Source organism: Sus scrofa, chromosome 14, assembly GCF_000003025.6.
Source record: "Sus scrofa isolate TJ Tabasco breed Duroc chromosome 14, Sscrofa11.1, whole genome shotgun sequence".
Classification (NCBI taxonomy): Eukaryota; Metazoa; Chordata; class Mammalia; order Artiodactyla; family Suidae; genus Sus; species Sus scrofa.
The window spans coordinates 107,391,279-107,507,907 of NC_010456.5; the positions used below are offsets into that span (position 1 = coordinate 107,391,279).

At 39.1% G+C, this 116,629-nt stretch overlaps 1 protein-coding gene across 2 annotated transcripts; it reads left to right on the top strand.

Moving 5' to 3' along the window:
• On the top strand, positions 20,575–114,776 carry CC2D2B (coiled-coil and C2 domain containing 2B). 2 transcript variants are annotated; one of them, XM_021074243.1, is made up of 34 exons: positions 20,575–22,843; positions 25,839–25,899; positions 27,728–27,804; positions 28,162–28,227; positions 29,494–29,577; positions 33,727–33,925; positions 34,292–34,428; positions 34,529–34,657; positions 44,167–44,376; positions 49,322–49,419; positions 54,475–54,615; positions 59,814–59,922; positions 60,383–60,501; positions 62,708–62,885; positions 66,547–66,697; positions 68,324–68,471; positions 70,844–70,982; positions 72,400–72,603; positions 74,825–74,917; positions 78,491–78,582; positions 79,632–79,802; positions 81,245–81,365; positions 82,135–82,244; positions 87,538–87,634; positions 92,477–92,575; positions 95,224–95,409; positions 95,552–95,749; positions 98,034–98,123; positions 100,961–101,074; positions 104,084–104,218; positions 104,598–104,720; positions 108,014–108,072; positions 110,281–110,458; positions 112,879–114,776. In XM_021074243.1, the coding sequence occupies exons 1-34, from the start codon at positions 22,745–22,747 to the stop codon at positions 113,065–113,067; spliced, it is 4,404 nt and encodes a 1,467-aa protein (XP_020929902.1). In that variant the 5' UTR covers positions 20,575–22,744; the 3' UTR covers positions 113,068–114,776. The 2 variants fall into 2 exon arrangements, with proteins under 2 accessions (XP_020929902.1, XP_020929901.1); XM_021074242.1 differs by lacking the exons at positions 62,708–62,885; positions 66,547–66,697; positions 68,324–68,471; ... (2 more) ...; positions 81,245–81,365; positions 98,034–98,123.

The following is a 116,629-nucleotide window of genomic DNA, read 5'->3' on the forward strand; positions in this document are numbered from 1 at the left end:
ATGTAAATTTGAACACTAAAATAAATGTCTCCTAATAGCTCACAGAGCAAAATTTACCATATAGTAGTAAAGTTACTATTAAAATATATTCTCATTTACTGTCAGTTTGAAAGATGAGATGAATTTCACCCAAACTGGTCTCATCCCTCTCTGATTTAGATTCTAATAGTTGCTATGTTACTAGAACATGACAGTTGCTCATAGTTAGCTGTGCTCACTAGCCGGGTATTTCTTTCGGTTTGGTATTTCTTTCAGTTAGTGCTAGTTTTCTTGTTTTGTTTTGTTTTAATTTCTTGTAACAACCTCCAAGTTTTGGTGCCTTACCACAATAAACATTGATTTTCATGTTCATGGGTTGTAGGTCAGCTAGTATGTCTTCTGCAGGCAGCAGGTCTGGTTCGGCCTGCTCCACATATCTCCCACGCTCCCTGTCTAGTGGCTTCCTGAGCCATGTTCCCATGATGAGTGGCAGGGCCTAAGAGAGGGAGAGAAAATAGAGGACATCTCTTTGGGCCTTAGCCAGCATGTGCCCCCTGACATTTCCATCCACATTCTACTGACCAGAATAAGTCATGTGACCAAGCCCATCATTAGCAAGTCAGAGAAACGCTGGGAGGAATGGCAGAGTCACATGACAAAGGAGATGAATGACCAATTCTAACACAGAAAAGTCATGGATCCTAGTTGGGATTGTTACTGCTGAGCTGCGACCGGAACTGCCAGAATATTCTTTTTGAAAAGTGTCATTTCTTCCAAGACATCATCAATTGCAACTTCTGAAAGCCAGTGGAAAGAACGCTGTGGAATGGTAAGGTAGTCTAGATCTTTGATACTCGAAGTTTGGTTCCTAGACATCCTGAAACTCGATAAAGAACTGGTATGCCTCAGAGGGATTTCCCCCAGCTCTCAGACCCTGGCCCTGCCTTCAGTGCATTCCCCCTGTGCTCTTGGTAGAACCCCTTGGAAACAGCTGGTAGGTGATCCACAGTGCAAGCCTACATGCAACTTTTAAAAATTCTTTTAAGAGTTCAACCGGTTTCTCATTTCTATGACAGCTTTTCCTTTCCTTTCAATCTACCGAGGATGAAAGAGTTTTGATGGGCTTTAAAATATGATTTTGGGAGTTTCCGTTGTGGTTCAGTGGTTAGCGAACCTGACTAGCATCCATGAGGATGCAGGTTCAATCCCTTGCCTTGCTCTGTGGGCTGGGGATCTGGTGTTGCCGTGACCTGTGTCGCAGACCTAGCTCGGATTCTGCATTGCTGTGGCTGTGGTGTAGGCTGGCAGCTTCAGTTCAGATTCGACCCCTAACCTGGAAACCTCCACTGTGATTTTGTACTTTAACCAGCTTAGTAGAAGTTACAGTCTCTTGCTATATGCACACAATAATTATTTGTAAAGTGAAAAAATGAATCGTAAGGAAATTATTTTTTACAAAGTTTGTAAGAAGAAATGCAATTCATTAGCATATGTAACTAGAAGTAGAGCCTCAACAGATCAAACAGATTTCCAGTATTTAAAAAGCAACAGTTGGTGTTCCTGTCATGGCTCAGTGGTTAACAAATCCGACTAGGAACCATGAGGTTTCGGGTTCGATCCCTGGCCTTGCTCAGTGGGTTAGGGATCTGGCGTTGCCATGAGCTGTGGTGTAGGTTGCAGACATGGCTCGGATCCTGCATTGCTGTAGCTGTGGTGTAGGCCAGCGGCTACAGCTTCAATTCGACCCCTAGCCTGGGAACCTCCATATGCCACGGGAGCGGCCCTAGAAATGGCAAAAAGACAAAAAAAAAAAGAAAGAAAAAGCAACAGTTATATACTCCATATTGTTAGTTTCATTACATTTACAAATGCTCTTACATTTGTTTAATGTAGATGGCTAATTTTGTCATCATACAGGTTGCCTTTTGACATAGAACTTAATTTTTTTGTTATGAAATGATTTTTGGTGCAGTTACAATGAAGAAGAGGCACTCTATATAGATTAAATTGTAGACTGTAAAGTGAACTATTCAATACCAATTTTTTTTCTTGGGTGGTAAATCAAAATTTTCTCTTTCTCTTCAGCTCTTCAATCGACAGGCATACCATAATTATAATCCAGTAGCTTAAAAATATAACCTTTTGTGCTGTTCCATATCTCTTGGATTTCTAGCTCTACCTTAGTCATTCCTTGAGCCATCTTCGAGGAATACACATGAAGATGGAAGTCCCCATGAAGAAGATGGTGTGAATCTTCTCTGTCTCCTGCAGTTAAATCCATCTAAAGGATGTATGCTTCAGTTACCCTCTGGACAGAGAGGTCTATAGAAACAAGTTATTTTAACTTTTTAGTATTAGTATTTTCGAACATTAACTAGGATAATACAATACACATCCATGTGCCCATCACAGAACCTCATCGATTGTTAACATTTTGCCAATCTTGCAGAAACAAATATTAATTATAATCAGAGATAAAACAGGATCGAACTTCATAGAAAAGACTAAAATATACTTTCTTTTACCAGCAGTCAAATGGTGAAGGTGGGCAGAATCATTGCATGGTGTAACATGGTAAAAGTAAATTGAAGGTTAACGTCCTTAATAGAAGGATGCATCTTGCATAAGAGGAGGTATGTCATATTCTTTAGGCCCCTCTTCATGCTACAGGAAGAATCAGGACCACAGCAGCTATATTTGCCTATTTCTCTTTAGATCATGAAGTTAAAGGTGTAGCAGAATCATTTTGGTATAGCAGCAAATCAGTGCATTGTTTACAGACAATCTCTAAAATATTTCTTTGACAGAAGCTGAAGAAGGCTAGTGACGCACCTATTTTGAATTGTAATTTTTGCTTTTTGTGTACATTTAAACCTAAAACCTCTCTTTTGATAAGCCTCTACTGAAATTTACATTTGTGGGAAAATTTTAGCAACTTTTTTATGTAAACATTCAATAGTGTCTATAAAGAATTGTCTTTTTTTTTTTTTTCTGCTACAGTCCTTTCTTATCCAAATTGCTAATGTGGAGTGCTAGTTAGGGCTGCCAATACTGGGTAAGTTGAAAGAGGGAAGGAAGAATCCTGTCCTGGCTGTCATCTGGTTCCCCCCCTCCAAAAAAAAAACATGGTCTCTTTTGGTCTAAGATTTTCCTTTAGGCTTTTTCCACCTAAGTAGAATATCTTTGAGCCATTTTAATCCCGTCTCCAATATTCGAAGAACTTAGAAAAGTAAGAAGGGAGTTCCCGTCGTGGCACAGTGGTTAACGAATCCAACTAGGAACAATGAGGTTGAGGGTTTGATCCCTGGCCTTGCTCAGTGGGTTAAGGATCCAGCGTTGCTATGAGCTGTGGTGTAGGTCACAGTCGTGGCTCGGATCCCGTGTTGCTGTGCTGTGCCTGTGGTGTAGGCTGGCGTCTACAGCTCCGATTAGACCCCTAGCCTGGGAAACTCCATGTGCCGTGGGAACAGCCCTAGAAAAGGCAAAAAGATCAAAAAAGAAAAAAAGAAAAAGAAAAAAGTAAGAAGAAGTACATAATTTGAAACAAAAACTCCAATGTGATTTCTTCTGAGTAGTCTTATATCAGTATGGGATATCCTTTTCTATGGAAACCTACACTTTTTTACATAAGATCCTTGTAACCTGGACCCCACATTTGGTATTCACAAGACAGGAGAAAAAGCAAGCCAAAAAAAGACCTTTTATTTTCAGTGCTCTCTGTTTAATATAATCCTCTGAACCCAGACCATCATTAATAATAGGTTGTCCTAACAGAAGTGAAGAGAGAGATTTTTTCATTTTTCTTTTTTGGCTGTGCCTGTGGCATATAGAAGTTCCTGGGCCAAGGGCTAAACCCGTGCCACAGCAGTGACCCCAGCCACTGCAGTGACAATGCCTAATCCTTAACCCACTACACCACAAGAGAAATGGAAGTGAGAGATTTTTATTTACCAACTCTGTCTTTTATTTTGTCTAGTGGAAAACTGTTAGCATATAAACTTATAATCATGGAATAAAGCTAAGTTATCTTAAAGGAAATGACATTTCAATTTCTGTCTTAACTGGTACCTGCTGCTAGCCATTGGAAACCCACGTTCAGATGAACTGATTAATTGGTTTTGCAACCCCAAACCACAAAGGAGAAGTGATGGGCATTTCACAAGGTTGTGGCCAGCACCTGCAGAGGCTGTTTATAAACCCTAAATACATGTGAATTCACGAAACATTTTTCTAACATGTTTACATGTCAGTGGTTGCAATTAAGGACTAACTTGAAAAAGATGGTTTCATAGCTAAATCAGTATTTACCTCTTACCTCGGCCTCTGCAGTTATCAGTGCCAAAGTTCCTGTGAAGATAGTGAGGATGATAAATGAACTGTTGGTAGAAAAGTTATGAGAGAAAAAAGGACACTTTCTAAAGAGAACCAGATAACTAATACTAGATTTGAGTAAGAGTTCAAATCTACCTAGGTGTGTGTAGAATAATGTTATATAACTAGAGAAAACATTCTAAACTGGAAAGGCACATTTACCTTTCTAAATATCTCTTCATCTCCCTTCCCAAACCTCTTTCCTCTGTGGCCTTATTTTCTGTTTCAGCACACTGCTCTTTTTCTGGCTTGTCTCTATTTCTATCCCTTTGTATATCCTTTTTTCCTTATCTCGTTCTTTCCCTTTAAGATGTCAGGCTTCACCTTTTCCCTTCTTGTCTTGCACATAAATTTCACTGGGGTCGGTGTTCTCCCAGTGCTCCCATCTAATGGCACAAATGAAAATTACTGAATGATAGAAAAAAGGACTACTCAGTTGGGTATGTTAAATATTTCATTAGAACATCTCAAAGGAGTATTTTTTTAAATTCTTACCTAAAAATTGTGGTATTTCTATGAAAAATCTGTTTCTGATTTTTATCTTTTTCTTTTTATTGATGTATAGTTGATTTACAATGTTGTGTTAGTTTCAGGTATATAGCAAAGCAATTCAATCATACATACATATATATCTATTTTTTCAGATTCTTTTCCTTTATAAGTTATCACAAAATATTGAATGCATTCCCTGTGCTATACAGTAGCTCCTTCTTGGTTATCTATTTTATATATAGTATAATGTGTATATGTTAAACATCCCAACCTCCTAATTTATCCTAATGTTTCTAATATTTTTTACTTCCAGCTTATCTCCAAGAATTAAACCACTTGACTCTAATTTGTTCCTTTAATCTTGAGAAATAAAGGTAAACTTTTAATTCATAGCAAAGAGAAATAAATCTTGATTATTACTGAATCTATACAAGAATGAATCTGAATCTTAGTTTTGTGCGATAGTTTATAATTTTGAATGTTTATAGAAATATTCTAATTTGAAAGAAGTTTGAATGTTTTGTTGGAATCAAGTACTGTTGCTTACTGTAGAAAACAAAATCAGGATTTGTGTTACCTGGATGTGGGTGGTCCTGAAAAGATCTTAGTCTTAGTCCTGTTCAAAGTCCAAGTCTTGCAATAGCATCCGTTCCGTGATCGTGATCACTAGTTGGATGGTCATAGTAAGATATTCGCTTTGGTCCAGTTCCATTGCTAAATCAGAATTCCTTCGCTGCCTTTGTTTTTGAAACTTTTGAAAGGGTGGTGGTCTTTGTCTCTGATTGGTATTAACACATTTTTTTCCAATGGCATTTTCTCTGAGAAATCAGTTGGAATGGTCACAGGAAGGCACTAGTGTGTGTTCTAATACTTCATCAGTATAATCTAAATCTTCCAAATGCCTTTCATCATGAGAATAGTGCTGGTGGAAAAGTTTTTGCCTTTGAAAATCACCTTTACTGAAGTAATGAAAACCTTGGACATAGCAGAAATTGACAGAACACTATAAATCAACTATAATAATAATAAGAAAGAAAGAAAACCTTGAACAGGTAACTGGTTCGGAAAGTCACCATGAGGTGAGCACTGATGACAGTTATATTTGAAAAAATAATGATAACAACACTTGAACAGTTATATGTGGAATAAAACAAATGGATATTTGTGCAACAGTTCAGTAATGGCTGTAAATGGCCTTGAAATGTAGATAGATTTTGGAACAGAGATAGAAAAAAATTCCAAGTTTATGGAACAATTTGAGGCATAAATCAGGAATAAGCATTGAATGTTCGTAAGGTAGTGGAGAGATATACCTCACTAGAGGCAATGGTATATTTCAAGGGACTGAGAATAGCAAGATGAGAAGGGGCCCTTGAAAGACAGGAAGAGACATTTAGATGTTATACATGAATACCAGGGGGGAAGGCAGAGAGAGCTGAAGAGACTTTTTAAGGAAGGAACTGGATTAGCACGAAAATTGTGCCTAAGGACAACTAATTCAGAGAAGAATGAAAAAGACTAGCTGTTCCATAATCAGGTAGAAGACCTGGAGAATATGAGGCATATTTCAGAAGAAAAAATTCTATAGGCTTTAGTCCTTGATCTGATGTAGGGTACTAGGAAGACAGGACTCAAGGGATTTGAACCTAACAGGCTGAATAGTGGTGCTTTCAGAAGAAACAGAGAAGGTGGAGAGATTGCTAATTCATATTTTGGGGAGGGAGTGGTGTGGAAGTAAAGAAATGATGTAATTTAGTTTCATGTATGTTGGAATATGACATGACAGTAATGTATTTAAGACACAATGTCAATCAGGGCAGAAATGACAGATGACATCTTTAATGGCACCAATCCAATGTAACAGCAAGGCTCAAAAGTTATTTTTCGCTAGAACAAGGTTTTAAAACTCTTGCTCTCCAAAGTCCTACTGTCTCTAAGATTGAGGATGGGGAGGGGAGGACTGGAGAATGATGAGGTCTCGTGGATCCTTAATCTTTTGCCTCAACAAACACGACTTCCTATTTGTCTTATACAATGGGCTTCGGACTGAAACTTAATTGAAAGAATTTTGCTGATAAAAAAAAGTTAAAAAAACACTATTGTAGAGTAATACCCATATCACATTTTTATTTTTTAACCTTTTTTCTCTTGCTTTCTTTTCCATCTTAGTGCTCTTTCCCTCTTTTGTTTTCTTGATCCATTTTTGCTTTCCTTTCTACTCAACATTTCCTTTTTTCAAATTATTTTGTTCTCTTAAAAGAATAAAATTGTTTTTCTCTCTCTGCACAATCCATGATTTTAGGAAAAAGATAACTATATGACAAAGGGAAGGATTAAGAAGATTTTTCAGATACTGTCCATAAGAGATTCTGAAACTTATGTTAAAATATCCAAGAGAATATCTCAACTCACTTTTCACATTAAATATTTTAAAAAATCTGTTATATTTCAAGACTCATCCATGATAATACATTTGTAAATTTACCTTAACTTCATAATATCTTGTAGTGTATGTTAAATCAAAATTAAGCCAAGTTCCACATTGAGTGCTTTTATTGCACTAATCAAGTCTTTCGGTATAAACTTATGGTTTGGAGTAAGTCTCTGATTAACTGCCTTTAATAAAAAATGAGCAATAAGAATACAAAATACAGATAAAACGTAAATACTTAACATAAAAGAAAAAAAATAAGGCAAAAAGAATTGGTGAAAACTTTCATAGCTTTAAGAACAATGACAAAGCTTTTAGCTAACAGGAACTGTGAGAAGAGCCTAAACATTTTTACATCCTTTGATTCAGTGATTTTACATCTAGCAAATTATTGTAAGACAGTTTTCAGATATGGGGGGGGGAGGCAGGGACTGGGTATAAGAACACTCACTGTACCATTATTTAGAATACTAAAGACGCTTTGTACAAAGGTACCAAAACAAAGGATTACATGTAAACAGTGAAATTTATGAAGTTTTGGAGCTTTAGAAAAAATAATCTACCATCCTCTCTCCTTAGAAGAATTCAAAGAAACTAAATTCCTGGTTATTTTCTTGGAGAATGCTCAACTTCCCAAGATACCTAAGGGCTTTTGGGTCCTTTAACTGAGGGATGAAGAACCTGCATGGAAGCCTGACCCTTCAGGCTCTGCATTAGATCTCCACAGGTATATAAAACGTGTACTGTATTCTGATAAAATAGCTTGTAACTCTTAGATCAGAGCTGCCCAATAGAAATATAAGTCACATGGGCAACTTAAAATTTTCCAATAGCCACATTAAAAAATGTCAAACATTTGCTTGAAACTTACATTCACATATTTCTACAGAGAAAAGTACAACACTAAGTATGGATCACATTAGTCCCAATTCTCCTTATAAGATAGATAAGAAAATAATATGCATACTTCCTTTAAAGGATCTTTAAAAGATATAAATTAGGGTCCAAGTAGAGGATATTCAGTTGGCAACACAGTCCTCCACCTGCAATGAAAATAAACAACTACAATTATAACAAATAAATAAATAAAACAAAACAAATTTATTCAAGCCACTTCAACCATAGGACTTCATTCTACTTCCCATCCCATGCTACAATCCAGCTTTCAAACATTTTGGCTAGTGCTGCAATAACTTATGATTTTACTTGATGTGAAATGTCAGACATTTAATGTGATTACAGATACATTTTACTTACTTCACAAAGAATTTTAAGCCACTTATGACAGAAAATCAAGAACATGTAAACACTAAAAAATACAGACTATAAAGGCTGACTGAATTTCACATTAACCTTTCAGCTTCTAAGAAACAAAAGTTAAAAAAAGATAAACAATTTATATATTATATATTATAAAATATCAAAAAGAATCAGGGAATATAAAAAAGAAAACATTCTATTACTGAATTCTAAAAGAAACCAGTCATATGACTGGTCATGACATTTAACATGATTGGGCATGATGACTCAGTGAGTAATTCTTCAAGTAGTAGGTAATATAATCCAAATACATTAAGTCTCAAGTGGTTTAGCTTGATCCATTGGGAGGAATGGATGGACTGCAAGCCCTGAAATGATCTTCTGTAATAATGCTTCTTTTGGTCAAGCTTTTGAGAAAAAGTTTAAAAAAAAAAAGACAATTCTTGGAGTTCCCGTCATGGCGCAGTGGTTAACAAATCCGACTAGAAACCATGAGGTTGCAGGTTTGGTTCCTGCCCTTGCTCAGTGGGTTGACGATCCAGCATTGCTGTTGAGCTGTGGTGTAGGTTGCAGACTCGGCTCAGATCCAGCGTTGCTGTGGCTCTGGCGCAGGCCTGTGGCTGCAGCTCAGATTCGACCCCTAGCCTGGGAACCTCCACGTGCCATGGGAGCGGCCCAAGAAGTAGCAAAAAAGACAAAAAAAAAAAAAAGGCAATTCTGAATCCTATTCTCTCACAAGAATCTGATACGCTGGTGTTTTATATCATTTGTCAAGAGATGACAACTGCTAAAGCACAGCAATGAGGACCAAAACAGGCTTCAAAAAACAGCTGTTTATGACTCACAGACATGGAGAACAGACTTGCAATTGCCAAGGGGGAGAGGGAAGAAATGGGATGGACTGAGAGTTAGGGGTTAACAGATGCAAACTATTACGTTTAGAATGGATAGACAATAAGGTCCTACTATTGTTGCAGAAACTGCAAAAACTGTGGCAATGGAAGGAGACAAACAGCACTCGGAGATATGGAAAAGCAAGGTTTATTCAGCACCAGTGCGGGCTCAGAGGAGTCACCTCCAGAGTCTGAGCACCAGGTCTTTGTTCTCAGTAACTTTTATACACTACAAGGTCTTGATTCTCCCATGTAAGCATCCCGGACCTCCCCCCATCCCCGAGCAGACAGTGTTCCTCCCTAAGAAACCGAGCAAGCAAGGTTACAGAAGCGGAACTGATAAGCAATGTTGGGTACCTGATTAGCAGGGCTGCTGGCTTGGACATAGGGCACACAGTTGTTACGTTATTACAAGAAGGGTGGTATAGTGATAAGCATAGCTGGAAAGGCTTGCAGCTGCCTTCTTAGCCAAGGGGGGTTGTTCTTTAGTTAAAACTCTATTTCATTCCCCCCTCTTGGTGTTCAGGGTGCATCTGCACCCTTTAGAAATCATCATCAGTCATAATCCTTTGGTAGCCTCTGATAAGTAGCAGGTGGGAGGCCGTTTTTTTTTCAACCATGGTTTTTATAAAACCTTTTATAATATTTATCAGGAGAGGTACAAGGCAGGGAATAAGTAGGCAACCTGTGAGTATAACCATGGTTATTCCGACCATTGTCTTACTTTCTCCCAACCAAGAGAACCATTTACCAAAGAGACTGTCTGCATCCCATCCTTTCCAAGTTTGTACAGGTACATGGGCAAGTTTAGTCATGCGGTCAGCAATTTCCTTTACCACCTTTTCGGTGTCATCTATTTGTAGACAGCAATTACTTAAGTTAAATTTTCCACAAACCCCCTCCTTCAGAAGCAAGTAAATAATCCAAGGCCAAGCGATTTTGGTAGAATGCACTGTGCATTTTAGTTTGTTGTTGGGCCAATATAGTCAAGGCCCTTGCAGTGTCATTTGTTATAAGTTCCAAAACTGCCTGTAGTCTGATGATATGGTTCAGCATATAGATAGGGGTGCGATATCCCCAAGAGCCATCCTCTGCCCAGGTGGAAGGCCCATAATATTGAATTATCTGTTCTGGGGGCCATTCATCATCTTTCCAGTCTCCAATTTGGAGAGCCCTCCAGTTTCTCTGGGCACCCTGTGCCCTATATATAGGAACTCCCGGTTGCTCCCCTAGTGACAGCGGGAGCAGGAAGAAGGAAGGTCTGATTGTTCTCAGTACACATGCCCCAGCCCAATTCGGGGGGAGTATGGAATAGGCCATTTTCCCACAAATCCAATATAACCCCTTTGGTGCCTGCTACTGGATATTAGCACTGATATCTTCCCATGCTCGTCAGAGGTGGGAAAAGTTAGACAGGGGATTAGGCTTGGGCTCTGAGAGATTGGAGGATGGCCACCATTGAGTCCTTTGGGCAGTCAGATTATAATACCTTAGGCCTTAAACATGTTAGGCTTCCAACTGAAACATTAAACCATCCTCCCCGCCTCACCAGACAATTTCTCCCTATAATAGCAGTTCTGAGGAGCCATACCCCATTGGTGAGCTGGGGGTATGCAGTCTCATTATGAGGCTCTAATGGGTTCAGTTCTCTGGCTTGCCAAGGCCAGTGGTCTCCTGTGTTCGTTCCCCCGCATACATAACAAGTGGAGACCTTGAGAGTTTGTGCAATAGTTTCTGCCAGGGCTAAGAACAAGTTCTTAGTTGTGGCCAGAATGGGAGGTGGGGTGTTTCTTATCTCTTCATAAAAGGAATGAAAGATGCTGTGAGAGGCAGCTTGGAGCGCAAACGTGATTCTCTGGAAATGTAGCACAGCTCCAGGGTCAAGGCCTCTTCCATCAATGCGAATGCTTATTTTGAAACCCTCCTTCCATTTGGGCTCACTGGAATTGAAAATAGTGAAATTAACTGGGTTACAAGCTTTAGTCTGACAGTCTGGAGGGGCTGTACCTTTTTGAAGGAGAGCTGTTTTGTCTCCTTTATTTTAGGTTGCCCAGGCCACGCAGCTCCAGTAAGTGCATTTCTGGCAACCGCTCCAGGTGGTCCCCCAGCACATATATTTATGCTGGAGCCTATATTTTCTTTCCCATGATGGGCTTCCACATGGTCTAGTAGAAGTCCATGACCCATTCATAGCTTCACAGGCATCAAAAAATATTGATACTGGCAAATTGGTGTTGGTAATTTGGGTCCGATTAATTAGCTGCCCTGATTTATGAGAGCGCTGGACTTCTAACCATTCCTCAGTTGGTGAGTATCGTGGATCAAAGCAAGTATATTGGTCCCCCTGTTGACAGAATAAGTGGTCCTGTTGTGAGTACAACTTCCATGAATTTCTCCACAACAGGAGAAATGAGTGGAGTAAAGCAAAGTCCATGTAACCCCTTGATCTGATCGGGTCACTCAAATGCATGGGTCACATGAGGAAACGGATCCTGGCAGAACCAAAGGGGACCAGATTAACAGCAACAGGCAGCAAACATTCATGTTGGTCATAAGACAACAGTTTATAACAGTAAGAAAGTCTCTTGTGGAAGGGAGGTAAGGCAGTTTATTTTACCAGGCAGCCGATTCCTCAAGCTTCAGCCGTGCGTTGACTGACCAGCTTCCAGTGTGGTCAGAGCAGGGCTTTGAGATCGTCATCTCCTTCTCTGTATTGTCAGGCAAAGAGGTCTCTCCGGATCGAGGGCAGTCTCCCACTCTCCACGGTCGTCAGCTGGGCCAGACAGTTTAACTCTAGAATGATGGATTCAAGCATCTATTCCTGTTACTTTAAGAGCAGTGGGCGTGGTTAGAATTACAGTATAGGGGCCCTTCCATACCGGCCTCAAAGGCTCCTTTTTCCAGTCCTTTTTCCACACCTGGTCCCCCGGCTTGTGGGGGTGTACTGTTATACCTAAGGACACAGGTATTCTGTCTGTGACCCATTTATGTATCTGAGAAATAGTGAGCCCCAGTCCTTGTAATTGTTTATGTAATTCCAAGTCTCCCAACTCTTTGGTGTTTCCTTTTAAACTGATTCGTGGAGGTGGCCTCTCATATCAGATTTCAAATGGCAAGAATCCTATTCCTGCTCAGGGTGAGCATCTCACTTTTAGGAGGGCCACCGGCAACATGTCTATCCAGGGCAAGCCAGTTTCCTGACATAACTTTGCCAGTGTCTGTTTAAGGGTTCGGTTCATGCATTCTACTTTCCCTGAACTTTGAGGGCAATAAGCAGAATGTAGTTTCCATTGGATCTGTAAAGCTTTTGCCACCTGTTGTACTGTTTCAGCCACAAACGCCAGTCCGTTATTTGACCCAATGGTCAGAGGCATCCCATATCTGGGAATAATGTCTCTCAGGAGTGCCTTGGTTACTTCCCTTGCCTTTTCAGTTTGGGTAGGGAAGGCTTTTGCCCATCCTGAAAAAGTACAGATAAAAACTAGTAAATATTTGTACCCCTCACTAGGGGTGACCTCAGTGAAGTCCACTTTTATATCCTAAAATGGGGGCAATCCACAGTGTTGTGCCCCAGCTGGTCTGTGGGGCCCCTCGCGGGCATTATTCTGTAAACAGGTTATGCATCTTTGGGAGACAGAGGAGCAGAGTGCAGGAAGATGAGCAATGAGATAGTACCAGCCCAGTAGGGTCTCTAAGGCAGTTTTGCCCATGTGGGTTAGCTCATGTTGGTGGTGGACTAGTCTGTAGGCCAGCTGTTCTGGAACGTAAACTCGGTGGTCCCGTGTGACCCACCATCCCATTTTAGTTTTAGTTCCTGCTTCCTCCCTTATCCATTTTTCTTCCTCTGGAGAACATCTGGGGATAGCTGGCACTTCTGGGGCCAGCAAGACCTTAGGTTTGTCTGGCTGATGTCCCTGGGCTGCCTGTCTGGCAGCTGCATCAGCACTACGGTTTCCTTTTGTCACTGGGTCATCTCCCTTTTGGTGGCCTTTACAGTGGATAACTGCAACTTCTTTAGGTTCCCATACTGCCTCTAGGAGCTTTAAGATTTCAGCCTGGTTTTTAATTCCTTTTCCTTCAGCAGTGAGGAGCCCTCTTTCTTTATATAAGGCTCCATGGACATGTAAAGTTGCAAAGGCATATTGTGAGTCGGTATAGATATTAACTCGCTGGTCTCAACTGAGTTCCAGTGCTCTGATTAGGGCCTATAATTCTGCTCTCGGTGCTGACCAGCCTTGAGGAAGCACCTCTGCTTCTATCACTTTTAAGTCAGATACCACAGCATATCCTATCATCCTTTTTCCATCCTCCAAAAAGCTGCAGCCATCAGTATATAAAACCAGGTCAGGATTTTGGAGTGGTTTATCAGTCAAGTCAGGCCTGCGGGAAAACACCTCATCTAGTACCTCCAGGCAGTAATGGTCTGGGGGCCCCACTCCATCTGGCAGAAAAGTGGCTGGGTTCATACAACCTCCAGTTTTACCCGTGGACTTTCACATAGTAACCCTTGATATTGAGTCATTCGTGCATGTGTGAGCCAATGGTGGCCCCTTGTATCCATTAGGGTTACAACTGAGTGCGGGACTTTAACATTGAGGTTTTGTCCCAGGGTCAACTTGTCAGCCTCTCTCACCAACAAGGTGGTAGCTGCCAGTGCTAGGAGGCAGGGAAGCCATCCGGCTGCAACTGAGTCAATTTGTTTAGACAGATATGCCACTGGCCTCTGCCAAGGCCCAAATTTTTGAGTTAAGACTCCCATAGCCATCCCATTTTTCTCATGAACAAAAAGGTTACATTCTCTGGTTACATCAGGAAGTCCCAAGGCTGGAGCCTCAGTGAGTTTGGTTTTGATTGTCTGAAATGCTGCCTCCTGGCTTGGTCCCCATTCAAGGGGAGCCTTTTTTATTCTCCTTTTAGAGCCTCATACTGAGGCCTGGCCAAGTCTGAAAACCCGGGGATCCATATCCGGCAGAATCCTGCTGCCCCTAGGAACTCACGAACCTTCTGGCAGGTGGTAGGGACAGGAATGGCACAAACTGCCTGCTTTCTTTCAGTCCCCAGCATTCGTCGGCCCTGCATGATGTTGAAGCCCAGATACTTGACTTGTTTTTTGCAGATTTGTGCCTTTTTCTTTGATACCTGATACCCTGCCTCCATCAGTAGGGAAAGGAGAGCTCTTGTTCCTTCTAGGCACTGAGCCTCCGTGGTGCCAGCCAGTAAGAGGTCGTCAACATACTGTAGCAAAACACAGCCCAGTTTTTGTCCAGGAAATTCAGCCAGGTCAGCGGCTAGGGTGCCGCTAAAAAGAGTAGGAGAGTTTTTGAATCCTTGTGGGAGTCTAGTCCAGGTGAGCTGTTCCTTTGTCCCTGTATGTGGATTTTCCCATTCAAAAGCAAACAAGGGCTGACTGGCAGGTGCCACGCAGAGGCAGAAAAAGGCATCTTTTAAGTCCAGGCAAGTAAACCACTCAGCAGTGGAGGGGATCAGCCCTAGCAGGGTATACGGGTTAGGGATGGATGGGTGTTATGTGACTGTTGCTTCATTTATGGCTCTCAAGTCCTGTACTGGGCGGTAGTCCCGTGTTCCCATTTTTTTCACGGGCAGTAAAGGGGTGTTCCAAGGGGACTGACATTTTATTAACAGTCCATGCTGAAGCAGCCTATCCAGGTGAACCTGGATTCCCAGTCGAGCTTCTCTGGGAATCGAGTATTGCCGTAGCTTTACCGGTTGAGCTCTGGGTTTTAGATCAACCAAGACAGGAGCGTGGCATTTTGCCAGTCCTGGTGGGTTTCCTTCAGCCCAAACCAATGGGTATTTAGTCTCTAGTTCTGGGGGAATGGTCCCCATTTCTGAAGGGGAAGAGTACAAGCGCCATTCCTCTTCCCTTTTAACAGCAAGAGCCATGATTAAAGGAGGGGGGGGGGGTTCTGTCAATTTAATTTGGGCTGATCTGTCAGTAGAAAAGGAAATTTGTGCCCCCATTTTAGCCAGCAGGTCTCTTCCCATCAGGGGAACTGGGCAGTCAGGCAGGTAAAGAAATTCATGTATTATTTCATGGCCTCCTAACCGACATCGTCGAGGACCGCAGAAGGGTCTGTGGGTTTGGTTACCTGTGGCCCCAACAATGGTGGTTTCTTTCCCCGAGAGGGGAGCCACAGGTTGTGTAACCACAGAAAGTTCGGCACCTGTGTCAACCATAAAGTCTATGGGGTGGCCCCCTACTTGAATTCTGACCATAGGCTCTTGGGGGCCCAGTTGGAGAGAGCTTGGTCCCCACTAATCAGACTCAGCTAGGCGGATCAGGTTGGTGCTGAATGGCTCAGATCAGTACTGGCTAGGTGAGGCCTTGGTCTTTTTCTCAGGACGGTTGGGGCATTCATTTTTCCAATGTCCCTTTTCTTTGCAGTAAGCGCATTGGTCATGTTCCAGGGGACTCCTTTTCCCTGGCCTTGTGCCTTGTCCCCTATGGGAAGGTCCCACTGGGGGCACCGGTTTTGACAGGGCAGCTGCCATAAGAGTCACTTTTTGTTTCATTCTCTTTTCTGCATCATGGCGGGCCACCTGGTCTCAGTTAATAAAAACCTTGTTGGCTACTTCCAATAGTTTAGTGGCATTCTCTCCTGCAAATCCTTCTAATTTCTGTAGCTTTTTACGGATATCTGATTGGGCTTGTCCCACAAAGGCAGCATTTATCATCCGTTGGTTCTCAGGGGCCTCGGGATCAAAAGGGGTGTAGGTTCGGAAAGCCTCACATAGTCTCTCATAGAATTTGGCTGGGCTTTCATTTGGCTCTTGTAGTATCTCACTGATCTTAGCTATATTAGTGGGCCTTTTAGCCCCAGCTTTTGCCCCCTGTAGGAAGGCCTGTCGGTACCTCTCTGGGTTACGTTCCCCTTCTTCAGTGTCATAGTCCCAGTGGGGGTTTTCTTCTGGGAAGACTTCCCTCACCCAGTTTGCCAAGTCTGCTCGACTCCCTGCATTGGCCTGAAGCCATTTTTGGGCTTCTGTTACAATTTGCCAGCGCTCTTTAGTGTCAGAGTAAAAAGGAGTTGCCAGCAGTCTATCCAGGTGGGACAGTGTTTCTGGAAAATGAATTCTAAGATATCAATCAGCGCCTGAGGCTTTTCAGAATATGAGGGAGTATGGTGTTTCCAGTTGAGGAGATCAGCAGTGGAAAAGGGCTGGTAATAATAAAAACGTCCCCCCTCTTGTATGGTCCCTTCGGGGGCGACTTGCTGTGGTCCCCGTGTCTCCCGTAAGGGCATTTGCAATGCTGGAGTGGCTGCTCCCTGAGCTGACTGGAGACGCCTGCTCATAGGTTCTGGAGAATCTGGCTGCGGGGGTGATATCGCCTCGGGAACTTCAGAAGCAGAAGGAGGAGGAGAAACAGAAGGCGGTGGGCTATCTTGCACCTGGGGACCTTCGGCTCCTGGAGGTGGGGCCGGCAGCACATAAGGTGGTGGCATAGGGGGCGAGTCCTCAGGTTCCCCTTGATAAATAGGTGGCACCTTTTTTTTGAGACAAGGTTTTCTTCTTGGACTGGGCTTCTAGCACCCTACACTGTCCCTGGTCTGTGGTGCAGAACTGAACCCATGGGGGCCTCAAATAGGCAATTTCCAACCATTGATCAATATACAGAAATTGGTCTGGATGTCCAGGGTCTCCTGTTATAACATTATATACTGCTGTAACTGTGAACACATCTAAGGTCCCTTCCGGAGGCCAGCCAACACCAAAGGAGGGCCACTCTAGGGTACAGAGGGTACACAGTTTTCCAAGACTCAGTTTAACACCATAATCTCTAGAAAATCCTTTCTTAAAATTCTTAACCATATACTCTAAGACAGTGGGCTTGGAAGCCGAATTGTGTGAAGTCCCACCCTGTGCCGGTGACGCAAGACAAACACTGAGGACAAGGCCTCAGGTAACAATCGCTTCGTCTGTCTGACCGCTCCCCCGGAGGAGATATTTCAGGCGCCTCTTAGCATAGGTGGGACTGTATAAACCCCAATGTCAGGATCCCCCCGAAGAGGGCCACCATAAGCCATATGAGGGTCGCCACGGAACTGCAGGTTAGGACTCACTCTGGCTCCGTAGTCCAAAGACGGTGGAGCACGGGCTCTCATTCTCTCCAGTCTCTCTCTCTCTCTCTCTCTCTCTCTCTCTCTCTCTCTCTCTCTCTCTCTCTCTCTCTCTCTCACACACACACACACACACACACACACACACACACACCCCAGAACTGACAAACCTCCCGATCCCAAGGGACCAAACCCTGACCTGAGTGACCCTTTGGTCACTGAGAGGTGATCAGTCTCTCCTTCCACCGTATGGCGGGTCCTGACTTGGGTAGATGTCCCCGGGGACTCACCAGTCCGAGTCCTGTCCAGGAACCTGTTTCCACTCTCCTTCTGAGTCCGTTCGGGAAGCGGTGTGGGCCAAGGCCAGCACGGTCCGAGTGAGGGTCTGGATCTGGAAAAATGGCCGCTGCATGCTATCCACCTGTCACGGGGCCGGCAACCGTGGCCTCCCCCGGTTCCCTGACAACGGTTGCACAAGAGGCCAGCTCGGTTGTCGGCTTCCCAGCCAACGCACCAAAAATGTTGCGGAAACCACAAAAACTGTGGCAATGGAAGGAGACAAACAGCACTCGGAGATATGGAAAAGCAAGGTTTATTCAGCACCAGTGCGGGCTCAGAGGAGTCACCTCCAGAGTCTGAGCACCAGGTCTTTGTTCTCAGTAACTTTTATACACTACAAGGTCTTGATTCTCCCATGTAAGCATCCCGGACCTCCCCTCATCCCCGAGCAGACAGTGTTCCTCCCTAAGAAACCGAGCAAGCAAGGTTACAGAAGCGGAACTGATAAGCAATGTTGGGTACCTGATTAGCAGGGCTGCTGGCTTGGACATAGGGCACACAGTTGTTACGTTATTACAAGAAGGGTGGTATAGTGATAAGCATAGCTGGAAAGGCTTGCAGCTGCCTTCTTAGCCAAGGGGGGTTGTTCTTTAGTTAAAACTCTATTTCACTATAGCACAGGGAACTATATCCAATCTCCCAGGATAGACCATGATGGAAAATAATATATCGAAAAAGAATGTGTGTGTGTGTATATAATATATACACACACACACACATATAGAATAACTTTGCTGTACAGCTCACTGTAAATCACCTATAAAAAAATTTAAAAACAGCTGTTTGTGATTCAGAATTAAATAATCACTGTGTGTGGAATGTTTTTAAAAATGTAATTTTAGAGTTGTTCTTAACAGTTTCAACTTGGATGACTGCACAGATACTAGCTTCATTAGAAAATAGGAAATACAGAGAGAATAAGTTTTGTAAGGCAAAGTTGGTTTTGAATTCCACACATTCTGCGTGTTTTGGACACTAGGTTAAAGAGGCCATAGACAATCTGGACCATAGCTAAAGCATCTGGGCTAAGGATAGATTTGGGAACAATTATCCTACAGATGGTGGTTGAAGCTATGATACTGCCCAAGAGAACAATATGAAATGAAAAGAGAAAAGGATCACGGAGAAAACTCAAGAGAGCAACAATTAGGGCAGAAGAGGAAGAGTTTTGGTTTGTGTTTTGTTCTTTGCTTTGTTTAGATTAACTTGATCATGTTTATATGCCAAAGAGCTATAAAATTCCAGAAAAAGCTATTAGAGGAAGCCCCCGGGAGAATTGGTACAGAAAATTTTAAGTAGTGTAAGAGATGGGAGAAGAAGAGTAGAAACTTATGTTAGCAAACCTTAGGAAGGCAAGTTCAAGACAGCAAAGTGGTCTACAGAGCAAAGTGCACTTAAGAGGTCTAAGACCAGCCTTAGCAATTAGCCAGTCTCTGGTGGCATAATAGGCGATAGAAGCCAGAATATTATAGGTGGAGGAGTTAAATAGGTTGCTGAGGATGGGGAAAGCTTACATTTTCTGTAAGTCTGGCTGTAAAGGAGAGGAAATGATAAAATGAAAAGACACCTGACACTTAGGAGAGGTGGGGTCGGGTAGTGATAAACTGGAGCACTGGACAACTGGAGAGGCTTTCTCTTCATAGCAAAGACAGCTGCAAATCACTACTGACTACAGATTTTTATGTGAAGTCTCCTGGCCTTTAAATAACAGCAACTTAAAAACAGAACTGAATCAAAACACTTTGGCAGGTGAGATTTGACCCACTAGTCTGAAACATCTGCTGGATATCTATGTTGCTCTTCTCCCTTAAACACATAAATTTCTCTTTAAACTTAAATATATTTAGGGTTGATTACCCCTGTAAACTAAAAACTGTCTACTATTAAAGCTCAAATCCTACACTGCTTCTCCTGAGCCTGTGCATTCTTTGGGTCTCTCCGCACTCTGGTATAGTTACATCTTATTAAATATGTATATGTATTTTTATAAACACGGACCAATGCATAATAATAACTCCAGATGCTAAGTGAACTTAACACCAAAGACTACTGATTATTTGCACATGCGCACTCTATAACGCTGCTATTTAAGGGAAGTATTTCTAGGCTTTTATCTTTCTCCACTATCACTTGTTCCTAAATTTCTAAACTAGAAGAGCCCCGTGGAATGCTCCACATATGGGGAAAGTTGCAAAAATTCATGATGGTCTGATACCCACCTGTTGGGGATAGTGTTCTTCACCATGATGGGAGAGGAGAGGGGCCCTTACGACCCCTGGCCATACTGCTCTCAGGTCTTTTACAGAACGGCCTCCGGGGAAGGGGCGGCTAGTGGGGCACACACACAGTCAGTGATCAAAGCCCGTGGCTCCCGCGAGGCGCACTAAGAGGGGACCAGAGCAAGAGTGACACGACTCCGAAGCCTCAATTCGAGCCACACGCGCAGGCCCTCCGGAGTCATAGCGCAGTCACAGCGCTCAGAAGATTCGCGAAGGCACGCTCCACCCTCCCTCGCGACCAGGGCTGACTGAGAGCCCGCACAGCGCATGCTCCTGGACCACCTTGACTTGAAGCTCCAAGGAGCGAGCGCGAGGCGGACGGCAGGCGTGAGGGCGCAGGTCAGGAGCGGTGCGGGCGGTTGGTGACCTCTCAGAGTCCGCGGCGGAACGTACGTCGTGCGTTCGTTGCCCAGAGCAAAAGTGCAGTGTCCATCCAGGTGAATGTCTTACGGCCCCTTAAAACCTCTCGACCCTTGCCTGTCAGGATCTCCACTATTTTGTCTGGTTGGAGCCTTACTTTGTGAAGGAAGCCAGCTGGGTGCCCCGCAACCAGGGCCAGGCTCGCAGGGGCCCCTGGGACTTGTAGTTCCTAGAACCTGGCCACCCATAAGCCATCCCCTTTGGGAGTTTATGAGGACCACGCCATTGCACAGCATTTGGGGGCAGTGCTTGATTTGCTTCGAATCCAGGTCCAAATTATTTCCTGAGTTACTACCGTGTGTTAACACTGTGCTAGGATTGGCGGATGGTAGATGAAATCATGCCCCAGCCCTCGCCCTCACTTTACGGTAAGCAGAAAGTGAGCCTGCAAGGTAGAATATAATGAACAGAAATTACATGTTATTAGTGCTAGTGGAGAGTAGCAAAGGACCAGAGTCAGAAAAAAACTTCCAGGAAGATGAGGGTTTTGAATCAGGCTTTGAAACGTGGAATGCTCTAGATTAGGGGAAAATTGCAAAAATCAAAGGATGGAAGTGGCAGAGAATATAAAGAAAAATTTGATCTGGTATAGTTGAAGGTTTATTTTGGAGAGTGGCAAGTAGGGCTTAGGTGGGGAAGTAGGCACAAGGATCTTTTGGCCTCACAGAAGGTGCTTCTGTTTTGAGTTTCTCTTCAGCAGAGACTAAATATGGGCACTGAGGTACATCTTCAGGTTTAAATAAAAGATAACATCACAGGACTTAATTGTGTCCAGTTTCTGGACCTCATGGCCCTTGTTACTCTATGAATGAATACATTTTTATTAATCCTGTGATGAACTTGTGGGTAGCAAAATTACATTGCATTGTGTGTTAGGTATAATCTTTCAAAACAAACTACAGTTTCTATAATTTGTTTTGTCACTTATTTAGTTTTTATATATCAGAAGTCTCAAGGGAAATGGACTCAATATATCTTGACCTCTGGAAGTGAGTGTGATGATTTCAGACTTAGTACTGAGAACAATGGATGATTTAGTTTTGATATCTTTCAAAGACATGTATACAGTCACAGATTAGAAAGTCCTTTTTTGTCAGGCCATCAGTTCCTCGTTTTTCATTTTAGAAAATAAAATCATAGTTAACTGTAAGATACTATGTTTCAAACTGGATTTTGTACTGAATTCAGTGCTGGCCTATGCCACAGCCACAGCAACTCAGGAACCAAATCGTGTCTGCCACCTGCACCACAGCTCACAGCAATGCTGGATCCTTAACCCACTGAGCGAGGCCAGGGTTTGAACCTGCGATCTCATGGGTAAAAGTTGGGTTCATTACCGCTAAGCCACCATAGGAACTCCCACAGTTTAGTATTTTTAATCATCTTTTGGACCTCTCACCCTGATGCCCTGTAGAGATCTATAAGCAGCCTCTGAAAACTGAACTCATTAATCCCTTTCCCAACTATCTTCCTATTTTGACAGTATTCAAAATGATACTACCTCTCGGTTACTCAAGCCAAAAACCTGAGGGTCTTTGATTCCTCCTTCACTTTGTCCTGCATATCTAATTGCTCACCAAATCCTGTGAATTCTGCCTTTTAAGTGAATCTTTCCCCACCTTACATTCCTACTTCCATTTTTGGATTCAGATTTCCAGCATCTCTCATGAGAACCATTATAATGGCCTCTTAGCCAGTCTTCCTGCCTCTACAGAATAGCTCTATGTTTAATCAGATTTTTTTCTTGCTGTGAAGTTTTATAGTTTTTATGAAGGGTTGCCACATATTTTCACCGAAGTTATTCCTAGGTATTTTGAAAAAATTTTGTATTGCTGTTATGAAAATGATTTTTTCTATTAGCATTAGGAAAGCTATTAACTTTGTCAGATATTCTCCGGTATTCTGTGACTTACCAACTTTCTCATTAAATCTAAAGTTTTCTGATTGAGTGTTTGGAGTTTCTGTGTATAAAACCTACCCTCTACAAACAATGATAATTTTGTTTTCTCCCTGCCAGTAGTGTTACCTCTTACTCTTTTACATATCTTATGCACTAACTAGAATTTCTATTTATTAATAAGATGATCAACTACTAAATACTAAAGGCAATAGCATGTTTCTTTGTTTAGTTTTTGGTTAAATTAAAAAATTTGAATAGCATACTTTCAAGTATCAAAATAGTTGTTTTCTTTCAGTAGTATGTCATTCTTAAGAATGTTTCTTATTTATTTAGAAAGTGGAAATGAAAGAGGCATCATGAAAAAGATTTCAAAGAGAAAAGAAGATATTTTTAGAAAAGTAAGGAATTATTGAGATTATATGGATTTTGATTATACTAAATAGTTCAATTATAAATGTAGGATAATCTTGAAAAAAATGTGGTATCTTTGGTTCTATATACAAGTCATACAGTTCATATGTTTAAAAATAATGAAAATTTAGGGATGAGTTATACCCTGGTCTGTCAATTATGTAATAAAGAGTGTTAGAGGTGAGACATTTTTATATTTACTTATTTATTCCCTTATTTAAACATTAATTTTTTATCTGTTCTCTCAGCCAGCCAGCATTCCATTATCTGCTTGGTAAAAACAAACAAACAAAAAAAACCAAAAAAAAAACCCCAAACTTTTTCTTTTATTTTAAGTCAATAAGTGAAACATTTTTAGGACTGATTATCTATATGTTGCCTAGAGTAACTCCAATTAAGATTCGTATTTTAGGAGTTCCTGTCATGGCACAGTGGTTAACGAATCCGGTCTTGCCGTGAGCTGTGGTGTAGGTTGCAGACGCGGCTCGGATCCCGTGTTGCTGTGACTCTGGCGTAGGCCGGTGGCTACAGCTCCGATTGGACCCCTAGCCTGGGAACCTCCCCATGCCGCGGGAGCAGCCCAAGAAATAGCAAAAAGACAAAAAAAAAAAAAAAAAAAAAAAAAAAAAAGATTCGTATTTTATTGCTGCCTTCTACACAGAAATGGGAAGCTATGAAAAGTGTATCCAGGATGCTGAATGAAATTATTGTGAACCAAAGGAGACTTCTATCAATCACTTACTGGAGTTGATGTTCCATCACACCTTCAAGGGTTGCTGTCCCCTTGGTCAAGAGTAAAATTCGGTATTTTTAATTTTGTCGAGGCAGATACTGAAGGTTTAGTAAGAACAGAACATCTGGGAATTTGGGACTCGCAGATGCAAACTATTATATATAGGATGAATAAACAACGAGGTCCTATTATAGCACCTCGTTGTTTATATAGTATAGCACAGGAACTATATGCAGTATCCCATGATAAACCATAATGGAAAAGAATATGAAAAATTATATATATCATATATGCTTATATATACTTATTAATATATATATATGAATGAATCACTTTGCTGTACAGCAGAAAATAACACATTATAAATAAGCTATATTTCATTAAGATAATAAAAAAAAGAACAGAACATTTTAGTTCACATTGACCTTATTCAGTAGTTCTTAAGTGTGGTACAAGAGACCACTGGTGGATTTGGGAATTTTCAGAAACTCTCTAGACTAGGCTGTCATTGTGATCATGTCAATGCCCTGCTTTTGCTTTTGACATGAATCTATGTGTTTTTAGTGTGGCTGGAAATCTGATGTGTGTCTGCTTGCCCTTCCCACTGCAACTGCACATTAGTTTGGTTTAGCATGTATAGTTGTTATTTGAGGCATCTTTTGTGTTCTTTTAAACTTAAGTGAAAAAAAACTTATCCATATTGTCTAAAAAAGAGTTTAACATAACTAGTATGGTTGAATTTTAGAATATTGAGGTTAAAAAGTGGTAAAAGAGGAGTTCCTGTCATGGCTCAGTGGTTAACGAATCCGACTAGGAACCATGAGGTTGCGGGTTTGATCCCTGGCCTCGCTCAGTGGGTTAAGGATCCGGCGTTGCCGTGAGCTGTGATGTAGGTTGCAGATGCGGCATGGATCCTGCATTGTTGTGGCTCTGGCGTAGGCTGGCGGCTACAGCTCTGATTAGACCCCTAGCCTGGGAACCTCCATATGCCGCGGGAGTGGCCCAAGAAATGGCAAAAAGACAAAAAAAATAAAAAATAAAAAAATAAAAAGTGGTAAAAGATATTGAGTTTTTTATCATTTACTTATATATATATTTTTTTCTAATGTACAGCATGGTGACCCAGTTACACTTACATGTATACATTCTTTTTTCTCACATTACGATATTGAGTTTTTGATAATGGTAGGACATTCAATTAGAAATACCAGTCGACAACTAGAAATATGGGATTCAGGAGCGCAGTCAAGGTTGGAGAAAGATTTGGGAAGCCATGGGCATCTATGCACTCTCCAAAGCCTTGGAATGTGCCCACATTTAAGCTATGAGAAGTGTGACCAATGAGGGATACAGGGACCAAGTGGCCAGAGAGGCAGAAGGATAAAGAACAAGGACTTTGAAAGTTTTTAGAAAGTTATCAGATGCTACAGAGTACTTGAGCAATAGCTAACCTTGATGTAGTGTTGACTTTCAAAGTATTTTCATATGCTTGATCTCATTTGACCCTTCTAAAAGGTATATGAAGGCACTATATGAACACTAAGAACTAATGACTGAATTTTATCATTAAAAGTTTCTTTTTGATATTACAGAGAGCAATTTCCTAATTTAGAAGTCTGCCATAGGAGTTCCCATCAAGGCTCAGGGGAAAAGAATCTGACTAGTATTGATGAGGATGCAGGTTAGATCCCTGGCCTTGCTCAGTGGGTTGAGGATCCGGCGTTGTCGTGAGCTGTGGTATAGGTCGCAGACGCGGCTTGGATATGCGATGAAAAAAAAAAAAAAAAAAAGTCTGCCATGTATAAAGAGCTAATACCCATTTGATAAAAGGATGAAATTTAAGAAAACGGGCAAAGGATATGAATTGGCATTTTATTTTATTTTACTTTATTTTTTATTTTTTTGTCTTTTTAGGACTGCACCTGTGGCATATGGAGATTCCCAGCATAGGGGTGGAATCAGAGCTACAGCTGCTGGCTTATGCCACAGCCACAGCAACACCAGATCCAAGTCTCATCTGTGACCTACACTCAGTGCAGCTCATCGCAACACCGGATCCTTAACCCACTGAGTGAGGGCAGAGAGTAAACCTGCATCCTCTTGGATACTAACTAGTTGGATTTGTTTCTGCTGTGCCACAACAGGAACTCCAAAAATGAGGTGACTTTCGAAGGGCTGATGAACATATGAAATGCCAAAACAAAAAGAGCAAGGTAACCCTTCCCCCGCTTTTTTTTTTTTTTTTGCAGATTTCGAAAGGCGCAGATAACATTGCTGTAGAAGAAAATATAGACAAGCATCTTCAAAAAGGTTTGCAATAAGTATACCACAATTCTGATAACTGTTGTACCTTATTTTCCAAAGATATAAATGACTAATCCTATCCCAGGGTTTCATTTGGGAAATTTCTTAATGGGATGAATTCAAACAGAAACTAACCTTCCTACGTATTACAAGTGGGCATAAGGAAATACATGCTAAAGTCAATGCAAGTAATAAAACTAAGTTTTGTTTTCTCTCTCTCTCTGCAAACGTGGCGAATTCACTAGTTCTTGAGACTGTGTTAGGCCATAACAATACATAGATACAGAACCTGCTACAGAAAGCTCCAGATCTCAGGGAGAAAAATATGTAAATAATGGTTGACCCATGTTTCATTCATCCAGCAAGTATTTATTTATTTATTTATTTATTTTTTTTATTTTCCCACTGTACAGCAAGGGGGTCAGGTTATCCTTAGATGTATACATTGCAGTTACAGTTTTTCCCCCACCCTTTCTTCTGTTGCGACATGAGTATCTAGACATAGTTCTCAATGCTATTCAGCAGGATCTCCTTGTAAATCTATTCTAGGTTGTGTCTGATAAGCCCAAGCTCCCGATCCCTCCCACTCCCTCCCCCTCCCATCAGGCAACCACAAGTCTCTTCTCCAAGTCCATGATTTTCTTTTCTGAGGAAATGTTCATTTGTATCCAGCAAGTATTTATTAAACACCTACTCTGTGCTGTCTGTCATTTTAAATTCTGGGAATCAAGTATAAACAAACCAGCTAATAATTTTTATACCATGGAATACTGTAGCTAAGAATGAAGATTCTCATGACCTATACTGATTTAGCTGTATGTTTACCCTTTATTTCTGCCATTTTGTATTTAACCTTTAACTACTCAAGGGCAGGGAGAAGAAAAATGCAAGGCAAAATGACCCCTAGGGCCCCCACTGTCTACTCTACCTAGGACTATATAACCCCTGACTTTCTCAGCCTATGTGGTAGATCATCTGGTAGATGAGCAGAAAATAACATGGACTTGGAGTGCCTTCAACAGCTGGAGCCTTCTTTATGCCCAGCAAGGCTATTTCATTTCCTCTAAGATCTGGCAGAGATGGGGATTGGAAGTATTATACTGACTTTACAAAACTGACTTAAGTAGTTAAAATGGTGCTTGGAGACTTATTTCTCCTTTTTTTCAGATTCCTTCCTCCTCAGTTTAATCAAGTTGAAGTAACCTGGCTTTGATAGTTGTATATTTTGTAGACTGTAGAGCAGTTTACATAGAATATTACTGTTCTCATGGATTTTTTTCCCTAAAAGGAAAAAGGTGAAGGTTTGCTTATTTAAGCCCTTTTTTTTTTAAGGGGCACACCCACGACATGGGTGTTCCCAGGCTAGGGGTCTAATCGGAGCTGTAGCTGCCGGCCTTGCCACAGCCACTGCACCCCAGCATCTGAGTTACATCATTGTAACTCATGGCAGTGATGGATCCTTAACCCACTGAGCAAGGCTGGGGATCGAACACATGTGCCCATGGATACTAGTTGGATTCCTTACCACTGAGCCATGAGGGGAACTCAAAAGCCTTTTTTTTTTTTTTTTTTTTTTTTTTTGGCCTGACTACAAAATTCAGCCCTTATTACGCTTGAGCATTTATCCCAGATGGAAAAGGGGAAGTTCTAAGCTCTGTTTTCTACATTCTAGGCGCTCATGGGACAATGATGACTCAAGTCTTCATAATTGTCCATAGTGATCCAAAGAAATGCATGCTGTTTAGCTATTTAATAAGAACTTTTAATGCTATTGCTGTTTAATTATATTGTAAGAAAGTGTCATAATCTTTGTATTATGTTGACTTCTTGATAGATTCAAATATAGAAGAAAATCAAAACATAGTAGAAACTCTGAGAGGCAAAGTAAGAGAAAAGCTAAAAAGTGCCAAGGTAATGCTTAGTTTTTCTTGCCTATTTTCAAAGTTACTGTTTATCCAAAGTGTCACGATAAACTTTTCTTTGTCAAAAGAGCCACAATTCAATTTTAATATAGCTCCTTAAATCCAAAAAGTTTCAAGTTCTTTTCCATGCTTTTTGTTTCGAACCTAAAGCCAAGAAAAGTTAAGTAATTTGGTTATGGTCACTATATATTTCAAATCTCAGGAGAAAACATGTATATACTTTTTAAAAGAAAACATTAAAGAGTCTTTGTTTTTATCCATTTTGGGCAAAAGGCTTATGAGTGTGATTATATCTCTATCTCTGAAGATTAAATTTTCCATTCTGTTTATTTACATTGTGTTTCAGGTCAATCAAGGTGAAAAATCTTCAACTCGGCTGCTCATTGATGACAAGATATATCAGTGGTCTCAGGTGAATAGCTTCTTAAAAAACTTTTTAAAACAGCTTTATCGAGGAGTACTTTTCATAGCAAAAATTCACCCGTTTTAAGCGTATGTTTCAATGCATTTTAGTAAACTTACAGAATTATGCAATCAACACGATAATACAATTTTAGACCATTTTTGTCACTCCAAAAAGATCTCTCACGCCAGTTTCAGTCACTCCCTATCTCTACTTGACATTTTTATCCTAAAAAATTATAAAAATATTATAGGTGATCCCCAGCTTACAGATTTTGTTCTAAAATGGAATGTGTAAACACATACTTGAAACTTGAAATGACAACTCATATTTGGGAGGAATTGTATTATTTAGGGTAAAGGCTAAGCAGCTTTAACAAAAAGATTCAAAGTAAAATGTCCTAAGCTAGAAATTTTATTTCTCTCTGGTGTAATAGACAAATCGTCCAGGTTGCCAGGAGAGCTCTGCCATCTTCAGCACTTGGTTTCCATCTCTGAGTGCAGTGGCAAAGCTCCAGTGTCTTCATTTGCTGGCCAGAGGGAAGAGGAGGGAAGAATATAGCATTGCAGATTGGTCTCTTACAGGACAAGACCTGCAGTAGAACACATTATTTCTGCACCAAAATTTCATTCTTTTTGTGGGCAAATAGTACTCCATTGTGTTTTTTGTGTGTGTATGTATAAATCTGCTCTGTCCATTCACCTACTGATGGGCACTTAGGTTGTTTCCATATCTTGGCTATTGGATATGGTTTGAAGTAATTTATTGTTTTGTTTTTGTTTTTGTTTGTCTTTTTAGGACCATACTGCAGCATATAGAGGTTCCCAGGCTAGGGGTTTAATCAGAGCTGTAGCTGCTACAGCCACAGCAACGCTGGATCTGAGCCGCATCTGTGACCTACACCACAGCTCATGGCAATGCCTATCCTTAACCCACTGAACAAGGCCAGGGATCAAACCCCCAACCTCATGGTTCCTAGTCGGATTGGTTAACCACTGCGCCACGACGGGAACTCCCGATTTTTTTTTTTTTTTTTGTCTTTTCAATTTATTGGTTTTTAATTGCAGTCACCAGAACCTTAAAAACAAAACAAAATATGAAAATAATTTATGAATCAGATTCAAAGTTAAATATAAATAGTCTCTCCTACTGGTCTTTGTTCTTAAATAAGATAACAGTTACTATTACCATATTATAGAAAAGTATTTCTTTCCCTTAAAAGCAGAAAGTGTTCATTCCAACACTGACTACAGTTTACCACTGTTTAATCCACAGACTGAAGTCTCACTGGATAAAGGTCTTTCATTTTTCATTCAGAGTGATGAAGAAGACTCAGCTTTAGACCAGTCTGCAGAGCAGGTTGGATTTGTTCCCCTTCCTCCCTCATCCAAATTCTCAGGAAAAATAGGCATAGAATAAAAATATTTGATGGGAGATGAAATTTTTATTATTGAGCTGCCTTCTCTCTGAATTGAGATGCTGTTCGTAAATTAATGATTCCTAACGTTTACTGAGTGCTTAGTGGATGCCCAGTGCTATACTGAATGTTTAACATGGATTGCATCATTCAGTCCTCATAATAACCTGTGAGACAGGCTTTATTATCACCTGTCTTTCATAGGTGAGGAAACGAGCACACAGGGTAAGAATTGATAGAGCTGAGAAGTATGGGCTGTTGGCTCCAAAGCCTGTGTTTTCTTTTGTTCTTCCCGTTCTTCTCTCCACATGTCCCGCATTGTTTTCCATAATCTCTCTTACTCTTCATTGAGTCTCCATTCTTCATCCCTCCTAGTCCAATCCCAGACCCTTCTAATTTCTGTCATTTCTTCCTAGTTCCTCTCAAACTCCTTACCCTTGTAATTCTCTGCTGCCCTTTCCTCCAGTAACAATCTCTGTCTCTCCCCATCTCCTGACTTGTCAGTCTCATTGGTCTTCCCTCTCCTCCTGTTCCTCTGACCTTTCTCCAATTGCTCTCTGCCTTCAAATATATCCACAGTTTCCTTGAGCCCCCTTCCTGTTCCCAGTGCGCTACCTAATACTTCTGACACCTCTCAGTCATTTCCAGATCCTTCAGGGCCCCCTGAGTCCCTCTTGGATCCCCATTTGCCTTCCTACTTGCTTCTCAGTTCTCCCATTCCCCTTGCTTTGTATCCTGCTTCAGTTTTTTCATTCTTTTTTTTTTTTTTTGCTATTATTGTTCCACAGAAAAGAGCCTTATCTTTTAAAAAGCGAACAAAATATATACGTTATAAAAACTTAATGCACAAAGCATGAGGAAGAAAATAAAAATCATGTGAAATGCCACTGCTCTGAGATGAACCACCATTATCCTTTTTCTTACCTTTCTCCATGCGTTTACCCATATAAGCACACACAGGCTTTTATATAGTATAGCAATTCCATTGTTCCAGTTGCTCAGCCAAACCTTGGTGTCTTCCTTGGATCCTCTTTTACTCACATGCCTCGTATCCAGTTTGCCACAAATCCTGTTGGTTCTACCTTCAAAGTATTCCAGAATCCGACCCATTTTTCACCACCTCCTCTGACACAATCCTAGTCTAAGCCACTGTAACCTTTCATCCGAATCATCACCGTAGTCTCCCTCTAGTTTTACTGTTATCCCAACCGTCTCTTTGCTGTGCCATGCAGTGGTCAGAGTGATGGTGTTAGAATCTAAGACAGACCCTTCTCTTAACACCTTCTGATGGTTTCCCATCTTACTCAGAATAAAAGCCAAAGTCCTTATAGGGGCTTCCAAGGCCGACATGACCTGGTCCCCTTGGAACCTCTATGACTTCCTTTATCACTACTTTTCCCTTCTCCCACCCAACTCCAGTGACACTGGCTTCTTTCCTGTTCCTGCCTCAGGGGCTTTGTGCCTTTTAACTGTCTAGAAAGCTCTGCTCTTATCCTTATGCTCTCTCCCTCCCAGTTTGCCACAAACTGGATCTCTGTTCAAATGACACATAATTAAAAATACTGTGCCTGACAACCCTATCTAAAAGAGTACATCCCCCACCTTCAATCCCAGTATTCTCAGCTGCTTGTCTTGCATCATTTTTTTTATGATGCTCAAAATCACTGCCTCTCATGTATTTCTCTTTATTTTCTTCCTTGAATGTGTTTGACACTCTATATTTGAGTGAATATTGAGTAAATGAGTATCAAACATGCACTTGCTCTACCAAGTCACCTGATATCCCAGAATCCCATGATGTTGGTCGAGGAATGGACTTTTCTGGGAAAACAAGAAGAGGTCCACCCAGTAGAGTGCACCAGGGTGATTGTGGCTGCTTTTTCTTCTCCTAGGGAAGACAGGAGAGGAATTAGATCAGTGGGGTAAGGAGGCTGTTTGGACATGAGGAAGTCCAGATTTGGATGTGGGTTGTTTAGAGGAGTTGTTATGAGAAACCATCTGCCCTATACCTGGTGACTTTGGGGCCCATGGGAAACTTCATCATCACAGGGAGGAAAACAGAGAAGGCTACTGTTTTGTGGGAAGCTGAGTTTGACTGTGGCTTCCTCCTGCTGGGAGAAAGGGGAGGATCTCCCTCTCTCTCTCTTAACCACATCATACTCATATTCATCTAGACCCACATGGAAAATTAGATGAATGCCTTCTGACCTCATGCTCCCTGTTACGCAGCGGCTAACAGCACAGACACTGCTCTGCTGTGAGCTGCACAGTGAAGACCAGAAAGGTGATTATATTGGTTGAGGTAATAGCTTGTCTAAGGCTAAACATAGGCAGATTTGGTAGGGTAGGGTTCATAAAGGACACCTTCATGATCATAAATAAAAGGCTGGGATCCAGAGTTCCTGGTGGCTCTGCAGGTTAAGTAACCAACATTGTCACTGCTATGGCTTGGGTCACAGCTGTGGCAGGGGTTCGATCCCTGGTCTAGGAACTTCTGCATGTGGTAGGCCCAGCCAAAACAAGGAATAAAATCTTGCCGTGTGTGACAACACAGATGGCCCTTAAGGGCATTATGTTAAGTGAAAGACAGAGACAGAGAAAGACAAATACCATATAATCTCACTTATATGTGAAATTTTTAAAAAGTGAAACAAAAAATCAAGTTCATAGGTCCAGAGGCAAGATAGGGTGTGGGGGGCAGTGGACAAAATGGGTGAAGGGGTCAAAAGGCACAAACTTCCAGTTACAAAATAAGTCGTGAGGATATAATGTATCTCATTCGTGAATGGAATCGTCAAAGAGATCTCCTATGTGAAGAGCCCCCAAGTCTTGCTCCTAAGTGTCAGTGTCATACCTTGTTTAACTTCTGGAAAAGATACCACAAAGATTTCTGAATATAAAATGATTTTACAGCAGGGATATAGGGACGGTATGATATGATGATTTGATGCGAACCTAGGTGATGTTTAACCGTGTTACTCAATTTTGTCAGAGGTGATCAAGGCTACGTAAGGTTATCTATTCAAAGGAATCCTATGATTAATTCTTTTTATTTAATTATTTACCCCTAAATGTATGTTTTTGAAAGTTAAAGATTTGCATGACTCACATACTCTGTCTTCTTTCAATGTGTGTAGATTTTTAAGCCAGACAACTAAAGTCATCCAAAATAAATTGGTGATTTTTTTTTTTTTTTTTTCGTGAAGAGACTCATATAAAACTTCTGAGGGAGTGTCCATCTTGGTGAAGCAGAAACAAATCCGACTGGGAACCATGAGGTTGCGGGTTCAATCCCTGGCCTCATTCAGTGGATTGAGGATCTGGCATTGCCATGAGCTGTGGTGTAGGTTGCAGACACGGCTTGGATCTGGCGTTGTTGTGGCTGTGGTGTAGGCTAGTGGCTACAGCTCCAATTAGACCCCGAGCCAGGAACCTCCATGTGCCATGGGTGCGGCCCTAAAAATGACAAAAATAAATAAATAAAATTTCTGATATGACATAAAAGTATGCATTTTATTTTTAGTAATGTATTTGTTTCAATGCCTGTATTCAGATTGTAACTTTTATATATCATATTTCATAAATTTACTATAATCAATCACCCTGCCATAGATTTTCATGTTGTATCTTTACTTTTCTTTCTTTGTTTCTTAAATATAATCCAGAAGACAACATGACTGCTCCACGTCCTCTTAGGTAGTCTAGCTTTTTAAATGGTGAAAAAAATGGGGCTGACAACCACATGGCTTAATGTCTCTAGACTTTGCCCCACACTATGAATTCTTAGCATCATAGTCCAGTATCTCAGGAAATTTTGTGTGTGAGAGGAAGGACTTGAACTGTAGTTCTTTTTCAGTAGTCTTTCATCAAGACTTGCAATGAAGGGCTACAGAAAATTTATATTTTATAATATTAAGCCTTAAGTGAGTTCCTTTATGTTCAGTGAATGTTCATTGTAACGCAGTTCTAACCTGAACTTGTGGCATAGACCAGAAAGACTTCACAGCTAAGTTCCAGTACATTTCATTTATCTGCATATTAATCATTGGGGATAAGGATATATACTTATTTTTCTTTTTGGTATTCCACAGACATCAGTAAATGGTAGTTACCACAAACATTCTTCACTTGATGATAATTTACAAAACTTTGTTGAGGGCCAAGATGAAGATTTTATGAAGGAAGTCATTTTCCCAGATTTAGTTGAAATAAAGGCTGCTGATTATGAAGATGATCAGGAACAAATTAAAAGACAACAGGCAAATATTTTTGTTCCAAGTAGTTCTCCAGGTAAAGTTATTTTACAAAAAAAAAATCATCATTAATTAATCATATTATAAGATAGCAGTTTCTCTGTATGCTGGGTAGATTTTTAAAAAGTATTCATCTAAAATTATAGAAAGTTTTCTGTGTTTGTTTTCCATGCTTTCTCTGAGTTTAGGGGAATTGTTTAAAGAAGCTCATTTACTCTCTCTCTGTGTGTGTGTGTGTGTGTGTGTGTGTGTGTGTGTGTGTGTGTGTGTGTGTGTGTGTTTAGACTTTCTGCTAGACTTTAGTGGTAGCCTGTATGACAGTTCTTTGCCTTTTGCTTCTTGTTCGGTCAATACCAGTTTAATACTTTGGACTTTAAAGTAATATCTAGGTTTTGTTATTAAGTGAACACCCAGCTTAAACTGCCAAAAGATGTGATGCCACGCATTTTAGAAGAAGAAGGAATCTATGTGCAGAAAAAGCCAAGAATATATAAAAAGACCTGCAACAAAATGGAAAATCGCCTGCTTAAACTAGAAGAGGCAAGTCCACTAGCTAACAAGCTAAACCACTCACTGATAGTGTGTGGCATTTGTTTTCAGTGAAATATTTAATTACTGTGTTATTAAATATTTTTGATAGGGAAAGTGTTGGTTTGAAGAAAGTGGAGAAATAATGTCATTACCTTCACCTATTAGACAGTCATGGAATTTCAGACTAAACATAAACAAGGAAGCTTTAAATCCAGCATTGAAGACCATGTACAAGAAGGTAACCAACAATAGTTTATTTGTGATTATGGTTAGAGTTCTCGTAATATCAATTATAACTTTATACTTATTTTCTGTGGTGTTAATTTACCCTTTGAAGATACAAGTAAGCCTAGTAAAGGCAAAACTATGATGAAATATTAAGTAACCATTAAAATTATGTCTTCAAGGAAAATTTAATGATATGGGGAAATGCTCAAAATAAAATGCCAGCTGAAAACATAATGCAAAATTTCATATGATTCTAATTTTATAAAAATAGGTAATGAATGAAGAAGTACATATCTATATATATAGATAGATAAAAGGATTGGAAAATATATCATAGTTAATAATTATCTCTAGATAGTAGGACTTAGGATTACCTTTTTTTGTCTCTGTGGTCTTTTTAGGGCCTCACCCGTGGCATTTGGAGGTTCCCAGGCTAAGGGTCGAAATGGAGCGGTAGCTGCTGGCCTACACCACAGCCACAGCAATGCCAGATCCGAACTGCATCTGCAGCCTACAGCACAGCTCACAGCAATGCCAGTTCCTTAACTCACTGAGCGAGGCCAGGGATCAAACCCGCATCCTCATGGATACTAGTTGGGTTCATTAACCACTGAGCCATGACGGGAACTCCACTTTTATTTTCTTTTTTATACTCTATTTTCTAAATTTCAAAAGTGAATATATATTATACTTATAATCAAAGAAAGAAATTTTATATGTATTCAAAAAGATACTATGAAAATTAGCAGTCCATTAACCTGATGAAAATAAATATCTAGAGAGAAACAGTTATATTAAAAATTTGGCTTGAAAAAAATTTAAATAAGAATTATATACAGATATTTAATTGTTCACTTGCTTTAATCATTCCATATATAGAAAATATGGCTGTAGGTAGATACAAAGTGGAAATAGTATTTCCTAAAAATACAGTTGACCCTTGAACAATATGGCAGTGAGGGCACCAACCTCTGTGCAGCTAAAAACTGCTACTATATATGGAGTGGATGGTCAATGGGGACCTGCTGTATAGCACAGGGTATTCTGCCCAATATTCTGTGATAACTATATGTGAAAAGAATCTGAAAAAAAAGGATATGTGTATGTTATACCTGAATCACTTTGTTGTACAGCAGAAATTATCGCAACATTGTAAATCAACTATAACTCAATAAAACTTAAAAAAAATTGCATACTGCTCTCCCTGTCTCCAAAATAAAGAAATTGACAAAATGACTCACCCAAGGGCAGGAAGCTGAGACAATTTGGATGGAATCAGTGTTCAAATCTTATATTCCATACACTGTGATCTCTAGTTGAACACAAACTTTCCCTCCCACACTTAATTAATTTAAAGATCTGTAAAATGAAAATACAGATGCTATATTTATTGAATAAATTTGTGTATAAATGGACAAGCTCAGTTCAAACGCATGTTGTTCAAGGGTCAACTGTACTTATAGGACTTTGTTCTTTATTCCCTGTTTCTTTAAACCTGTGAATTACTTCCATTCTTCTAGTAATAACACACCTTCTATAATACTTTTTCTTTACAATTGCCTTTCAGTATTTCTTGCATATTCCAGTAGCTGCAACATTTTAACAGCGAGGACACTTAGTTCCTTATAAAACTGATACTTCTCAGCCTACAGAAGAAATGAGGTTTTTCCCTAAGGTGAAAAGATTTATACTTTTAGAGGTCTCCTTACCTTTCTGTAGCATGTGAGGAGGATCTTCTTTCTCTACGATATATGCTGTCTTTTTTCTCCACAGTTTCTATTTCTTTCCTATAGAATCTAGAAAAATTTTAAAAATCTTCTTTATGTTGTAATATATTTTTTATACTTCATACCACTTATAAATTTCTTTCAGGATCTTCTAAAAACATACCAAAACCTTTTGCTAAGAATCTCCTTTTACCATTTTACCATATGAAATGCATTTAAGCTTTAATTGACTATCCTACTTGTAAAATTAAGGACATGTACAAAGATTTTTTTTTTTTTTGTCATGAATGAGTGTCGATATTTATCAAATACTTTTTCTAAGCCTATTAAATGTTGTAATGGTACATTCTTCTTTACTTTTAATGTGGTGAATTACACTGGTTTTCAACTATTTCTGAAACAAATCCCATTTGTGATGCATTTTCTTTTTATACATTACTGGATTCAATTTGCTAATATTTTGGTTAGGATTTTTGCCCTATATGTTCCTGAAGTAAATTTGTCTTTAAATTTTCTTCCTTGTAATGTTCTTGTCAGATTTTCAAGGTTACACTGGATTAAACAAAATTTGGGGAGTGTTCCCTCTTTTTCTTTTCTCCAGAAGGATTGTATAATATTGGTATTACTTCTTCTTAAAATGTTTTGGAAGGTCTCACTGATGAATCCATCTTGGCATGGAAATTTATTTGTGGGAATGTTTTTATTATAGACATATTTCTTCAAAGATAAAAGACTGCCCAGTTGAAAGATATCCCATGTATGTGGGTTGGAAGACTTAATACTGTTAAAATGTCCGTACTACACCAATCAGTCTACACATTCAGTGCAATCCCCACCAAAATCCTAATGGTACTTTTCACAGGAACGGAAAAACAGTCCTCAAATTCATATAGAACGACTAAGGGTCCTGAATAGCCAAAACACCAACAACAAAAACGAAATAAAACAAAAAAACTCCACAACCAATCTGGATAGAGAAGAGCAAAACTGGAAGGGTGGCATCATTATCATGGCAGAATAAGAATTTTCTACTGTTTTTCTCTCCAAAGAGCAGTGATTTTGACAATCACCCATAGATAAGAGTGCCATTATAGGAGTCTAGGAGTCCAGTGGAGAGGTTCCATCACACCATTGAAGTGAAAAAAAAAAAAAAAAAACCTGCATATTTTTTGCTAGGTCTAGAATTCTAGACCAAACTAGGCTGTTATTTTGCTTTTAGCACTTTAAAGATAGCTTTTAATGTATTTCTGAATCTCCTTATTTCTATTGAAAAGGCTGTTTAAAGTCTTATCCTGATTTTCAGTTTTTCTTTGTCTTTGATTTTCTGCTATAATATGTTAGGGTGTTATTTCCAGTGTAACATGTTAAGGCATGATTTTCCTTTATAAATATTCTGCTTTGGGCTATTAGGACTTCCGGAAGGTATGACTCCATGTGATCTATTGGTTTTGGAAAATTCTTAGTCATTATCTTAGCAAATACTGCTTCTGCCCTAATCTCTTTCCCTCTGTGTTCTGGAACTTCAAGTATGCATGTTCCTTGTGTCTTCTGCTTTTCATTGTTTTTTACCCCTTTTCCTCTTTGAGCTTTAGTCTGAATATTTTCTATTGCCTGTCTTCTAGTTCACTCAGCTAATTTTCTGCTATGTGCAATTTTCTCTATTAAATCTATCTGATAAATTATTTCCTTGTCTTCATTTCTTATTTAAGAAGATTTCTCCTTTTTAACCTTAAGAAAAAGGTATTTATGTGGTCTTTTTTTGTTTGTTTGTTTGTTTGTATTCCTTCTAGTTTAGGCTTAATTTCTAAATTTTTTAAATTTTAAATTATTTCTGTCGTCTTCTGAATTTTCCAAATTCTGTTGTGTATTCTTTAATGTCACAAAATTTTCCTTATGTCTTTTGGCTTGTGTTGAAAACTATGTTTCTATTTTATGTTTTTTAGTGTCTTTCTGGCATGCTTTGATTGTGGGGACATTATGTTACTGTTTATTCGTTTTTATTAGGAAACTTTCTCTAGATTTAATCCTGAGCCTTTTCGACTGTTCACTTTATGTTAAATTAGTTTTCCTGACATTTTAGGGAAAAGGCTTGGTTCAGATAACTTTTATGATGTTATGGAGTTCTGTTTTTTTTGTGTGTGTAGTGTTAAAAAATATATAGTGGCTGTATTCCCCTACCCAGATTTTTTTTCTGTACCTTCTTGTAGTCTCTGTGGTCCCTGACCTTCTCAAGTTTTATTTCACCTCCAGTAGTTTCTCTTTTAGTGTGAAGCCTTGTCCTAAAACTTCCTAAGGAGTAGGCTCCCCTAGCTGCACCTGTTCTTAGCAAAATTCCTTGCTCTCACCCACAGTTAGAATAGACAAAACCCTTTCCAGGTTTTGTCTATTTTGCTGTTTTTAAAATTGACCTGTTGTACTTCTGGTGAATATCTGTTGGCTCTTTCCAGTTCTCTTGTTGTTAGGACCATCTTATGTTCCATTGCTTCTTTCTGCTCTGTCCTACACAGTCCCAGTGCTATGCAGATCTTATTGTTAGTGGTTTATCTTCGTCTATTTGCATTTTGGGTTTCATGGCAGCACACAGAAGTTCTCATGAACTCGAACCTGAGCCACAGCAGTGACGTAACCAAATCCTTAACTGCTTAGCCACCAGGGAACTCTCTGTGATATAGTTTCGTTTTAAATCTTATCCATGGATTTTTGGCTTTGCTGTGTAGTTGCTCTGCCTGTTTTATGTAGAGATTTGGGAATACAGGCACAACAAGATATTGTGGATTCAGCTCCAGACCACTGCAGTGAAGCACATATCCCAATAAAGCAAGTCAAATGATTTTTTTGATCTCCAGAAATTCCAAAAGTGCATGCAGAAGTTATGTTTATACAACAATGTAGTATATTAAGTATGCAATAGCATTATGTCTAAATAAAATGTATATACCTGAATTAAAAAATACTTTATTGCTAAACAATGCTAACCGTTATCCAAGCATTCTGGTAGTCATAATCTTTTTGGAATAGTAACATCAAAGATCACTGACCACAAATCACCATTACAAATAAAATAATAATGAGAGGAGTTCCTATTGTGGCCCAGCAGGGTAAGGACCCAACATTGTTTCTGTGAGGATGTGGGTTTAATCCCTGGCCTCACTCAGTGGATTAGGGATCTGGTGTTGCCGAAAGCTGTGGCATAGGTTGCACATGCAGCTCAGATCTGGTGTTGTCTCTGATTCCACCTTTGGCCCAGGAACTTCCATATGCTGCAGGTGCATAATAATAAAGAGAAAGTTTGAAATATTGCAAGTATAACCAAAATGTGATACCAAGGCAGAAATTGAGCAAATACAGTTGGAAAAGTGGTGCTGACAGACCTGCTCAGCACAGAGTTGCCATGAACCTTCACTTTGTTAAAAACACAGTATCTGGGAAGTATAGTAAAGCGAAGTGCAATAAAATAAGGTATGCCTGTATCTAAAACTGTACTGCCACCATATTTCCAGAATCATCCATCTAATGAATTCTTAGTTTCTGATATTTTCAGTATATTTTTAGGTTTAAAATATTTATGTGGGGAGTTCCTTGGTTGCTCAGCAGGTTAAAGATTTGGCATTGTCACTGCTGTGGCTCTGGTTACTGCTGTGACATGGGTTTGATCCCTGATCTAGGAACTTCTGCATGCTGTGGGCACATCCAAAAAAAAAAAAAAAAAGTACTCATTTGATATTTGATTCTTCTGTATATACCCCAGTTTTCTTTTGGAATGCTCCATGTTTTCATCTTTTCATGTGTTTTTTTTTTTACTCTATTTTTTTAAAATATGTTAGTAATAGCTACTTTAAAGTTCATGTTTGCTAAGTCCAATATCTGGGTCCTGCAAGTCTGTTTTTATTATTTGTTTTTTTCTTTATTTTGCACATTTAGTCCTGTCTTTTCTTATGGTTGGTATTTTTATTGTATTCCATATATTATATACTAAAAGTTATAGAAACTCTAGATCCTATCTTCTTCCAGAAAAGTTCTGTCCTTTGTTTTTTAGGCATATTGAGTGGGGGTGATCATCTTAATCCTGTTGGAGACAACTGATTTCAGACTGGGCTGCAGTTTTGTTAAGGCTCAGTCTATATCTCTATCTTCTGTTTACTTAATCTCTCCCTGGTTTAACTGTAACTAGGGTAGGGTTTTCTTTTCTTTTCTTTTCTTTTTAAATCACTAACACATATCCAAATACCTAGCATATAGCAGACACTCAGTGGGTGCTTATATTATTTGTAATGGTACTTATCACTTCAGTAGATGTACGCTTTTAGGGTCCAAGTATAATTTAGAAGGGAAGACACTGGTTGACTGGCATAATCTTAGGAAATCCTATTTTCTGCATGGTGCCTATCACACTGTGAGAGACTGGCAATGTCTCTACCCCATCCTAATTCATGATATAACACATTTACCAGGATTTTATAAATGCCCCCCCAGCCCAACAGTGCAATATGTTTCTGTTTGTCCCCAGTTTGGTTACTATAAAAATCCATCTCCATTAAAAAATTTAAAAATAACAGAATAAAAGAGGAAAGAAGGGAAATCTCTGTTATTTAGTTTATCTTGTTCATTGCTGTTACCTGGCATAACTTTTTTTTAAAATAAATTTTATATTCCCACTGTACAGCAAGGGGGTCAGGTTATCCTTACATGTATACATTACAATTACATTTTTTCCCCCACCCTTTGTTCTGTTGCAACATGAGTATCTAGACAAAGTTCTCAAAGCTATTCAGCAGGATCTCCTTGTAAATCTATTCTAAGTTGTGTCTGATAAGCCCAAGCTCCCGATCCCTTCCACTCCCTCCCCCTCCCATCAGGCAGCCACAAGTCTCTTCTCCAAGTCCATGATTTTCTTTTCTGAGGAGATGTTCATTTGTGCTGGATATTAGATTCCAGTTATAAGTGATATCATATGGTATTTGTCTTTGTCTTTCTGGCTCATTTCACTCAGTATGAGATTCTCTAGTTCCATCCATGTTGCTGCAAATGGCATTATGTCATTCTTTTTTATGGCTGAGTAGTATTCCATTGTGTATATATACCACATCTTCCAAATCCAATCCTCTGTCGATGGACTTTTGGATTGTTTCCATGTCCTGGCTATTGTGAATAGTGCTGCAGTGAACATGCGGGTGCATGTGTCTCTTTTAAGTAGAGCTTTGTCCGGATATATGACCTGGCATAACTTTTGTACTTTATGATGGTAACAGTGTGTTTTATTTAAATTTTGCTCAAGATATATAGCACAGATATTTTAACATAATTATCTGAGACCAGTGTTCTTGGGGAAAGAGGTCCTTGAAACAATGGCAGTTTGTTGAATGAATGAATGCATGAGTGTCTGAAGGAATGAATGAACAAAGAGATGATAAGTAAATGCAGAAATATAATTTTTAGAGAAACTAGAGAAACATCAAACACTATTCAGATTAACATTTGTAACCATCTAGAATCTCAAGTGGGAAACCACTGGGCTGATCAAGTAACTTTTCCTCCAGTGCGTTCTAGCTTCATCCAAGCTAATTTCACTACTTTATGGATTCTTATTAGAGTTGGGAATAAATGTAAATGTCACTTCACCAAGGATGTAAACTGAGTATTAAAATTCATTCTGTAGCTGCATCCTTAACAGGCAACGTTTTGGAATTTGTGTCAGACAAATGCTTGTGCCTGCCTTTTCCTTCTATCTTCACCATATTTTTTACTCTGCTCAGCCAGCCATGGAGGCAAGGTATGTTTGGGATTTCTCACCTGAATAAAAGAAATGCAAAGGCAACTGAAGCAGAGATAATAGCTGTCTGAGTATCAAAGTCTTCTCTTTGCCGTTGCCTCTGCCAGCTTTAATGCCCTGTCATACCTCAGGTCTTATTTGCTTGTTTTTCATTGACTGGTTTTGCCTACGCATTTGGCTATGCCCTTTACTCCCTCTTCCAGCACTCCTCTTATATATTTACCTAGACCTTAAATGTGTCGTCAGCTTGGATGTTTTTGTGCTTTCATCTGGTTCCTGATTCACTGTTACCTAGATCTTTGGTCTTATGGTCTAACACAATTACTTAGTTCTAGAAGGTCACTTAATCCCCTCAGTCAACTTCTGCTTTTAACCAGTATCATAGAGCTTACTATCTCCCAAGAGAACTTCAGTATTATCCCATTTGAATTGTTTGTTTTCTGTGTTGAATTAAAATCTCCCTCCTGGATCACTACTGCTCTTTTGACGTGGGCCATAAGGAACTCATGAACTACTTCACTTATGTGACAGCTCTTCAAATAGTTGAAGTTTACTTTTACCTTTAGCTTTTGCTGTCCAGTCTAAACTTACTTCCTTTGACCATTGTTAGGTTTTTCCATGATCTCAGCTATCTTCCTCTAGTTTCTGTGCACTGCAGTCAGTAGTGCTGAGTAGGGCAAGACCAAGGGCAGAGGCTTGTGTTATTCCAATAGAAACTCAAAGCAAGTTACGCAGTTGTTTATCCTGTGCTAAATCTGCTTAACAAAACAGGCATCTCTAACTTAACCACTTTAATTTCCAAAATTATTCATTTGTCATTTGGTTGTTTAAAACTGAAACTGTTTATTTCCTTTGTAGTTTTACCTGGTTCATGACCAATTACTACTGATTACTAAATTTTATATGTGGAATTAAGTGTGGGTTTCCCCCTCTGAGTTGGTCTTTACACTGAAAATAGACACTTATAGGAGAAGGATAAAATAGAAACAAGCTTTATGACTAATCTCTTGTTTCTTCTCAACCCAATGAGGAAAGAGGAGAGGATTCCTGACTCAGGAGAGAGGAGGGAGGGAGAAATGTAAGCATCATACTGGTGACCTACAGTCCTTGAGAAGTACTGGATATGCCACACCAGGTCAAGGGTGCAACAGCAGTTTTTTTCAGTGTAACAGCAGGCGTAATAGCTGCCGGAGGCAGCAAATGGCACAGACTGGAAAGTATGCTCTGCTGCTGCAGACTGATCTAGGGAAAGGGCTTATGCTCTTTTTTTTTTTTATAGGTAGATGCTGTCATGACTCCTATCATGGCGAGGCATTCATGAATTAGGCTGTATGTGCTAAGTAACCCACTAGCCTTCTCAAATTACATCACTAAAAACCATCTGCATCCATATTCAAACATATATGCTTAAATTAAAAGTAGGGTACTACAACATGGTTAAATTGATTTGAATATAATCTAAGGCCTACAAACTTCAACTGATTTAGGGGCAATCTGGTATATAAACGGAGGCAGTCTCATGTATAAAGAAAGATGATCTCCTTATAAGGTAGGATTTGCTTAAAGAGTCCAGTCACCTCCAGGGAACTTTCCTGGGGATTACCAATGTGATCACTTAGGAACAATGTTTTTATGAGGATTTGCCACTTACCTCTGGCCACAGATGACTATTAGATCATCACATAGTGAACTATTGTCCCACCGGTTCCAAACACCATTTGTCATAGCTTTCCTATGGGAAATTATTTTGGGGCTTATAACTTGAAAGTTCAACCTCTACACAACAGTAAGGTAAGATGACAGTAATTTATGGCAAGATAATTGAAACACTGCAATATGAATACATTTTATGAAATAAAGGGCTATAATCAATTTCAAGGAAGAAGGAGCAAACAGTTGTTCTTTGCTTTTTCTGTATCTCTTAATTTTATTACAGTTAACATGTTATTTTTATAAGCAGTTCCTTCTAATTTCAAAAGAAATAAATCAAATTAACATTGCGTAAATATTTTTCTTTAAAAGGCAGTGAAATCTGACCTAGAAATCTCTGTTAGGAACAAAATGGAAGGTCAAGGGGAAATGTATCATTTAGATCTCAACATTGTGGGTTTGCAATTCAGTCATCACCCTCTCTTCAATCAAGAACAAGTATTATGTGCCAGGCTGCTCCAACTTTATGAGTGTTTTCAAGACAGGCAGCAACAGAATTTAACTCAGCTGCTGTATGAGAAGGTGAGAATGACTTTCACTATATTTACAGAGCTGAAACGTTAATGTTGAGGGAGGAAACAGACTTCCTAGTACAGAGCAGGCTATCCTAAAGTATTTTCCCACGGCATTTACTCTTAGTCTGAGAATGATGAATACAAAGTTATCTAATGGCATCATGAAGGGGACATGAAGTCTGAAGAGAAATCAGAGTATCCACTGATTGTTTTTATGAATTTGTATCTCTCATTTAAACTCTGTAGCTGTTTCTGATATATGAGTTTTTGTGTTTTGTTGTGTTTTGTTTTGCTTTTTAGCTCCAGTGGCATATGGAAGTTCCCAGGCCAGGGGTTGAATTAGAGCTGCAGCTGCCAGCCTACGCCACAGGGATCCGAGCCACATCTGTGACCGACACCATAGCTTACAGAGGCTTAACCCAACTGAGTGAGGCCAGGACTCAAAACTCGCATCTTCATGGATCCCAGTAGGATTCGTTTCCACTGAGCCACAACAGAAAATCCTATATGAGCGTTTTGTTAACTAGTATTCTCTCTAAAACGATATTTTGATAGGTCTTATTCAACTAATGAATACATTTTAAGAATAAATATTTAGCGAGGTATTTAGTTAAGTATTCAAGCCTGACAGAGTTACCAAGACATTCCAATAAGCTAGAAATGAATTGTACCTTAATATATCTCTTTTTAAGAATACAAGTGCTGAACCCACAGGACTTAAATCATTTGATTGAATTTTCATGTAGCAATTGTGTGAGAGAACTTAATGGATGAAGAACATGCATTAATAATGTCAGAATATTTCCTAAGGCAAATATTGAGTATTCTAACTTTTAGTTTACTTTTGCGAATGAAGGAACCAACTTTGAAATTAAGATCTAGGTGATTGAAAAGTGATTTGATTTATAGATTTCTACTTAATAGACAATTTTCCAACAGTAATGTATAATCTTTGAAGTCTGACCTAGCAATATCAATTTTATTTCACTAGAGTACTATCTATTACTGTACATTAAAAAAACCTCTACATTCATTTTTCATGTAGCATGGCTCTCTGTATAAAACAACATTTGGGGATCATTTGTAACATTTTAAAATATTATTATTATTATTTTTTTTTTTGTCTTTTGTCTTTTGTCTTTTTTTGTTGTTGTTGCTATTTCTTGGGCCGCTCCCGCGGCATATGGAGGTTCCCAGGCCAGGGGTTGAATCGGAGCTGTAGCCACCGGCCTACGCCAGAGCCACAGCAACGCGGGATCCGAGCCACGTCTGCAACCTACACCACAGCTCACGGCAACGCCGGATCGTTAACCCACTGAGCAAGGGCAGGGATCGAACCCGCAACCTCATGGTTCCTAGTCGGATTCGTTAACCACTGCGCCACGACGGGAACTCCCCTATTTTGTTAATTCTTGGGAGACAAAAGTAATTTCTTAGTGATTTTTACTTTTCTTCAATTCTGCTATTTTTCCCTCTTTTTTTTTTTTTTTTTTTTTTACATAGACAATACAGGAATACATTTGTATTGGAAAAGATTAAGTATAGAAGTTTTAACATATGAAAGCCCTACTTAATCTTCACCTCAGCTACAACCTTAAAGTTTGAACTACAGCCTGAAAGTTCTTTTTTCCATGTATCTCTGTATATACATAAGCCGTGATGGTTTTTAACATAAATTGGATCTTCCATATATATTATTTGGTAACTTGGTTTTTAAAAATTAATTCTGCATCTTGAAGCTTTCTCATATCACTGTACATGGACCCATATATACCTGTATATTAATATGCTTAATCACTTCCCATTCATAACATTTAGGTCATTTCCATCTTTTATGATTATAAATAATTAAACAATGTACATGTAATTAATCCTTGTACATGTATATTTGAACACACATTTGAAAACTTCTGTAGGGTAGAGTCAGAAGTGAAATTTCTGGAGTTCCCGTCGTGGCGCAGTGGTTAACGAATCCGACTAGGAACCATGAGGTTGCGGGTTTGATCCCTAGCCTCGCTCAGTGGGTTAAGGATCCGGCATTGCCGTGAGCTGTGGTGTAGGTTGCAGACGTGGCTCGGATCCCGCGTTGCTGTGGCTCTGGCGTAGGCTGGTGGCTACAGCTCCGATTCAACCCCTAGCCTGGGAACCTCCATATGCCGCGGGAGCGGCCCAAGAAATAGCAACAACAACAACAACAACAACAACAAAAGACAAAAAGACAAAAAAAAAAAAAAAAAGTGAAATTTCTTGGTCAAAGGTAAAGGTGCATGAAGTTTAAATTTTATTAAAGAGTGATGAATTGCCTTTGCAAAAAGTTTTTTCAGTTTGAATTTCCACTGACAGTACAGGAGAGAGCACACTTCCCAGAGCCTTACCAAAAGTTGATATTATTTGCCCATTTTTCTGTAGCTTTATTTATCTTTAACTAATTACAAGAGTTTTCATACACACACACACACACACACACACACACACACACACACAGAAGATATAAGTCCATACAATGATATGTGTCTTTTGAATTAAAAAAAATATATATATATATTAACCCTATCCTGTTACTTTCTTTTTAACTTTATTTTTTTATCTCTTGGAAATATTTAAAAATTTTTTGGTCTTTTTTGGTGGGGGGGTGCACCCACGGCATATGGAGGTTCCCAGGCTAGGGGTCTAATTGGAACTGTAGCTGCTGGTCTTTGCCACAGCCACAGCAATGCCGGATCTGAGCCGCATCTATGACCTACACCATTGCTCATGGCAGTGCTGGATCCTTACCCACTGAGTGAGGCCAGGGATTGAACCTGCGTCCTCATGGATACTAGTCATATTCGTTTCAGCTGAACCATGACCGTAACTCCAGTATTTAAAATTTTATGATGTCAAATCTTGTCAGTTTTTTTGCCTTGGGGATTTTAGGCTTTGTTGTTCACTTAGAAAGTCTTCCTAGATTTCTATCAATCAGTATACCTTTGGTTACAATTCACAGAAAACTCTTTCTCAAACTGTATCAAAAGTCCCAAGTTAGGGCAGCTATAGAGTTGGTTAATTTGGTGGCTCAACAATATCATCAACAACCCTAGCTTTTTTCTGACTTTCTTTTTTTTTTTTTTTTTTTTTTTTTTTGTCTTTTGTCTTTTTGTTGTTGTTGTTGTTGCTATTTCTTGGGCCGTTCCCGCGGCATATGGAGGTTCCCAGGCTAGGGGTTGAATCGGAGCTGTAGCCACCAGCCTACGCCAGAGCCACAGCAACGCGGGATCCGAGCTGCGTCTGCAACCTACACCACAGCTCACGGCAACGCCAGATCGTTAACCCACTGAGCAAGGGCAGGGACCGAACCCGCAACCTCATGGTTCCTAGTCGGATTCGTTAACCACTGCGCCACGACGGGAACTCCTTTTCTCTCTTTCTAATCTTTATCTTCAGCAAATTGACTTGGTTGGCTTCTCTTATGGGAAAGAACAGAGTGGCTACTCCAGTTGAAGGCATGCTGACCAGACACAGAATATGCAGCCTAGAGTCTCACTTAGAGCCTTCACCAACCTTCCCCCACACCTCAAAAGATTGCCCCTCATGTCTCATTGGCTAGAATTATATAACATGATTATGCCTAGACCAGTCACTAGTGAGAAGAATAAAGTTGCTACAGATGGCTAGACTAATAAGGGTTTACCTCTGAAATAAATGGAGATTGGGCAATTGAACAAAATTGGAGTTCTGCCAACCAAGAGAAGTGAGCATTCAAGGGCAATCAATAGTGTCTGGAAGACCAAAATTATAAAGATGTCTTTCTATATATTCTTCTAATAATATAGTGTGTGTGTGTGTTTGTGTGTGTGTGTGTGTGTGTGTGTCTAATTATAGCTTTTAATTCTGTTTGCAGTTTGTCTTGTGTCTTGTGAGGTTGGGCTCCAACTCTATTTCTTTTTCCCCAAAGATTAGCCTGATATCTAAACATCATAATTTTCTGACTGATTTAAAATCCTGTCTTTACTAAGCTGGATTCACATATTTACATAGGTTTGCTTAAGGAGACTGTATTCCACTGACATATTGTCTAGTCCTACCCTGTTTTAATGACTATATTTAATTATTAAATTATGATATACAAAAACAAGTGCCTTTTTATTGTTTTTTTTCCCTAGGATACTTTTGCATATTCTTATAGATTTGATATTCCAGATGAACCTTAGAATTAGCTTGTTAACTTCTATTTAAAAATCCTATTACCATTTTTATTGTAATTGCATTATATTATTATATGAATTTTGAAAGACATTTTATATTTATTAAAAATTATATTTCCTCATCCAGGAATGTAGTATGTCTTCATGTTTGTTGAGGTCTTCTCTTATGTTTTCAAGTAAAAGTTTATATCATTTGACTCTAGTCTTGGAGTTCCAACAAACTGTCCCTCACTGACAGACTTCTGCACATTTTAGGGCATAATTTCTTCTGGTTTTATTTTTCTGTGGATAGTTATCTCGTTTTGTGCTTTGCTCAGTATATTTTGTTGATTTTACTTGTTTTCCTATCTTATGCATTTATTCTTTTATAGAGATATATAGATGGAGATATAATCATAAATACGTATGTAGATATGGTTGTGATGATGGCAGTGGATATGGATAAAGATAGATATCTTTTCTATAACCATGGGATTTCCTGTAACCTGTGCTCAATATGCCATCTCGATTGATTGCCATTTTTTCATATTAATTGATAAACTGATTACCTAGAAATTTCAAGGCATAACATTTATTTCTTAGACAAATATTGAGGTTCTTCTCAGTTCTGCTCCAGGGCGCTTTTATGAAATATATTTTGGAAGACAAGATAGTAATACCCCAAAAGTTATATACTTGTACTTCTGCTGCACATACCTAGACTGACGGGTAAATAGGATAGTAACAAGTGGATAAAATGTACCAAAAAAGCTCTTTTATTTGTTGTAGCTTAAAGCACTGACAGATGCTACCAAATTAGCAAATGAAAATTTGAAAATAAGTCAGCTGACCAGAAAATCTTTACAGGATTATTATTGGCAGATAAGGTAAGTTTTAGGCCATTCATGTATTCATCAAGCATTTATTAAGTAACTTCTTTAGATAAACTATTGTACAATGCTATGGAAGATGTAAAATAAGAAAATGACATGTATACATGTATGTTCTAAGTTTCTTTTCTATGTCTGTATGTTTCTGTTTTGTGTATAGATTCATTTATATTATTTTTTAGTTCTACATGTAAGTAAGGTCTTATGGTATTTGTCTTTCTTTATCTGACTTCAGTAAGCAAAATATTCTCTAGGTCCAAAAGTTTCCACAAATGGCAATGTTCCATTCTTTTTTATGGCCGAGTAATATTCCACTATAGCAGCACTATACTTCTTAAGCTGATCATGTTTCCATGTCTTGGCTATTGTAAATAGTGCTGCTCTGAACATTAGGGTGCATGTATCTTTCTGAATTAGATTTTTCATTTTTTCCAAGTGTATACTAGGAGTGGAATTGCTGAAGATCCTTACTCTTTAAGCAATTATGGAAATGGTTCCAACCTTTTGTAAAGACACATTTTTGTGTAAAAATATTTCACAAAAGGGCCACGTGAAAGTAATTGTAGTTTTACTATTCATTTATTTAAAAAAAACCATGTTGATTAAAAACTACTGAGTTTACTAATACCTTTCAGTTCACTTGGATTATATTTATCTCAAGTATTTGGTATGTTTGAGAATTGGCCCACATATACATATGTGCAAGATATATTTTTAATTAAATCTAAGGACAGTACTCAAAGAGCATATAGAGTTAAGGACCCCTATAAAAATAAAACATGGCCTAAAAATTGGGAACCATTGGCTAACAGAGTAATTCGGAAGAGAAGTTAGGAAGGCATAAAATAATGGGAAAAATAATGTCAAGACAACACATGATTATGTCTCAAGGAATCTCCAAAAACAGGAAAGCTCTCTGGGAGGTACTTATTGGGTAGAAAGTTAAGCTATGCACAAAGATATGATAACCATGAAAGTGATTTGATAGTTAAAGAATTTTTCTGACTCCCTGCCCATTACCTGAAACTTTCTACAAACTCTTAATCACTAGAGGAAAGTTGTTTTAAATAATTGGTTTCCTAGAATACCCTAGTTAAATGCAAACAGTACTACTAGAGGAAGTTGACATATGCCTTTTACAAGTACTGGCACACAGTGAGCACTCAGTTGGATGAATGAATAAACAAATGAATAGAAGCCATCACTATTTATAAAACAATAAACTAGTATTATAAGACTAACTAAAATTTAAGGCAAAGAACAGTCATTTACATAAGGAACACAGAGCAAGTAAGGAAGAATTGAGGAGCAGAGAGAGTGGTAAATATGTGGGTAAGTCTCTGAAACGATCATGTAATGATGGAATGCTGTCTATAGGGTATAAAAATACAGAAAGAGTTAAAAATATTAGGAACTCTTTTCTGTGGAAAGGTTCATTTGTGCCATCATGGACTTGGAGAATAGACTTGTGGTTGCCAAGGGGGAGGAGGAGGGAGTGAGATGGATTGGGAGCTTGGGGTTAATAGATGAAGACTATTGCCTTTGCTGTGTAGCACTGGGAACTATGTCTAGTCACTTATAATGGAGAATGATAATGTGAGAAAAAAGAACGTATGTATGTATGTGTAACTGGGTCACCATGCTATACAGTAGAAAATTGACAGAACACTGTAAACCAGCTGTAATGGAAAAAAATACAAATCATTATATATATAAAAAATAAAATAAAAAGATTATAGCAGAAAAGTTTGTGCTCATATATAATAATAATAATCATTTATCCATTAATTCTAAAAACCTTTATTGATCAATTCTTATATGCTAGGGCAAAGCTAAGAATACAAAGATCAGTAAGACATTGAGGATGATGTTCAAATGAGCTGTTCTAATGTTTTAAAGTAAAAATTTTCCTATAATGAAGGTCCTCCTAATAGAAAAAAAAATATTAAAAACTCCTAGAATGGAGTAAAGGATGGAAAAGGGTAAATATAACTAAAGATACTTCCATTGACCAGGAGGAGAGTGAAGGTAAAGCTTAATATTAGATGTTGATAAATCAAGGACTTAAAAATTTTAGCTTATAACCTCTAAAGGAAGAGAATAAAAAATCTAGCTTCTAAATCAACTGAAGAGGAAAATGGGATAATAAAAAATATTCAACCAATCTAAAATAAGGTAAAAAAAATAGAGAAAAAGTAATATAGAAACAGATGAGACAAGGGAAAAGCATAAAAGAAAATGGTGGAGTTAAATAAGTGATCCATTTTTATCTAGACTAGATTAGAATAATTGAATTAATCCATCATATGTTATTTGCTAAGAGACTTATCTAGACCATAAGGATACAGAAAGTTAGAGAACAAAATAATGAAAAAAAATATGCCACATAATACTAACAAAAAAAGCTGGCAAAGCTATGTTAATATAAGGTAAAATAGATCTTTAAGGCATGAAGCTTGACTAAAGCTAAAAGGCCACATCAAAATACATGGTTTAATTCACATGTATGTATGTATATGCATATTATATATGTATATGCATATAATAATATGGCTTCAAAATATAGAAAGCAAAATTTGACAGAAATGCAAAGAGAAATAGAAAATTCACAAACATATTGGGCAATTTTAACATACTCTTCTCAGTAACTGATGGAACAAGGAAGCCAAAAGATCTGAGGACAGAAGATTTGAACAACATGATTAATAAACTTGACTTAATTGTTTTATAGTTTTTATTAAATTTTATTGGAGTATAGTTGACTTACAATGTTGTTATTAGTTTCAGATATACCTCAAAGTGAATTAGTCTTGAATATAAATGTATCTATTATTTTTCCCCATATAGGTTATTACAAACTATTGAGTAGATTTTGTTGTGCTATACAGTAGGTTCTTGTTAATCATCATTCTGTACAGTCGTGTTTATGTGTTATTCCCACCCTCCCAATTCTCCCCTTCCCCCGATGGTTTCACAAATGAAACCATAAGATTTGCTTTGAAATTTGTGAGTGTGTTTCTGTTTTATAAATAAGTTCTTTTGTATCATTTTTATAAGATTCCACATATATGTTATCTTTCTCTGACTTAACTGACACATATATAAAATTTTGCAGCCAACAACTGCAAAATACCACTCTTCCAGAACACATGGAAGAACATTTATAAAAGTTGATCCTATATTATTTCAATAAATCTCGGAGTCTCAATATATTCAAAGCATTTAAATCATTCAATGCCGAAGTCCAATACAGAAATACCAAAATATTGCTGGGAAATCGCTATATGTTTGGAAATTAAGAAGTACATATCTAGATAATTTATTTGTCAGAGAAGATGTCATAATGATAATTGGAAGATTTTTTTTAATTTACTGAAACTACATATCAAAATTTGTGAGATACAGCTAAAATAGTTCTCAGAGGAAAATTTGTTTATTTTAACACATATGTTAGAGAAAAAGAAAGTTTGAAAATGAATGAGCTAAGTATCTTTCTCAGCAAGTTAGGAAAAAGGACAGAAAGAAAGAAAGAGAACAGAAATTAGTAAGAAAGGTAGGATAAGAGTCAACAAATCCAGATGTCTGATAAAAATTGATAAATTCTAACAGCTGATCAAGAGAAAAAGAAACAGCACAAATGTACATTATTTAATATCAAGAAAGGGGACATTACTGCAGATACTGTATAGTTTAAATGACTTAATGCGAAAGAATGTGAACATTTACATGGAAAGGACAAATATCTATAAAAATACAACTCCAGAATATATACAAGAAATGGTAAAAGAAGGGGAAAAATACTTAAGTAGTTCAGTAATTGTTAAAGAAATCAAACCAGTAACTTGAAACCTTTCTACAAAGAAAACTCCAGGCTCAGAGGACTAAACTAGAATACTGTAGAACATTTAAAGCAGTGAGTCTCAAAGTGTGGTCCCCATACTGATAGCTTCAATTTACCTGGAAACCTGTTAGAAATGCAAATTATCATGTCTACCTACAGACCTACTAAATCAGGAACTCTGGTGTTAAGGCCTGCAGATCTGTGTTTGACAAACCCTTCATGTGATTCTAAAGCACAATAAAGTTTGAGAACCTTTAGTTTAAAGATAACTTCTATTTTTCATAAACTCTTCCAAAAAGTAAAAAAAGGGATCCCATTCTCAACTCAGTTTATGAAACTGTCTTATCCTTGAAATTGAAGCCTAGTAATGCAAAAAATATTGCAACCCTATTTCATTCATGAACATGGATATAAATATGCTAAATAGAATTTTATCAAATAATATAGCTAAGTCGAGGTCATTCCAGAAATGCAAGGATGATTTGACGTTAGAATATCAATCAGGAAGTTCCCATTATGGCTCAGCAGTAAGGAGCCTGACTAGTAGCCATGAGGATGTGGGTTCAATTCCTGGCTTCCCTCAGTGGGTTAAAGGATCCAGCATTGCCATACGCTGTGGTATGAGTCGCAGACACAGCTCAGATCCTGTGTTGCTGTGGCTGTGGTATAGGCTGGCAGCTGCAGCTCTGATTCGACCCCTAGCCTGGGAACTTCCATATGCCAAAGGTGCAGTCTGAAAAAGAAAAAAAGAAAAAAGAAAAGCAGTCAGGGTAATTTGCCATACTGTAGTGTGTATGCAAAGTCAAGAAACCAGAATAAGCATCTTTAGATAATACATTACTTCAGTATCCAAATAATCTGCTCAGTACCCTATCAGGCAAAGTATACCTAAATTTGAAGCAATGCTTTTAATTGTTAATATGAAAAAGTGTAATGAATACACTAAAGAATGTCCAGAAAATCTGGAAATACATGAATATTAGCAGGGCACTTTGAATGGTAAAAAATCTGTAAGTAATAGAGGTATGAACCTCTAAGTGGAATTTCATTCTCTATATCGAGATGTGGATAAAGTGTCAAAAAAAAAAAAAAATAAGGTGAGGGGTCCAGAAGATTTAGTGAAAGGTCCAGAATCCTTTCTTCTAGGCTATATTTAATGGCTTCTGGTTCTAGTCTGCTAACATATTTTTAATCTAATATTATTATCATAGTAATACAAAACAGCTCTATGACTTAGAAAAGGAAAGGGACTTCTCCCTACTACACAGCATATTACGGACTTGGAAACAGATAAAATCCCTTCGACAACGGCAAGGGTTTACAAGCACCCCGATCAAGTTACAGTTTCAAAGGTGAGTAGCTGCCTTATCCTTATAGGTGTCCCTTGGAACAACCCACGAATAACTGGGAATTCATAGTACTGGGAGCAAATCCAGAAACTAGTCAACTACTTGATGTAGTAAGAAAGGACTTGTATCTTGAATATATGAATAATATTTATGACTTAATAAGAGCTTAATTTAAAAATGAACAAAAGATTTGAACAGATACTTCACTAAAGAAGGCATGTGGATTGCAAATGAATATATGAAATGATGCTCAACATTATGTCATGTCAATAGAGAAATGTAATTTAAAACTACAATGGGATATACTGTACACCTATTAGAATGGCTAAAATCAAAAAAAAAAAAAAAAAAAGAAGGGAAGAAAGGGAGGGGGAGGGGAGGGGAGAGAAAGGGAAGAAAAAAGACAGGAACAAATGTTGGCAAAGCAACAGGAACTCTGGTGGAAATGCAGAATGGTACAACCACTTTGGAAACAGCTTGGCAGTTTCTTATAAACATAGATTTAGCAATCCTACTCCCAGGTGGAACATAGAGATCCTAGAAACATATGTAGTTGAAGAGATAGTTACAAATTAAAAACCTTTCTTGTTAATCACTTAAGCTGTTTGTGAACCAACAGTTTGCTCCTAAATCCTTTTTCCTGGGTCTTTTGTTTTTCAAAACTGTAAATCATTATTGTAATTTCAGGCAATTAAAGATATTTAACTTTGTTGACTTTTTCCCGGCTTTAATAGTTTTTAACAAAAGTGCTTCTGAGAGTTTCTAAACCTAACCCAGCATGGACCTTTATCTTAGACTCCCAAATTCACATACACTTGCTGACCTGCCTCTCATCGTTTAAACCAGTCTAATACACCCATGCATTAGGAACCCCTCTTCAGAAAAGGAGAGCCACAGATGCCATAAGCTTATTTAGAACAGTAGCCTTGGACCAACATACCTGCTCACCACCTACTCTTATTCTAAGAAACTCCAGTCCCACCTGAGGCCCTTTGCCTGTGTTCTTCCTCATTTAATGAATTCACCTTTCCCAGGGGACTTTGGCTTGGCCTTGGCTCTCCAGATTGCTTTGTGGACTTCTGAACCTAAACCCCACAATGTCAGTGATGAAGTTGGCCCCAGTCAGACTAGCCAGCCCCAGCTACCCTAAAATGGGGCATTTGGCTTGAGCCAAGTATCATTCTGATCAATTAGAAAAGCTGATTGAAGGCACTTCTGGGAACTCTGTTTCCTGGCCAACTTTATCATCAGCGATCTCATCACAAGCCTTCACCTTGTGAACCTAACTGAATAAGCTTGTATCCAGGCCTATGGGGAAGTCAGTACTTATGACAAGAAGATCTGGGACCTAAACACTGAGCCGAGGTGATCTTTTCTTCATATATTTGACTTTGGGCATACTGCATTTGATAAACTTTTGAGATATCCCTAAATAAAGCAATTGAATGGGCAGCTGGATGTATGGTTTGTGCTAGAAAGAAAAACGTGGATTCTCTAGCAGAGTAATAGTAATTGAAGCTGGGAGTGTGAATAGAATTGCTTAGAGGACAAAGGATGAGATGAGAAGAGGGCTGAGAGCTGTGTAGAAGAACTGTTTCGGATGCCTTGGCAGAGGAGGAGAAGCCAGAGAAGGAACAGAGAAACCCCAGGTAGAGTGTTTTGCCACAGAGTCAAAGAAAGGGGAGTATTTTAAATAGGAGGGAGTGGTTAACAGTGTTTAATGCTTCTGAAGTATCAGTTAAGTACAGGACTAAAAATGTTCATCGGATTTCCGCACATGGAGGTTATTGATTGGGAAACTAGAGCAGGTTTTATGACGTGTTCGTGAGAGAATGAAATAACAGGAAGTTGAGGATAAAGTCCTGTCTAGTCATTCAGGCAATAAACTCTCCTTGTCAAATGTTAGCAACGCTACATTAAACTTAGAGAAACTGGCTGGGTAAGTAGCCTTGTTACATTTTGGCTACCGAACCCAAACCACAGCACTGGTAAATAGCACAGTGAACTCAAATTCCTGTGTATTTTCTTCACCTGTGTTCTCTGTTAGGCTCCTACTTACCTGGAGGGGATCCAGATAACTGTCAAAGGGGCTTTAATAAAGATACAGAAAAGAGTTCCCTCATGTCGCAACAGAAGAAAGGGTGGGGGAAAAAACTGTAACTGCAATGTATACATCTAAGGATGACCTGACCCCCTTGCTGTACAGTGGGAAAATAATTTAAAAAAAAAAAGAAAAGAAAAGAAAAGAAAAGAGTTCCTGCTGTGGTGCCATGGTTAAGGACCTGGCATTGCTGCAGCTGTGGCCATAATTTCGAAGCTGCAGCTCGAATTCGATCCCTGGCCCAGGAAGCTGGTGCAGCCAAAAAAGAAAAAAGAAAAAAAGATACCCAAAGTGTAAGCTATGGGAAAATCCCATTTCCCACAGCTACTGAATGGAAAGGAGGAAGCTATGGACCCAAGATCACTGTCTCAGTAATCTCCTCAAAAAGGGACTCCGGGTGCTAAGACACATATTGTCTAACTACTGTATATTGCCTGAGATGCTGTGCATTGGAATCACCTGGGAGAGAGGTAAAACCCACTAGTATGATTTAATTGGTGTGAGCTTTGGTCTGAGCATCGAGAGCTTTAAAAATATCCCCAGGAGGTTTTAATGTGTGACAAAGTCTGAGTGCCAATGGACTAAACAATAAGTTAATTGAAGTTCATATTGATCACTCTGAATCAGAAAAACAATAATAATATTTTCTGAGTGTATGTTGTGCTCCAAGCACTGGACTGAGAACTTTACATAAATTAGTGCATTTAATTCTCATAACAACCCAATTTTCAGATGAGAAAAGTAAGGTCTAAAGTACCTAAGTAACTTAGCAAAATTTCATAGTGCCAGTAATGGGTCTGGGTTTTCAGTACAAGTAGTCTGCTCTCAAGCCCATACAGGTAATATCTACATCACAGTCCCTATATCTTACTTCAGAAGGCAAAAAGCATATGACATTTTTAAATGACAATGAGATATAGTTCACATACCATATAGTTCATCCATTTAAATCGTACAGTTCAGTGGTTTTTAATATATTCACAGCATTGTGCAGCCATCACCACAGTTAACATTTTGTAACATTTTAGTCACCCCTCCAACAGAAACCGTCTTCCTATTAACAGTTATTCCTCACATGTGCAGGTACATGTTTTTATTTCTCTTGGGTGTGTACCTAGGAATGGAATAGCTGGCTCATATGGTAACTCAGTGCTTAATATTTTGAGGAGCTGCCATATGGTTTTCCAAAGCAGCTGCACCATTTTGTATTCCCTGTAGAGCATATAATATTTAATCAAAGAATCTCTTTTTTAAAAGATTAAAAATAAAAAACTAAACTTTGTACTGAAAAGAATAAATCCCAGCTATCAGGAAAAGTCATTTCCAGACCGATTATTTTCTGAAGGGATTCCAGATAACTGGGGTTTTTCTGGACTATTAATGAAGAGGAATAGTAATGATAACTACTTCATAGGATTGCCATGAGGACTGGATGAGTTAATATGTGTAAAATACTTAGAACATTGCCTGTACTTAGTAAGTACAGTGTAAGAGTTAGTTAGTAGTAGTAGCAGTGGTGGTGGTAGTAGCAGTTAGTGGTGGTGGTGGTAGTAGTAGCTGTGGTGATAGTAGTAGTAGTAGCAGTAGTAGCAGTGGTAGTAGTAGTAGTTGGTGGTAGTGGTGGTAGCAGTAGTAGCAGTGGTAGTAGTAGTGGTGGTGAAGGTGGTAGTAGTAGCGGTGACAGTAGTAGTAGCAGTGGTAGTAGTAGTAGTAGTTAGTGGTGGTGGTGGTAGTAGTAGCAGTGGTAGTATTAGTAGTAGTGGTGGTGGTAGTAGTAGTAGTAGCAGTAGTAGCAGTGGTAGTAGTGGTGGTGGTGGTGGTAGTAGCAGTGGTGATAGTAGTAGTAGTAGCAGTAGTAGCAGTGGTAGTAGTAGTAGTTAGTGGTGGTGGTGGTAGCAGTAGTAGCAGTGGTAGTAGTAGTAGTTAGTGGTGGTGGTGGTAGCAGTAGTAGCAGTGGTAGTAGTAGTAGCAGTAGTAGCTGTGGTAGTAGTAGTGGTGGTTGTGGTGGTAGTAGTAGTGGTGGTGGTAGCAGTAGCAGTAGTAGTGGTTAGTGGTGGTGGTAGTTGTGGTAGTTTTAGTAGTGGTAGTAAAGTTGTAAACTATTTATTGTTTATACATAAACCCCAAGGAGTGTAGCTGTGATTTACTGTTTAATATCCCTGTAGTGACCCTGCCCTTATACATGCTCATGTTCTCTCAGCTTAAAAAATGAGAGGAAGGAGTTCCCATTGTGGAGCGGTGGAAACGAATCCAACTAGGAACCATGAGGTTGCGGGTTTGATCCCTGGCCTTGCTCAGTGGGTTAAGGATCTGGCGTTTCCGTGAGCTGTGGCATAAGCTGGCGGCAACAGCACCGGTTGGACCCCTGGCCTGGGAACCTCCATATGCTGCAGGAGCAGCCCTAGAAAATGGCAAAAAAAATTAAAATTAAAATTAAAAAAAAGAGAGAGGGGAAGAAAAATGAGGAAGCATGGTTTGTATCCTTAAGTTCAAATCTTCCATTCCCCTTAGTTTCTTATTCTCATCAGAGAAAAGGTTTCTTGATATCCTTATAAAGGGCTGAAAACTCTAATGATAAATGCACTGAGTAGGGAGAAATTTGTGAAAACTGACAACATGCTTATGAAGTTTTATATATATATATATAATATATAAATGCATATGTATGTGTTTATCATATTGATAATTTCCTTAGGATGTAAAATTATTTGTTGTAAGAGATTGTGGTATAGGAGTTCCCATTGTGGTTCAGCAGAAGTGAATCTGACTAGTATTCATGAGGACGCAGGTTCAATCCCCGGCCTCACTTGGTGGGTTAGGGATCTGGCGTTGCTGTGAGCTGTGGTGTAGGTTACAGACACGGCTTGGATCTGGCATGCTGTGGCTGTGGTGTAGGCCAGTGGCTACAGCTAGAATTTGACCCCTAGCCTAGGAATCTCCATATGCCATGGGTGAGGCCCTAAAAAGACAAAAAAAAAAAAAAAGAAAGAGAGAGAGAGAGAGAGAGAGTGGTGTATGTGTGTGTGTTGGCAAGATCTCTAATAACTCTCAAATATTTCCATTAGTTCTGCTTTAAATAATTCTGTTTGTTTTTAATTAGGATGAAAATGAATAAATATGATGAACAAAAACAAGAGGAACTGTCAAAAATGTCTGAGACTGAGAAGATAACTGAAGGAAAAGCATTTAAGAATGGAGAGAAACAGGAGGTATTTATATTGCAAAATAAGGAGTTCCTATCATGGCTCAATGGAAACAAATCCGACTAGGAAGCACGACGCTGCATGTTTGATCCCTGGCCTTGCTCAGTGGGTTAAGGATCCGGCGTTGCCGTGAGTTGTGGTGTAGGTTGAAGATGGGGCTCGGATCTGGTGTTGCTGTGGCTGTGGTATAGGCCGGTGGCTACATCTCCGATTAGACCCCTAGCCTGGGAACCTCCATGTGCCACAGGTGTGGCCCTAAAAAGACAAAAGACAGTAAAAAATGAAACAAAACAAAACATTCAACTCATTTTAATTAGTTAAAATGTTTGTTTGGTAGAATAGAAAATCTTGGTATTTTTAGCAGTTACCCAACAAAATGGCAAATATAAGAAAATTTTAATTTTAAGAAACTGTCTTAAGCAATAAACCTACATTATAAATTATATATTTGTTTTTCTGTTTCTAGAGCTTCTCATATTTAGCTTCAGAATTTGCAGAAACAGATACTGAACGAATAAATCCAATTACCTTGATGCCACAGCTTTCTTTCACAGCAGATATAACAAACTCATCTAGGTGTTCACTGTAAGTGTTTTTAAAGGATGATTTCTTCATTATGTATTGTCTACTAATTGTTTTTAATAAGATTACATTTCTTGAGAGAGTGTCCTATGCCATGCACTTTGCTAAGTTTAAAAAATGTATCTGCACCTTTAATTGCCACCCTAGCTCTATGGTATTATCCTTATCTTATAAATGGGGTCACATGTCTAATTCATGACTGAGGTATGATGTAAACCAGTTTGGTTTGATGATTGGTTTTTGTTTTGCTAGGGTAGTAGTTTTTGTTTAGGTAGAGACGGTGGAATATAAAGCCACTATAAAACAAATAAGATTATATAGTCACCCTTGCTTGTTAAAGGACCCCCTGGTTTCCATAGAAAGTGTTCTGTATAGAAAGGGCCATCTGGGCAATTTTCTACTTTACAATGCAAACTTCCTTTCTTCCCAGCTGTGGCTTTTTCCTTGAGCTTAAAGATTTCCACCCTACATCCATGCATAAACAGGTATCAAGCCGGTCCTCATTTCTCCCATCTCTAGACCTTTGTGTCTCATCTGCCTTAAAGAGGATATGGCAATTTGAGCACTGAGCTAGGTACAACTTTTCAACGTCTCTGTCCCATGGAACACTTCATACCAGTTCATCTTTGAGTGCTGTGAATTTGAATCATTGAGCACAGTGTTGGGGGACAGTGGGTGCCCAATAAGCAGTCATGTTCATTAAATGAATGAATAGATAGTTAAATTTTTAAATGAGCATAAATAGCAGATTCAAAGGCAAATTAATCATTACCTTCTTTCTGCCTAGAGAAGTGCAGTAGTGAAGCAATGTTTTATTTGTTCTACACCTACTTCCAAAAAGGGCCAAAATAGTTTATCCGTATAAGACACACATGCAAAAGGACCATCTAAATGAGGATAAGCGAATAGGAGCCATAAAATGGAAGTTGGAAGTAAAGAGAAGCAAGAAAAGGAGGAGATATTTGTGTTGGAAAGTCTAGGCTAAAACTTAGTGGAGGTCAAAACAAAAGGAAATGTGATGCTTTATATCTTTTCAAAGCTATTACTATCCTGTGGCATTGCTATTATTATCTATTTAAAATGTCCAGTTGAATAAGAATTGATTCTCTAGAAAAGAATAATATACTGATGTCAAGGATAGAGATGAAAGGAGTACAGGGATCAAAGAAAAGTTAAAAAGAGTTTACAAGTGAAGAAAAATGCAAGATTTTGTGAAGATAAATATCCCAAATTAACATATATCTTCATCAGTTCATAAAGTCATTATTTCAACTACTTTCAGAGGGAAATATAGGGAAAAATTTTACTAAGCTTTTCTTTAAAGGTAATTGGGAGGAAGGTCAAAAAATGCCAAAAGGAAGATAGAAAGAGTAAGCAATCTTTTGTCCCATAATCCTTTGAAAAGGTTACAGAAAAGATGGGCAAATTTGGGAGCAAGGAGATTCAGGCCCATAGGATAATTAGGGTGGAGAACAGAAGGGCATTTTATGTTTCAACCTAGGGCTTGTCTCTCAACCAGTCTTCTACCTTCTGAAAAACAAGATCAGATCTTTAAACATCATTAGGTCAGTTGTCTTTCATCTGAGAAGATACTCAATAAATGTTCGTTGGGTGAGCCAATGAATGGATGAATGAAATTATATTTAGAATTTCATATCATTGAATGGATCAATTTTCCTAAAGCCTAAAGAGATTCACAGAGACCTGTAAGGGGACACAGCAAGCCTTGACTTAGAGCCACTTCCTTGAGGTTATTGAAAATATGGTGTGTGTGTGTGTGTGTGTGTGTGTGCACACATGTGCACGCACGCACTGTCTGTGTCTGTGTGTGCGTTTCTTTTAAAAGTTAGACAATACTTTTGTATTCTTGATTCAAGCTCCCCACACCCATTCCTAAGTCCCTCAGTTTTCTCATAAGACATCTTATAATGGGTAAGTACCATAATCTCTTTAAGTTATAATTTAGTAAAATAAATGGCTGAATGATTTATAGTACCTTACTCTTAGTTCTTTTTCTATTTTTGAGTAAATATCTATTTTTAAAAAATTTGAGTAGGAGAAGCTTTATAGACAAATATTATTGGGCTTAATGTTAGCATTTGTCCTCTAAAAGATCATATTTTAACATGTTGAGGTATATTTTGAAAAGAGTAATATTTTGTATCTAGTTTGCTTTTCAAGGGTCTGTTAAAGGTTTGTTTAATTTTAGGCATGAACAAAAGAGGAGAGCCAAAATTCAGAAGCTTAAATATTTTATTAAAATATTATACAACGATAAACAGGTTTCTTGCACTTCAGTATCTCCCCTACAGTTTGATTTTAAAGTCATGTTTCAGCAAATTTTCAGTATTCAGTTAATATATTGGCCTGAAACGCTTTGCTTGGAGGTATGCCTTTGTCATTTAATTTTGTACTTTATTTTATACCATACATAATTTTAAATTTCTTGTTAAATACTGTTAAATGTAATAAGTTCTTTTATATTCAGAGGTGACTGATCTATACGGAAAGACAAGATAGTTATAAATATGGGGGTCCCCGTCTTGGTGCAGCGGAATCAAATCTGACTAGGAACCATGAGGTTGTGGGTTCAATCCCTGGCCTCACTCAGTGAGTTAAAGGATCTGGCATTGCTGTGAGCTGTGGTGTAGGTCTCAGACACAGCTCGGATCTGGTGTTGCTGTGGCTCTGGCGTAGGCTGGCAGCAACAGCTCCAATTGGACCCCTAGACTGGGAACCTCCACATGCCATGGGTGTGGCCCTGAAAAGACAAAAGACAAAAAAAAAAAGATATTTATAAATATTTATAATTCATCAATAATCTTTTATGCTGTAAGTATAAAATTATTTGCTTTCTAGTTGTTTTAAATACTTCTATTCTTTCCTGCTAGAATTTGTGCCAATACTGCATGTACAGCATTATTATTCATTTATTAGTGAGGTAGAAGAGAATTGTTAAAATTATGAGTAGTATAGCTATTGTAAGTGTTGAAAGATTTCTCTAGGTTGCCCCAGCCCTGATGGGTGATTTCAGTCTCTCGATGTATTTGTTCATATTTAAAAAATTTTTGGATCCCTTTAAGAATCTTATGAAAGAACACACAGACAGCAGACCTCTGATCCCTGCCCAAAGACCTCCACCATAAGAATCCTGCTCCAAAGAAAGAATTAAATAGGATGGTGGAGAAAAATTAGAGTTGGTAAAGGAATGTAGACAAGAAGTCTTAATGGCTAAACTTGCATCTAGACCTGAAAGAAAAGTCAGGAGAGAATAAAGATTTGTTTTTGTGAGTGTGAGGTCAAGTTTGAGGTGTGGGGAGAAGATTTTTATTACAAATATAAATCAAAGTTATTTCTACAGTGTACTATCCCTGATCAAAAGCTGTATTCATTTCGTTTCTCTTTCCTGTCAAGTTACTATCATCTTGAAATATACCTCTTTTGAAATTCCCATTCAAAAAAATACTGACTGTATTTTCCTACTGTTATACCTAAAATAGTTTGTGATATAAAATCCAGCCACTAAAAGTTTAAAATCTGTCCCCCTCTAAACAACAAGGTCTTACTGTATAGTGCAAGGAACTATATATCTGATCTCCTGGGATATGTATGTATAACTGAGTCACTTTGCTGTACAGCAGAAATTGGCACAACATTGTAAATCAACCATACTATAATAAAAAAATAAAATAAAATTTGCCCCCCTCCCCAAATGGATAAGTGTGTATTTTGAATCCTTCATCATCCCATCAGTTCGTACGTGATCCTAACAAACTGAGAGGCAGGGGAAGAAAGGAATCTATCTAGGGGTAAATCAGCCCATTAGCAGCTGCAAATATAAATAAATCTATATGCCCTGGAGTAACAGATTCTAACCTACACTTCTAGTTTACTTTTTTTACATTCCCCTTCCCTCTTTCTTCACTTCAGCCAAACAGAACTGCTTGTTTTTTCCCATAAGTCCTTGCAGTTTCCTACTTAGTGTTCTTGAAATTCTCGTTTCTCCACGTACAATGCCCATTTTCATTCTTTTTTTTTTTAATTTATTTTTTTCCCACTGTACAGCAAGGGGATCAAGTTATCCTTACAGGAGTTCCCGTCGTGGCGCAGTGGTTAACGAATCCGACTAGGAACCATGAGGTTGCGGGTTTGGTCCCTGCCCTTGTTCAGTGGGTTAACGATCCGGCATTGCCGTGAGCTGTGGTGTAGGTTGCAGACGTGGCTCGGATCCCGCGTTGCTGTGGCTCTGGCGTAGGCTGGTGGCTACAGCTCCGATTCAACCCCTGGCCTGGGAACCTCCATATGCCGCGGGAGCGGCCCAAGAAATAGCAACAACAACAACAACAACAAAAAAGACAAAAAGACAAAAAAAAAAAAAAAAAAGTTATCCTTACATGTATACATTCCCCCCCCCACCCTTTGTTCTGTTGCAATTTGAGTATCTAGACATAGTTCTCAAAGCTACTCAGCAGGATCTCCTTGTAAATCTATTCTAAGTTGTATCTGATAAGCCCAAGTTCCTGATCCCTCCCACTCCCTCCCTCTCCCATCAGGCAGCCACAAGTCTATTTTCCAAGTCCATGATTTTCTTTTCTGTAGAGATGTTCGTTTGTGCCGGATATTAGATTCCAGTTATAAGTGATAGCGTATGGTATTTGTCTTTGTCTTTCTGACTCATTTCACTCAGTATGAGATTCTCTAGTTCCATCCATGTTGCTGCAAATGGCATTATGTCATTCTTTTCATTTTCATTCTTGACACTGCATCTCAGCCACACAGTCGTGCTGATAGCTGCCATTAGGGCACAGGTCTGTTTCCTGGGAGATTCCAGGCGGGATTCTCTACCTTTACATTTGCTCTGTCCAGGATCTAGCCTCCAGCTCCTCAGTCTCAGAAACTGGATTTGACATTTCTGGGAGAATGCATCTACAATACCTTACACAAATTCACGAGGCCGAGGATGATGTGTAAAATCAGAATGCCGGTTCAACATATGAGTATGCTTATCAGTTCACTGTCTCTTTTTAGGTAGCCAGTTTATAATCAGAATTTTTTTTTTTTTTCAGACCTACATACTTTAAGTCCGTTAGCTAGCCTCTACAAACTTTTCTGTATTAGGGACACCTTTGTCAGTGGGTCTAGTGCATTGACTTTTCAACTCTTATGGGAACAGTTTTCAGATGAGCAGAAAACTGTTTGCCACTTTGTCTTTCCTTATCTTCTGCTTTCTTGGTTAATCAGCTATCCCTTTGATTGGTACATTCTTTCTTCTCTTTCAAGGGCATTTACCAACCTGATTTCCTTCTTCTTGGAGGACATAGCACTGTTTCTCTAAGCAATGATAACACCGTATAAGTCAAAATAAGATTTTTCTATTGAAAAAAACTTAGGTTTGTAGTTATGGCAGTGATGGGCTTGTAGCAGAAAGCATGGCATACAGAATCAGAAGACCTGAGTTCAGTACCCAGTGGACATCTAGAGCACTCTCCTCAACAACTCCTGTACTCCTTCTTCTGGGGCTTTTCCTCCCTCCCTGCCCCATAGCTTGTTTCACCAGTCCTTGGATTCCATGAGCCAACAAATCTCCCTTTTTCTTAAGTGGTTCAACTTGGGTTTCTATCACTTTTAATAAAAAATAATATAGTTTCATGTAGTGACTCCATTTCTTCATTTATAAATGGATAAGTGGGAAGAATAAAGCCTACTTCCTATAATTTTTGTCAGGTTTAAATGAGATAAGGAACCTTAAACGTGCTACTCCAAAATAAGTTATTTGGGTGTTGTGTTACAGGTACTGTATTGGCAGAATTATATTTGTAATCCTTTCATTCTGTTAATTTTCTTTGAAATCGGTGAAAGGCATTATACTTTTAAACACATAATGATTATCTATTTTTCTCAAGATCATGTGGATCAAATGTTATGAGCAATACCTATTTTACATTCTAGTATTTTAAAAAGCATTAAGTTAGTGATGGTCTTTATTATTTTAGTTTTTCTCCTATTTTGTACTTTCTGTGGGTTATCAATCATTCCTTTTATATTTAGGTTTATGAAATAAGTAAAAGGACAAGCTTACTGGCAAAGCTATATTTACCTTTACCTAACAACACAGAGCTGAAAAGCAAAACTGTTTTGGAATATGTAGAGTTTAGTTCTGATGCGCTAGTCATCCCTGCATATGGAGAAGTAGGAAGCAGTAAGTGTTTTAAAAGCATTTCTTCCCTCCTATTTTCTTCATGAGTTTTATATCCTAAGTGACTCTAGGTCAATTTATATGAATAAAAATCCTATATTTACAGTATGAGGGTAAAAATGAATTAAATTCTTCTTCTAGACATTAACCTAATTTCTTAAAACTTAGTCTTGAACCAGATCTTTAGGAAATTTAGAATTTGGAGTCAACCCCTGTGCTTTTTCTTCCTGGGTCACCTGAGACAGGAGCACTGTGCTCTCTGGAATGTGAGCTCTGGACCTGGGTGGGTAGCCTGCTTTGCCTCTGCCTGTCCTTTGGTAAAGCCTAAAGATGCTCCAGGACATGTTGGTTCATCCTTGAACTAAACAGGCGAGGGAGGGAGAGAGAAAGAGAGAAAGGGAGAGAAGAAAGAAAGGATGCTTTTTTTTGTTTTTTTTTTTTTGCTTTTTAGGGCTGCACCCTCAGCATATGGAGGTTCCCAGGCTAGGGGTTGAATCTGAGCTGTAGCTGCCCACCTACACCACAGCTATAGCCACACAGGATCCAAGCCATGTTTGCAACCTACACCACAGCTCATGGCAACGCCGGATCCTTAACCCACTAAGCGAGGCCAGGGATGGATCTGGAGTCTTCATGGATACTAGTCGGGTTTGTTAACCACTGAGCCATGAAGGGAACTTAAGAAGGGATGCTTTTGCTTATGTGTTTTTCAATTGATTTTACTCCTTATGTAGTTAAATTTAAGTTAGCGTGTCTGACAGGATGCTGCTATTCTCCGCCTCTTCCATCTCCCTTCTCCCTCATCTTCCTAGAGGTCTTACAATGGCTCTGTCCCTCTCGTGAAAAAGGAAGGAAATATGAATGAGTGAACAAAGAGGAGAGAGAAGAAAATAAGTAGGTAGAGGAACTGGTGAAGGACAGAAAATGAGGGAGGAATGTAGTCTGCTTAGACTGAGTCCAGATGAAGCAGAAAGTTGGATTGTGGAGACCCCGGAGAAAAGACTTGGGGTGACAATTTAGGGAGCACAGAGAACTTGGCAGATGTTTCCAGGAGCAGCATTAAGCTCTCTGGAGATTGAGAAAGAAAATGAGGAGAGGGAGAAAACTCGAGAATGTCGGAAAGGAGACAAAAACTATCTCTTTTTCTGCTGCCAGTGGTTTTTTCCTTGCTGAGAGCCACTCCTAGAAAGAATGATTTAAAAACTTTGAGTCAAAAGAAAGGGAAAATAGAAATGTTCATCTCTTTGTGTTCAGATGAATATTTTCCTCTCTCTTTGTGGTGTGTTTGAAGCAGTCTGCCTTGAAGGAGCTTAGATGGGAGGTGAGGGTCGAGTTGTAAGATTAGAGCCTGCGGTCAGCAAAAACTTGGTGTTTCAGGGAAACCACACTTAACAGATACTGCCTCACAGACTTTGCAAAACTTATGGTTTCCAAATGAGACAGGTTGGGGGAGGGGGATGCACTGAGGGTTTGGGATGGGCATACTCTAAAATTTGGTGGTGATGATTGTTGTACATCTATAAGTGTAATAAAATTCATTAAGTATTAAAAACAAATAAATAAAAGCCAGGGGAAAAAAACTCTAATGTGCTCAGAAATTCATATGTTTTTAATAACTTTTATAAACAGATGTGCCCTTTCTTCTTGAGGGAAATGGAACAGAAGAACTTTGTCTTTTGACATCAGGAAAACTAAGCTATTCTCTATCATGGGCCTTAGATGAAAACGGTGTTCCTCTGACACCTGTGTCACAGTCGTTAAGATCTGCTTACTGCAGGTAATCAACTTCTTTGCTTGAAAAATGCCAGTCCTCAGCAAAGCATCATCCAAAACCTACAAAGGGGAAACCTCTAAAAACATTAGGAACAGTTTAGTTTACTTGGATGTTGTTTTTTTAAAATTTGTATTTCTAAATATATACAATATGTATATATTTTATTTATAATCACCCTACTAAGGCAGTAAGTATCTTTATATGTATGAGAATCTCTCTCTTGAATGCTTAGGATTAGAACCATATGGATGATGAGAGAGGCAGTCCTATAGCCCTTAAATAGTAGACAAAGGCCAGGACTCCCAAGGATTTTATTTCTACTGCTTTTGTATTTCCCAGTCATTCTGGTTTTATGAAAGAATCATTTTTGTACTATCAATTTGCTGGAAGAAATTGCTGGGCATAGAAATTTCATCCATATCCCAGGACTTCCTAGAAGAATTCTGATTAATTTCTAGACCACACCCACAACCAGGTTACTAGAAGTACAGTAAAATGCTGTTAAAACAGTGATAATGCTGGGTTACATATTGTGCTATGTTTGAGTAAAATCTTGGAGTCAGATGTTGTTTCTCCTTACTTTAAAGCTGACTTTTATACAAGTAATTTGGAACTTTCCTTGGCCTCCTTTAGGATTCTGATGACATATTTATATCCTTTTCTTATATTTTCTTCAAGCTTTTCATCTCCCTATGCTATAAGTCTTTTGTATCCAAGAAGCCATCTATGCTTTAAAACAAAGAAAAATCCAAACATTTGATTAAACCCTAATAACTCTGGTTGTTTTTTATGCTCAAGTCCTCCTATGGGTGGTCTGCTGGTCTGCATACATTGTCTCCACTTTTTATTCACACATTTCCTCCTAACCCAACCCAGTTATTCCTGTAGGTGTCTTTTCTTCCTGGTATCTTTAAAACTTTTCTTTCTTTTTTTTTTTTTGCTTAATTCATAGAAACAAAGCCAGGGGCTAAGGGGAAGGAGAGATGGGGAGTATTGTTTAACAGGCACAGAATTTTTCTTTGGAATGGTGAAAAAAATTCTGAAAATAGGTAGTGATGGTGGTTGTACAACACTGAGTATACTGAATGCCACCGAATGGTATTACTTGCTTAGCATTCGGTTGTGAAGGAAGGTGTGCAGATGACAGAGGAATTTTGCCGTAGCCCACAGCTAAACACCTATAGGGGCAGCTGAGGGAGTCATAGCAAGGGCGGGAAATGTTCTGAACTTTTATTACTTTCCTTGAGGCAGAAATAAGACTACCTTGAAATATACTTTACAACCTAATTTTTTTTTAGGCTATGGTGGGATACATTTCTTTCCCTAATCTATTCATTGACATTTAAACCCTATCCCAGCCTTTGTTCTCTAAGGGACCTGGGCTAAGAATCTTCTCATGAGAAGGAAAACTGGTTACATGATGGTGTTAACCTACCTAGAGATCTCTTATGACAAAAACTTTAAAACAGTTCAAATGTGAGAGCAGACATAGGAATTAAAGAAAAGAAGAATACGCAGACTTTACCTATTTGTAATTTTGCTTATATCCTGTCATACTAGGCATTGGCTTTGTTAGTAATAGCTTCCCAAGATTCATCATAAAAATATGAATAGATACTGATGGAAAGTGGTATAAGATGTGTTTCCATGTTTGGGCTGACATTATTGAATCTAAGAGCTGTATTTCAAGAATCCCAGTTTATAGACTAGAAGTTTTCTTGGGTACTTTATGAAAAGGATCTTTGAAGTCTTCTAATCCAATTTGTTCTGATTCCACATAATGAAACAAATTATCTCTGAAGAGAGAGATTAAATAACTTGGATAATTAATGGCTGAAAAGAAATCCTTACTGTTTTGGGTTGAATTCCTTCTGCACTTCGACTTATAGTTGAAGTCACTAAGGATGTACTATGAGTCTGGGCCATCTTTTAATAGCTCTCTAACTTCTGAAGATGGCCTCATACAACCAACCAAAGATATTTTTCTGGCACATACTACCCAGTTAATTGTATTACATACTCTATATGATGTTTCAACTGTAAAGATATAGCCTAAAAATTCTTTTTATAGTATGGATTTTAGATAGGAAAGATGAATATTTATAAATAAATATTTATTTATTTAAGAAGCTTATTTTTCTTTTAATTGGGGGGGGGGAAGAATGTAGCCATTTCCCAGAATGCTATGATATAGGTTAGAATGTGAGTAGAACCAGGAAAGATATCACATCTCAATCTTCTGGTTTATCCTTAAATGCAAGGGATGGATAAGTTTTATCCTTAAATACTGGATTTAAAAAGTATTTTACCCCATATAACAGATTTATAATGTGCATATTATATACAAATTCACAAACTATTTTTCTTTATGTTAGTGTGTTAAGGAATGTAGATGCAAGAGGTGTTCCTGGAATTTCATGGCTTATTAATGCACAGAAGCTTTTCAGATGGGCAAATGAAGTCAGAATTGACCCAAATAATCCAGAATATTCTGATTTAATGGAATTTATTATGGTAAGTGATAGCAAATATCTGTACTGTAAATGTATTCTGTTTCTTAAGCTCTACACTCATATTGCTCCACAGTTTGCAGTATATTTTTCTAGGCACTAGGAGGCATTAAAGGTAAATCTGAACACAGATACAGTTTTCAAGAAGCTTATGGTATGGTAAAGGCAATTAGAAATTCAGCAACTGAAATAATTACTACTTTAGACCTTACGATTGGTATTCTGTTGCTGTTTAGCAGCCTTCAGGACATCCTGCAGAATAACCTTCAGGCTGGCATCTGTTGTACATCTGCTGCGTACCAGCCATATTATTAAATGCTGGGGATGATAAAGGAGATTTATAGACACACTTCTTCCATCAAAGACTCCATTATCTCTTCATTTCTCCTACCCTTCCTTGTACCCAACTGAAGTGCTCTGTGTGCTCCACACATGCTTTCTTCACACTTTCTTCATGTCATTCCCTCTGCTTAGAAGGGCACCCATAGCAGCTCTCTTACCCACCCTGCAAGTCTGGCAAATGCTTCCTTGGTAACCTCAGTTAGATATGGGCTTTTCTTTCCTCACCCTGCTGTTAACTTTTTTTCTTTTTATAAGCTGTTACGGCTCTAATACCATTCTGCCTTTTACTGTAGTTATTCATTCATTTACTTTATCTTTTTGTGTGTGTGTGGAACTACAGCTAGGAAATTTCTCTTATGGCAGCTAGCACTTTTCCTTGCATATTCCATGTACTCACATTTGCATTTATTGAATAAAGCAATGCCTAAATAGATTACTGAAATTAAGTTTCCTCAGATCAGAACTTCCCAACTGATTGCTGAATTGATTACATGTGTATAGAAATACTGATCCTTGGAGTTCCCGTCGTGGTGCAGTGGTTAACGAATCCAACTAGGAACCATGAGGTTGCGGGTTCGATCCCTGGCCTTGCTCAGTGGGTTAAAGATGCGGCGTTGCCGTGAGCTGTGGTGTAGGTCGCAGACGCGGCTCAGATCCTGCATTGCTGTGGTTCTGGTGTAGGCCGGCAGCTACAGCTCCGATTGGACCCCTCGCCTGGGAACCTCCATATGCCATGGAAGTGGCCCAAGAAATGGCAAAAAGACAAAAAAAAAAAAAAAAAAAAAAAAAGAAGTACTGATCCTCTCTTGACTCTTAGGGCAAGCAGACACAAAAAAGTCTCATCTTTTAACCCAGTGGGCAATACAGATGTTTTCATTTTCTATTTAAGTCATGACTAGGAAAAGGTTGAGAAGCTACATAAGCTGGATTCTGTCTTTTTTGCAGATTCTATCTCTGTACAGGTTCAGTTGCTCTATTTCCTATTTATATTGCAATTCGCACATCTTACAGTTTTGAAAATTCTTGAATTTTAAAACATTAATATTTTAAGTGAAGACAATACTGTTTCCATTTTACAGTACATAAAACACAAAGGGCAGGATATGCCGAAGTATTTTCGTCTTGAACAGTTGCAAGATGAATTTAACTTTGTTTCGGAAGAGGAAATGAAAAAGAGTAAACGTTTCCAGCTGTTGCAACTTAGAAATGCAGGTCACCTAGATATTTTCCTTCCGCAGCCAATGCCCCTCTATGATAGAGAGATTCCAGATTTAGTCTTCCAGGTACTTGGTTTCTATTCGAATATAGCTTATTCTATGATAAGCTTCATGTTTTACTGCTTTAAATCTATCTCAATTTCTTTTTCTTTTTTAACTGATAATGTATAGACAAAAATATTCCCCTTTTCTCTAGGCATTAAAAAGGTACAGAGCTTACAAATTTCAGAAAGTCCTTATTGACTTTACAACTTAGTTGTTGCCCAGACAATCTATCTCACAGGCAGAATCCTTCAAGTATATTCTAAATTCATGTAAATACTGTGTTTTTTTAATTGTAAAATGCATCACTAATTTAAAAGCAACTTTTGGGAGTAGGAGAGAAATACTACCACATTAAACTCACTCTTGAATATAAAGCACATCTCAATTTCAGAAACTTAAAAAATATGGGGGGAAAAGAAGGAAAAATTAGTCTTATCCTGTGTGGTGGTGACGTGCTGACACCAGCTGGTGGAAACCTGTGGTGCCGGTCTCTTCCCAATGCCGCCTTCAGTGATTTCATGTTGATTGCTTTAAATGTGTTGCTGGGGGAGTATTTACACCATAAATCAGCAAATGCTACAACTTGGGGCTTTCCCTACCCCTCCCAGAGTTGGCTGATAAACATTAGCAGCACACCACTAGTCAAGAGAGCAGAATTATAAGAGGTTATTCCTGTAGAAATAACCAATTGTACTAATCCTACCAGCACTTGAACTTGCTAAGAGATGGTTCAAAAAGAAACTAATATTCTCTTTTTAAAAAAAATGCCTGTGTAGGAGTTCCCTGGTGGCCTTAGAGGTTAAGGATTTGGCATTGTCACTGCTGCCGTGGGGGTTCCACCCCTGGCCAGAACAGCCCCATGCCCAGAAAAAACAAAACAAAACAAAACAAAACCAAAAAACAGGAAAATACCTATGCAGTAAAATTACCACTGTAGGGCAATATCAGTGAACTTAGATAAAGATACCAGATTTGAATGAAGGATATCAGAGTTTATATATCTTATGAGTCAGAAAGAGTGAATGCCTTATACTAAAATAGGTTATAATAGGTTTATTTTTAATTAAATTAAATTAATTAATTAACTTATTTTTGCTTTTTAGGGCCACACCCATGGCATATGGAGGTTCCCAGGCTAGGGGTCCATTCAAAGCTATGGCTGCCAGCCTACACCACAGCCACACCAACACGAGATCCTTAACCCACTGATCGAGGCCAGGGATCGAACCCACAACCTTATGGTTCCTAGTCGGATTCGTTTCTGCTTTGCCACGACAGGAACTCCCGTAATAAGTTTATTGGTTTAACTCTGGTGAATTAATATTGATTAATAAGAAAAAAAGAATGAACTCTTTGATATTTGTTTTCATTTTGTTCTGGATTGAGGGAAATTGCAGTTAGCCACTTAATATTAAGAATAGTAAAAGTTATTTTTTAAAATTTGTATGTTTGTTCTTGTTGTTGTTTGTTCTTGTTGCACTGAGCCATCCTTTAGCTTTATACCCTAATTCAGAGAAGACTTAAACAAAACTATACAGGACTCATTACATTTAAAACTCAAGTAGTAGTGGGAACACTTGTGCCTAAGCCAAGTGGATTGTCTGAGAATCTCTTTTGGTGTGGCCCAGAGGTAAAAGAGGAAATACAAATTAATGATCTTTTAATGACAATGTCATGGCACTACCAGTCAGCACATATGACTAAGTCATATAAAGATCTGCAGATAATTCTTGAGTAGAAATATGTATATTCACAAATAGACCAATTGATATTTGGCTTTGGAAAGCATTACTCAAATTTTTTTTTTTTTATTAGCAGAAAATGGATTATACTGCAAGACCAAGCAAGAAGAATGGGTGGCTCGTGCTTACAAATTCTGAACTTCTCACCATTTTAATTATGATTAATCTATTTTGAGCCTTCAGGAATTTCAGTTAGTAAACTGCAGAGAGAAGGCTTTGACGTAGAAAAGCAGAAAAGTTATTGTTTCCCCCTACTTCTCTTAATGATTGAATTCACTTCTACAGTTCCATAAACTACTATGGGCAAAGCACGATGCTCAGCGTAATTGGGGATATAACATCATTTTTTTTTAAAAAGGAACAGTTTCTGCTTTTGAAACCAGGGGCTTTGCTAACTTTCCTTGTGCTATACAAACTATTCATAGAATAGGTTTTGTAGTTAATATCTAAGCTCTGTTACATTCAAGAATTGAAACTAATTTAATTCTCTGTTTTTATAGGAATCTGAAAGTGAAATAGAGAAGGATATATCCATGTCGGATGTGAATTCTATTACCACACAAAGGATTAGTTCTGCCAATTTTCTGAAAAAGGTAACAGCAAAATAATATTATCAATATATTTGAACTTATTCTTGTGGAAACTAGTCTGCTGGATGCAGAGCACTGTACTCTTCCCAGAGTCAGATGGACAGACCAGCTTACTCATCACCTCTTTCTGATCACTGAGGGCTTTTCTCTTCTGTTCAAACTTTCTTTTCAGAGTTAGTTACTGACCATCTATAGATATACATTGTTGATAAACATTGATGCAGTGATTTCTTCAATTGACAGAAAACTCATTATTAAAGCATATATCAGGTTTTTCTGTTTAAAACATGAACATTAAAGACTTTCCATCTCCTTTTGACTCTAAAAGTTCACTTTGAGAAATATGCCAGTATTTTGTCTGAATCCCTAGTTTGATTAATAACTGATAATGCCAGAGACCGCAGCAGTTCAGGGAGGCAAAGGGATGGAGGAGCTAATAGAAGACAGAAAATATTAGAGAAGGACAAATGCTTCAATACAAAGTCAGATATTTACCGAACACCCTAGCAAAGCCTAAGGCAGGTTCGAGGTGGAGTCCCTCACTGAATTTCACTCCTGATTTCTTTCCACTGACCCCTCATGGCTCCACTCCAAGTTTCTGGAGTGCAGGGACCCTATCTATAGATCCACAGTGCCAGCACAATGCCCTCCATTCAGAAATGTTTGGGCAATTAATGAAGTAAGGGCAAAACCATCAGGCTGAGGAGGGTTCTAAGACTTCAACAGGAGTAGAATCTATAGCCTTCGCTATAGGGTACCAGAGCAGCCTTTTAGGGTGACTTGAAAAGAAGTAGAGAGCCATGGAAAGATGTAGAGATCCCTCATGGAGACACATGAGAAGCAACCTGTGTAACTGAAGGGTCTTAGTTAGGTGCGTGAAGACTGTTCTGACCACCCTGTGCATCTTTGGATAAGTAATCTGTTCACTGAGTCCCACTTTATTATTCTATAAGAACAGACAATAGGAGTTCCTTCCAAAGCACTGTTGGTTTATCCAGCTGCAGGGGCTCAGGTAAATGCGGAATTGTGTGTTCAATTCTTGGCATGGCACAGTGAGTTAAGATCCGGTGTTGCTGCAGCATAGATTGCAGCTGTGGCTCGGATTCAATCCCTGGCCTAGGAACTTTTATATGCCACAGGTATGGCCATAAAAAACCAAACCAAAACAAAAACAAACAAAAACAGACAGGAAAAAATACCTGCTGTGCTTTACTTCTTAAGTAAGGGGCAAATGAGATAAAACCTCAAGTGCTGTGCTAGTTTGTACTCTGTTCCTGTGAGGGGTTGGTAGAAATGCAGACCTCTGTAGCTATCATAGCCTAAAAGAGCACCTCCTCTTTATGACTGGCAAGTGTTTTTCCCCACTCACCCTTTCCCCTCCTACACTACTAGCTCCATATTTTTTTAAAAAGTTGATGTATGATTTAATAATAAGCTTTATGGCTTACGAAGTAAGGAGGTGCTCTTACTTACACGAAAGGAGAACACATATCCTTCTCATCCCTTCTCTTCTTTTTTTGTGTACAAGGAAGCCCAGAAGGGAGGGCAGCAGAGGACCAGGAATGTGGTAAGAGAACACAGGTCTGAGGACACTTGATTGACCTTCATGTAGGAATCCTGGGAAGGAGCTTTCCCTAAGAAAATCTGGTGATTGCATTTCAGCTTCTTATAGGATTTATTTGCTGTCTAAGGATAGTTTAAAAGTACAAGTTTAAGGGATAATCTTTTTTTTTTTTTTGTCTTTTTAGGGCTGCACCTGCGGCATATGGAGGTTCCCAGGTGAGGGGTCCAGTCAGAGCTACAGCGGCTGGCTTACACCACAGCCACAGTAACGCCAGATCCTTAACCCACTGAGCAAGGCCAGGGATCGAACCTGCAACCTCATGGATCCTAGTTGGATTCGTTTCCACTGCACTGCGACCGAAACTCCAAGGGGTAATCACTTTAATTACCGGTACTAGAATACTGATTTGACACTGGAGGCCCAATAGGGCCATAGGTGTTTAAATCCTGCTGTGGGAGGAACTCATGGGACTCTGAGTTTTGTGTATTAACCTTTTGACTATGTCACTGGGGTCAGTGGTAGCTGAGGCCAGGAGTGCAGCAGTAAAGTCCCAGCGGTCTTAAGAATTGCTGGACAAAGTTTGGCTGAAATATTTGCAGATTATTCAGTGCATCTCCTCCATGTGTCCCTTTCATTAATTGGTTCAAATATTTATTGAGCACTTGCTATGAATCAGGCATGATACTAGACATTGAAATTACAGCAGTAAACAAAATAGACTAAAATCTCCAGCCTCCTAGAAGATGTCATTCTAATAGAGGAAGTCAGATAATGAATACACACTGTATGTTAGAGAGTGACATGTGCTGTGAAAAGTAAAGTAGGAAGAGAGGACAGGAGTGAGTGAGAGAGAGTATGTGTGTGTGTATGCGTGTGTAGGGGGGTGGGGTGCAATTTTAAATAAGGTGATCAAGGAAAGCCCTTGAGAAGGTAACACTTCAGCAAAAGACCTAAAAGAGCTGAGGGAGCTAGCTATGGCTTTTTTGGGGCAAAGAACATGATAGAACCACATGTCAAACCCGTGAGGGAGGAACGTGCATGGCCTGTGGGAAGAACAGCAAGGAGCCCGGTCTTTGTAATGCCAAGGGAGCAAAGGAGAGAGAGAGAGAGATGGGGAGAGAGAAGGAGGGAGAGAGACAGAAAGAGGAAAAGAGAGAGTGAAGGAGCAAGAGCACTCGAACTCAGTCATGGGGTCAGATGGGAGAGGAGTGTGGTTCACCTTCAAGGAAACAATTTGTTGCCCATCTGGAAGGGCGATTCTTAGGAGCTATATTTTTCCATTCTCCTACCACCCCATTTTCCTATCTAATTTAAGCAGATCATTAGGCTCTACTGTGCATCATCTCCAGGATGATCTGCGGCAGGACAGAAAGCAGAAAATTGCCTCCAGACACGTTCTTCTTGGTTTCATGTCTAAAAGTCTAAACCTGTTGTGTAGCAGAGTTAGAGGAGGAAGGCAGAGACCTCCTCAGACTAAAAATCATTTCAGAGTCCTTCGAGGAACCAAGGTCTGTGGATTCTGCAGGTAGCAAGGGCTTAGGAGAATGGCTTTGTTCAAGCACTGAATATCTTACCAAGCTGCCAGAATGAGAGCTTAAAGTCAGCATAGGATGGACTCAAAGGAAATACAGAAATGTGATCACATTTCTTTGCGTTTGTGTATCAAGATTTGTGTCCATACAAGTGGCAGTTGTAGAAACACATTCATACTGTAATCATCTCCTTTGGTGAAGACTGTTTCTGTCTGTGTAATCATCTCCTTTGGTGAAGACTGTTTCTGTCTGTGTATACTGTGACTTAGGTGGAAAAAGAGGTGAGGGGGCATTAATGAGAGCATTAGGAATGATCTTGATAATGGTAGCAAACAGAACCATACTTTCACTTATCTAATCCCCCTTCCTATTCCTTGCTTGCTTGCAAAAATTAAAAAATAATAACACCAGTAGCATTTTATATACTTAATCTTAAAATATAAACTATGCATTTTTCTAAATTCTAAAATTTTTTTGTAGATGAGAAGGTTGATAGTGAAAAGAATTGTCAAAGTTAGCAAATTTAACTTATCAGATGTTGTGGCTGATTATGAAGAAATTGTGTCTGCAAGGTACATACTAAAATTATTATTATTTAATCCTGAAATGTAAAGCTTTAAGCTAATACCTCCAAAGTCCTCTAAGTTCTCTATTTTTATATTAAGTTAATATCAAAAATGCAGTTAAAAAGCATAAAGTGAAATCGAGTGACATATTTGGTCATCTAAAATTTCATTTTGTACATATCTATATGCTATTTATTTTCAGTTGTATAATGTTTGAGTTTTTAACCCTCTCCTTCTTGATAATTTTTAGGGCAAGAAAAAAATAAAAGAAATACCTTTGTCCCATAGTTTTGTCATAAAATTTTCCTGTCCTGAGTCTGCTACTGGAGAAGTCATTGCTGGTGGCACCACACAACTAAGCCTATAAGCTTCACCTTTCAAAACCAAATCCTCAGCCATACAGCTATACAAGGTGTTCTGCCATCCACAGGCAGCAGCTAGGGGAGCCTTTGGCTGAAGTAACTCAATTCTCATACACTCCTATCTGTGAAACTTAAAGATAGGAACGGGAACTAGGAATGCTCTGTTTCTGGGAAACCTCCCTGGGGCCACTTGCAGATTCTTAGTATTAACAATAAGGTTTTAATTATCTCAGGATGCTGAAATCTGTTGTGTTTTATTTTCAGTCTTTGGAGGAAAACAGGTGTGACCATAAAACTGTAATTCCATAGGTTTGTGTTGCCAGAGTTAGCAGCACGTGTAACTGACTCCTGTTTCATAACCATATTGAAAAGTTGTGCAAGAGAGCGATTCCTGAAAAACGAACAGTCCTTTGAAATAACATGACGTTTCATGGAATTACTTCTCCACACCCTTATTGCTTCTTGGGGCATGTACTCAAAGGACATGGAGCAATCACATTCTTTCTTAACATATCACCTCTTCTGTGCTCAGAAAAAGATTCTTTCTTCGGGTTTAAGACAACTCTGTCTCTGCTCCACAACAGAGAGAACGTGGTTCAGAATAATGGCTTATTTATAATAATTAATTTAAAAATCAGTATCTTTCAAATCTTAATCTTGTATCTTTGTGACTGATCACTTTTTACTCTTTAGCCAGTTGACACACGCAGTTTGTAAGCTTCTTGAACGACGAAGGAAGTTGAAGCCTAAGAGGAAAGAAAGGAAAAAAGTGGCAGCACAGACTATCTGTGATGGAGATATTAAGATTCTTGTCAGAATACTGAGGGCTTATAATATTCCTACAAGGAAAACAGTAGTTAGTAGGTAAGGCAATTGTGTCAGTTGTTGGAGTTGCAGATCTTTTTTTTTCTCTTGGTCTTTTTAGGGCTGCACCCACAGCATATGGAAATTCCCAGGCTAAGGTTCACATCAGAGCTGTAGCTGCCAGCCTACACCACAGCCCAGCAATACAAGATCCAAACTGTGTCTGTGATGTACACCACAGCTCACCGAAATGCTTAACCCACTTACCAAGGGCAAGGATCAAAACTGCATCCTCATGGATTCTAGTCAGTTTCGTTACCGCTGAGCCACAGCAGGAACCCTCCAGAAGATCTGTCTTAAATGTAAATTTCTGTACTGTCCCCCTAGTAAAACTTTGCACTTTATTAATACTCCATACTCAGTGAAAGTTGAAATCTTCATCTGGATAGCCAAACGTACTGTTCTTGCTATGCATTAAAGGTTTTCAGAAGTTTAAGATGCCCAGAGTGACTTTCACAGGTGTGTTTTGGGGTGCCATATCAAATAAATGCCTTCTGTCCTAATTCCCTATTGTGAAAATTTGTTAAGCTACTATTAGCATCTGCACTGTTCTCAGCCACTGTCCCCTCACAGTATTGGAAGTAGAATACTGGAGAGAGAGGCTCTGTTTTGGACTTGACATATTAGGTGACTTCTGCAAAAATCAGATCTCACCCATCTCTTCTGCAGTGGATTTTATTTGTGTTTCTGGGCAGAGGATATGTGGGATCAGAATGGCCAAATTAAGGCTTGGATGTTAAATGCTCATGAATATTTAGTGTATCCTGAATATCGAATGTCTCATGTATTTAGTCTCTTGTATAATTTATATATTATGAATATATAGTCCTCAGGTACCTTAGGAATATTGGGTATCCCTCTCTGTCTACGTTTAACACATGTGCTCTACTTGCTTATTTTATGTTTACCACATCCTGTGTACTCTACATATGAAAAACATATTTCACTTACTAGCTACTAATTTATAATTAAAATCTCTTAAAGGTACCTCTCTTTTATACAGTGCAATTTATGATGGAATTGATATCTTCAAAACAAATATATATTTCAAGGCTGTTTGTGAAATAAATACATTATAAAATTACTACCATTTTCTATAATAGTCAGCTTATAAAATAAAGAATATTGTAATACCAAAAATAAGAAGAACACAGTCTCAAAATATGACTTGCCTTATTATTCTCCTTTTGCTGAGGATCAGTGAACGCTTTATCGTAGACTGTTTCCAATCCACAGTTCAGCATTTAGGAACTACCCTTTCAGAGTGGCAACTACAAAATGTTTCTCTCTAACCACCTGTAATATGAAGATCCAGAGCACTCTTATCTCTTATCTTCTCTTCTCTCTTATCTCTACAAGCAGAAGCAAAAACCCACCTACTCCTACCAAAACTAATACTAAAATTGCTTAAATTGTATCTCTCTATATTGTTTCTCCTGAAGAACCTTGAAAATGCCTACTTACTTGGTATCGTCCATGCCTCGCATCAGACATAAAGAAACAATCAAATCAGTAGCCTCAGATGAGATCTTAAATGAGATAAGTATTTACCGCTTCTATAAAGTGCATTTTGATCTTGTTTTCCCTGAGTTGCAACTTGCCTCTAATTGGACTCAAATCTCTGATCTCTTGGGCTTCTAGTTTACCCTCCATAACACGGTGAAGCTGCGCTTTATAAAATGTAATTCTGACATTTCATTCCCTGCTCCCCTGCTCTCAGGATCTATAGAATAAGGTTGTGCAAGCACCTGAGAATGGCTGCAGAAGTTCATAATGATCTGGTTCTTACCTGTCAGTCAGCCACATTTCCCTGCACCCACAGCAGTATCACAGCATACTACTGCTTGTTCTAGAAGGCCTCTATACACGCCCTTTCCTCTGCCTGGAGTGGCCATTCCATGTTATTGGCCGCACGAACTGTGATTTATTGTCTCAAAGCTCATGTCCAAGCAGCGTTTCTTCTGTGAATTTCTCCTTGTCCTCACCTCAGAAAGTTAACTGTTCCCTCTCCTGGCTAACTCTTACACCTTGAGTATATTTCTTTTATTTCTCACACTTCATTGCGATTATTTGTTTACCTGTTTATTTTCCCCTGATAGACTTAAGATAAAAATCCTAAGGATTTCCATTTATCTTTGGATCCTAGCAAAGTAGTGCCTGATATTGAATAGGATGAAGAAATGTTTATTAAATGAATGAGTGAGTGAATAATGGTTTTTTGGAAAACTTGAAAAAGTAAGCCATCCAGTTGTCAGCCAGTAACTAATTTCTACCTTTTATCAACTATATACAGTATTACCAACATCTAGTCAGTGTCTATTATGTGTTTTAGGATGCTGTGCGCCCTTTTGTGGAAGTGTCCTTTCAGCACACCGTATACCAAACTAGTGTTGCAAGTGGATCTCATCCATGCTGGAATGAAGAAATTACAGTAGATTTTATGTAAGTTGGAGTCCACTTTTCCTCAGCTTTTAAAACAGAGCAATAATAAAATTATTTTATTGAGCCATTTATTGAAAATAATATTGAAAATGGGCTTAATTTTTAAGTTTTAAATTATGAAATATTTCTTACATAGATATTAATATATATATAATTTATATGTAAATGTAAGTTCTGAGAAAAGATCCTAAAATGAATACCTGTGTTATCTACCATCTAGCTTTAAAAAATAGAATATTGCCAATATCTTTGAAGGCCCCACTGTGCCAATACCTAATTGTATCCCCTTTCTTGCCCCGCCACCGAGGGGTAATAACCATGAATTTGTGTTTATCATTCCCTCTCTTTCTTTATGGTTCTACATCATAGGTATTTATCTTTAACTGTGTTTTATTTATGTATATTTTTAACTTTGTATAAATTGAATCATCTTTTACAGTCTTCTTTACTCTTAATTATTTGAGAGATTCATCCATATTCATACTTGTAACTCCTTCCTTCCTTCTCACTTCTATAGAGTATTCCACTGTATTAAAATGATGTAATTTATTCATCCTTTATCTTTTTTATGTACATTTGCCTGATTTTAATGTTTTACTATTGCAAATAGTATTGCTCTAAACATTCTTGTCATTTGGAACACACATGTAAGAGTTTCTTTTTAAGACAGTAGTTCTCAAACTATTTTGTGCTCTGGAATCACCTATATGGCTTCTTAAAACGTATTGCTGGGTCCAACTGCGTAGTTTCTAATTCAGTCACTCTGGGGTAGGGCCTGATACATAATGCCATTTCTTTTTTTTAATTTTAATTTTTTTTTCTTTTTAGGGCCGCACCCGTGGCATATGAGAGGTCCCAAGCTAGGGGTCACATTGGAGCCACAGCCACAGCAACGCCTGGTCTGACCTGCGTCTGTGACCTACACCACAGCTCACGGCAGCTCTGGATCCATAACCCACTGAGCAAGGCCAGGATCCTCAATGGGTGCTAGTGAGATTCATTTTTGCTGCACCACAATAGGAACTCCCATATTTCCATTTCTAACAAGTTTCCAGGTGTTACCGATGCAGCTAGTCAGGGGACCTTTGAGAACCTCTACTCTAGGGTCTATATACGGAAGTGAATTGCTTCAGCTTTACTAGCTAATGCCAGACTTTTTTCTAAAATGATTGTACCAATGTACACTTGCAACAGCAATATAAAAGTTCCTATTGTGTCACATCTTTAATAATATTTGTATTTTTTAAATTAATGTTTCTAATGCAATGGATCTAAATTAATATTCTCATTGTAGTTTAATTTACGTTCCCAGATTTCTAATGAGATTGAGTTTTTTTTTTTTCATTTTAAGCAAATCCATAGACTTTATTTTTTAGTGTAGTTTTAAGTTCATAGTAAAATTGAGCAGAAATTGCAGAGTTCTTATATATGCCCTCCCTACAACACACACATGCACAGCCTCCCTCAGTGCCAGGTGGTAGTGCCAGGTGGTACATTTGTTACGATCAATGGACCAGTGTTGACACATTATCAACCAAAGTCCACAATTTAAATAGAATTCACTCTTTATGTTGTAATGTTGTATTCTGTAAGTTTTTTGACAAATGTATAATGACATGCATCCACCACTCCAGTATCATAAAGCAGAGCTTCACTGCTCTTAAAATGCCCTGTGCTTCACCTATTCATCCTTTAATCCTTCCCCTGGAACCTCAGGCAACCACTGATCCTTTTACCATCATCATAGTTTCACCTTTTCCAGAGTGTCATTACATGTCAGGGTTCTCCAGAAAAACAGGACCAATAGGTTGTGTGTGTGTCTGTCTGACTCTCTCACCCTCTGTAATAGGAGTGGGCCTCATCCAATCCATTGAAGGGTTAATAGAAAAAAGACATACCCAGCCTAGAAAGAGGAAACTCTTCAGACTTAACTGCAGCTCTTCCTTGGGCTTCCAGCCTGCCAGCTTACCTGCAGACTTTGGACTTTCTTTCCCCTACAGTCATGTGAGCCAGTATTGCAGAGGGTAGTTTGCCTTACCCAAAGTTTACTGATTTTTTTACTGTGGAAAAAACACTTAACATGACATCTACCCTGTTAACAAATTTTTAAGTGTGAAACATATTATCATTGAATGTAGGTGGAAGGTTTTACAACAGATCTCTAGAGTTCATCCATCTTACTTCCCTGAAACTTTATGCCTATTGATTAGTAACTCCCCATTTCTCCCTTCCCCCAGTCCCTGGCAACCACCATTCTGCTCTTTGATTCTATGCACTTGACTATTTTAGATGCCACATATAGGTGGAATCATGCAGTCTTTCCGTGACTGGTTTATTTCATTTAGTATAATGTCCTCAGTGTTCATCTATATTGTCACATATTACAGAATTTCCTTCTTTTTTTTAAGGGGGAGCAGTATTCCATTTTGTGTGTGTACCCCATTTTCTCAGGTCCTTCATCTGTCAACAAACATTTAGGATGCCTCTATAACCTGACTGTTTTGAATAGTGCTGCAATAAAGATAGGAGTGATAATATGTCTTTGAGATTCTGATTCAGTTCTTTTGGATAAATACCTAGAAATGGGATTGGTGGATTATATGATAGTTCTATTTTTAATTTTTTGAGGAACCTGCCTGCTTTTTTCCATAACAGCTGCACCATTTTGCATTCCCGCCAACAGTGCGCAGAGGTTCCAGTTTTCCACAACTTCACCAACACTTGTTATTTTATAATAGCCATCATGACAGATGTGAAGTGATATCTTACTGTAGTTTTGATTGCATTTCCCTAATTATTAGTGAGCATTTTATTTATTAGCAGTTTTTAGCATTTTCTTATGTGTTTGTTGGCTATTTGTATGTCATTTCTGGAAAATGTCTATTAAAATTTTAGCGCATTTTAAAATCAGATTAATAGATTTTTTGTACTATTGAGTTATATGAGTTCTTTATATACTTGACAGTTGACCCCCTTATAATAGATATGATTTGCAAATATTTTCTCCCATTCCATAGTTTCCTTTGTACTCTGTCAATTATTTTCTTTGCTGTGCATAAGCCTTAGAGCTTGATGTAGATTCGCTTTTTAATTTTTGCTTTTGTTGCTTGTGCTTTGGTATCATATCCATGAAATTACTGCTACAAACAATGTCGTGAAGCTTTTCCCTTATGCTCTCTTCTAGGAGCTTTACAGGTTCAAGTCTTACAGCTTAAATCTTAAATCCATTTTGAATTTGTGTATGGTGTAAAATAAAGATCCAGTCTGATTCTTTTGCACATAGATATTTTTAGCAACACCATTTATTAAAGGGACTCAACAAACGAGTTGTGTACTCTTGGCACCCTTGTCAAAGACCAGTTGACCTGGTATAGGTGCAGGGATTTATAGCCATGCTCTCTATTCTGTACCATTGGTCTATATGTCTGTCTTTATGCCAATACCACACTGCTTTGTACTGTAACTTTGTAATATATGTATTTTGAAATCAGGAAATTGGATCTCCAGCTTTGTTCTTTCTCACGATTCATATATGATGCTAAAGCTGTATAAATAGGTTTCTGTAATTCAAAATAAAGTGCACTGATCAAGATAAAGTTGAAATATAGAACTTAAAATTGTTCTCTAAACTCAGTTAGCAGTTTTCAGTTGTCACATCCTGTACATCTTTAGCCCTGACTTGAGTCAAAGGAATATAAGGAACTGTCAGCTACATCCATTATCAAAGTCTTTCTCTTGTCCTAGTGCCCTCACCCCCTTCTCCTACCAAGCTTGTTCAGCTCCCTCAATTTCGGCAGATCATGTGCTTCTTGACTGTTTAATTTTGTCTTTTTTTTTAGGGCTGCACTCGTGGCATATGGAGGTTCCCAGGCTAGGGGTCGAATCCAAGCTGTAGCTGCCAGCCTTCACTGCAGCCACAGCAACTCGGGATCCGAGCCGCATCTGCGACCTATACCTCAGCTCACGGCAACACCAGAGCCTTAACTCACTGAGCGAGGCCAGGGATCAAATCCCTGCCCTCGTGGATACTAGTCAGGTTTGCTAACCAATGAGCTACAATGGGAACGCCAGCTATCACTTTTCAGTGTCATAGATACAAGAGCTCTATTCCCTTCTGCACATAATATTTTAGTGAATAAAGTCATATGTAAATAGGATAGTAATAATAAATAGTAAATAGTAACTATCCTTGTGAGCTCTACTTTGGAGAAGAAATTGTGGTGAAATTTGAGGAAAGTTAAGAGTAGAATGCAAAATGAAAGATAATGCAGGACTTGAGTGATTTAAGGGATTTAGCAAGCTGACACACTCAAAAATATCTTCAGTTTGACAGTCATTAGTGCTCCTGCTAGCATAGTATTGTGTGTATACATTGCCTCCCTGTCCTGTCTTAGGCCTTTGCAACATGAAAGGGAATTCTTGAAGGGAGCAGTGTAGGGAAGTTAGCTTATCACTTAGATAAGGAATCTTCACCTTAAAATTATTCTTCAAATTCAACTAAAATTTTTCAGTCATCACTGTTAGTGCGTCTCAGAAAGCTATTGAAATTGTTGAAGATCCTTTGACGTAGTAGATGTTTCCTTAAGCAACAAACCTTAACAAGTAGTATTAATGACAGCTGGTGTAGGGAAAAGGACCTGGCCTTTAGAGACAGTCAGAAACGGGTTCAGATTAGGACTCTAATCATTTGCTGGTAGTGCTATCCTGAGCCAGTTACTCAACTTGTCTGAGTTTGATTGAAATTTGATGTGTGAGCTGGAGCTGAGAATGCATATGTTACGCTCTGCTTTCAGCCACCTCTAAAAATGTATCCAATCAAATAAGCTATCAGCAGACAGCTTGCAAAATTAAATACACTCCACTGTCCCAGTTTCTGGTTGGTGAAAATAAATGTGGGAAAGAGAATAAGCTCCATGGTTAAAACAGTCATATCTTTTAGCTGAGTGCATGAGAGCAGTTTAACTCTATGTGTGAAGTAACAGAAACTAGCAGTTGGAAAGCCATAATGTACCATACTCCAGATAATTTGTTCACAGTGGATGGCTGTAGCGAAAGCCTTTCTACTTGACATTTCTGTCTTTATTTTTCATACAAATTACCTTGAGAGAGAGAGAGAAGATACATTTAAAATATATACTGGCTTTAATGAAAGATAGCAGTTGTCTTGAAAGCACATGGCTTTTCTTAGCTTACACTCTGTAAAAGAAAAGAACGCAGGTAAATTTATAGTCCTTTATGAATAACAGTCTTATAAAATCAATTGAGCACTTAAATATGTTTTTCTTATTTACAGCTTACCAGGACATGATTATAACTTCTCAAACTTATCTAAAATAAAAGATAATATATATATCAACATTTTCGATGAAATGATTATTGAAAAACATGAGGTAAAGTAGAATAATTATAATAATATTGAAATAATTCTAAGTTCACACTGAATGAAGTCTATTAACTATTTGTAAATTAACATTTATTTATTTATATTTTTTTTCCTTTTTAGGGCTGCACCCACACATATGGAGGTTCCCAGGCTAGGGCCTGAATTGGAGCTTTAGCCACCAACCTACATCACAGCTACAGCAACACAGGATCCAAGCCACGTCTGTGACCTACACCAAGCTCACGGCAATACCAGATCCTTAGCCCACTGATCAAGGCCAGGGATTGAACCCGCAACCTCATGGTTCCTAGTTGGATTCATTTCTACTGTGCCACGATGGGAACTTCTGTGAATTTACTTTTAGATGCAATATCTATTTCCAACATTTTCTTGAAAGGATATGGGGCAACTTGAAGTAAAATCAGACATATGAAAAGTCAGTTAAAAATGAATAGAGATCATAAACCACATATAGGAGAAGGGCTAATCTGCAGTTGAACACTGCATTTAAGTGAACTTCCTGGTAACCAAGCTTTAACATTTTCAAAGTTTGCTTTACTGAACATATTTACTCATACATTTTGCTGTATAAAAGTATATATATTAAGATCTTTTACAGTGTTTACTGAAATGTAGGAATACATTTTAATTTATGTAAAAAGAAACCCTTCCCTACAAAGGCAGCCTCCCCTTAGAATCGTATTTGAGATTTCTTTGTATCTTTGGACCCTAGTCCACAGTTCATTTCATCAAGCCATTGGTCCCACCATAATAGTTGACAATTAACATACAAAGGTGTTATTCCCAATAACAAGATAGGAAGTCTATTGGACAAGCTGAGTTGCACACAAAGAAATCATATTCCAGGACAAATATTAAGGAATTTTTTCTAGTACTTCAAATATTTGTTATTTCTGTCTTTGAAGAGCAAAAAGTATACAAATGCTCTTTGGAAGGGGGTGACATAGAAATGTATTTATACATTTCAACACAAAAAAGGAATGAAAGCATAAGACTAGTTCGTCTGTTTTATTGTGAGTTCAGAGCAAAGCCCACCCTCTTTGTCCTACCCAGACTCCACTTTGCTCCGTGGCCACTACTGCAGCATTGATGGAAGCACAACCCTTAGGGCTCTCAGTCTGCTCTGTCTTTGGGCATTGAAGGGATTCTTTTGATTTGCAGGATGTTAGAGATACAACACATTTAACAAATATCTCAGGTTTATTTAGAAGCCCTAATCATTAGGGGCCAAAGCAATCACAGCAGGAACCCACCTTCAACCATTTAACCAACCAAGTGACTGGCCAATGTGTTGCATATTATAACACAATATTGTCTTGTTCTTATCATTTTCTATAAATAGTTCCTATATTAATAGAGTCCTTATTGATTGTTTCATATATAGTTCATATTGGTGACCTTAAAATAAACTTCTTTCATTGCTTCTCAGAGAGAATGCATAGGGAACCAAATTAAGAGTGAACTCCAATTCAGATATAATCTACAGGCCGAGACAAGGTATATCTAGGAAGCCTGAAGCATCCCTGGGACCTGGGATGGAAAGATTAATGTGGTGGATATCATATCAGTCAGAAGTCCAAGAATTTAATTACTAAAAAAGTTACCCAAGTACCCCTGTTACCCTTTAGATTAGAACAACCCAGTCCACCTTGGCTCTGCTGTTGCTAGTCAGCCTCCAGATTTAAAAGTATTCCCTGATAAGCAGAAGGGATAATTTCTCAATTTGCAGAGTTATAAGGACTCCAGATATGCGAAGACAGTGGTTATGAACTGAAAGCAGGCATCAGGGGTATGGGCAGCTTTTTTCAACTTTGGTCCTTCCCCAGATTCAGGTAAACAGCAGTTTCCAGTGCTTAGAAATTGAATACCTTGGCTTTCTTGATATTTATTAACTGTTGCATATGATCATTAGAACGTCAACATTGTCTGTTATGACCCTGGACTCCTTTGCATTTATTCTTCTTAGAAGAAGAGAGGGAGTTCCCTGGTGGCCTAGTAGTTAAGGATTTGGTATTATCCCTCCTGTAGCTTGGGTTCAGTCTGTTGCTCAGGAACCTCTGCATGCCATGGGGAAAAAAAGAGAAATATCAGATAAAAATGGGAGCCAGAATATATTGCATTTTCTTTTGCAAGGTTTTTACATTTGTAACCTGTGCTATCTGTAAGTGAACCATAAGAGGAATTTTCTTAGTCAAGAAATGGGCGTTGGCAACCTAATAGATGCCATTGTTTCCTGGCAGTAAGCCTACATGATCCATAATTATGACAGCAAGGGAAAAGTGGAGGGTGGAAAGGGAAAAAGGGAAGCAGAGGGAGCTCCTGTTGTGGCACAGTGGAAAGGAATCTGACTAGAAAACATGAGTTTAGGGTTCAATCCCTGGTCTCACTCAGTGGGTTAAGGATCTGGTGTTGCAGTGAGCTGTGCTGTAGGTCACAGACCCGGCTTGGATTGTCATTACTGTGGCTCAGGCGTAGGTCAACAGCTCCAGCTCCGATTCGACCGCCAACCTGGGAACCTCCATGTGCCACGGGTGCAACCTTAAAAAGAAAAAAAAAAATTGCAGAAAGCAAGATAGGGTGTGTGGAAAACCACAATAAGCTGTTAGAATACCTCCATCCTTCCCTTCTTGCCTCCCACCTCAGGCAACCATTGATCTGCTGTCACTACAGTTTCCATTTTCTAGAATTTTATACAAATGGCATCATACAGTATGTACTTTTCCCCACTTGATCTGTCTTCATTCAGAAAAATTATTGAAATTCATCTGTTGTTATATTTATCAGATAGTTCATTACTTTTTAATTGTGTAGTGGTATTCTGCTGATAAACATACATTCTGTTGTATGTTTAAATATTCACCTGTTGATGGACATTTGGGTTTTCTTTGGGGGAGGCTATTATAAATAAAGCTTCTATGAGCATTTGTGGGTTTTTTTTAAATTTTTAAAATGATTTTTATTTTTTCCATCATAGCTGTTTACAGTGTTCTGTCAATTTTCTACTGTACAGCAAGGTGATCCAGTCACACATACATATATACATTCTTTTTTCTCATATTATCATGTTCCATCATAAGTGACCAGATATAGTTCCCAGTGCTATACAGCAGGATCTCATTGCTTACCCATTTCAAAGGCAATAGTTTGCATCTATTAACCCCAAATTCCCAGTCCCACCCACTCCCTCCCCCTCCCCCTTGGCAACCACAATTCTGTTCTCCAAGTCCATGGTTTTCTTTTCTGTGGAAAGGTTCATTTGTGCCATGTATTAGATTCCAGATATAAATGATATCATATGGTATTTGTCTTTCTCTTTCTGACTTCCTTCACTTAGTAAGAGAATCTCTAGTTCCATCCATGTTGCTGCAAATGGCATTATTTTATTCTTTTTTATGGCTGAGTAGTATTCTATTCTATGTGTATATGTACCACATCTTCTTAATCTATTCATTAGCATTTGTGTTTAAGTCTTTGTATAGACCAGTGGTTTAATCTTTCTTGGGTAAATACAAACAAGTGAAATGCTGGATCATATGGTAAGTGGATATTTAAGAAACTGCTAAACTGTTTTGCCAAAGTGATTATACCATTTTTATATAGTTTATATATTCAGTATACAAATCCTTTATCAGATATATGACTTAGAAATATTTTCTCCCAGTACATAGCTTGTCTCTTCTTCTTCTTCTTCTTTTTTTTTTTTTGACTGCACCCACAACATATGACAGTTATCAGGCCAGGGGTGAATTGAAGCCACATCTGTGACCTGCCGAATCCTTAACCCACTGCACTGGGCTGGGGAATCAGACCTGTGTTGCCACAGAGACAATGCTCCATCTTAATATGCCATGCCACAGTGGGAACTCCCGTGCCTTCATTTTTTTAACATTGCCTTTTGAAGAGCAAAGTTTTAAACTTTGATGAAGTCAAATTTATCAACTTGCTTTTGGTGTCAGCTCTGTTTTTGCTCATTAGGGGCTTATGCTTTTAAGACTGTATTTCTTCTTCATGAATTGATTCTTTTATCATTATGAAATATTCTTCTTTAATCCTGGTTATATTTCTTGTTCTTAATCTACTTTATATGTTAGAAATACCGTTATTCCAGCTTTCTTTTAATTAGTGTTTATATCTAATAGAAGAAGAGAGGGAGTGATATATCTTTTTCTTATTTTTTTTCTTTAACCTGTGTCTTTATATGTAAAGTGAGTTTACTTTAGAGAACATATAGTTGGGTCTTATTTTTTTTACTCAGTGTAACAATCTCCACATTTTAATGAATGGCTACTTACATTTTTATTTAATTATTGACTTCATTGGGTTCCATCTTTCTATTTGTTTTCTGCTTATCCTATCTGTTCTTTGTTCTTTTTTCTCCCGTTTTTTTATTAATAGAGTACTTTTTGATTCTATTTATTTCCATTCTTGGCTTAATTAGGTAGTCTTCTTTTACTTCTTAATCACAGCTCTAGGTTTTATGATATATTCTTTAATTTATCACAGGCTATCTTTATATAATATTATGCCACTTCACATATACTGTAAGAACAGAATATTACAAAACATCCATTTCTCCTCCTATGCTTTGTGTTAGTGTTATTATAATTTTCCTTACACGTGTCGTAAACTCCACAACAGGTCATTATTATTGCTTTAAATATTTAATTGTCTTTTAAATAAGTTAAAAAGTGAGAAAAATCTTTTCTATTACTCTTTGATTTATTTTTAAAAAGAAAGCAATTTTTTATCCTTACCTACAAGTTTGTGTAATATTATTTACTATTCATCTCATGATATAGAGTGAGTAATAGAAAAATTATTTTAATAGGATTACTGTTCCAAGAGCTGCAGTGGTCATTCATATATAAGAAAGAATTGGCTTGGATCCATTGTCTTCCCTTTCTCTGCTCTCCTGCAACAATCTGAGGTAATAGAAAGTGATCCTTTGCTAATTATTCTAAATTGTTATCTCTGGCTAATAAAAACAATTACTGTTAGTCAAAACAACAGTAATTATTTTTATTACTGGTAAGGTTGATAGGTTAAGTCAAAATGATCCTGTATTAAGTGTTTCCTGGATAGTGAGTATTTGAAGATTTTAGCTGTCTTTAGAACAAGAGACACCCAAAGATTTATTTTGGGTATTGTTAGAGCATTCATGGATGAAGAATATGACAGCTAACCTTAGGTCTTAAAGCAACATTCATATTTGCTTAGAATAGTTTTATAGGACCAGATTCCCAAATATTCTGATTAATGACGCTCCTCAAACATCGTTTATTGACAATGGTGAGACTAATGGTTAGCCCCTGTGTCTTTGATACCCCCAGAGGGTTCTGCAGTTGGGTTTTTCAGCAAGAATATGCCTACATGACCAGCAAAATATAAAAATCCCAGTCTAGACTCCATTTGGAGCCGTGTTACTTACTTGCAGAGATACAGATTTGAATGATCCAGTAATGAATTTCTTACCTCGATGAGTTTACTGTACAGAGAAACATTTCAGTACAAATGGTAGTGCTGGTGGGCTTTGAGAGAGAGGGTGTGTGAGAGGTACTAGCAGAACATAGAGTGAGGAATGCCTTGCTCTTCCTGGTTTGGAGGGGAAAGTGAAAGGGTGTTCCGAGGAGTACTTGGGGTAGGTAAGAGAGGAATGAGGAGGAGAATAAAAGGACAAGGAAATATTTACAGAGAAGATACTTCTGGATCAAGTTCCAAAAGATGCGTTTGTCAAGCACACTGTCATTTAACTCGGAAGGAATTATGTGGGTATCAGTTAGTACTGCATTCACTTGTATGAATAGAAAACCTAACAGTGGCTGGTGTAAACAATCTGTTTATCTATCTCACCTCAAAGGAAATCTAGATGCCAGTGTAGTTGCTTAGTTGCACAAAAATATCATCAAGGATCCAAGCAACTTTTGTCTTTCTGTTCCACTGTCCTTGTTATGTGATCTGCACCTCCAGCCTCATGTTCCTATTGCAGATAGGAAGTGCAGTGAAGCAGGAAGGGGCAGTGCTTATGTCAAGAAAACAGATACTTCGCCAGAAAACCTAGCAGACTTCTTGCATTTTACTTATGCGACTCGGTCACTAAATAGCTGTCATGCTGCCACCTAAATTGTTGGTAAGGAGAAGAGAATGGATATGAAGGAGAATAGAAACATCTGCATAATAGGCAATCACAGGATATCATGAGGGAACTTGTTGCCAATGCAAGTGTTGCAAATAAAGAGCAATGGAGACTTTGGAGTTCCCGTCGTGGCTTGGTGGTTAACGAACTCGACTGGTATCCATGAGGACTTGGGTTCAATTCCTGGCCTCGCTTCGTGGGTTAAGGATCTGGCATTGCTGTGGCTGTGGTGTAGGCCAGGAGCTACAGCTCTGATTGGACTCCTAGCCTGGGAACCTTCATATGCCACAGGTGTGGACCTAAAAAAAAACAAAAAGGAAGAAAAAAAAAAAGAGCAATGGAGATTGTAAATTGTTGGAGGTATAGGGCTTCCTACATTTGTAATCCCTGCAGATATTTCTTTTTTTTTTTTTTTTTTTTTTTTTTTTTTTTTGTCTTTTTGCTATTTCTTGGGCCGCTCCCGCGGCATATGGAGGTTCCCAGGCTAAGGGTCCAATCGGAGCTGTAGCCACCGGCCTACACCAGAGCCACAGCAACGCAGGATCTGACCCGCGTCTGCAACCTACACCACAGCTCACGGCAACGCCGGATCGTTAACCCACTGAGCATGGCCAGGGATCGAACCCTCAACCTCATGGTTCCTAGTCGGATTCGTTAACCACTGCGCCACGACGGGAACTCCCCTGCAGATATTTCTTAGTCTCAGGCCAGACTCTAGGGTAGAGAGATTAAGAGTGTGAGCTTCAAAGGTGGGCAAACCTGGGTTGTAATCCCGGCTCTACTACTCATTTGTCGTGTGATCTTGCACACATTACTTACATTCTCTGAGCCCCAGTTTCCTTATTTATAAAATGGAGGTAAGGGCAGTATCTACCTCACTGAATAATATGAGCTATATCAAGCACTTGGCAGAATGTCTTGCACACAGTAAGTGCTCCATAACTATTAGCTACCATTATTATTAGTTATTGTAATAAATTATCTCCTCCCCCCCCCCCCCCACACACACACACACGCATGCACGCACGCACATGATCCCTCCTCCTATGGACTGTGGGTCGTCCTTCCTGCTGGTACATTTTTTATTCACTTTCCAGACCAAATGCAAAATGTGACATGGTCTTTAAGTATTTTCTTTGAGCCTAAATTAGATTTTCTAAGAACTTTTATCAGTCTGGTACATAACTTGCTTCCTCATTCCATCCCTTTCGTACTGCTGCCCTCTCTACTCACTGCATTTTAGACAGGGGCCCAGGGTGTCAGGGTTGTCCATGATCATGGAGAGAATCTTGTCATCCCTGTGCAGGTACCTATGAGTAGGACCAGTATGAACCCATGCAAGCCTGTTTCCTGCAATGGAGAAGACTGAGTTGAGCTATACTGTATTTGACTGATGTTTATTTTCATCATGCAGAATCTGTTTTATTGATATACTCTTTCAGATTAGTGGAACATTTCAAGTAAATATTCCTCCAGTTTTGCTTGGGTATACTTGGAGTAAGACTACTTACGTGTCTCCTAGAGAAGATTGTAATGGACAGAATTTAAAAGAATGTACCTTCTTAAATATTTTTGCTACCATTGAACCTCAAATATCATATACCATCTGTAATCCAGAACTAGACAAGGTAGGTTTTACACTGGGTTATTTTTATATATACTATCAAAGAAGTGTAAATTTCAGAGCTGGCAAAAATGAACTTTGGTTCTTGATATTTTCCTGTGGGAACAAAATGGTACAAAGTTGAAACATTTTAAACTTGATTCTAGTTTTCAGATCACACAGATGTTTTGGAGAGAGCACAGATTTTTAAAAAAAACTGTAAGGCATTATTTCCTAAACGAAGAATCACAACTACTGTTTTTAATGATGAAGGGATACAGATCTTAGTAACAAGGTATATCAAGGCATTGAATCCACCTCAACAACTCCTGGATCTATTTCTTCATGATTCTAATGCAACACTTGTAAGTTATATTTATTTTAGTAGTTTTATTGAGATTATAATTCACGTGTCATATAATTTGCCCATCTGAAGTATAGTATTCAGTGGTCTTGGGTCTGTACATAGAGTTGTGCAACCATCACCACAGTAAATTTTGATCACTCCAAATTTATATTTATATATTTTTTAACCTGTATACTTTTTTTGGCTTTTTAGGGCTGCTCCTGCAGCATATGGAAGTTTGCAGGCTAGGGGTTGAATCGGCCCTGTCAGGCACAGCAACTCGGGATCCAAGCCATGTCTGCAACCTACACTGCAACTCACCGCAATGCCGGTTCCTTAACCCACTGAGCAAGGCCAGAGATCAAACCCACATCCTCATGGATACTAGTCGAGTATCCATGAGTACTAGTGCTGCTGAGCCACAATAAGAACTCACTCGCGTACCTTTTTATATTGACTTTGAGTGTAACTTTTTATTAAAATTGCTTTGCCTTCAAAGACAGTTCCCTGAGAGAGAAGTCATCTGTGTTGGGGGTGTTCTTCTGAGGGCCAGATGGAAGAACACCTTTCTTTCTGATCCCTTTCACTTCTCCCCTTGTGCCAGAGTCACTGCTACCACAGCATTTTATTTGATCACACCAGCTTCACAACTCTCACTTTGAAAAATGACACAGAAAAATTCCTTTGACTTCCAGGAAAAATAAAAAGCTACACTTTGAAAAATGACACAGAAAAAATCCTTTGACTTCCAGGAAAAATAAAAAGTGTTTTGGAGTTCCCATTGTGGCGCAGTGGAAATGAATCTGACTAGTATCCATGAGGTTGCGGGTTTGATCCCCGGCCTCGTTTAGTGGGTCTGGGATCCAGCATTGCTGTGAGCTGTCGTGCAGGTCACAGATGCTGCTCGGATCCCTCTGTGCTGTGGCTGTTGCATAGGCCAGCAGCTGTAGCTCTAATTTGACCCTTAGCCTAGGAACTTCCATATGCCAAGGGTGTGGCCCTAAAACAAAACAAAACAAAACCCCCAAAAAAGAGTTAGTGTCCTACTAAGGACTAACCTTGTTGCACCTGGGAATGAAGAAACTATGTTATATTTTGCTCTGTAAACTGCCAGTCTGACACTTCCCATCTCATCCCTATATGGCTTTACGCATGTCTATTATTTACTAGCTGACAAAAGAGACATCTATATATATTCATTATGGACTCAAAAGAGGGTATATATAGCTCCTTCTACACTGAGAAAGGAAAATATGAAATCAGAAATCTAGACTCCCCTTTGAGAAAAAAATAAACTTTGATTAAAGGGCATCTATGAAAAATCACTTATACCTTTTGTTTATTCAGGCATGATTGGGTCAGTTGGCTCTCCTCAGAAACATATTATCTTTCCATTATGAAGTTCTTACCTGAATTCTTTAAGCTGAAACAAAAAGTGCTAATTTAGTCACCTTTTGCTACACCCTGCTCTTCCATTACGGGGGGCTTCTTCTTGCCTATTTCCTGACACCCAAAGTCCAAGGAGATAATAATGTTCTCAGGTTTCTGTCAAAGACAGTGCTTCTCTTTTTTTTTAAAAAAATATAAATCCTAGCTCCTTTGCTTATCAAGGATTTTGAACCATGTTTAATTAATTGCATGAAGTAAGAAACATGACCAGTGCAAGGAGGTCATATAGTGCTTGAATGATAGCTGTTGTAAATCTGAAGATTTTGGTGAATTTTCTGTGTTATCTCATTGTTTATTACTTGTATTCCTTTCTTCTTTTCTACTCTAGGCTGAGTCCTTCTCTCCAGCCCTATAGGGGAAACAATTCACAATAGAACTTTTGTTTGAAAAAGTAGGCTGCATCACCATTTCTTTGCTGCAGCGACTTATAACTAGACTTTATTAATAAAAATGATTCTGATTTTGAACCTAAAAGCAAATGAAACTTTTGCTATTATTCAACATCATTTAAAAAATATTTAGCAGTTATACTTTGAACAGTTATACTTTAGGGTACACATGTAATGTATCATATGTAAATTTTTAAATTTATTACAGTGAAATGTAATGGTTAACATGCATGCTCTGGAGTCAGGCTAACTTGAGCTCATTCCCAGAGACCCATATATTGTGTTAGTGTGTGACCCTGAGCAGGTTATCTCAGCACTCTAAGCTTATTCCTTCTTTTGTAAAATAAAACAAATAGTGTGTACTTTGTAGGATACACTAAATGTGATGATAATGCATGTAAAGCACTGTACTCAGTAATAGGTATATAGTATGCCCTCAGTAAATGTTAGTTAATATTATTTTAGGATCTCGTTGCTCGCTTTGTGTCTTTGATTCCTATTGTGTCTGATACACTGGATGAAAATGATGATTTTGAAATATGGATGACATCAGAGGTAACAAGTTACATTTTATAATTAAAATGTATAGTATTTCTTACTTACTTTTCTTTTTAAGAAACATTTAAAAAATATTATGCACCTTTAAAAAATTTTGTAATAATTTGCCTTGTGAAATTTGAAAGCATTTCATGATTTAATACATCATTTTCAGCTCTGTAACAACATTGAAATAATTCTTAAAGACCAAGAATCTTATTAAAATTTTAAGTAGCTCATGAATACTTTGATGCAATAGAAGTTCCTGGAGTACCTTATTATGACATTCTCCAGAGAGAAATATGGCTTATTCACTATAGAGGTGGTCAGACTCTTAAGTCGAGGACAAATACCACCACTTCGGAGAAGCTTTCCCCGGTTTTCCCACATCTGAACAAAGAGCTTGTAGTCAGTGCTCTTCTTTGGCACTTGGATTAAAGTTGTCTTTAGACTGGCTGCCAAATAAAACGCAGGCCCTTTGCAATAGTAGGGACATATTTATACTAAAGAAAATATTTGTTTATCTGAGATTCAGATTGAATTGGGTGTCCTATTTTCTGCCCCTAAATCTGTCAACCTTAATCAGAGTACTTTTTCCATTTCATGTTAAATTACATTTAGTCGCTTATGTATTAGCCCTACACCCACACATGGTACACATACATCCCAGGTTTAATCTCCTTGAATGAAAAGGCAGACCTTATTATTTATTTTTGTATTCATCACTTGTACATACTTCAAATTTAGCAAGCATTCAATAAATATTTTTAATGAAAAATACCAGTGTGGTGGGAACCTAAGAGAGGGACGCTTTCCATCTGGACTGCTAGTCCTGGCACTTATCTAGAGTGTTTTAGAGGCTAGATTTGAGCTGAAATGGATTTAGGGGGCACAGGGCTAACTTAGTAGGTCAGCTGCCCTGCCTTCTACTAAGTGGGAACAAGGGAGACACAGGCATGTGGTTTGCTTCAGGATCCAGTGATTCAAATCTGATGAAACTCAAAGAGGTCTCATTAACCCAAGACTCTTCTGAGACTCTTCAAACTAATAAGAATGTGTTCAGGGGTATTATGGTCCTGCAGAACATTGAAATATGGCTTCTAAATAGTTAAAAATAGCCATTCAGGCAAACACTAGAACTCCTGAGGGCCCTCCCATGCAAGCAATACCCATGGCTAAGAGGTTACCACGGGCATAGGATTCCTTCTGGGTAATGCCTTCCCATTGACATGAACTCTTTGGACTTGGGGCGCCAATAAGTGAATGACTAATTAGATTGTCACAAGTGACATTAGATTGTCTCCTACCCAACATGCAGTCTTGGAGTCAAACAAACCTTGGTTCAAGTCTTGCTTCAACCACTGAATAGCTGTGTGACCTAAGATGACTTACTTAGCTTCTTTGGACCTTAGTTTCCTCATCTGGGTCATACAGGGTTTTGAAAGGATAGGCACCTGGAATACAGTATGTTAGTTACCTACTCTCATCCATTCTCCCTCCTCTTATGAAATCCAGTGGTTGGCCTCCTTGGCCTAACATTGAAGACCCCTCCTTCTCTGCTTTTCACTCATCCGTCTACACTTTTCCTTCAGAAGAGGCACGTTACCATCCTCCCTTACCTCCATCCCTCACCATCACATTCAGCCAGTGTGTGCTGATGCAGCCACACCAGTTGTTAAAACATTGAAATGCTTCCATACTAACTGGTAAATAGTCACTTCAGAAACTCCTGAGATCTCTGGCCACCACCCCCTCCCCAAGACCTCTGGCCACCACAGCCTCTTCTCTGGGACTAACGAAATAGAAAGCACATGTCCTTGTCTAAATGGTGTAGTGGCTACTCAGCAAAAACAGATTATTGCCTTATGAACATTGGGACCCATATATGTTGTTAGATCTTTTGATTTTTCAAGAGAAGCCAGAAATCCAGTTTTGTATGAGATCTTCCAATTTTCAAAAGCATTTTGGTGCCAAACAAAACTTACCTATAGACCAGAACTAGGTCACAGACCATCAGTCTGCCACCTCTGCTGTGCTTTTTCTCTCCTGCTGCAGTACAGCTGCTTTTTAGGCATCCTCTATTTGATGACACCCAGCCCAGCTGTTCGGCTCTTTCATTTGAAGAAGTTTCAATCACTCTTCCTGATTGGGCTCCAACTCAGTTCTCTTTCTCTCTTTGGGTTGAAAGCACTTACTTGGTACAGGACAGAGAGTAGCTCCATTGACCAAAGGATCCCTTCCTCCAAAAACATGGTGTGATTCCCTGTCAGATGTGGTTCCTTACAATAACAGCCAGCCACTATGTCCCTGTTTTCCCAGGGCATTTGTCCCAAACAAAAATGCCCCCCCCTTTTTTTCATGGCCACACCCGAGGCATATGGAAGTTTCCAGATCAGGGATTGAATCTGAGCCACAATTGTGACCTACATCACAGCTGTGGCAACATTAGATCCTTTAACCCACTTTGCGGGGCCAGGGATTGAACCTGCACCTCCACAGTGACTGGAGCTGCAGCAGTTGAACTGTTAACCCACTGTGCCACAGCAGGACCTCAAAAAAATATTCTATTTTGGATGATAAATTATTGGGTCCTTTATACAGTATCCACATTCATTGTCCCATAATAAAGTGACCCTTATGTTCCCAGTTAATGTTTTCTCTTTCTAATGCCCTAGTGTTTTATCAGGCAAAAGGTGCCAGAGCTTTCAGCTTTTCAGTCATCTTAGTGACCTGGCAAAAAATGTATGTGTGAAACTGAGGGGAGTAGAGGGCTTTAAATCTGTTGGAGGCGTGCATTACTCAACTTTCTTTCCCCACCCCCCCTTTATGTCCTTGTTGCTTTTGTTTTGCCTTAGCGCTGCATCAGTTTGGCTATTGGAACCAAGGAGGAGCATGCCATTCTTCTCTGTAATTTCCTTCTGTATTTTGGAAAGAAAGCTTTGGTCCTCTTAGGAACCTCAGTGTTGGAAGTAAGTGTTGGACTTCATTTTTAAATAGCGTAAGAACGAATTAGCTTTCTGCTGCAAGTTATATGACTTCAATGACAAGTATCCATCTTTTCACAAGCTAAGTAGGAAATTTCATGGACAAGCAATTATTTACTTAGGATAATGTTGGTTCATCCAATCTTCTGCAGTGTAAAGAATGACTTCCTTTTGTTTTTCTTCTGTGTAAAGCAGTACAAATAATACTTCATGGAGTTACTAAGTTACATAGTAAATATATGGCACTGAGAACAGCACCTTTATGGGAAAGGCTTGATAAATGGTGGTGGCAGTGATGTACTAACAGTTACAGTAGTAGTTGTGGTTGTTAACCATCATCACCACCATTATCTAATATGTTTCTAATGCTGTCTTTTAAGATCCTTAAGAAGTTCTTCTCTGTATATTAATTTTGTATCCTGCGACTTTGCCAAATTCATTGATGAGCTCTAACAGTTCATGTACACAATGGAATATTACTCAGCCATTAAAAGGAACAAAATAATGGCATTTTTAGCAACATGGATGGACCTAGAAATTATCATGCTAAGTGAAGTCAGTCAGACAATGAGACACCAGCATCAAATGCTATCACTTACATGTGGAATCTGAAAAAAGGACACAATGAACTTCTTTGCACAACAGATACTGACTCACAGAATTTGAAAAACTTATGGTTTCCAAAGGAGACAGGTTGGGGGGTGGGGGGATGCACTGGGGGTTTGGGATGGAAATGCTGTGATGATCATTGTACAATTATAAATGTAATACATTTATTGAGTAATTAAAAAATGAAAAAAGTTTTTCTCCCTATTTTCCACTGCTTAGTTGTGTTTTTTTTGTTATTATTTTATTTTATTTTTTTAGAGCTGCACCTGCAGCATATGGAAGTTCCCAGGCTAGGGGTTGAATTGAAGCTACAGCTGCTGGCCCATGCCACAGCCACAGCAACACCAGATCCAAGCTGCTTCTGCACCCCACACCACAGCTCATGGCAATGCGGGATCCTGTCTTTTTTGTTGTTGTTGTTGTTGTTGTTGTTGTTGTTGTTGTTGTTGTTGTTGTTGTTGTTGCTATTTCTTGGGCCACTCCCGCGGCATATGGAGGTTCCCAGGCTAGGGGTTGAATCGGAGCTGTAGCCACCGGCCTACGCCAGAGCCACAGCAACGCAGGAACAATGCGGGATCCTTAACCCACTGAGTGGGACCAGGGATGGAACCCTCATCTTTGTGGATACTAGTTGGATTCTGAACCCACTGAGCCACAATGGGAACTCCTGCTCAGCTTTTAGTTGTACAAGAGTGGGCCAGAAATTCACATTTACCTACTGGAAATTTTCACAGCTCCTGCATTCAAACCTCCAGAAAGCTGTCTTCTTTTGGGCTGTTTCTAGTTCTGCTATGTATATTTTGATAAGTGTCAAAACTTCCAGTCTTGTTTTATGGTTTTTGCCATGATCTATATTCCTTTTGCAGAGAACTTATTATTTCTATGTCAAGTTTCTAGCTGAAAACCTGTGACTGATTTCTCCAAATGCCCCAGCTCTAGTTTTAAGCACCACTAGATGGCAGTAAACAACCCTTCAACAAACGTTTGCATTTATTCCTGTGAGGCAACACTGGGTGGCAGCACTTAGCTGTGAGTTTCACCTCAGCTATATGGTTGAGGTGACGCTTCTACTGTAAAGATAAGCCCAGTGATAAAGAGCAAGAGCTTTGGAGTTAAGGAAACCAGGCTACACAGCACAGTGTTAAGATAATGGATTTGATGGTCAAAGAGGGTTTTGAAATCCAGCAGTGACATTTACTAACGGTACTAACTAGTTTTTTCTCTGAACCTCACTTAACTTCTCCCCAAAATAGGAATAATGCCATTTACTGTTACCCTAGACAAGTTCTTAACCTCTTATTCTTCATGTGGATGATGGACATGATAATCATCCCTACCTCACAGAATTTGGAGTTAATTAAAAGAGAAAATTCGTGTGAATGCTGAACACAGTACCTGGGGGACATAAATAATCAATAAATGTTAAATAGTCATTATTACCTGAAATTTTTACTCTTTGCTAAGTAAGAAAGATTTACACTTCAAAAGTTATGTGCAGAGCAAAGTAATAATGACATAATGACTACTTTTATTCCTCAAATGGTTTCCTGTATAATTTCTCTCTGGCCTCTAATTCTAGATCTTGTTCTCAAAATTAGGTTTATGGCTTTTCAACTTCACTTGGCTTTTCAGAGCCTTAGGCAAATTTCCATTCCCTAACTCTGCATGGTGCTCACCATTGGTCTCCAAGTATATTCAAACTCAAAGCAGGGCTAATCCATATAGCACCTTTGTGTGAATTACACAACAGTGCCCCTGCCTCAGAGCATTTTAGTACTAGCTATTGGGAAATTGTCATAATATACTGAATTTGTTAGAACAATATATTTTATTGCTCTAATGGTGTATCCTCCAGAACTGTACATGGCAGCATTGGCTCAAAAGTCCTCTCATTTGAATCCTCATGCTAGATAACCTGGGCCTGAGGATGTGGGTTGCTTTGGCTTTTTTCCTTTTCAAAAAAATTGTAAAGGTTATTTTTAAAAAAAAAAGGCCTTTAAAATTCAGAGATATGTGTTTATACTGTTTTTTGGGGGTTTTTTTTGTTTGTTTTTTGCTTTTTAGGGCCACACCTGTGGGCATGTATGGACGTTCCCAGGCTAGAGGTCGAATTGGAGCTACAGCTGCCAGCCTACACCACAGCTACAGCAACACAGGATCCAAGCTGCGTCTGCAACCTGCACCACAGCTCATAGCAATGCCGGATCCTCAACCCACTAAGCAAGGCCAGGGATCAAACCTGCATCCTCATGGATACGAGTTGGGTTCGTAACGCACTGAGCCACAACAGGAACTCCACCATTCATTTATACTGTTACTTCCACATACAAAAATGAGTTAAATCAGTCACCCACCAAAAATGACTTTAACTCTTTCCTCATACAGGGACATGTGGCTTATGTATTAACTCAAGAAACTGATAAATATTTGCTTTGGAATCCATTAACTGGGCAATGTCACAAGCAGTTTGACCCATTTTGTCCCTTACAAAGTGTAGACTGTTTGTTTGATGGTGAAAATGTAAGTATATGGAAGGAAGGGTCTTATTTTGAGTTACCTCCTCAAGACTCAAACCAGTGATCCTCTGCTCTGACTGCACAGCAGAATAGTGTGGAAACTTTGAAGAAAATATATATGTTCAGTTAGAACCCCTGGGGTGTGGGGCCAGGGAAACCCCTTTACCCCCAAATCTCCCTGAGGTGATTCTGCTGTGCCTCTAAGGTTGAGAACCAGTGAGCAGTCTAGTGTTTCCTACCTCCTGCCTCCAAGCCATCCTTGGCTTCTGCCACTTCACTGGGTAGTAGGACTGTAAACTTTTGCTCCATCTTGACCAGCTGTGGGCTTTGTACTTCCATGGAACCATACTAGTTTTACTAATTTTATGTTAATGTTTTAATAGGTCTGGTTTAATATTCAGCAAAATAATTCACCAATGGCTGTATATTTTGACTATTCAAAGGAAAGTTTCTGGAAACAGCTGCTTCCAAAAAATTACCAAGGGCCAAAAGCACAAAGCATACAGGTGAGTCATATTTTTCCAGGTGTATGTCTGTGAATCTTACCATTGGTTCTAAGCTTAGGCATTGGGAGAGCTCTTGTGATGTTTACATAGATGATTGCTTATTGAATTGTTTAGCAATACTAATAAAGCCTAGTTTTCTCTGCCATCCAGCCTGAGTTTGGGCTACTCTAATTCTTCTACTTACAGAAAAGAGGAATTGAGAAAAAGGTATCATCTTAAATATGAATTTAGGTTTTAAATTAAACATTTTTAAATGTTCATCGTGAAATAAAAATTATGTTAAGATGAATTAAGAATTAAGTTCTTACTTTGACTTAGACTTTCTACTCCATATCCATGGCCATGGTAAAGTATAACAATTGAAAAACAAAAGGCTTATCTGGAATCCAAACCATGGTCGTTATCTCATGGAATAGGAGGACAGAGACACTAACAGTGAGTGGGGCCCAAAGAGGATGGCAAGCAAGACCTGAAAATTCTTCATGAAGTCCAGAGAACCAGAGCCAGTCTCCCTTTGTGAAGCCAGGGACTGCAAGGGGGCTCCCCTGTTTTGCTACTCTTGAGAGAAGATGGGAAAACAAAGCTGCAGACTCAAGCTCCTGCGGTACAGAGTGATAAATGCCACTATGGAAGAAACAAATGTGCTTTGGGGAGCACAGAGCAGGAGACCTGAGAGGGAGGGAAGTTGCAGAGGCTTCCTGGGGAAAAAGTGATGACCAGGGGTGAGGAAGGGTGAGCAGGAGCTGGTCTAGATGAAAATCAGGGAAGAAGATGGTTGGGACAGAGTGAAAAAAAAGCAGGCATGAAGACTTACAGTGGCAAGATGTCAGTCAAGGAGCTGAAAGGCCAGCGTGGCTGCTGCCAGGGAGTGAGCAGAGATGAGCTTAGGGGTGACAGGGTCCTGGTAAGGAATTGAGCCTTTATCCCCAAGGCAATCAGAAGTCCACATCACCAAGGCAAGGGCTTCCAGGATCAAAATTGTGTTTTTAAAAACCACTCTGATTGAGGGTGGAAACCAAATCTTTTGCCAAGTTGAATATATAATTATAAAAGCCATAGTTTCATTTGACTTGTGTCTCTATTGATTTTGTTCCTATGGCCTAATGGCCCTTGATCTTCTGCCTTGGCTCACATGTGCCAGAATAAACCTCTGTCTATAGTGAACACTGTTTTTTTCCTTAATCACAATTGAGAATGCAAATTTGAGTGTGTATGATGAGAATGTGGGTATTCAGAAATGGTATTAACAGGGAAATCCTCTTGATGTTTTAAAGGATGTGAGGTGGGGTTTTTTGCCTGAAAAAAAATATACTAACACCCCATAAATTTATCAAGTCAGCATAACCCAGGCCTCTTTTTCAGGCTTGAAGGTGGCCTAGCTAGCCCACAAGAGTAGCTCAGATAGCAGTGCAGGGGAGGGCTTTGGCAGGCAGACTCCTGTTAGGGGCAGCAATTGGGGAATTCAGTTTATGTGTCGTGTCTTGGCTAGTTGGTGGCCCCTGCAGGATGTGCTGCAGTATATACTTCCCTTTCTCTAGTGTCTCTCATCTCCTGCCATGTTCTACTGTGGGGACAGTCCCTCCACCTGAGCCTGTTCTCTTGGTTCTCCAACCATGGCAGGCATCGGAACCCTCTGGAGGGCTTGTTGAAAAACGATTGTTGGGCCTTCTCCTCAGAGTTTTCTGATTCGGTGGATCTGAGGTTGCTGGCCTGGGAACCACGTTTTGGGAACCACTGGCTTATATCATCACCTGAGAGACGGAGCTTCCTCGCACCCTCCTGAAATATTCTAAGACCTAGAGGCCTGGCAGATATTTCCTCCTTTTTGTACAACCTTCATTCCACTTGTGAGGGGAAACATCTTTCCCTGTCTTTACAGCTCCTCTAGTTCTCAGCTCAGAAATATGCATAGAAAAAACTGTCTAGGAGTTCCCGTGGTGGCGCAGTGGTTAACGAATCCGACTAGGAACCATGAGGCTGCGGGTTCGATCCCTGCCCTTGCTCAGTGGGTTAAAGATCCGGCGTTGCCGTGAGCTGTGGTGTAGGTCGCAGACGCGGCTCGGATCCCAAGTTGCTGTGGCTCTGGCGTAGGCTGGTGGCTACAGCTCCGATTAGACCCCTACCCTGGGAACCTCCATATGTCGCGAAGAGCGGCCCAAGAAATGGCAAAAAGACAAAAAAAAAAAAAAAAAAAAAAAGAAAAGAAAAAAGAAAAAACTGTCTAAACCCACTCTTGTGTCTGTGTGAACGCTGCAGGGAGGGGAGGGATGGGAGTGGCTTAGACAAGTCCCCTCCTTCTCCCAGAAAATCCTTTTGCGGGAGGGGGGAGACCTGGGGCAACATGGGAGAGCGTTGCTTTCTGCTGTTGCTGGGGGGCCTGGCGCAAAGGCTTGGAGACTGGGGAGATTGAAACACGTGCGTGCGTGCGCACATGCATACATGCGAACACAGAGGACTTGCTCCTGCCAGCAGAAAGAAACAAATAATCAAAGATGTAAGATAATAAAGCATGTTATAAGAGTAGTAATAACAATATCTGATCTTTGTTGAGCAATATGTTCCAGTATTTACATGCATTACTTTATTTTGAAATCTTCGCATGACCCCAGGCAAGTAGGTACAATTATTGTCCCTCCTTTAAAGATGTAGTAACTGAGACCCAAAGAGGTTAAGTGACTTCACCAAGGTCACAGTTTATAAGTGGAAGAGCCAGTGCAGCTCCCAAAAATTACCTGGTAGAATCAATAAGCATGTCAGATGCTTGTTTGAATAAACAAACGGGGACAGCAGATCTGTCTTCTCCATGAAGAATGTCTTGTAAATCCATCCCCCCTCCCATGTCCTGGTGAAGTAGTATTAAAATCAAAGGAAAGACTGTGAGCTCGGAGCTCCTGTCGTGGCGCAGTAGAAACAAATCCCACTAGGAACCATGAGGTTACGGGTTTGATCCCAGGCCTCGCTCAGTGGGTTAAGGATCTGACGTTGCCAAGGTGTAGGTCGCAGATGTGGCTCAGATCTGGTGTTGCTGTGGCTGTGGCAACAGCTCCAATTGGACCCCTAGCCTGGGAACCTCCATATGCCATGGGTGCGGCCCTATAAAGACAAAAGACAAAAAAAAAAAAAAAAAAAAAAAAAGACCGTGAGCTGTGTTGTCTTTGTGCCTCTGCTATTGAGTGTTTTTGCCACACGAGACTGGTTTAGGTTCCTCTCAGTATATTAGCACTCCATGGGGTGACTCATGTAAAGACAGTCTCCCTAGAATCTTTTCTAACTTTTAATTGTCTGTATTTCAGCCTGAAGCAATAATTTATTCTGATAGTGATAAAGGCATGGTAGAAGATCTGAAGAACAGGTATGATCTTTTATTTATCTATTATGTTATCATGTTTTCTCCCTAAACTCTCATTCAGCCACCCTTCAGTCCTCTAGCCCAGTCTCTCAAAATATGTATTTGATTCAGCAACCAGAAGCCTGAAATGGAGAGTACAATGGTCACCTCCATTGAATTGTCTCTCTCTTGGTACATGCATCAAAAATCAGCCCCTCTGCCATCCATGACACTGCTTGAAAAGACAGGCCAAGTTAATGAGGCTGCCTCTGGAAAACATCGTTGAGCCTATAGTAATAATAATGCAGTAGCTAACACTTCCTGAAAGGACATGAAGGTAAATGGCCCACACCCTGGGGTGTGGTGAAAACAACCAAGCTAGGTGGTGGAAGCATTGGTACTGTTCCTCCTAGGCACCCGCTCCCAAACACACACACACACACACACAGGTGCCCTGAGGAGTTGTTCAGTTGAGCCCAGAGGGTCACAACCTTTGCATCAGACCTCACTCCTACTCCAGATGTGTCAGGAACTTCTAGATACACCTTCACTGAACTCATGCTGATACAGCAGGCTGGCGTGTAAGCCACCACCGAGTCAAAACAGAATATGACAAAAATCATTTCGCCACTCCCTTCTCTCACTAGCACACAAGCCCCACCTCTTACGCCCCTCCTTCTCCAGTTCTTAACAAAAAAGGAAGAATGCACTAGGGAAATGGTTCCCAACTTGAGGTTTTCATCAGAATTGCTTCTAGAACTCTTTAAAAACACAGGTGCCAGAGTCCCAGACCAGACCTTTTGAATCACTGTCTGGAAGATAGTGAAACACTTTATTAAAGCCCTACAGGTAGGCGTTCCCATCGTAGCATAGGGAAAACAAATCTGACTGGGAATCATGAGGTTGTGGGTTCAATCCCTGGCCTTGCTCAGTGGGTTAAGGATCCGGTGTTGCCATGAGCTGTGGTGTAGGTCACAGATGCAGCTTGGATCCTGTGTTGCTGTGGCTGTGGCTGTGGCTGGCAGTTGTAGCTCCTATTTGACCCCTAGTCTGGGAACCTCCATGTGCCACGGATGCGGCCCTAAAAAAAGCAACAACAACAACAACAAAGTCCTACAGGTGATTCTGATGTTATAGCCAGGACAGAGACTCCCTGCAAACTTGAAACTACTTAGTTTCTCTGTAGACTCAGCCATGAGGAGACCCCCAGCAGCTTCTTCTCTGGCACAGGAGACAGTGGTTCCACCCAGGGGAGAGGCTTCGCAGGAGGGCCCCATGAGCCAACCTGCACTGTGCTCCATTTTTTTTTTTTTTTTTAATTTCTTGTTTTTTTTCTTTTTTTTTTTTTTTTTTTTTTTTTGTCTTTTTGCTATTTCTTTGGGCCACTCCCGCGGCATATGGAGGTTCCCAGGCTAGGGGTTGAATCGGAGCTGTAGCCACCGGCCTACGCCAGATCCACAGCAACGCGGGATCCGAGCCGCGTCTGCAGCCTACACCACAGCTCACGGCAACGCCGGATTGTTAACCCACTGAGCAAGCGCAGGGACCGAACCCGCAACCTCATGGTTCCTAGTCGGATTCGTTAACCGCTGCGCCATGACGGGAACTCCTGTGCTCCATTTTCTCCACTCCCAGAAACAGTTCTTCACCAGACTGCGTTTCAGAGTTTGGGCATATAGGGAAAACTTCCTGCCTTAGTGGATCAGAGCATTCATGCTAGTTAGGAAACTGGTCATCATACTGATCAGTGCAGTGCCTCATATTCTCTCAATGCTGCTTGCTGAATTAACTGATCTAATAAACCCATTCCTGCTAACATTATCCCAGACCAGATGTCTGAAATTTTATAAAGGCATTTCTTGGAAGCACAGTGTCCTATGTCATAGGAGGGCCTGGAGAATAGGAATGTCAAACCAGTAATTAGATGGTAGGCAAATCACAACCAGTAGGCAGCTGTCTACAAACAGATAATTGGAAAACAGATGTGCCTTGGAGAGGTAATTTCTGGCTACCCTGGGAAGCTCCTTGCTTTCTCAGGCCAGGCAAGAGCCTGCTTTCTTCCGAACTTGATTAATGTGAAGGATGCCAGATATCCCGAGCCAAAGAGATCTGGTTTTCTCCTAAATCAAAAAAGTGTCAGTCTCATACTTGAGTAAAAGTGACAAAACTTTTTTCACATTTATTAAATGAGCTGTAATTTATCATAAAATAATCTTTGCATTCTTACTTTAGGATTGAAAGAACTCTGAAATGTAAAATAATGGAATGGCGACCTAAACAGCCAACACGTTGGAATAGACAATGTACTTTTATTTTACGAAAAATCCTTCCTAAACTAGAACTTGGCTCCGGAAGCTTTGTTTCGTCTGAAGAAGAGAGTGAATTTGAAAGACTATTACAATTCTATTGGGTTTGTATATGATTTAAGGCATCAATGGCATTCATTTTATCTATGTTGTTAATTACAAATGATAGTAATCTTAAATATCCCTGAAATGCCTTTTATCTTGACTCTACATGATACATGCTGTGGTATTAAAATGCAGTCACTTACAGACTGAGAAATTTCTAATGTAAAGAGCAGCTAGAACCATGACCATGTTTCATGACATTTTCTTGGAATCAGTGGTTATGTTTTATGATGCATAAACCACAAACTTTGGAAAGAGAGGCCCAAATGGAAACCACCTGCAACTAAGAAACTAAGAAATAATCTCTAGATGATAGTAACAGAATGGATTCCCTGTCCTTGGTTCTGGGCAAGAGAACTCCAGGCAAGCTTTAGTATTTTCTATATGCAGATTATTCTCAGAGGTGTACATCCAGCCTGGACTCCTCTCCTAAACTCCTCCCATATATTCACCACCACATTTGACATCATGCTAGATGGTTAAAAGGCATCCCAAATCCCAAGCTCAACAAGGGCATAATCAAACATGGAGGCCAGGCATTTGGGGTATTGTTTAAGTCCTTCTTTTCTTCCCCTGTTATATCCTCGGTTCTGGGAATCCTCTCACCTCCTCTTCCCTATGAACTGGTTTTTGGAAGCCCCATCCTCTTCCCTCTACTAACCCAAGGAGTAGAAGTTTCATAGGGAAACCCTCTGAGAGAAGCAAGGAAGAAGTCTGTTGGGAATTGGCTCTTAGGCTGCCAAAGAAGGATCTGTGGGTACTATGCATTCATGAACAGGGAGGAAGTTATTTGGTTTTGCTTTTTTAAAAAAAATAGAATTAGGAGGTAAATAAGCGAAGCATAGCTAACTATAAGCCAAGGTTTAAAACTTGGCGTTCCTTTGTAGAATTATCTACTGTTTAATAACATACATTCATAAACCTGGACTAAATCCTGCAAGCTTGGGTTCAAATCTTAGCTGAACCACTCACCAACTTTGACCAAGTTACCTAACTTCTCTATACTTTCTACCCCATTGGTAAAAATAGTTATGTTTTTTGTGCTTGTGGTGAGATGAAATGAGCTAATACCATAGCACCCAGCACTTAACAAGTATTTAGTAAATGTTAATTATTGTTTGTATTCTACATGGCAGGCTTGTGCTAGACACTGGGGTTATGACAGTAAACAAGACAGGTACAGTGGAGCATTTACAGAGACTATTGGCTAGCTAGAAAGACAGACCAGGAATTCCTGGCATGGCTCAGCGGAAATGAATCTGACTAGCATCCATGAGGATATGGATTCGATCCCTGGCCTTGCTCAGTGGGTTAAAGGATCTGGCGTTGCTGTGAGCTGTGGTGTAGGTTGCAGATGCAGCTTGGATCTAGTGTTGCTGTGGCTGTGGTTTAGGCTGGTGGCTACAGCTCCTGATTCGACCCCTAGCCTGGGAACCTCCATATGCTGTGTTGTGGCCCTAAAAAGACAAAAAAATAAAATAAAGTAAAAATAAAGAAAAGAAAAATAAAGACAAACCAGAAAACATGTAATTGCAATACATTTTGTTAAGTAAGCTAAGGAAGGACAGTATACTGTGCAATCACATGTGAAGAGCACAGAAAACAGATTTAAAGACCAGGAAAAGCCTCCTAAATTAAACAGTCTAAGGTTTGAAAGAGGCTTATGATAGTCATTTGTATATTCTTAAATAGGTAATTTTAATGGGACTATGGTCCTTACCCTTTGATCCTGTCATACAGTTATCAATAAATATAAACTGAATCAATGTTAAATAAACTCTTCCAAAACGCTCACTTTAAACCCTCATTTATAGGACCAAGAAATTTCCCTGTTGGCAGTTTGCTTTTTCAGTGAGGGTGCAAGTACAAGTACAATGTGTCCAGACTCTGGCATTAGACCGACCTGGCTTTGCTCCTCTCTCTGCAAAGTGGGGATTATAACAAAAACTACCTCCTAGGGTTGTCAGAGGATTAAATATGTTTGTGAAGTATTTAGCGCTGTACCTAGAACATAGTAAACACCCATGAAATTATAACTGTCTTTTTTTTTTTTTTTAATCTTTTAGGGCTGCACCCATGGCATATGGAGGTTCCCAGGCTAGGGGTCGAATCGGAACTGCAGCTGCCAGCCTATACCACAGCCACAGCAATGCTGAATGGAGCCATGTCTGCAACCTACACCACAGCCCATGGCAACGCTGGGTCCCCAACCCACTGAGTGAGGACAGGGGTGGAACTTGGGTCCTCATGGATACTCATTAACCACTGAGCCACGACAGGAACTCTGAAATGATAACTATCATTATTGTTCTATGACTACTATCTCTTTGAGGCTTCTGTAATCTCTTTGCATGCAGTAATTCCTGATCACCTACACAATTGTAATATGGGTTTCCTTGTTATTCTGTCTTTGGTCCAGGTCACAGGATTTCCTATCCAGATGCCATACACTGATGTACAGTCAGTTATTGATACTGTGTATCAAACTGGAATTCATTCCTCTGAATTTCCACAGACAGAATTTGCTCTAGCTGTGTACATTCATCCATACCCAAACAACATATTGTCTGTGTGGGTCTATTTGGCTTCATTAGCTCAACGTCAGTGAAAAGGAAGAAGAGAAAAGGAGAAGATTGTTCATGGCCCCCAACAGAAGTCAAAACTTCCCTGGTAATTGGGATTTTTCTATTCATCCTTAAGTGCAGATCAGCGTGAATCCAATTTTTGGTTCACTTAGTTAAATACGATGGAGACTCACTCCATGAGTCTTTCAGGACAAGACTCAGGCCTCCTCACAGGAGACCTCTTCAAGGAGGACTCTTTGGGAAGTCTGGCACCTTGGGTCACTGTCTATGTAGGTCTTCTTCTGGGAAAGAAGCAATTCTGGCCTCTCTCTAAAGCCAGTGTTACTCAAACCACGTCCATCAAAAATCACCTGGAAAGCCTTACTTAAAAATGCATATTCCCACATCCCACCCAGTACCTACTGAACCTGGATCTCTGAGAGTGCAGCTCCAGAATTGATGTTATTTTAAACAAGCTCCCCAGGAAATTCTCTTTACCTGTTAAGAGTGAAAACCTTGCCTTATAATGTCATTTTTACCAAGATGAGACTGGTACATTGGATGCTGGTTCTGATGGAATTCCTGGCAGAAATTATTCAGATAGAAACCTAAGGTCACTGCCTCTTAGGAAATAAAAGATTATTTCAGTGGCTAGAAATAAGAGGAAAATCTGTCATGTTGGGCTGAGGACTGAGGTCAGCTTCTGGAGCCTGCTCAAAAGTTTTCTCTTGAGATGCTACTGATCTGAAGTCCTTTCAGCTCCGAGTATTTGGAAGAGACTCACAGGAAACACTACCTAAATGCTTTCCTGGTTCTGTGAGAAATGGAGAAAATGGTCTTATTGAATCTTAGAGTTCCTTTGTTTCTTAATGAGCAGCCCTCTACTCTGCCCCTGGCGCTTTTCTGCTGCTTTTCTTTCACAATGTTGGCCCCAGGGAGACCCATCTGGGTCCTCAAGAAAGAGTGGACAGGGATCTAAGAATCCCTGTACTTTGCTGTATTTGATTGTTCTGTGCTACATTGAGAAAAGTATTCATACAGTTTATTTACGGTACATAACACCTTATTTTTTAAATCAAAAGATACAGATGTCTAAAGATTGATGAGAACACTTTATATGAGGTAAAAGTAAGAAAAAGAGGCTTCACTGCTCTCATTGCAGGAGCTCCGGGGCTTGAGTCACCCCAGCAAGCAGAGAGCAGAGACCCCAAATTCATCCTCAGGGAATCCTCAATCTGCATCTCCTCCCTCAATACACCTGAGTGAGCTGGTGCCAGAGAAGACCTCATTTATTTGCAGTGATGTTAGTCTTGGACCAAACTCAAGATTACTAGAAGAGTAGCGAGAGTCGGGAGGTGGGTGAGGAGAATGTTTTGCTCAAAGGTTAAAACCTAATTATGTGTGTCTTCTGGCATGTATCAGAAAACTGATCAGAATTTTTGCTTTTATTTGAATGTGTTTAAATGCTCTGTGAAGTTTTGTTACCAACAAGTCTCCAACATTGATTGGGGTAGCACAAAATGGTAGCCGTGGAAAGACAAGTTTGGCAAAGAAATGCCGAATTCATGCAGTTCATTTCTATGATACATTGAATGTTTATGTAGCTATTTTGTTAGCCATTAATGGTTTTAGAATTGATAGGCCGCTTTAAGAGTAAGGAGAAAAGTCTTCATAGGCAAGTGTATTATAGTCTATGTTATATCCATTTTTTATATTGATGTGTTCCTCAACTAAAAGTTTTTCCTAAAAATTATGTAATTGTCTGTAATGACCCTTTTATCATATTTGATTGTTTTTTTTGTGTGTGGGGGGGTTATTTTGTTTTATAAGCACACCTGTGGCATATGGAAGTTCCAGGGCTGAGGGGTTGCATTGGAGCTGCAGTTGAGGCCTACACTCAGCTCAGCAATGCCAGATCCTTAACACACTGAGCAAGGCCAGGGCTCGAACCTGAATCCTCACAGTGACAGTGTCGGGTCCTTAGCCACAATGGGAATTCCTCATTTGACTGTTTTAAAAATACATGATATTAAATGTAACATATCATTTTAAAATTCTTTAAATTAGTCCACAAATAATTATAGAGCATCCATTATGTACCAGACACTTCAGTATGTGCTGGAGGACAGGGGTGAAAAGAAAAAGGTCCTACCCCTGTGAAGTTTACATTCTTACAAGGGGAACAGCTCCTAAGCAAGTAAACAGTAAGTGAGTGAGATAATTTCAGCGTGTGATGAGTGCTATAAAGTAAACAAAAAGGTTGGTATGACAGAGAAGGAATTCAGTAGGGATGGAGGATATAAGCAGAGTAGCGAGCGAAGACCTCTCTGTAGAGATCATGTTTGCGCTGAGATTTAAAAGATGATTTATTAATTAGAATGGCATTCAGTTGCATGTAACAGAAACCTCATCACAGTAGCATGACCAAATAGGAATGACATAATGGCCAAGTCCAGAGAGGGCAGCCCAGCTCTGGTGCAGTAGCTCCCTGATGTCAAAAGTGTACTGGTCTTCATTCATTTTCTTCACTGTCTCTAAGGAGACTCCTGTGCTCTTTCTCAGTGGCTCTCAAACTTCAGCATGCATAAGAATCACCTGACGAGTTTGTTGAAACACAGATTACCAGGTCCTACCCTCAGAATTACTGATTCAGTGGGATCTGGGGTGCGGCCTGATCATTTGCAGTTACAAGTTCCCAGGTGATACTGAGACGGCTGATGTGGGAACCACAGATGCTGTAGCTTCTCAGTCATTTTCATGGCAAGAAAATACAGAAAGGGAAGGAGGAAGTGGAAGATGCAGCTGGTTTAGTTCTTTTAAAAAGCTTCCCAGGAGGCTGTGCCCAGTAACTTCTACTTATATCCTGTTGGCCAGAATTACCTCACTCCTGGCCACAAGAGAGGGTGGTGATCAAGTATTTTTAAGTGGATGTATTGCTCTCCCAATAAAATCAATGCTCTTTTGGTGAGCAAGTAGAGGAGGATAGCTATTTGGCGAGGTCTCTGTGGCTTCCACAACTGAGAGAGAGCCAGTCATGCAAAGACCTGTGGCAAAAGAGTTTCAGGCAGTAGAGGCTAATTACCAAGGCCTCTAGTCCAGAAAGAGACTTACGCGGGGGAGGGAAGGGGAGTAGCACATAAAGTTGGAGAGGTAGACCAGGACCAGATCATATAGGTCATGGTAGAGAGTTCATATTTTATTTAAGGTACAATAGCAAATCATTGGAAGGTTTTAAGTACCTGAAAAAAGTAGCATTTTTCCTTTTTATATTTGAGAATATTTTAACATTATTTTTAGTGCTACTCGTTATTTGTGCATAAAAAAATGATCATATTTGTAAATGCAAGTTTTATTTTTCTTTTCCTTTTTTGCTTGGGTCCCTGTCCCACTGTTCTCTGCTCCTCCACCCACAGTGTTTACTTCACCTGCCCCCTTACCAACCTTGTATTCTTCCACTCACCAACATTCTCACATAAACATATATGCATATGCTCCTCTTTATTTCATAAAAATGGGACCACATTATCTATGCTTTTCTTTATGTAGTTTTTCTCCTTCAAAAATTGTGAAAATACTCCAAGTGAACTAATGCATTCTTAAAGGATC

What these genes read in the sequence shown, in the direction of transcription:
- CC2D2B (XM_021074243.1), top strand. Translation starts at nt 22,745, where the DNA reads ATGTCATTCTTAAGAATGTTTCTTATTTATTTAGAAAGTGGAAATGAA. An exon ending in AAAAGCTAAAAAGTGCCAAG is followed by an intron (nt 27,805 to 28,161) that starts GTAATGCTTAGT and finishes ATTGTGTTTCAG; the next exon opens with GTCAATCAAGGTGAAAAATC. An exon ending in GACTATTACAATTCTATTGG is followed by an intron (nt 110,459 to 112,878) that starts GTTTGTATATGA and finishes TCTTTGGTCCAG; the next exon opens with GTCACAGGATTTCCTATCCA.